Below are 140,531 nucleotides of genomic sequence, written 5' to 3' on the forward strand. Positions count from 1 at the left end.
TTGGGCTTTTAATGCACTTTCTCTTATTTATTGATACTGAAAGCCACAAGAAACAAAGCGGCCGCGGGGCGCCGGACTTCTTACTTTGTCTGATCTTCATTGGACTTTTGGATTTGATTCTCACGCTCCCTTGACGCGGGACATGTGACACGTGACACGTGATTACGCAACTTGTGTTCTTGAAGAGGCGAGGAGAACAAACGGAGAGGCAGATGCTATGATCACGGCAGACAGGAGTCATTCTACAGAAGGACATACAACAAAGATGTCCATACTCACTGGATATTGATCCAAATAGAGTGAAAACATCCGTCACCGGTGAGAAAATGAATGATCTGTATTATTCATACATTACAAGAAGGAGAAGTGATGCGTTTCTGACTCTTTCGGTTTTTGACAAGGCGGGGCTTAAGTTCTTTTCATTGTTTTTTCCGAGGAAACTGCACGTAATTGAAGATCTTGCATATTTAAGATGTGTTCTATTATTGAACAAAAGAATAGCGACATCCAATGTAGCCTAAAACTTTCTGAACTCTTTTCCATGTTTTATGGTTGTGATATTTTGTTAGTCTTGTTCCACTGCTGTTCTGTGTGCTTATCCTGAGGGCAAAATATCACTTTTCCACACATTAGTAATTCATAAACTACAGTCTGTTCCGTCTTTTTGCCATTTAAACATGGATAGCACAAGAGCACAAACTGCAATATGATGTTGCTCCTGCATGATTAATATCCTCCACGTTACCAGAGCTGGGGAGTCACTTCCTGTTAGTGTCCTCCGCGGCGTCACTTTAGCACCAGCTCGGGTCCCTCCGTGGATCTACATCAGTCGGACTTGTGATCGACAACAAGCCTCCACATCCATCCTCGTCACTAAATGAGAACGGGTTTCTCAATTGACTTCTCTGGCGTTTCATCACATGACCTCTGCAGTGGTACAGAAACCCACATCATATCAAATTACCTTTTTTTTCTATTGCTGGATTTGGTTGTGGAGACAGATGTCGGGGGGATTTAATTCATCTACGAAGGAGCAGACCTTTGCAAATAGAGAAATCGCTTCGACAGCCCGTTTAGTGTTTTCTGCTCTCGTCTTCACTGTCCTCCTCCACGCGGAGACACTTAATCCTCCGTGACTCCGAAAACCACATCCGGGGGGGGGATCGTTTTCGGTCTCCGACCGGCGGGAAAAAAAGTCCATTAAAAGGTAAAAGCGGAGGCCGTGGAGGCCGTCTCCCGCCTCGGCGAGCGTCCCGGGTCAGCGTCAGGCGTCAGATATTTAATTAAGGCGCGGCGATGAGCCCCGCGTGCACGGGGGGGGGGGGGGGGGGGGGCGGAGAGAGGACCACCGCCCACCGACCGGTGATACTGCCTGACCGCTTGATAATACTCATTTACATTAGGAATGTATTGGGTGTTGCAGCTCAGAAGGTTTCCTTTTTTTTTCTTTTTCGACCTGGATCTGAAGGCCACGTCGGCCCAATTCACAGCAGGCCTCGTCTTCTGCAACACCGAGGAAGATCTCGCAATAGAAGAGAAATGTTTATTCAGTGGACTCGCAGCAGGACAACCTGCATATTTAATGTTTGTTTTCCAGGGTGCAGCAACTTTATTCATGACATCCGCTCTGAAGAAATAGCTGTTGAGCCCCTTTTTCCACAAATCCAAAGGTCGTAGCTGTTTCATCACATGGCGTCTGCAAAATGGTGCAGGTGTCCCTTCAGGACGACCACGTGTCCACTGGAGGGTCTGCAGAAAAACACATCATGTCAAACTGTCTTTGGGGAAATTCCACGATTGAGTTGTGACTGTTGGAGACGGATGATGTCATTTATGATACATGAAATCTTTGTAAATTGAGGAACTACTTTGATGTGCCTCTACATTTAGGAGAAACTGGACAGGAGTTTCTACTCTTCACTGAACCTTTCACTAGCTTTTACTCACATGTTTAAGGAGACCTTTGGGGAATAAGAATTGTTACATTGTTGAAAAATGTGGCCAAATCTATAAATCAAACATATACAGATGTCAAATTTGCATCAATAAGAACAAATTAATGCATTTGTGTCTATTTTTCGGTAAAAGAAAAAGAATGAACACTGGCTTTTTTTATATTCAGCCTACAATTATCAGAGCAATGTTCTTGTCGTGAATGGTTCTCTCTAATTAGGTTTTTGGACAAACGTTCTGATGTGTATTAGCGCCATTGCCGTCCGTCGGTCCGTTTTCCTCCCACACGTCGTTACACCGAACTCAGCGCTAACAACGGCACAATCCGAGGCAGATACGCTCAATTGACCCCCAAACTAATTACACAGAACACCTGGGAGAGCGGTTTCCCCGCTCCGTGCCGCCGCCGCTGTGCTGCATTACCGCTGCGCTACCAGCCAATGAGAGTCCGGCATCACCAGCTCGGGGAACGTCTGCAACACACGAAACAGAAACGAGGCGCCGATGACGAGGAAGGAGCTTCTGGTCTGAGGAGTGACTTGAGCCGGAATCCTTTCAAAAAAGGTCCATCAGGGACAAAAGGACAACTGGTTGTGTAGATATCGATGAGATAATGACCTGCTTCTCGCGTGATTTGTTAGTCTGCTTCCATGCAGCAGGATGTTCGTTGAGTCACTTATGGCCCATTGTGTGTAAAATAGACCACTATGCTTTTTTTAGTCAAATCAAGATGTCATGACTTTAAATCTGATATCGTCGACGTGAATACGTGGATTATGCACCTCAAAGAGGTAACTTCTCCCAAGAAGAGGAGCAAATCATCTCTGTTGAGTCGGCAGACAAAACACTAGATGAGAAAAGCTGAGTCAAACTGCATTTATTCCACTAGATTTTTCCATTTTGAATGGTCCCATTTCCCTTTACATGAATAAAACCGTCATAAATCGGTGAATTAAAGCTGGGGGATGAGATCAGAATCAGGCATTGTGCTTCTTTAGTCAAACCTTTTCTTCAGAATCCGGCTTCCGGACCGCTCTATTTCTAAAGCAATTTGGTCATGTTGCTAGGCAACAGGCGTCTGGTACCTCTGACAATATACACAAAGCAGACCTTTATGTTGTTTGCCGTGAGGCGTTGCTAGGATACAGGTGGCGGTCGGCGGGGAGCCTCCCGTAGGAGGCCGCGTATGAATCCTCCTCGTGGCCCTCAGCTCGTTACTCCACTGGACCCTCACCTGCTCGCTTTGTTCTTTAGTTTGGACGGAAAGACGAAGGAGGGCGGGGGGGGGGCCTCTGAAGAAGAACTCAGGGGTCATGACCCCCGGCAGGCCCGTGAGGAAGGTTAGCAGGGACAAGAACGAAGCACATTGACGCTTCTCCTCTCTGGCTCCCGTAAAGAGTTTGATTGACAAATGGTTCGTCCAATCACAAACATGTAAACGTTTTAAGGTACCTGCAGTTCTGCACATGACACTGACGAGTTATCAAACGAGGGTTGGGGGTGTTGGTTTAAGAAGTTCCATGTTTGTCCAAAGCAGCACTTTCCAACCCGTGAGGACACTTTGTTTCCCTTTTAATTTCCCTGTTCATTTCATCATTACACTGATACCAATTTAGTTACTTTGTGTTTTTTCCTCTCAGCAATCCTAAGACGATCCGACTGTAATTAGCCTTTTCTGGTTTTTGCTGAGAACACAAAACAAAAACCCCACATACATTTCCAAAGGACAGAGTCCTTTTTCCTGTTGATTTATTTTTTGGGGGGGGGACTCGCCTCTATCAGGAGTGTAGATGATTTAAGGGCACTTCAGCGAGTCAAAGCAATCAGTAGCAGCCAAATAACAGCTGTTGGTGCCCTACCCCCCCCCCCCCCCCCGTAGCTATTCATTTCACCATCAAATGAACAACTGTTACTATGGACACCAACCCCACGTAGCATGATGAATGTTTAGCAGCGGCTGCATTGTCCTTCACTGCCATCAAAGGATGGGAGCCAAAGCGAAAGCGCATGTGACGGAATCACTCGCAGCCCATTGGGCGGATGAAACATCAGCGTTCGACCGGGCAGAGCGAGACACTTGGCTGCTTTCACCCTCCCAGGGGATGGTGAGGAAAGACAACGGGTTTTTTTGCAGAACATCTGCGGAGGTGAAAATGGGCGCGATGCAGCGTCCGCAGAAGCCGGTTTTTTCGGGGTCAAAGGCGGCCGGACGATTCGTACCACAGGTGGAAGTCAGCTGGAATGCAGCTGTTGGCTCCACTGTCCTCCAACACACACACACACACACACACACACACACACACAGGCTCACCTCATCGGCAGGTGGATGGAAATTACGGTGCAATGATCGAAAGAGTATAGATTAATTTATTAGAAACAATTTGATTCATTTGACCAGGTTGGTCGGCCAGACCATGAAGGTGTTTGACGTCCCTCAGCTTTAACACCGTATTAATAGTGATAGCAAATAGGCCAGGATGCGTTTAAACGTTTTCACGATAAACGGCTGTAACTCCAGGACGCCGCTGTAAATCCGTGTGCTCGACGGCTCCTGAAGGTGACGGTTTATTTACGCAAAGGGAAGAGCGGGGAAGTCCTCCTTTGACTGGCGTGTGATTTAAAAGTCCCCCCCCCCCCCCCCAGTGCAATCGACGCGCAACATTTGTCAAAATAAAGAAATAAATAAGATTCCCCCACACGAGACGAGAGGGTAAAAGATTGGAGCAATTGTTTGACGGGTCTCCACCTCTGCTGACACAGGCCTGTGGAAAGATACCTCCTTATAAAACCATCCCGCCGTCAACTCCGCTGACTCAGCCTGAGAGAAGCTGGCTTCTGGGGGGGGGGGTTTGTATTCCTCAGATGTGGAAACGTCTCCCAGCGCTGACTGATTCACTTTGAGCTACTCGAGGCGAATCCCGTGGCAACGCAGGAGGCCTTTCGGGCCGGAAAGAGACGTCATTCATAGGTGAATTTTTCATTAGAGCGTCCCCTCGTGCTTATTAAATCAGGTCAGTTTGAGATAATGGATCTTTAAAATTCCACAAGCAGCTCCAGTAACACCCCCCCCCCTCCCACCCCCCTTTTGTCCCGCCGGACTCTGTTCCCTCTCGCAGTATTTATTACAGGATGATTCAACGGGGGCTTGGAGGTGGGGGGGGGAGTGAGAGAAAGAGAGCGTGTGAAAGAGATTTCCAATAGATAACGTGTCTGTAATATTAACTCAGAGCCCAAACCGACGCTGATGGATCCAACGATGCGCTGCAGGCCCCCCCCCCCCCCCCGAAAGAGCAACGTCAGGTACCTTACAGCGGAGTCGACTCTCCGCTCCGCAGAAGTGGCCCAATCTTCAGCTGTCGCGTTTGATGCCTGGCATTGATTAAGGGGGTTGAAGCCGTGCAGAGTGCCGCTTCCAGCTTTGTGTGCCGACCCGGCGCCGCCATTGCAGCGTTGAGCTGCGGATGAATGGAAATGAACAAGGAGGGAAGTTTCTCTCTCTCTCTCTCTCTCTCTCTCGTGGGGTCGCATCCCTCCCTCCCTCCAAGGAAGCAAAATCTGTTTTGTTGTTCAAATGAGCTGCTTTAGAAGCCCATCCTCCCCCCCCCTCCTCCCCCCACCCGCCCAGCTCCACCATCATTCATCTGCGCCGCCACTGATGGTTTTATCACATGCTTTTGGCATCTGCTCCCAACTTTGAGCTTATTTTTCAGTTCTTTTTTTTTTTTTTGGTACAGTTTGGAAGGACAGACGGGGCTGGTAGGGGGACACAGGGGGGGGCTGCTGTGTTGGGTTGATCACGACTCTCTGCAGACTCACTGTCATCTCTCTGAGCAACCGAGAGGTTTCGTTTCCTCTTTTTTCGTCCCCAGGAGTCTGAAGCCGGTGGACTGAGGGGAACGCTGAGGGTCCAACCAAAGGTCTGCGAGGAGACACTCGGCCCCTTCTCCTTCCAGAATATGCTCCGTGTTTGGTGTGTGAATGGTTTTTTTTTTGCACCTTAAACAAAGAGAACCCATAACAGTCATCCTGAACCAAGGTCACGAACTTCACTGCCCAAAGGCAGCGCCTTTCACAATAAGAGCCCTCTAAAATGAAACATTTGCACATTTCGTGTTGTTTCTTCACAAGGCAAAGGGTGCAAACGCGGAGGAGGACGACACACGAAGGCCGGTCCAACATTTCCACGAAACCATTTCAACAAACACTGCAACGACCATGAACGCAGCACCGCTGTCTTGAGTGCATTAATAAGTCCACATATTCATTGCACAAAACTGGCCTCTCCCCCCCCCCCCCCCCCCCCCGAACGAGCCGACGTTCCAAATCTGCAGAACGAGCGAGCAGGAGGACCTTGAGTAGCTCTTGTTCTGTCAGTTCCTCGCAGCCGACACGGACCAGAGGTCTTCAACGAGCTCTGAATCCTGGATTCCACACGCGCGGTTCCTACGGTGTTGCTCTTCGTGACGATTTAACACACTTTGCATTTTTTTAAGGCACGTCTCGGTGGAATGTTTGCCTTGATCTCTTGGCAGAGTGTTTGACGACAATAAATAAATGCAAAAGTTCCCTGATAAAGTTATTTATGTGTTTTGTGCGGTCCAGATTCGTTCCTCCGACTCCACACATCTTTGATTGTGCAGACACGTAAGTGGCTCGTGCTGTTTTTTCACGGCCTCCTCATGTATTTATCGCGTCGTCTCTCTTACCTCCTGCCCACACACCTGTAGCCCATCCGCCACGTAAAGGCCTCCGACGAAGCCTTCTTCTTTTATTCAGGACGTGCGGCGCTTTGATGTGTGATGTGTGATGAAAGTGGACCTCTCAAAGAACACACTTTGTTCATACAGTGGGATTTACAAAAGGAAAACACTTTTTTTTTTTTAGGAAGCTTTCTTTTGGTTTTCTTCCGTCATGTTTTTCCACTCGACAAAAGCGTCCGTTCATTTTTTGACCTTTTCAAAATTCAGAGGCAGGTTTGATGAGTTTAAATATTGAAATCTATACACCACGGAAAGTTTGTTGTTAGTTGTACTCCACAAAGACCTGGTCCTCATGCACTGACCATAAAAAAAGCACATAAAATGAATGGTAAACTTTATTGTTGTGCCTGTAGCCTTAATATTTACCTCAGAGGGGAAACGCCACCATAATTCTCTCCTCAAGAAGTAGAAAACAATAAAGTTCACGCCCCGCCCTGCGATGATTAAGTGAGTGATTCATTTGATTCAACGGCGGCGTTTGCAGTGCAGCCCCGAGTGCTTTAAAGGAGATGAATTATTTACACAACAATAAAACGAAAATGGCCACTACTCATAAGTAGAGGAGAGCAACTCTCAGAACAGTAGAACAGAACAAGCTGAGCATTTAAAGCCGGGCGGGGGGGGGGGGGAGACGTGGTGGGACTGAAAGCAGTCCGGCAGTAGATCAAACAGCAAAGACAGGAATACGATCACGAATAATCAATTCAATAAACTCAAAGAGAAACCAGAAGCGAGACGTGAACCTCAGAGGACGCGGCGCCATCGGAGTCAAACGGACGGGGGCCCCCGTTGGGTCGAACGTGGGTCGGCGGTGCAGCGAGGTGCATGAAGTCCGGCAGGTCCCATGCAATCTGCTCGCTGTGTATTTTTCCAGCTCTTAAAGTGTGACGTGAGGACGGGACGAAGAAAATCAATGGTTTCGCCCTGAAAGGACCATTTTGTGCAAGTTAAATTGCAAAGTTCCCTACTTTCTCTGGTTTAAAATAGAATCTCACGGGGTACATCAACATATATATATATATACATATATACGTATATATGTATATATACGCATTCATTCCTTATCACCGGATGAACACGGTGAATGTGGTAGACAGATTTCCTGTTTCTTATTCATTTTTCAGCGCGCTCTCGTAGGGAATTTGTAATTATTTGGATGATGCACCGCGTGGCTCCGTGGGGAGTCAGGGGGCCTGCAGATAACAGGGTTTTCCCCCAACTTGTCAACAAGATTTTCAGCCTCACGTCCCTTCTGGAGGTTCATACAATTCATCCAAGACGGACCAATTTAAATCGATGTAAGCAGAGCATGTTTGCTGGTACTGACATGGCCAAAATCCATCTTACAAATGAGTCCTTGTCAGGAATGCAGCAGCAAGCCGCAAGCCGCAGGGGCCCATGTGCTAAAGTCACAATAACGTGTCTCTTTCTTTATGCCGCCGGGCGGCACCGCTGTATTTGTTGCAAAACGAGGGTATTTTGAAGCAGGACCCAACGGCGGGATTGCTTTTAAACTCACAGCGTGGGTTGCTGCTGCCTGGTATCTGCATAGACACAGACGCAACGTCCAATGCAGCAATGGGAGTCCCCTGCGTAGCCAGGAGGAGCTTTACGTCCTGGGAATGATGTTTCTATTTGAATGTGTGCTTCCTTTCACCCCTCTACTCTTATTCTAGGAACACAGATTACAAGGTGCATAAAAATGAAGCTGACGACGTTAAAGAGCCAGGGTCTGTCCTGGCTTCCTCCCGTCAACCCGTAGATTTTGGAACAGAGGTTTCCATATTTAGAATATACACGAGTGATATTTTATCTTATTATACTCTAAATGAATCATGCTTTTTCAAAGTCTGGGACAAACATCCTGAACAGAAGCTCTGCACACTTATTGCGTCTTACTGGTGATGCACAACAGTCTGTGAAATCTTCAGATTCATGTTTGTATTTGTATTTTTTAAGGTTGTCCTCACATTGATCTCTGCAAACCAAATTTGATGCACTGGTTGCCATGGAAATAAAGAGCCGCGGATGTCGAGGGGGGGGGGGGGGGGGGGGGTGGTGCCCAATCCAGCAGGAACCGGCTCCGTCCTGACAGACCGGCCGGGTTAGCGAAGCACACGCATTTAGATTTAGATCAGAAAGCCGCGCTTCTGCTGCGGCGGCATGAAAAGACCACGCACAAGATGCTCCTCAGAGGCAAAGGAGCACGGCGATGAAGCTCAGAGCCCACAGCAGCTGACTGAACGTGAGCGCGATGGATTCCAAGGAACAAAAACCTCAAAGCTGCGTTCATCTTTTGTTTTGTTACAGACATAAAAATAAGTACTTTATTCCATCTCTTAACATGGGAAGTTGGCACAACTATTTCCAGTTCAAAGAGGAAGGGTTAAAGACAAGGCCTTTTATTCATATAGCACATTTATTATAATAAAATATGAACTTATCAAAGAGGAAAACCCCGCACAGAGTAATTACCTATAAGCTTGGGAGGATAGAGAATTAGAGGCTTCGGCATAGAACCTGATTACAAGGTTTAGGATGACTGAGGAGTTCAGGAGCTGCAGCTCTCACAAAGTTGGGAAATCTTCCCAACCGTTAATAAAAGCCATATTAAGGACATGTTTTTCAAAGTAAAAGTGGCAATTAGCAGCACTCCTTTTCAGTCTTATTTTGAGTATTTTTGCTGAAACTGGCCCACAGTCCCGAGGGGGAGCCACAAATAATTCATGAGTATTCATGAGCTATTAATGCGGTCGCTCTGAAGCTTTCCTCGTGCCATAAAAGTGTTACGAGCCTAATTTAGAGTAAATTGCCACCAGAATGTGCACCTTGTTAGGCTTATTATTGTGTTTGTATTGTAGTCCTGTTGAACCATTCCCAGGGTGCAGATTTATTGACCCGGGTACTACATGCACTATATTGACATTGGAAGTGATGAATGAGTCTGTGTGTTGCACGGCGTGAGTTGACTGGAGACATGTGGTTAAGGGTGCATCAGTATTTCTGTGTGTGTATTTATATATATATACATATTAGTGCTGTCAAATGTAAATATTTATTCGAATACATTTTGTGATTAATCACATTTATGTCATAGTTAACTTTGAATTTGCAATTAATCGCATTGAACCTGCTTTATGCAAATGTCTTATTTTACTGAAAAACAACAAAATTAAATTATAAAGTGCACATTTCATGTAAACAAGGACTCAGCCTGTAGTGCAGTTAAACCATGGCTCAATATTTTCTTTTTTTCAAGTTTGCTGTGAACAAAGCAGTCAGGCCTCTTATTTCAGAAACAATGAGCCGTAACAGTTAGGTTACTGTTTAACTGACAGCACTAATATATATATATAGTATTTTATAAGGTTAACTGAGTTCAATTCCTTCCCTTACTGAAAGAGTGGATCCGGTCTGTAGGCACAAGACAACTTGAGATTGCTTGAGGCCTTTTTGAGCCTGCAAAACCTGCAAAATGAGTGCATGAATATGATTAGTACTGCTTTATGTAAGAAACTAAGTAATTGGGAAAAGATGAAGCATTCTGCCCTGACCCTATGGAGGGGAAACTTCCTAAAAAGTTATGAAAACAGCACCGTTTCACTCAACACGTCCTTCAGCTTGTCCACCATTCTTTGGGTTTCACGCCCTGAATCACCTAAACGAAGCCTTTTCCCCATCAGTCTCCGTGTTGAGTATCACCAGCAAGCAGGTTTTCATTTAGCTCGGCTGAGAGGCGTGTGATTAATTCGCCATGAGCAGTAACGAGCTGCATTGTAAAGTAGCGCCCAATCACGTCCCGTCTGAAGAGAAATGGCACCGGCGCTCGCCTGCGTGTCTAGATACACCCGTCAGGAGTCTTCCTCCCCCCCCGGAGTGGCATCAGCCACGTCCGTCCCCCGCTTTGAAGTCTCGCAAAGACACTTCCTCCCTCTTTTCGTCACGGGGGGGACAGGGGGGGGGACGTGAGGACGGTGCGAAGAGCCGCCATCCAAAGGGGCTGAGAGGAAAAAGGGAGGGACGTCGAGCTCTGGGGCCCCCCTCCACCCCCCGGAGACACTCGGACGCCTGACACCCAAGCTCCCTCTCAGGGGCACTGAAAGGGGCTCATAGTGCAGGACATCGATTATCAATGGCGGCGTGGCGTGTGAGCGCTGATGGTCAGCGGCGTGGACCCTCCGTGCATTCGTCTGCAGGAGAAGATGGAATCGTGTTCGTTGTGCACTTTATCCGTTGGAATTGGAGCTCTGTGGCCCGGCTGCAGCAGGCAGACTTTCAAAATAAATACAAAAAAACCCATTGAAAAGCAGATCAGCAAGCGACTCGGCTCACGTGAAGTCGGCGCTTTCACCGAGGATGGATTTTTTGGGGCGAAAATGGGAAGAAAATGAAGTGTTGTTTACTTTAAGTTTGTGTCATTTTTGTAGCCCCCCGGCGGGCCAAAGTGGGAGTGATTTGTGTGCACCAGATTCCATGCTTTACCCCTAGTCTGCAGTAGCCCCCTCCACCCCCCACCCCCCCTGCACCCTGGAGGATCTGATTTAGCCTAAAGCTAGATAGCTATAACCAATGATGGTGTTGTGTTCTCATGTAGTTTATATAGAGGCATCAGTTTTATTCTGAGAATATTTCACACTCTTCTTCACAAATGCTCCTCGCGAAGATGCATTAATTGCTCTGGGGCGGGAGTGGTGGGGGGGGGGGGGGTGTTACGAGGCTCCAATGAGTTACTCGTGAAGCTCGTTATAACGCAGACATATTATTTTTACCTTTAAAAATATATTGCGTAGTGCAGTTTGTTCCTGGCAGCAAAGCCTTTCAGATCAGTCAAAGTATCACTGTAATAATTAGCCTCAAATTGCTTAAAGCACCTGATCTTTAATGTCACAACGTTTGAGAAAATAAACAGTAAACCGGTGCCTGGTTGTTAGAAATGTTAAAAAGCAAAAAGTAATTCCCTGCAAAACATCCCCAGAGCATCCGTGATGTTGCGGAGATCTTCATGTGCCGCCTCACTATCATCTACCTGTTTTATCTTTGCTGCGCAAACACATTTTTATAAAAGCACATCGGGTCCCGGCTGCAGGGAGTCTCCTCCCTGAAGACCCGGCCGGCACAAAGTGGCATCCTCTGAGGCATCTTCTGCAAAAAACAACCCACAATGCATTGTGTCAAACGCACCCCCCCCCCCCCCCCCCCGTGATGTTAAGCAGGCTGATGGCTGATGTTTGTGTGTTGCTAGCTGGCACTTAGCTGATCAATAGCTAATTCCTTTAAATAATCATGGAGGGCGGGGGGGGGTTGTGATAATTGATTACTCCACGTCCCCCCCCTTCCCCTTCCCCTTCCCCTCCCCCTCCATCCCCCTCCCCTCCGCCACCCCACCATCCCCGATTCTCCTCGGCGTTCCTCATTGAGCTGTTCACGAGATGCTGAGGTCCGCTGCTTCCATCCATCACATCCAGTCCAGAGGTGGGGGGGAGGCGTAATTCCCCCCCCCGCAGAAACATTTGCTCCGGTTTCAGTCCTTCGAGGCCGACCTTCCAGTCCTGTCAAATAAAGCCAATTTTTTTATTGACGAAATCGGGAGATTCAAAAATATATATGAATATATTTGAAGGGGTCTATTTCTTGGAAAACATTCTGCAATTATGTACTTCTATAAGATGCAGCACACGTTGACCTCGTTCTAAACAATGAAGAGACTGGGCTTTTACTTTTTCTTCCAAAATTGCTCAATAACCCAAATGTGTTTCTCCGAGAGAAATTGTCCTCAAATATAAAGAGCATAAAAAAAACATTTGTGTCCGCACAGCTGCTCAGATGTGGGATGCAGGACTCGGCTGTGAGGCTGAGGAGAGCAGCCAAGATGAAGAGGACCCGAGGCAAATTTTATGCCCGCCTTGCAGTTCTCATCCCTCAGATCTTCTGTGTGTGTGTGTGTGTGTGTGTGCGTGCAGAGAAAAACCAGCACTTTCACGGCTTTTGGACTGTTTTATTCCATATTGTTTATCCGCCAATACCCACAAACATTGTTTCGGGAGGATGACACATGAAAGAAAAAGAGAAAGTGCAGAAGCAGCGAGTCAACGCGATTGACAGCCGCAATCTCACAGGTGAACTCACATTGATTCACGTCAAGGTGTAAATCAGTTGGTTTGGACACTTTTTCAAATGAAGAAGGGCGCTTTCATCTCCTATCTGTTCTTTATTTTAGGGTTGTTGTAAAAAACACCGATATTGATTATAAGATATTTAATCATCCATATCCCTGTCGTCTATCATCTGGTTACCTTCATGTCGATCATTAGTGTCATTTCAGAGATGCTCACAGGTACTTTTTCTTCAAGTCGAGTCTGGAATCTCTTCTGGTAGTAATAAATGTTTTATTACCTACATGTATATTTGGTATCATTATTCCTTGATCTGTCGGCATCGAGTATCTGATTAGATGCTGTTTAACGAAGCAAAAACAAAGTAAAAGTTTTAAAATAAATGAAAGTAAATAACTGTATTTACCATTACAACCATATTGTACTATTCCACTCGGCCTGTGATCTACTTCCACATCCCTCTGGGCCCTCAAACCCAGAGACAACGACGAGTCATCTTTGGCTCTCACGTCACGTTTCTGTTGCAAAGTGAGTGAATCCCGTTAAACCGGAGTTCCTGTTTAGATCACCGCTGAGCCCCCCCCGTCATTTAAGGACAAGCTTAAGAAGATAAAACAAAGTGGCCTTGACGGATACATACTTTGATGTGATGTGTCGAAGCCGAAGGTTTCCCCCCAGCAGACTGCCCCCCCCCCCCCCCCCCCCCCGAACGCCCGAACCTCAATGTGCTGTTTTCCCACGAGGCAACTTCCTGTTGCCCTGAACTTCACGTACTGTGATCCTCACGGCTTCCTCCGGTCTGCCGCCAGCCGTCGGCTTGCTTTCAAACTGAGATTCACGGCAATAATGATGTAAATATTTGACGATTAAACCAACGCTGCAAACATCTGCATAATGCTTGGATTATATATTATTATTATTATTATTATGAGCCTGCCTTTCAACAATCAAAACGTATGAAAACAACTTGTTTAAACCTGGATTAGCCAGTTGTTTGTCCTGCTTATACAACCTAAACCTGTTTTTGGGGAATGTCAGGCTAATATTCCCCCCAAAAAGCATGTAAACTCCCTGCTTTGAGGTCGCGCACAATGCTCACAAGTCATGGCACTATTGCTTGTCTTTACATGGATAAACATGCTGTGCTGCGTAGTATATTTAACAGAATGGGATTTTAAGTTACTCTAAGTGGTCATTTGGCGCTTTAAAATAAATAAAGTACAAAATGAATTTCCCAACATTTCATGTGTTGTTCTCACATTGATTTGTTTATTATTGTTAAATTATCACATCGCCTTCATGTTGCCTCCCGGCTCGACCTCCCAGCTGTCGTCTGTCTGTTGTCCTGTTACGTCATCACTGAGCTTGGACCCGACTCAGGGACCTGAGGAGCTCACAGGGTGCGACTCCCGAAGCCGACCCCCCCAGCTCTTTGCGTCCCCCGCTGGTTGGACGCGGGACGCTCGTCGCTCCCAGCGGCAGGAATTCAGCCAAGTGATCAAGTCTGCAACAAGCTGGCACGCAGCTCAATCATCTGGTATGAAAAAATGCTTCGTTCTAGCCTTCGACCTCGTTGAAATTCTAGTGTGCGAAGCCCCCGTCCCACCTGTCCCGAAAGCAGGTAAAACTAACGGAATGTTCACACCGGCACATTGAACAAAATGCCCATTTTTCCCCATTATCCCGTCTCTTTATGCCTGACTGATTATAAAGCTCTGATGAAAGCATTAAGTCGCTATCTTTGGCTGCTATCGGCCCTATTACAGGAGCGTATAGCTTTTTGCTGGATTGAAAGCCTACTCATCACTGTGCCGTTATGCAAGCGTTGGCCGGCACTCTCTCCTTCTAGAGCAACCGTTGGTGCAGCTTTCTTTGTGAAGTTCCGTTTCTGTCGCATCTTTGGAATTATACTTGTCCGTCGGCCACATGCCTTATTCACAGGATGTGTCAGGGTTATCTATTTGCCCTTGCAGTCTTTGCATAGTTAGTATAAAACCACGGTCTCTCACTGCACAGTTACGTAGAATTGCTGGATGAACATCACGTAGAAGGTGGAAAGAAGCTCAGAGGGAAGATTCCTTTTCTATCTTCGCTGCTTGCTTTTCTCGTCCCGTCACTACTCGGCTTTTACAACGCTTCTCTATTATTTATCTTCTCGTGCGTTTTCTCCTTTTTTTTGCGACCTTCACTTCCAGCAGTCCCAGTCGATGCAATGTCAAAACGTCCTGAGTGTTTACGCGTCATCCACATGAGGCACTGATGGTGAAAAAAATGGAAGCATCAATCGTTTACGTACTACCCAGCTGCGACGCACACAGCACGGCGGGGAGGACGCACAACCAGGACCTGCACGAAAACAAGCACATTTTATCCAAAATAGTTTTTAGGGCTTTTGAGTTGGTCTTTCCTAAACAAACTAGGTTCACAGGTGCGTCTCATGTATACTTATATATATGTGTTAATAGATTTCATATGAAATAATCGATTAATCGCATTTTTGTCAAAGTTAACTCAAAATAAATGGCAAATGTTTATCTATTCTAAATGTCCCTTCCTTTATTTTTTACTTTTTTTTATTTGCTTTCAGCCAGATACTCAAATAGACAACCTGTTGACATATTCATTCAACAGTCATCCACCCCCCCCCCCCTTCTTTTTAAAGAAAACTAAAAAAATTGACGTTATTACAATGGTTTTGCATTAACACCGTTCATAACTCGTTTAACTTACAGCACTAATAAATATATTATATGATATTTATAATAGTTACGATATGTTATACATCACATTCTGAATATTGTTTTATATATATAGTTATATATACTTTATATATATCCATTCGTTAACATTATATTGGTTTGTAACTAAAATGAGAGTCTGAAAGGATCATTTCAGATCATGAAGTGTAACGTGTTCTTGGTAATCGTAGTTGTTCGTGCATATTTAGACAACGTGCTGAGTGTAAGTTTAATGTCAACGGGGCTCTGCGCGCTGGAGGCCGACTGAAAGTCAAACTCATCTTTAGCTGCCAGCTGCGTCTGGACGAATGCTTTGAATACCTCTGCCGTGTTCCGCGTAGTGTACAAGTGTCTAAGTCTGCGTAACAGCTCGCCGGTATCCTGTTGCCAGTCCATGCAAATATCCCCCCCCCTCCCCCTGTCTCATGTGTGTATTCGGAAACCTTTTGGTATTTGTTTTATCTTTGGCAGGGAGGACACTGTCAGACGAGTCAGCGCCCGACCTTTCCGATCCGCCCCGGTGACCCGACGGCAGGAGCAACCGCTGTGGAGAGATCGGTGGCAGAGGGGCGGCCTGTCGGACACACATGGCCACCTTCTGCTTGGCCTCATCTCGCTCTCTCTCTCTCTCTCTGTCACATCCTGTCGAGTTCACTTTCAAATACACCGCAGGAAGCTCTTCTAACCTCACAACCGCGTACCGTTAAAATGCAAAACAACAACCTTTCCACCACACACACCGGTGGGAAGAATATACTCAATAAATACCACGAAGCCCGGCCCATCATTTAGTTGGACCGATTAGGACGGGATCCAGTCTTGATTATTATGAGCTGACTTGAACCCACAGAATGTTTTGTTCCTCATTTGCAAATAGTTTCCTCAATCAGCTGTGGCTCAATCATCATTGTTGTCGTGGTTTTAGTGGACCAAAGAAAGTGTCATCTGTCTTAAGATCCATTTGTTGATTTAATCAACAGATTTGCAAGAAAATTCCCAAAAGCATGAATTTAAATCTTGTGATTTCCAGAGATGTTGAAATACGATAGCGGCTTATCAACTGAAACACACTGTGAACTAGATGGATACATGGCTTACTCCAAGGAAATATGTTAATGTCCTGTGTTTGTCCACGTTATTTAATGTCATTCTAAGGAAATGGCCAAAAGTAACGTTTGCTAACAAAAGACGAATTGCAAACTCGAGACATTGGCTGTCGAAGCTACTGTTCACTTTATGCTTCAAATTAAATTCAATGCAAACAATAGTCTTAAGACATAAAATAGAAATGCTGTGGATCTCCATTCCATTGTTTTGTCAAAAAGCTTTTCATCAAGAATATTTGGGCTGTTTAATTATGTCCTGCAGCCCGAAACTAAAGAATGAGGAGAATGTAGGAAGAACGTAAATTGTGAGACAACGAGATAAACCAGACCGAAGGTGACAGCTGACATTTCAGTGTTTTAAGAGGAAAAGCGTTTGAGGTATTTTAATTGGTTTGTCAGCTTGGAGCTTCGGCTGTTCCTCCTCCTACCAGAATGCGTCTCTGTGGGCACGCAGGGTAGGTTTGGCAACACAAGTTAAAGAAGACATTTTAAAACAGAAGCTGCGCAGCGGGCCGCCACGTGCCAGCTCTCCTTACCGTCCCTCCCAGTTAATAAGGGAAGCCTGAGGATTTTAGGGGCCGTAAGATCATGCCGATGATTTATTCCAAATACTTCTCCCGCCGCGAGTTGTTCGGTTCAATGTGGCTTTTCACTGAGAAGAAAGGAACTGAAACGAATCTCTTTGATCTTTGGTCCTGTCAGAGGCTCTTTTTATTCCAAAGATAACATCCTTCCACAACATCACTGCCGACATTAAAGTCAAACTGAAATTTAAATTCTCCTCAATTTTTAAATGAGGGCACATCGGCTCTGACAGTGTTGAAGTTAGAAGGATTTTTACGCTCTGTGGACACATTGGTGGAAACGTCTCTGGGGGGGCGTTTCCCACGGCGACTGCTGACTGACATTCGAGGGTGAGGCCCGGGATCATTTTCTATCACAAAATATTCCCCTTTTTCAATGAGCCCCACACGGCATCGGTTTCAAAGCATCAACGATTTCAAATTTTGTGAAATTAACTGCAGTTTACTACTAACTAATTACTATTTCGAGATCGGAAACAGTGAAATTCAGTAATTGTTGCACGACCTGATGTGTAGACCTGATGTGTAGTCCAGTGTAGAATGTGCTAAAAGTAAATGAATGAATCCCCCGCTTTACATGAGGTAATTACCTAAGAAGTTTGATGGTTATTTTCTGTCTTTCAGCGCCTTTACGTTCAAACCGTCTTCCCGAGGACATGGGTTCCCTCGCCGGGCCTCCGTCGTTCATTGAAATTCCGCGCGTTTCGGCGTGAAGCACCGCTGGCTCGTGGGATGAGGAGACACTGATGTGGGTGGTTACAACAGACCAGACTTCTGGGTTAAACTCATTTCCAGCGAGCTCGCCTGGGGACGACGAATTCAAATTTAGACAATAAGGAAGTCGACATGCCCTCAATTAAGATAGCGATTGTTTAATTTCATTTGAATCAATTTGGCTCAGCTGAACGTGTAAATTAACCTGCCCATACACCCCCCCCCCCCCCACCCCTCACCTCCCCCCCCGCTCTCCGGAAAAAATATGTACGTTGTTTAGCAAGCTCGGCATCAGTTAATCGATTTTAGCACGCTGCCAAAAAAACTCCTTCTAAATGATTGCGTTTAATTAAAGCAGCCGCCATCTCCCCACAGAGCGAGCTCCTGTGATACATGAAGGAAAGCCAAATGATGTTCTTGATACCGAGGTTGTGTTTAAGGAATGCAATTGTCCACATTTCTTTGGAGAAGTGTTTTAATATGAACCCACGACGAGAAGAAGACGCTCCTTGGGGCCATCGAATAGTTAATCCAGGCGGCGTGTGGTCGGGTGACGAAGAGAGAGCAGATGAGAGAATAGAATCAACAGGGTTTATTATATGTAGCGGGAAGGAGCAAGAAACTTGAGAAATTGAGACAATTGTTAAATATTTACAAAAGCGTGTAGTTGATCCTGCCCATCGCCGTTGTTTTCAATCAAAAATCAAACATTCATCTCGCTGAATTAAAAGCAAATGAAAGTGTTTCTTCTATTTGGATTCAGTGTATTTAAATGAATAAGCAGCAGGTTTATTAGGATTATGACGATATAGCCGCTGAGACTTGGAAAGTCTCTGCTTTGACCTTTGACTTCCCGCCCAGTTTTGCGAAATGTATTTACGTTTGATTTGGATCACTTTGGCTTCTGGGTCTTCAGCTCAGGGGCCCGCCTGTGTCCTTACAGAAGGGGGGGGATTCTGGTTCGATCTGATTATTATGCCGATTATTTCACAAAAAGAATATGCATATGTAAACTTAAAAGGAAACCAAAAGCCATTACAAATATACATCGGTAACATTCTTCATCTACTGCGAGGCGTATTCTTGATTAGGAAAAACTTCATTCGATACCCTTTGGCAACACAAACGGCCGCGTGGATTTGCCTTTAGTGCTCTATTCCAGTCTACTGCGACCCGTGACCTTCACGTCCCAACAAACGCCACCGTACTCTTGTTTACAAAAGTCCATCGAACGCCAACGAGAGCAACGAGGGCCGCCGGGCCGCGGCTTTGGCCTCGGGAGTCGGTTTCGGGGGTCAGCGGCGCTCTGGTAAGTTCTCCATCTGGATCTTGTCCCCTTGGAGTGCCGGGTTGTAGTAGGCCGAGCGGCCGATTCCGAAGTCCAGGTCCAAAGGGGGGCTGTTGTCCAATCTGAGGACTGGGAGACAAGGCGCATTAATCTACCATAATGTCCTTTGCATTGCACACAAATATTCAAACAGATCAATCAGACAGGGCGCTTTGTTTGAGCCGACATTCATCGCTCCGGTTTTCTTCACCCTGCGAGAGCTGAAGGCAACGGCGTTACATCCAATTTACCCAGCATTCTGAAAGTAATTTGGGCAAAATGGAGGAAATCAGCACACCTGGCCGAGGTAAACAAGGCGGATTGAAGGTAAGTGGCTACACCAGAGTAATGATCTACTCCCAACTCCCAAATAACAGCTGCAGCACAAAAATAAAGGGCCTCAATGTCCAAGCAGGAAAAATAATGAATCTCAACAGATTGTTGGACTGAAAGATGCTAAAATGAATCTTTAGAAAAAAAAGAAAAAAGGTTGATATTACAGTAAATAATATGATAATACGATTTCTTTCTTTCCAAACTGGAAGCTGTTGACGGAATAAAGAGCTCAAACTTGTGTAACCGGAACTTTGGGATATGAATGCAACGTGTTTTGAATGCTGTACTGTAGATGAAAGGGATCTGATCCTTTACCGCGCAGGCCTTTTGTGCGCCGCCTGGGGTTCATGACGCAGCGATGGCAAGGCGTTGGCCTTAGTTGGCGTGAACAATGCAACAGATACAAAAAGAAAACACTCGGGTTGGTTTCAGTTGCACCTCAACGGGGAGATAAAGACTCAGGGAGTGTCAAGAAAAACACCTCTTGTTCCTGGAATAATTGAGACAAACGGCAAACTGTCACACTGAAGAAGAACAAGATCCTATTTTGCATTGCAAGCTTACTGTATGTGTGTGTGTGTGTGTGTGTGTGTGTGTGTGTGTGTGAGAGAGAGTGGCCAGCTTAGCTTAGCTTAGCTTAGCATAGAGTCGGCAGCTAAAACCGGCTGAACAGGGTTTGATCAAATGCGGCATTGGAGATGTTCTTCATTCTCTGGATGGCTGAGTGGTTTTGTTGTTGTGTGGTTGGTTTCTCCAACCAACCACAGGGTTTTTCTTTTTTTTCCCTTTTGATATTAGATGACGTTCTGCGGGATCAAGTTTGGCGACTCTAATTCTATCCTGACCCAGCATTCACAGTGTAATTATCCATAACCTCAGGGGGGTGGGGGGGGGGTTCCTTTGAGTCCGGACGTACCTGGGTCCGATGGATAATCCTCGACCAGTTTGCTGTGGAAGAAACCCTTCTGGTGTCTCTTCCTCAGGATGACGAGGGCCACCAGTGCGACGATGGCCACAGCCACGCCCGTCCCCAGGACGACTCCCCACGCTCTTCTCCTCGCGCTCCCGCCACCTTGTTCTTCCAAAACGCGCGTTCATTTGAGGAATGAGAGGGGGGGGGGGGGTTGAGAGAGAGTGGGAGAGAAACGATAAATAACGTGTCAACAACAAAATGATTCACATCAACTGCCGTCTTTCAGGGGTAATTGCCGGATAATTACGGCAGAAATGCTCTTTGGAAAGTGTGTCTCTGGTAGTAACGCGTCCCAATTAGTCAGCTCTACAGATTTGTCTTATTTACGCCGCAATAATTAATGCAAATAACGAGCCGATATCGGTACAATCTCTGGAATACGTTTAAATATTTATAGACGGCAATCTGTTCTCACCGTATAGATGCGGTTAAATGTGACCGAATATTACCTTAGTTCACACTATAGCACTTTACAGATGCAGTACTGTATATAAATACATATCACTTCTTTACATGTAATTATGCACAGAGCTAATCATTACCTGCTTATGTTAACATCTGTTTTCTCACATTATGACAGATGTTCTGGTGTGAATTTTCTTGCACAGTCGGTGCGTTAAGGCTCAAGTGTCAAAACCTCCGACTGACAGTTTATTCTTTACAAAGTGTACTTCTGTTTCACTCTTTCAGTACAGAAGCTGTTTCTGAAAGCCACATAATTGTTTTCACCATCCGTTGCCAAAGAAATAGCCTGTATTTTATCAGGACTTGCACATGAATAATTCAGGAAGCTCCGTTTATTCACAAATACCTCAATTTACCCACTTGCTGGGATCAATTTATCCTTAACCCGGGGCAAGTTGAACCAGGAGACCGTTTCTTCTGGCAGTGCCATTTTCCCTTCATTTGAAAATCGACATGATAAAAATATGAGTGGAAGGTCTGTTCTTCATACTTTCTACTTATCTTACCCCAAGTTGGCTTTTAAAACGTTTTTTTTTTCTCATGGGAACTTCATATAGATTCAGTTAAACATGCGAATGCATGTAGATAAATGCATGTTAACCCAATCAGAATTCTAAGGTGCATAGCTCTGATGTTTCTCTGTTGCACCCCCGCTTTGGTCTGATATTGCCTCATAACTATTCTATATTCTATCATTGGAAGATATATCCACGTTCCCCTGAAGGTAAATCCTCCTGACTGTGTTGAATAATGTTCAGTTAGATGTTAGACTTCACGTCGTGTAGCTTCAAGCTGACATGTCCAAATACGTGCAATGCCAATAATAATCCCATCAGGCATATGTGCACATGGACACATACTGTAAGGTTAGCAATCAGCAAATGTCAGTATGCTGACATTTGGATCAAGTATATCAGATTGGTATCGTAGCTGCTGTAGCAGCATTTTTAGCACGTTGATGCTGGTTCTGCAGGCATGTTGAATAAACCACTCAAATGTAAAATATCTGCATGTAAATATTTTAGTGATGTGGACTTGGCACAGTTTGCAACACGCAGTATATATAAATAGGGCTTTTATTGTGAAAATTAAGAATAGAAGGAGTGGGTCTGGGGTGCAGTGCCTCTGTCTTTTGTTAAAAGGAGAAATAAAGGCTTTGGTTCCGATTACAAAGCCTCCGATTGTACTTTACAAACATGTTGATTCATTCCTTAATTCGCAGGGAAAAGGTCAAAGGAATGGATTTTGTTTTGTTGTGTAATACTGCTCTGTGTGACAGTTTTCAAGACAAATATATATATATTTATATCAAAGTAAAGTATCTGTCAAAAGCAGAAGAACCTGATGTCACTGTAACAATGTCGCCATTTTTTCAACTGCCAGAGTGAGTGGATATTTCTTCTGTATTGACAACAGTGACTTTCCAGTTTCCTCTGCTCATATTTATAGACCATGAAGATGATCTGTGCCCATCGGTCTATTGCCATCATCTCCGTGTTATATCCTGCTGTCACATTGACTCGCTGTCACTAGTTCTCGCCTACGTTTGTTACTTTGCAGGAAAAGTTAAATAAAAACGCATTCACGCTGCGGATATGATGAAAAACAGCCTTTTTCCGATCTTATCTTCTCGTGGTTAACAGCCCAAAGACGAGTCTCACGCTGCCGCGGCGCAGACGTCCCTTTACTCCTGTCCCTGCTCGCCCCCCTAAGGGTGGGGGGGGGGGGGGGGTTGATACTAAAACAGGGGTTCATTGTCCTGCAGAAAATGGGATTGTAACAGACCCCTCCGCTCATAGCCGCCACATCGATAGCACCCGAAACCGATTCCAACCTCTTTCCTCTGCATGAACGGCCGTTTGTACTCGGCCAGTGGGAAAGTAGACGCAGGGCCATGCAGAACGGGGGGGGGGCGGGTTAAACGCCTGATCATCGCGTTACCAACGGTTTCTAAAGGCCAAGTGCAAAGCATCTCGTGCCTTTGCAGCTGCCGTCACAAATGCAACAACAACAATAAGAAATGTTCTGATGGTGTCTGTCTAAAAAAAAGTGAGGGAACGCCACCTCACCTCTTCCCGAGCTGCTCCCCGAGGGCCCCGAGGGCCCCTCCAGGCCCGTCCTGTTCGCGAGCCCGGGCAGGATGGGAGCGGCGGGGGTCGTAGGATCGGCGGTCGTAGGATCGGCGGTCGTATAAGCGGTGGTCGTAGGAGCGGCGGTCGTAGGGGCGGGGGTCGTAGGGGCGGCGGTCGTAGGAGCGGCGGTCGTAGGGGAAAGGGTCGTAGGGTCGGGGGTCGCGTCAGTGGCCGGAGTCGTGGCAGACGTTTCGTTGGCCCCTTGCGACGTGGCGTTCATCGTGGCGTTGGATTCCCCGGCGTCGGTCGACGGCGTCGCTTCGTCCCATTTGGTGGCGGGCTCTTGCGTGGGCCCTGCAGGCGGGGTCGTCGCCTGTAGATCGGCTCCATCGGAGGCGACGGCGGTGGTTTGTTGGCTCGGTTGAGTCGTGGACATCGGGGAGGTCGCCGTCGTGGCGTTGTGACCTTCTCCCTCCGTCTGGGTCTCGCTTGCGCCGCCCGAAGCCGGAGTGCTCGGGGTTTGGGTGGCGTCTGGTTGTTCGGGTTGGGGAGTGGTGGGGGGCCCGGTGGCGTCGGTCATGTCATTAGCCGTTTTAACGGCGTCTCGGACGGACACGTTCTCCTCCTCAGACGTGGGCACCATCATGGAGCCGGACGGGATCCCATCAGCGACGTTACCCGAAATGTAATCTCCTTCCTCTTCGTAAGCCTGACTCCCGGGTTTTTTATTGCGCAGCCAGCTTTTATCAATCGTCCGCCCCGGAGAGTCTGTAGAGCCTTGGAGCGATGCCAGGCGAAAGGTCTGCACGAGCAAGAAGAGGCCCGCTGCGATTCTTAAGTAACGTCCCATTTTTCCCCCTTTCGCTTCGCTGTGAAGCACAAAAGAGAAGATAAAGCATTGTTATTTGTCTTGATGATAAAGTGCCAGAGTTTTTAAAAGTTGAGCAGGATAAGATTGAACAGACACTCAAACTTTTTTTTCATTATTACATGTATTTCTTTATTCAGGATTGATTTTTTTTTTTTGTTGTCTACCAAGTCCTAATAGATGTACAGGAATAAATCCTTATAAATGATATTCTTATCAATGTTGTATTGTATCTCTACATTGTTGTACTGTATGTTGGAAACTAAGTAACTTCAATGCAGTACAGACAGATAATCTAACATTTGTAGGTATGTTCTGAGAACTGTTTGGGACCAGGTGGGATCAAATTAGGTGGTGGACGACCAGGCGCCGCTTGCAGAACCTTCGGGATTTTCTTCACTGCGGCGTCCACGAGCTACGCTTCACTTTCAGCCGCTTCTCTCACTCATCTCACACGTTCTCATTCGTATCAGCCGTGCCCCCATGTGCCATCCCATCCCATCCCATCCCATCCCATCCCTGGCAGAGGACTTAAGAAGAGGTCGCGGTTGAGAAGATGGATTTTAAACGTCTCGGTTTTACCTGTCACAACATATTTTAACGCGTCAAACCAGAGTAGCACTCAATGAAAATGGGCCTAATCTTCTTTTAAGGAATCGACCCAAATGGATTGTTCGTCTCTTTCGTCATCGTCCAGTGCGTCTCGCGCGGGCTCTAAAGGTCACCCGGTGCTTCGGGGGGGCGGGGGGGGGGGGGGGGGGGGGACGCAGCGAGTGGGGACACGAAGCTTCGGCATTCGACGCCTCGGGAAGCGGGATAGGTTGGAAACAATGACTCTGAGAGCACGTGAAAAAAACGCCCCAAGATACAATTACGAGGAGGAAATGATTAAAGACGACTGGAAGAAAGGAAGCCGGCGAAAAGTTGAGTTGTCGGTGAGAAACTTTTATTCAAAGCGGTTTCGCCCTCAGCTTCTGGTGCACTAATGATTACACTAAAGTCTGAGTGTATGTCTATTTAAATTAGTTTACTTTCACTCTCTGGTGTTGTGTTTTGTTAAATCGAAAGATTAAAGTGTGTTTGGATTAGTTGGACATTTGCATATTGAAGTGAAACCTAACACTCACTCATGTGTAAACGACAAAAATAACTTTACGGTTTGCTTTGATCTGCACATTGTGAACGACATCGCACAATAATCAATGCGCTTCTATCTAAAAAGGATGTTTTCATTTCAATGTTTACACTTTACACTGAAGTGTTGAATCTCCAAACCACTGCTTCCTGTTGCTCTTAAACTCTGCGCATCATTTCCTGTCCACGACCAAAACAACCAAACAAACAACAACAGTGGCCGAGCCTCCGTTTCACCGAGAGGTCGTTTGGACGCCGTCATTCCGCCAAGGAGCCTTGGACCCAAAGACGGACACACACACACACAATCCCACACTCTAAATTACCCCACGTTTATGTTGCAAATTACTTGAATTGTTTAAAGTTCACCAAAATGTTTTTATCGTACTGTTGACTTGGGTATCTGGGTGTGACTAAAGGGGAAAGGTGTTTCGTTTTATACCTTTAATCCCCCAACGAAATTAAAATTAGCTTCACTTTGACCAATGAAATAATGACAGAAAGAGAACTACACTTTTTATACTCCTAAAGTACATTTTGTTGCTATTATATCACTCATACTTAGATGAATTCAGGCCTTGTATTTCTACAGTCGGGTGTACTTTTGAGTACAGTAAGTATTGATCTGTGTGACAGCGTCGCGGTGCTTCTTCTGTTCCTGTGCGTTTACGACATTGATGTCTTGGCATTCAGTGACTCTATCTGACATGTTAATGTTACCACACAAACAATTGCCTTCGCAAAAAAAAATATTCCTTTTTTTACTTTAACCTACTTAGAAATAGAACAGCGACTCAAATCTTATCAAACCTCACGAGGCCCCGAAAATAAAATCACAGAAAAAAACAGATAATGAAATCCTTTTCCCTGTAAATCCTTACCTTGCTCTTAGTCTATATCAGATGAGGACAAGTGCAACCAAATCTCTCTCCTGAGCCGCCAACATGCGAGAATGAGTCAGCCGTTTGCCCAGAGAGACGAGGTGAGGAGGAGGAGGAAGAGGAGGAAGAGGAGGGCCTTAACAGAGTGGCATTCAGGGAATAACCTGCTCAACCTGCTTGTCCACCTGCCTGCAGCAGCAACACGCCCTGAACCGCATCCAGGTGCAGTCGCTGTGAAAAGGTCCGGCACCGAGAGGAACGAGTGGCCAGTGGTCATTTGTAATCATCTCATTCCTTGGTCCCGTCTAAATAAGTCAATTAGGCTAGCGGGGTCACCGGGGTGGGAGGAGCCTCAGGTCCTCTGAGCTCTTGTCAGCTTTCTTTGTTTTGTTTTGTTCGGGGGCGGGGGGAGGGGGGGGGGGGGGGTTATTCTCAACGAGGCCCCGGAAGCGGCTGCTGTCGTCGTGGCAACAGAAAGCAAGCTGGCGAGGTCGGGTTTCATCCACGCCTTTTGTCTCTCGGCCCACATCAGGCTCCCGAGTGACGCGTGACCCGGTGAACCCACAGGTAGCGAGCGACAAAGTGAGGATTCTTTTTTTTTGTTTTTTTTAAATATCATTCCTCTGCCGAAGGAGTCCCACAGCTGCTTAATCTGAGCCGGGATGGAGTGGCACTCAAAGCCGATGTGCTTCTGTGAGTCAACAGCAAGGAGTGGCTGCACTTGTTATGTTAATGAGTCGGAAAGTTCAAATTCCCTCAAGTGGAACTTCAACATTCAGTAGATTTGAGCGCAGGCTTTTTTTTTTTTTTTTTACTAGGTGTCACTAATAACAACAGCTCATTGGTCGGGTGTCACAGTGAGCCTGATACGGAGGCATCGAAATGGAAATCAGGCCATCACTCATTTTATTAGGGTACTTTTTCCTTGACATGGCATCTCAAAATGTCCTAAACAACTGAGTTGTTTTTGTCTGTCACATTTCTCACTAGTAGTGAATTTAGAAATACTAACGTCATTGGTCCCCTTCAATGTCTCACAGGGCCATACCCTGTATATTTTTTTTTACCAGAAACCCAATTATCTTTTTAAATAATTTGGACTTTTCTTGCACCAACTAAAATACACCAAAAAAAAGAAGTATTCTCATTGCACGCTCCGACTTCAGAACTGCTTCAGGAGCACCTTCCCGTTCTCGTCCTGCGTTTCCCTGTCATCGTGAGCCGGTGACATTTATCCCAAATGGAGCTGTGACGGCGCCGTCGTTGCGCCGCCTTCAATGAGGCTCACCGCCACTGAAGCACACAGAGTTCCTCTCGCACGGCTTGTCGCCAGTGTTCGGAGCTAATGGGATCATGTGGCCTCATCAGGGACGTGAATAATGGAAGTGTCTGAATCTCGTACGGAGGATAAACAGGCCCCGGACTTGAGTGTGAAACAAAAGTCTTCAAAAGCCATGAAAAAGTAAAAAGGTAAATGCATTATGAAGAGCTTCATAACAGCGAAGCAGCACATTCGCGAACCCTGATTCAAGTTTCATGTTCTCTTTTCAGTGTCAGAGGATCTGAAGTCAGAACAGGTTCATTTTCAGGATTACAGTGAGGGTGGGGACAAAAATTAGATCGCACAAAAACAATACACCATTGTAGGCATCAGAGGCACCGAAACGTATGGAGTGAAGAATTTCTGGAGCGTTTTCTGCTTTAGTTATTTGTGTGGCCCTTAAAATGGAGAAGCCATTAATCAAATCGCAACAACGTACAGAATGCAGATCAAAATGTTCCATCAAAACACACAATGTGAAGTGTGCTTTTTCGAATTGGGAGAAAAAGCATCGACTCGTCATACGTCTCTTTTCCTCGAGGACGATGTGTTTTTTGGGGGGATAAATGAAAGGAAGCGTTTCTCCTTTTCATCTGGAGGATTTAACGAGCCCCGAGTAGCGTTGATACGTGTGGGTAAATAAATTCAGGACCTGGTTTGTTGACTCGTTGTAGAGTGAATAATGAGGGTGGAAACAGGGTTTGCCCTTTAAATAAATCTTGCTTTATTCATTTGCTCTTTCATATGTATTACTCCTTCACGCACATGAGACCCTGAATTATCTCATTCATCCCTGCATAAATGTTTGTTGAAAAGTTGAAATGGCAATGTGCAGTTTTTAACGCTAACATGTGCGGCATTGCTCCCGTGTGATAGTAGATTCAAACAGACCGCATGCAATGAAACAGATTACGTTAACGGAGTAAACTGACAATCATCATGATGTGGAAACACGTATTACATTGGTTTCAGTCATTTATTCTATTGCGACATTGATAATACTCACTCTGGTACCTTGTTAAATAATCAAAGATTTGTATGATTCTGTATGTTGATTTTTTTCAGGATTGTTACAGGCATATATTCTTATCAAAATAAACTCCTCAGGAAACAACTCAGATTTGGGCAACAGAACTACTAAGTTACAAAAAACATCAATGAATCAACGCTTTTCCAATACTTCCTCTTGATCATGTTGATAACAAACGCAAAACAAACACAAAACACTGCACTGTTAATTTTTATACTGTTAGCATCGTTTGCACTGTTAGCAACGTTTGCACTGTTACCAACGTTCACACTGTTAGCGACGTTTGCACTGTTAGCAACGTTCACACTATTGCCGATGTTTGCACTGTTACCAACGTTCACACTGTTAGCGACGTTTGCACTGTTACCAACATTCACACAGTTAGCGATGTTTGCACTGTTTGCAACGTTCACATTATTGGCGATGTTTGCACTGTTAGCGATGTTTGCACTGTTAGCGATGTTTGCACTGTTAGCAACATTTGCACTGCTACAAACCGCTAGCTGAGCCATCAGCACGTTAAGTTTCACTGAGGGGCAATAGAAATGCTCCTACTTAATAAACACCTTTTATGATGTAGACATAAAGGAGCTTTTTCACAGATCTGAGGCAGCTGTGATTATCAGACAGACTTAATTTGGGAATTGGCCGCGAGAGTGAATATGTAGCAGCCTTAATGCGAGGTGCATGGGAGGTGCACTGGGAGGATGAATCTTCTGAAGTTTGTACTCGAGGTTAATTCAGTCTGTTCAGACGCAAACAGATGGAAAGGCTGGTCGCTCCGCGAACGTTTGTGTGAGAAAAAACACACCACTTTTTGATGTTCTCTGCTTCAGTTTACAGCTGTTTTCATTTAATTTGCAATTACACAATTCTGATGTTGAATTAAAGTTTCATGTGCAGAATAGAAAAGATTTTTTATTTTTTTTTCCAGTAATTTCACCTAAATGAGGCTCTCAGATGCTGGGGATAAACGTTCGATTTGATAAGTGTTTTCCCTGTTTGCAAAAGATTCGGTGGCTCGTTCTGCAAAGAATTACTCTGAAAATCTTTGGAGAGGCATGATGATGAATCTCAAACTGCGCTTGCTCTCACTTTACTTCCTCTGTTGTTAAGTCAAAGCCATGCGTGGTTTACTCTGGAGGTTTTAATGGGTTTTCACTCAGAAAGTGAAAATGAAATTCAGCAGCAAAATGCTTCAGGAAAACCCATTCAGCTCCGGAGATCAACATGTAATCACACTCCAGGGGTTCTGTGTTCGATAACATGCTTGTGACATTTGAACCGGCACATCCGCCGGTTCCCTCGGCTCTCGGGAGGGATTCCATCTATCAAACGGGGTGTTGATTTAAATTTCACAGTTCTAACCATCGCTTCGGCGTTGGAGGCGTTTCTTCAGGCGCAGCCAGGTTGAGGCTTTATGATGGACTCACTGTCTGTGAGTCCATCATAAAGCCTCCGTGATATCCACACACACACACACACACACACACACACACACACACAAAGAGCGTGTGACTGTGTGCGTGTCTGGGGAGGATGCTTCACTGTCACAGCTGAATTATCTCCTTCAGGTTTGCGCTTGGCAGAGAGCCGTTGAGACCCAGAAGGCAGCAGAGAATATCTTTAACTCACACTGTACACAGTCGTACCTTAGATATGTTCAAACCACTGCCTGGCACTTCATGATCCTTAAAAAGAAGCTTTAACCTGCCGGCTTTAACCCCTTTAACGCACACAGGTCAACTCTCAACATAGAAAGTGATGTTTGTCAACTCACAGCTCACAGGAACCTCAAGGTTAACTCGAGGTGCAAAAATCTAGTTATTAATCAAATAAATTAAGCTGGCCAGCCCAACAACAGCCGCTGGAGTGACGGCGTCCATACGGAACCCGTTGGACGCGTGTCCTCCGGAACGAAGTAGCCCGAAGGCTTTCAGATGTAATCTGAAATCCGGGCGAGTGCACTGCACCAAACAAGACTCCGCATCTGCTGCTGTTGCTTCGTGCATTTCAAGTGAGTATCTCGTGTCTTGTTTACGCTACTTGCATTATATTCGGTGTTTGCTCACTGGCACATCAGCAGGTCGGACACAGACACAAGTTTAGAAGGCCTTCGTTCCAGACACGTTGTTCAGTGCATATCAGCCTTGTGGCTTTCGTAAGGGACCCGAGCTCAAAATGCAGAAAGCTCTCAGTAATCATTGTGTTATTCTACCAAACATCAGAAAATCAGCTCACATGCTCTCTTAGATTTTCAAGAAGATACTTCTCGTCTGTAATAGCGACGCTGGAAAATGGCGAGGCGGAACAAAATAACACAACGACAACGCCAATTTTTCATCCACTCTTAATCTTAACCAGACCGGTGAAGATGCTGAGTCACTGTGACACAGAGGCGTCTGGAAATTAGGAATCAGAGGACCGTCTTTGTCCCCTCTTGTTTCCCGGCGAGGTCGGCACAGAATAACCTGGTTCATTAGCGGAGGCCGAGAGACTCGTTTCCAGGATGACGAAGGTTGAGGCAAAACAGCGCTGGAGCGCAGCCAAGAGAAAGGTCATCCTCTGCGGGGAGCCAGAGGACGCGTCGCTGCGACCTTTAATTATGCGAGCTAATAATACAACAGAAATGATTGTGTAAACACCTCACTTTAGCTGTGTCCCTTCATCATACTCATGATCGTTAGAGCTGCGGTAATTATTGAGCAGCTACTTTAATCCACTCTCATCCAAGACAGGATTTCCTCTTTGTGTTTGACGTTAAATCCACTTTGTGACTATAAATACAAAAGAAAAGCCTCTATTTGTTCAAATGAAACATCCTCTATGTTCACTAATCCTGCGTGGTGCCGGCCCAGTGAATCGGATCCACTCCCAAATGTCACGGCTTCTTCCTTGGCCGGCGGTTCACCTTCCCGCCCGAGTGCAGTGATGATCCAGTCTGAACGAGACAAACAAACCCAACCGGAAACACAATCTCCGCCCGCGAGGGGGTAATTAAGGAGGCCAGAACAAAGCCAACAACAAGTGTGCTGTGAAACCGCAGCGAGGGACTTTTTCACCCTGAACCGCCGCCGCCGTTTGAAAGGTGGCGCCATCGGCGCGGTTACGGGGCCCCGCTTTAAGTGATGAGTCCGTGAGCAATATTAAAAACACACATAGCAGATCGATGACTAAAGGGTTTCTTCTCACGAAACACGCCTCCAGCTGGTGCTCACGTCATGAATCATCTCCGGCTCTGAGTGACAGTGATATAAAAACAACACTTTTTTTTTTTTTTTTTAAATCCTTTTTTGTTTTCCTCTGGGACAAAAACATCCACAGCGAACACGCTGGCTTTGAATTATTGTGCCAACCAGTCCATTTATCTGGAGATTCTTCACAAAAATACTTTCTTTTTTTTTTAGACTGACAGCAAAGAACACTTTCTGTACCATGATTCAGAAAGATGAATTATCAAGGAATTCATCCGGGTGAGAGGAAATGATCCAATTGTCACTATTCAGAAGACTTTCAAAAAGAAGAACTGAACGTGTCCCGTTAAAGGTGTTTATGTGACATAAGAAATGCTGTGAAATCATCTGACGTGTGTGTGTGTGTGTCCAATAATGACACCTATTTTATTTTAACTTGATTAGGATTTTTTGTTCAGTAAGCATGTTTTGTTTCTGAACATGGAATTGGCGTCGTGCTTTTAAATTTGAAGTTCAGGAATGAGAGTTTGACAAAGCAAAGCGAGTTATTCTCATCATCGCACAAAAACCCAAAGACCCCCGCGTCCGCGCTGCACTCTGCATTTACATAATCAAATGTGATGCGGGCTAAAGGTCAACCGACATTACTTGCAGGAGCTACAATATTATAATTACCTTTCAGGATGACATGTTTACTCTTTTTTTTATTTTGACGAGTAATCCCATTTATAAAAAGATGAGTTAATTAGGCCACCGGTGGTTTTCACATTAGGAGTCAAAGGCACACAAACGTCAGGTCGATCATGAAGAATTTGCTCGATGAACTGTCGCAGCGACTGAATGACCTATGAATAATGCAGAGTGGTGTCGCTCTTTGCACCCGAGGGGATGAACAAGCAAAAGGTGGCAAGATTTTTTCAAAGGAAATTGCAAGAGACTGAATGACTCGTTCGAGGGGAGCAAGCGGGAAGACGCAGTGAATTTATTCACCCTGCGAAGTCTGATTTATTGTCTCGTCTCGTTCCTGCGGCCCCGGCGATGAGATGCCTTCCCCCGCCACTAGGTGTCAGCATCAACCAACACCTCCACCTGTGATCACTGCCTGCTGACGGATGCACTGACCTTTTGAAAAGCCCCGAGGTCGATGCTGTGGACTGCAAAATAAAAGAGGGGACGAACCCCTCGGGACGAGCGATAGAGATCACAGGGACACCTTGAGACCCCCGGGTGTCGTCCAACATCAATGCGGTGAAGCAGACACGAGTCAAGCTTCAGAGTCTCTGATTACCTCTGGACCATCGGCCTGAACCTACACGGCTGCTATTGTGAAGACGCCCTTCACTGAGTCGCAAACGCACTTTGAAATCTGTCGCTTTTCATGAAGAAGAAGGAGCTGAAATCCACACTGACGGAAAAGCTGGCAGCTTTACTTGAGCAGGCGAGTCTTGAAGGATAAATTGGCCGGGCCCGAGGCAAAGGGGGGGGGGGGGCACAGCGGGGTTCCTGAGCACAACGTTCTGGCCCGGTGACTCCAGCATGCACAGACTCACAAGGAGTGCAACGCAGCCATCATTCAAGAAGACGTCAACAACAAAAGGACGGCTGACAATAAACTAACAGTCCTTTTATTTTATTAAAAAGTGCATTGTAAATGCTAATGTGAGACTGTGTTAAACAACGGTTACTAACAGCTGCAATGATTGCTCTGAACGGCGCGCAGTATCTCATGTGGCTACATGATAATCCCCCCCCCCTTGTTTTCACAACAGTAGGGTCATTGAAGATAATTGGTTGGTAGCCGGTGCCTTTATTTAACCCTATAAAGGCTCAACACTCGCGGCCCGGTGGGCCTCAGCGGGGACGAACATGAGGACCGGACCAGGATGCGCTGCTGCTGCGTGGGGGTGAAGGTTCCAGAACATCTGGATGCTTTTTTTACAGGACGAATGAGCTGTGGGGTCAAAATAAATCCTTTAAATCTGGAGAAATCCTGGCTGCTCTTTGGGAAATACCTGAAAGATACTGTCAAGGATGATGATAGAAATTCTTGATGGATTCGTACTGTTTGCAGCTCTTGCTAGTTACTGTTTGCATTTTTGACAAAATGAAAGGCCTTTGACATGAAAGATGCAAAGCTCGCTCTGCAGAGAGGTGAAAATCAATTTTTGCTAACCGAAGCGGAATATACCAAAGTGAAAAATGAATAAAAGAATCGGTATCGGAGCGGCCTGCCAACCTTCCACAGCGATGACATCACCAGTCAGTCATGAGCTGAAAAGTCTGCGGCCCTGAAACCCAGACTCACAAAACCACCACATCACACACACCCATCACCATCAGACCCATGAGAAAACATCTCCAAAGATGGGCATCGACAATGCCTCAATGTGACTAATCCGGCCTGGAAACGCTTCACTTGAACGAGGCCCTTGATGTAATCCGGGCAGATTTCTTTCTCCGTCTCCAAAGACGTCGGTTGTCTGGTTTTCTCTTTGTGCAACATTTATAAAATAGAACAGAAGGAAACCGCTTCTGCCTCCAGCAAATAGCCTGCTAAACGTACGGTGGCCGAGAAGGTTCAGACAAATACAAAAGCAACAACACAAACGCAAACGCCACAACACAACACGAACGCCAAAACACAAAATACAAAAGCCACATCACAACCGCAAATGCCGCAACGCAACACGAACGGCGCAACACAACACGAAAGCGAAAACGGAAGTAGCTGCCCACGGGAGCGAGCGTATTTTGGAGGAACGCCCACGGGAGCGAGCGTATTTTGGAGGAACGGAGCTGGAGGATGCCAGATCGTTTAAGAAGTAAGTGAAACATGATTCCTTGCGGCTACAGTTAAAGTAAGGAATCATGTTTCACTTACTTCTTAAACGATCTGGCATCCTCCAGCTCCGTTGTTACGTGCCGACTGGTTTTTGAACCTACTGGTTTGGCTACGCGTTTAGATGTTATTAAGAGAGTAATCCTACTTGGGCAATGTGCTAGAAAACCTGACAGAACTATGTATTTCACGCTACGCCACCAAAAACCAGTTGTCTTGGCTCACCCTGAACCAAAAGATGTTCTTGCCACTGACGATTTGCAATTTCATGATAAGTAGTGAAATCAGTAGCAGCACCTGACAGCTCGGTTGGCCGACGGCGTAGCGCCGCCGTCTTATAAAGTTTTGCTATTTTGCTCGACTGCGGGTTCGAATCCAGGTTGTGGCGATCTTTTAATAAACATATGTTCTTTTATTTATTTCTTTATACGTGGCAGTGATGTAGTGCTCACTTATACAATCATAATCGCTGCATTGGATATGGGATGCATTTTGAACATTTTCAGCAATATGTTTGCGACTGTGTGACGGATCAGGTGACCGAGGCAGACAACATCTGCCGCTGTCGGGGCAAAACAAACACGCACGCGTAGCCAAACCAGTAGGTTCAAAAACCAGTCGGCACGTAACAACGGAGCTGGAGGATGCCAGATCGTTTAAGAAGTAAGTGAAACATGATTCCTTACTTTAACTGTAGCCGCAAGGAATCATGTTTCACTTACTTCTTAAACGATCTGGCATCCTCCAGCTCCGTTCCTCCAAAATACGCTCGCTCCCGTGGGCAGCTACTTCCGTTTTCGCTTTCGTGTTGTGTTGCGCCGTTCGTGTTGCGTTGCGGCATTTGCGGTTGTGATGTGGCTTTTGTATTTTGTGTTTTGGCGTTCGTGTTGTGTTGTGGCGTTTGCGTTTGTGTTGTTGCTTTTGTATTTGTCTGAACCTTCTCGGCCACCGTATAAACGGGGGTAAAGATAACTTTGCACGTCTTTGAATCGCTGCTGCTGCTGACGACGGTCACGCGGCTAAGCGCACTTTGTTTGTCATGGTCGTTCGGGGTGAACCACGGCTAGCTGGCTTATTGGAGTGAGCCAGATGGACAGTTGGAGCGGTGCCGTCGACGTTAACCAGCACGGAGCTAGCTAGCTAGCTAGCTGCATAGCGCGTGGTGGGATTAGCTTGCTAGCTAGCTAGCTAGCGAGCTAATCCCACCACGCGCTACGCAGCGTTGGAAAATGAGAAGAAGCTGGAGCTCTGCTCCTGTTCTATTTCAAGTCATGTGATTGGGTTGCAGTTAAAAATCCGATGTCCCGCGGCGGTCCATCTACAATCGTGTCGGATTGTTTCTCCTGCAGATGTTGACGGGAAAGGCGCTGCGCCAAAAGCAATCGCTGTCAGAGCGGCTTCCAGGGATCCAAAGCAACATTTTATACACAATACATATACAATTTTAACCAGAGAAAAATAAACTAAACTGTGGACTACCTCAACCCGGCTAGCAATAGGAAGGAGAGCTAGTTCTTTACTGTGTTTATTCAAATAAGTCAGTAACACCATGACAAACGTGGGAGATTTACTGCTCTGGGAATCCGGCAAAATCCATCGCCTGTCTCCAGTAACCGCCGTGAGATCTTCACAAAGTTTCAGCCCGTGTTAGCATTTCATTCCTCAGAGGAAGCCCTGCCTGTTTTTGTGGATTTTAGGGCCACGAGGAACAGAAAGGTCCACAGGCTAACCTCGCCGGAGATCTTTGATCTACCTCGACAATGCCTCAATGTTCGCTTCTAGGAATAACTGCCCATGAGGATGAGCTCATTGGCCATAAACGTCCTCTTAAAAAGCAGCTACAACCCCTTGTGTTCAGGAAATGTCTCTAAGGCTCGATTTCTTTTGAGGAGTCTGGAGTCATTTGGTAGAAATTGGAGGGAGTTGCTTCATCAGCACCTCTTCACTGTGGGAGAACAGAAATGGAAAAACCCACAATATTTACCTCATATGTTCCTCTTTATGGTCACCTCTGAAACCATGGCCATTAATTACAACAGTGTACCGCTAAGATGACTGAAAGGAGTGTTTACAGCTGTGGTTAAAAACGTATTTGTCCCACAAAAACCACAATAAATAGAGCAGAATATTGTATAATAAACTCATTTGTTAAGTATAAGCACATAATATCCCACAAAGTGTGACATACTAAGCTCAAGGTAAAATTACTGACTGATCAATGAGAAATTGTCTATTAAGTGAAATGTTCTACATCTCAAGAGCTGCAACACAGATGTTCTGACTCGGTGTTTAACATTTAAAGTCCAGATGGAAGTGAATCCCAATAAATGCGCTCACAGCTGTTCATGGGCAGCTTTTTTTTCACCCGAGTCTAATGCAACTATAGGAGGGAAAAGAAGTAAATGCTTCATTGACCACATGCTTAACCTTTACCCTGCCCAGCGGTCGACCATTAGCAGACGCAGCCAGTCCGCGCTGCTTGGATTACGTTCACTTAAAGAGTTTGGATTTACGGAGATTTGATTGTTTTTTTTTCCAGCCCTTAAAAACCGCAACAACAACAACAAAGAGAGAAAGGCTTAGACCGTGTGTTTATCTGCAACAACGTAAACTACAAATGTTGGCATGTCCGGCTAATCAGACAACAAAGCCATACAGGATTACGTTGGAACCAAAGGACGGTTTGATCTTCCATTTTCCCTTTTCATGCTTGAATAACTAACTGGATGAATGCAGTTATCTCAATTACCATCCATCAGGTGGAAGTTAAGTGTTAACCGTTAAGGTTTCAGCCGTGCACACCGACTCCCTCCAGCCGTGACCTTTTCCCAGAGGCCGATAAGTGTTCCTGTGTAATTACGTCCCACAGACCCCTGCGCCGCGACAGCAGAACCACGGGCCCTCATTAAAAGGGCAGCCATGGCTTATTTTAATGCCTCCTCTCTGTAAAGCACCCCCCGGCTTTATACAATGGTTCCCGTGGGGGGTGTCACGGGTCTCGGGGTTTTTTTCTGTGTGCCAGCAAACAACCAAAGCGACAGTTGTTGTACGATATGTTCTTCCCTCGGCCTCCTTCCGCTTTCTTCATTCCCGAGGCCCCTTTCCTTGATACTTCCCCCCCCCCCCCCCCCCCGGATGCCCTCGGACTCTCCCTCCTTTTAAACATCACCTGACGGTTTCCTCATCGGGCCCTTTTCACTGCCTCCTTGGCGGGGTCGTCACAGTCGAGGGTGAAACAGACTAAATGGGCCCCTTTGTGTTTCCTGCCGCAGGTTTGATGAAGTAGCCGCCGGGACGTAAACTTGGACCGAAGCCCTTTGCACTAGCAACAGCTCAGCTACACTGTGTACTTTAGCAATGAATCCTTTTAAAACATTGTTTGGTTAACTGCGAGGATGATCGATGAGCGAGGCTCGATTCTGTTTGGTTAATAAGTTTAGACTGAAAGGTTTAATTTTTTTTTTTTTAAAGCCACCTAACGGCTCTTTCGGTAAAACCACATTATGGTGCCACATTATCTGCGTTTTTTTCACGGTTCCACCGTCCGCTTGACAACCGCAGCAGCTGAGCCCCCCCCCCCCGGGACGCCAGAGCTGAGCGGCGCGGCTGCTCGGTGAGGTCATCAGCCGGAGTGAGAAAGACAGATCCCAGGTCCGCGGAATCACCAGCTGGATTCCATCCCGCGGCTCGTCCTCTCACGCGGGGGGGCGGGGGGGTCCAACGGTGGGGAGTCAGCTCTTATTGATCTGGGCCTTTGTTATTGGACTTTAGCTGGAAATGAGTTTTGCTGACATGCGGGACGTCGCACGGCTGAAAGAGACGCTGTAAAAACAAACTGCTGGCGCAAATTTGATGTGCACATGGATATTTTGAATTTCATTAACAAGGGGGCGTGGCCAGGATGGCCGGGTAGAGGTTACACACAAGGACCACATAAAAACACAAACAAACTTAAAAACTAAAGGCAATAAAAGGTTAAAACCAGTAGTCAACAAGGATGACTGAGGCCTCTCTTGCTCTCATTGCACCACTGTAGGTGCAACACCTTTAAAATCACATGTTTACGACGCAAAATGAATGAATTTCGGAGCTTAAGGCGTCGTCCGCTTTCTCGCCTCAGACACCGTCCAACCTGTCTGCAGTGGTTGCCGCGGCGACGGTCCGAGTGTGCACAGCGCGCCTCCAAACAAGAACCAAAGCAGAGAGTTCCGCGGGACAGACGAGGAACGCAGATGTGTCCTCTTGCACACCAGCGGAGACGCGTCCAACTCAATAAAAAGCAGCCGGGCCTGGATCTGATCCCTGATCTGCTGAGCTGAACATAGGGGGGGGGAACGAATCATCTGCCAGTTCCAACTCTCTGCTGCGGCGTGTGTCCCGAAGAGTCCAACTCATTTCATCCTTTTTTCACCTGATACCTCGTGGAAAAAAATACGCTCATCCATTAGGATTCGTTTAAATTGTTTGCAAAGACGTTTGCGTGTTGTTCCAAAAGGTTCATTTCCAGCCAACAGCATCTTCCACACTAACGAGTGTTTGGATCCAGTGGGGTTGATTTCATCCCCGAGTTCGTCATTTTATACGTCACAACGGGGCTTTGTTTGTTTCACTGTCCTCAGCAATCCGGATCCTAAACACTGTTTAAAAGAGGAGAATCGCTCGCGTGTGGTTTTTTTCTCCCAATATGGAAACGTTTTCGGTTTTCCTTTTCTTGTGTCCTTGCGCAATCTGAAGTGTCCACGGCACAAAGTTGTCTTTTGCCCTCAATATGTTTGTGCATTGTTTAAATGATTGTAAACTCAGTCAATACAAAGGATCAATGAGGATCAGCATTAGGTGACAACGCAGGAACCGCCCTGAAGGCCCTCGTGATTTTGTCATTCGCAATATTACCAGAAAGCGATTGACAGCCGGTGAACCCGCTGCTCTCAGAGCTTCAGAAACAATTGAGTTGGTTCAAAGATCTGATTTCCCATTAAGCTCCTAAACTCCCGGAGCAGAGGCCGTCACATTTTCGCCGGGATTAACGGGAGTTTTTCTTTGGCGAAACAACAGTCACGAAGTACACTTTCGACCTTTTGTAGTCCTTGCAGCAGCAGCAGCAGCAGCAGCAGTGCAGTTATTTCCTTCACGTGAGATGCAGTCCTCAAAGGTTTCGTGTTACCGTGACAACGGGGGGGGTTTGTACATTTGTGGGTACATTTCATTCATGCTTTTTACTCACCGAATTGAAGAGAGTAATCTGTCGACTCGATCAATGACAAAGTGAAACGTTTGCGCTGGCCTTCCTCGGCTTTCATGTTCCCTGTTGCGGCCTCATTGTTCGAACTCAGTGTTTAACGTCCCGTTGCTATGAATTGTGGGGAATTCCGTCAGGCAAAGTCTGCCCGAAATGTGGTCTCACCGAGAATGTTCATAAAGTATCCGCAGGGGAGCTCTAAAAACAGGCTGACAGCCTGAGCTCACTGGATGACATAACAAAGGACATTTTAAAACCTCCATCCAACAGGTTGGGTTCCCTTCCAGCTGTTCGTGTGGTGTCACTGCCCCCCCCACACACACCTTACATGAGACGCAGAAACACTTCCACCCTAAAATCTGCTCACATGTTTCTATAAGGAACGTCTTCATCACCCCTGGATGTGCAGTGGGTCGTCGCGGTGTCACCTCAGGTTGTGATGTGCTGTTTATTTGGGTTTGGAGATGTTTTAGCACCGGCTGTGATTCGTTTGAATGGCAATACAGCCGCTTTTGACAGTTTACTTTTACTGCAGTTTATCCAGAACTAGATGCGGGATACGATGACGTCATACTCAAAATGGCAATTTGAGGATCATTCTTTGACTGTGAATTCCCAGATAACAGGAGAACAACGCGTCTGTACTGCGGGTGAATCTCGGCATGACGCGAGTCATTCCAGACGTGACTCAACAAACAAGCCGCCTCCCCCGATGTGTGCAGAGTTCGACTCCCGCAATCAGCCGATTTGGCTCTCGGTGTCCATCACGACGGCAGCATCGTGAAAGCTGCTGCATGTGTTTATTTTAACTCTCCCGTAGCGGTGCATTATTTATGCTTCCCCCGAGTTTGAATACCACAAAGTCCCTGGAGTCATTTATCTGCTGAATGGGGCCGAGTGACGCAAGCCCCGAAAAAGCATATGAAAAGCATTATCGTTCAGTGATTGTTGTTCTCCCCATGTTACACATCTCGGGTCCCCACAGTGCTCTGAGAGAAGGTTCCATCGCCAATGCTTTGCTTCCCCCCCCTTCCCCCTCCCCTTTTGGAACGACATCCTCATTGTGCACGGCCTGCTTTTAGTCTGGGAAACAAATTTGCCAATTTTCTGATTTATATTTCCAGGAAAGAATTCCAGCGCTACACATTCTTCAGAGGAACTTCGGAGGAACAATTAGATAACCAGAGGACATCAAACACCAGGGAGTCTCAGAGGAGCTCCGATCAGGGGTCGATGGCGCCTCTGATCGCTGTGACGAGTGACGCAGGACTCGCGTCCGAATGTCCAAACAGAGAGCAGTTGTCCTCCTGAATTAGTTGTGCCCAACTGGAGCGGTTTAACATGCATCCGGTTCTCATTCGGGTTTGCCCACAAGTCATAATAATTTAGGTTGTAACTATATGTGACATCATAGGAAAAACAACCCAATGTCACGCGCCAGATAAAACTGCTCCGAGCTAAGAAATAGTCCCAAACCCCCCCCCCCCCAAGAACTGTTGATTTACTTTTGCATGGGACAGAAAGTGTTCATTAGCGAGCGTAAGTGAAACGTTTGGGGTTGAAACAAATAGTTTTTTTTTTATCTCTGCATTCCATGAAGACAACTTTGATCTTTTTAAATAAAAAATAAAAAAAGAAGCATACTTTCCTTAATGTCTTTTGCTACGATGCCAAACTAGTTATTAAAGAACAAAATGTGCGTTAAAGGCGGATGTCGATGCGTCAGAAGAGAAGATGTGTGTTGTCGCCCTTTCAAATGGGATGAATCATGTTTGGCTTCTGGGGATTTGCCGGTGGAAAGACAGCTCCAACAGAAACCTCAATTTTCTCTGAAAAGCGTTGAAATATGAAAGTCGTTAATTTCTCACAGGTCTCCTCGTAAATAACGCCGGGAAAAAAAACTTTAAAAAAAACTAAAAATCCAGTTCTTTCCTGGCGGGACGACAGGTTCCGCGGCGGGGGGAAGCTTTCCCAGCTCTTCCGTCCGTGAGTCGACGCCGTCTGCCTTCGACACCCGAGGGACGCCGCCAGCAGGCCGCCGGGAAGGGGGCCGTGACCCCAAAAACGCACCAGGACTTGGAAATTTTCAAGGACTCAACAGTCCTTTTTTTGAGAGGGGGGGGGGGGGGGGATTTCAAGTCCAGAGGAAAACGTCTGTGAGAAAACGTCCTTTCACGTTTTTGATAGGATGCACCAGATGTTAGACCTTGAGGAAGGCTCCGGGCCAAAGGTCCGACGTTTCCAACGTGAAGCCAGACGTTGGAACGTCGCAACAATTAAACGGATTGGAAATTAAAATGTGCAGCTACGCTGGTGTCATCGCGTCACTATTTGTGTCCCGAACCAATACAACTTTGCAGATGTCCTAAGTGCTTTAGTCAGGGGGGAGGGGGGCCTTTTTAATGGATTCATCTGACAATTTATTTGGATTATAGCAAAAAATCGTTTATTATTGTAAAGAAAACAAGAAAAACAACTAGAACAACTGGACCGACGGGCATGAGCTCGCCCAGCGGCTCGGAAAGACGACAACATGGCAAAGTCTTCCTGGTTTGATGGACTCCGTGTGAATTTCGGGCGTCGTGATGTGTCGAACTCGGCTCGGCTTCCACTTTACAGAAAGGAGCGAACAGACGCGACGCCGCGCGGCGGTTACTGGGAAACAACCTGTTTGACCGCGAATTGACCCCCCCCCTTTAACGTTAACATCTCCTTTTTGAAATCGGGGCAAGAGAGCCGGCGGGTTCACACACAGTGGAACCACAGCGGAGGAAATAATAGACGCGTCGCACTGAAGTAGCGCTCGTCACGTTGAGTGTGCAGGCCAACGCGTTTGTTCTTGGGCCCTCGTTTCAGGCTGAGAGAGAAACAACTTCATTAGCTGGGCTGCTGGAGCAGAAGAAGACCGACACAAGCGAAGGAATGTGGACCGAATGAATGCGGCAGAAGCGAACTTAACACAAAGAGTTAAACGTTATTAGTATTGCAAAAAAAAATGTTATTGTCCATGAGCCAGGCCCCTGAAATGGGTCCTTTCTGCCAATTATTATTTATTCATGTTATACAATATTAAAAAGCTCTTTGTGTGCAGTTCAGAATTTCTACATTTGCATATATTTTCCCGCCGCAGCAGTAGATGGCAAAGGTCAAACTGTGTGTGGCCTCAGTGACATCAAAGTTTGACTGCTACATAGATTAAAGCATGACAAAGATGACATGACGTCACTCCGCATCAGTTATCCTCTGTTTTTATGGGAGAAATGAAAAAAATGAAACAATGATATGCTAATTCCTGCATTTTAACTTTGAATATATTCACTATGAAACCCCCCTATAACAATACAAAATAAGGAAGTAGGAAATAAGGCACATAAGTGAGGGGATTTGTCACCATCAATCCACTGGGTCATTGTTGAGATAATCCAAGAAGAGCACGTATTCGTTGGCTCGTGGGCAGCTCGCCTTGTGAAGCGGAGCGACGTCATTGGGTGAGTGGAAAAGTGATCCCTGTGGTATTAGTAAAACCAATCAATCAGGCGTTAGGCCCCGCCCCAAAGCATCCCTCTGCTGCATGGTCTGTTTGACTCTAAATGGACCATCATTCACTAAATGAACATCACGCTCCGTTGAAGAAGACCTGAAACTAGAGACTGAGACCATAAACTCATGTTTACAATGTTTACTGAGGGATTAAATCAAGAGAGAAGTAGAGTGGCGTCAGATTTCCTTTTCCAAGAAGAAGAGTCGCCCCCTGGTGGCCACTAGAGAGAATGAAGGTTTAATAAAGCCAAGGAGTTGAGATTGTTTTAAAAAAAAAGCTCTTTAGTTGCTGTGCAGAGAGTATAAGCCGGACCCAAGGGACTCTCTGTGGACATTGTTTAAAGGCGTCCACCCAGCGGTCCTCAAAGGCCTCCACGCCTCCAGAGGAACGACACGTCTGGAAGACGATGTGTCCCGGGTGGAGCGCGGAGGACGCCATGGGACGGCCGCTGGGACGGGGGGGACCTCTCCGTTACACGAGTCGCCCCCCCCGCTGATGGTTTTACAAGAACCATCGTCTCCCCAGCGTTCTCCTCCTTCGGCCCACGACCCGTCTGGAAATACCAGCGACCCGCCGGACCGAGAGGAGCAACCGATACTGAGAAGAGAACGGAACATTGGAAGGTCTCTTGGCGCTGGTCTGGGTTCTCCTAAAAGCCTGTTGTGTTATGATGTGGCTGCACGCTGGTCTGTCTGCTCTCCTTCAAATGTGACAAAACAACTTCGTGTGAGATTGGGCTCCTGAACGTTTTCCAAAGTTTTCCAAAGACGAACTTCGCATGGATCACCGTGTATGTGTTTTTTCTTTTCTCCCCCCCCCCCCCGGCCAGGTGGGTTGAACGTTTCCTTCTCTCCTTCCCGCCAGCTTTTTGTTCCCTCTCGTCTGCTCCCATTTGGCGCTCGTTTCGCCCGTTTTTTCTCGCCGCCAGCGCGACTTCTGTTCTGAACGTAGACCAAGTGTTGGCTTTGGCTTTGGGCCCCATCTCTGCTTTGTCGACACACAAAACACCAACCAGAAGCGCGACGGGTGGTAAAAACGAGTTTTTTCCTGATCGCGGGAAGCAGTCTCTGAGTCCAGCTCAGTTCGGGGGGGGGGGAAACGGATGTCTTTTTTCTTTTTTACAAACTTTAGGATCCGATCCCAGCTCGTTTAACTCAGCTCACGGCTGGAAGCGATTTGTCGCAAATGACGTTGTAAGATGTAGTTATGGATTCTTTCAGGAGTCCCTCTTGCATTCAAATGCAATTGAAGAAGCCAATTCAGACGTTAGCTGTCCTCTTCAAAATGATTTTGTGTAAATGTAAATATGCTACAAGAGGTTTCCGACCTAAAGAAAAGGGTCTCACCCCAGGATCCAACTTGACTTCATTTCCCTTTTTTATTTTTCTGTTCCGTCACCACATTGAAATCCTTTATTCAGAATTCGTAAGCCTCCGCTCTGACCTCTGGGAGCAGATTCTCTCTCCCTTTGGTTCATTTTATTCACATTTAAAGGGCTGTATCAGGAGTGGAGTTTCACCGCTCAGACCCTCGGGAAGGACAGAAAGCAGACAGAGAGCGCTCTTTCATTTATGCTTATAATTGAGTTTAGATTCAGAGATTAACATGAGCAGCAAGAGCATTTCTGCCCACCGTGAATCCATGATTGATGCGCATTGCAGACCCTGGTTTTATGTAAGACTTATGTAACACAGTCACTCTGTTTTTTTTGTATTCCATCTGAGCAGAATCCAACCGACTTATTGACAGGGGATTCGACGAGATGTTGAACGAATTATTCGTAGACGTGACCTCCCCCCCCCTCCCCCCCTTCAAGCTGAGCTCTTTAAAACCATTAGCTCTGCTCAAGATGTCCTTCCTGCAGGTCACAACCCCGACTGGTCGCTCACGCGGTGGAAAAAAAAAAGCGAGGCTCCGGAGGAGGAGGAGGAGGAAGAGGAGGAGGAGGAAGTCTTGCCGTTTTTTCCACTGGAAAGATCGTGCACGTGCACGTCGAGTGGAACTGTGGTTTTTGGCAAATTAGATCAGTGCTCAGCGTGTCAGCGGCTGGAGATCTAGGATCACGTCCACTCCTCCCCCCGCGGCAGCGCCTTTTTTTTTTTTCATGACTGCAGCGGCTTAAGCGCAACTGGAAAAATCAGTGAATGGCATTTGTTGGGCTCAACATATTAAAAATGTATCTTCTGCCTTTAAACACTTTTTTTGGGGGGGGGGGGGATTCATATTCAATACTGGAACATATTTCATCTATTTTTTTTTACTTCCCAAGAAGGTAAAACTATAACCAGTGCAGCAAAGGGAAGATCTGGACAAAGAGTAAACGGCAATTACCCAACAGGTGACCGTCACGTGAGCTTCTGCTTCCTCTCATCCTGTCATTTAAACCCACTGAATAACAGCTGCTGGGCGCGTTGAAGGCTTTTGTGTCTCCTCAGTCTCCACAGGCCTCCACTTACGCTCTTTTATCACGTTAAACTCAACAAAGAGTCAATTGCAGAGTCAAAATATGCAATTCAATCCAGTTAAAATGCTTTCAGCTGATTTGTTCAAGAGGAAAGACTCAATATTTCTTACAGTAAATCACTGATATTGCCTCGTTTTCTACGGGTTACATTCAGATATTTGACTTTAAATATGGTAATACCATATTGTGAAAACACAAGTGTAGTTAAAGTATCACAAGTCTTATATCATGTCCTTTTAACCAGTATAATGCAAACAAATACGTCGCCTAATATAAAAGTCTAAGACCACAAACATGTCATCAGACCATTCTGAAGTTGTATTTTATAAAATCACTGAAGATTACAGAGCCGTTATGTTTGATTTGTGTTTCAAGTGGTGTCCACGTGACCTCCTTGTTTATATCTCGGTAAAAAAAAGAGGCCATTCTCATATATTCTAAAATAAACTTTACGCGAATCCACACCGGTCTTCAGAGGTTTCGTGAGGCTGTGCTGCTCGGGACTGAGTGCCCCCCCCCCCTTCTTAAAGTGACGGAGAGGCTGTAATTTGAGAGGAGCTGAGAGGTATTATTAGCCAGAAGAAGAAAAGGAGACGTCCAGATGTTGCGTTCGCGGCACGGAGCTACAATCAGATCCCCCCCGTCTCTGCGCGCACTGATGGAAGCGGACGGTTAACGGGAGCAAGTTTAGAAAAGAAGAAAAAACACCTTTTGGTTGTAATTTCCATTCTTTCTTACTTTCTTTCTTTTTTTTATTACAATCTTTTCGGACAAAGAGGATAAAAACGCGACAGCGGAGCCTCAGCTTAACCGCGCAGTCTGGACGTTTAAACCCGGTTGAAATGCGCGCGCTGGGGATCAAATAAGCCACTTTTACCGAATGAACCGTGTCCCCTTTGCTCTCTAAACAAGCCCGTCCGGTCCACCGATGCTTGGCGTGGGACGGAGAGGCTCCATGGCTCCCCTCCACTGGCTCCTGTGCGCCGGCGTCTTCTCGCTGCCGCCGTGCGCCGCCTTCTTCCGCGGACCTCTCCAGCCGGAGATGTCCAACGGCACCTTCCACCACTACTTCGTGCCGGACGGGGACTACGAGGACAACGACGACCCGGAGATGTGCCAGATGCTCTTCAAGATGACCGACGAGCGGAAGTGCGTCCTGGACGAGGACCGGGACGAGGTGATCCGGGACGACTTCTCCATCCTGCGCCGGCACGTCGAGGACTCGGCCCGCGTGCTGGAGGGCATCGGGAGGAGCATCTCCTACGACCTGGACGGGGAGGACAGCTACGGGCGGTACCTGCGCAGGGAGACGGCGCAGATCGGCGAGGCCTTCGCCAACTCGGAGAAGTCGCTGCTGGAGCTGGAGGTGAAGTTCCGGCAGAGCCAGGAGAGCGAGCTGAAGGAGGAGCACCGGCTCAACGACGACTTCCTCAGCATGGTGGTGCACACGCGGGACGTCCTGAGGGACACGCTGGACGTCTCCGTGGGGCTGCGGGACAAGCACGAGCTGCTGTCCCTGGTCATCCGCAGCCACGGCACCCGGCTGAGCAGACTGAAGAACGAGTACCTGAAGCTGTGATGGACGAAGAAGAAGCGGTCATATCAGGGATGAAAACACGACTTAAAGGGCCAGTTCACCTGAAATACCAGTATATTCTCCAGGAAAAAAGAAGAAAAAAAGAAGAGAACTGGTAGAAACAGCTTTTACTGGTAAAGGAAACAATAAGACAAACACTTTTAACTTTAATAATTGCTTTGTTTTTTTTTCTCCATCAAACAATCGGAGAACGCTGACGGGTTATAGGCACGTACCCTCAGATGATTCCTGGCTTAATATGTCCAGGTCATGTGATTGCAAAAGTGGAAAGAGGGCCGCTGCCCCAAGGCCCCCCCCCCCCCCCCCCCCCCCAAAAAAACCCCATATCTGTGATTCGGTAATTATCCGGCATTATAACCTGGGCTCACGGCCGTGTTTTGCAGAGTTGTTGTGCATCAAAATCTGTAGAATACCTTCTTATTGTTATAGTCGATTTTATACTCATGAGGTCAATATTTCCAAACTCAGTTGTGCTCCAGGAGACCAAAAAAAAGTCCATAAATGTCCATTGGATGGACTAATGGTGTTCATTTCTGTGAGGGATAATATAAAAAAAAACCCACCTGGGCTTATAAAACCAAAACACTCTCTGTAGGAACCGCTAAAGGGGGGAATCTAGTTGACGGAAGCTTGATGATAATCTAAAAGTAAGCCTTCGAGCCAGAAGATCATTAAGGTGACAACAGGAACCATCAGCTCTCTGCACAACGCATTCAGTGAGCAAACACACCGAGTGACGATTGACCTCTGGGACCTTTTGGACACATCTGTCAGCAGTGAAAGAAGACGTGTTTGGAAATGAGTCTTTGAGCGTTTTTCGTCACGTCGCATTGAGGGTCGGCGTCGCGTGGTAACCGCGGCGACCCTGCAGAACGTTTGGGAGAATATATCAAAGAATGTTTACATATGGACACCCCGTGTTTTTTCCTTTTTTCCTGCTTTTTTCCAGCAGCACAATCCTAAATGCTAAGTGTCCCGTTTGTTCGATTCTGCATATTATCTTGCAAAAATGTACAGTGTGATATAAGAAGTAAGTAAATACTGTGAGTTCCAATATCTTTATTAAAAAAACACACATATATATATATATATTCATTGTTTATGAAAAGTTATGAAATAGAGCCGCATATATCTATTCTTGCTAAACATTTTGAAAGATATGCGGCGAGATGTAAAAGACGGATAAGACTGCAGGCAGCACTCACCGGGTTGTGTTTTGTCTTCTTAAATAAACAGTTTGTGTTGGAGTTGTGTTTTGTGTTCGTTCATTGCTGAGCTCGTCTAGAAGCCCACGAGGTGACGGTGGGATTCAAGCCTTTCTTATCGAGCCCAGACCACCCCCCCCCCCCCCCCCCGCGGAAGGGTTTCCGCACCCTTCGGTGGCGCTCTGGGGCCACGGGGGGGCCCCGCACACCGAGTCCACCGCGCGCCCCCTGTAATCACGAGGCCCCTCCAGCGCGTGCTCCTCGGGGCTTTTGAGGCCTGCTGTAGATGAAACGCACGGCCCTCTCGTGGGAGATCTGGAGGGAGGCGGCGAGCTGTTGGTATTCACGTTTGATGTTGGGAGTTGTGGCGGCGATGCCTCGCAAACAAGATGCCATGTTTTTTTTTCGTGACACTTTTGGGCCAAAAAAAAAAGAAAGGTCGCGAGTGCGGTTGAGGGCACGAGGTCAAAGGACTTTGACGTCAGCGACGTTGCAAAGTACAGTGTGACGTTCTGCACTTGATACTTTGAGCCCACTGACACAAGGACAAGTTAAACAAAACCTTTGACCAGCCATATGGGGAGGTACATGGTGTTCGATTAACGCGTTGTTGGAAAAAAAAAAAAACCTTTGAGTATAATTTACAGGTTGGTAGAACATGGTTTAACCACTGGAGGCTACAACCAGCCGATATAGCAATGATTGACATGTAAAATGAAACACTTTTTGGCCATTTTATTCTGCCACAAAAATAAAAATCAAGTTGAAAATATTTAGTTGTAAAATACTCGATTCCAGCAATGATATTTAAATGATACATTGAAGTTATAATGGTGTGGGAAAGTGGAGAGTGTGCGTTGTTGTTGTGGTTAATGAGTGTGTGCACACATCCGTTGCAAAGCCGACGTAGATAATCCTCACTTACCCTTTGAAACCCCCCCGTTGTAACTTGAGTGCCCGTGACTCGGGTTAATTATTGCCAATATAAGCTAGAAAAACTCCACTCAGATGTTGGCAGGTGTCACTTCCACAGAAAGAAGGTTGTGCACATCGGCCCCAGTGGACCCAGTGGACCCCATCTTTCCGGGTACCTGTGGAGAAAAAAAACAGCAAGTGGTATGACCGAAATTTTTATTATTGATTCCAGTGTAGATATACACCAATATACTTTCCAATTTTATTTCATATTTTATTTATTTTTATGTTATCTACGTTCACTCAACTGTAAATTCCTCCGGTAAATTGAGAAATAAGTAACTTAGAATTGAATTATTAATCTTATTTTTTTATCCATTGGATGGATTATTATGACATTTTTAATTCCAGGTTAAAAAATATCATGAATCAACATTCATGGCATATCAGCGTTTTGTAATTACCGGTATACATTTTCTCATTCATCCATCCAATGTTGTGTAAATGTTTCAATTGATTGTAAAAAAAAAAAGCATATTTAAGGTTTTTAAAATATTTTTCTAAATTGGGGTTATTATGTGCTCCGTGTTAACACGCTAGAAGGCCAGGTTAAATCACCATGCCAACGGCACCGTCTGTTACCCCAGCAACGGCGGCGGAGGCCCCCTCGCGAGCGGCTGCGCTGGTGGCGCACTTTTACTCGCTCGAGACGCACTTTATGCCCGCGTACGTTTGATTTCCGCGCGCGCACCGACCTGCTTTGCGGTGTCCCAGATTTTGACAGTGATTTGCCGTCATCGATAAGCCCCGCTTCAGGCGCCCGTACAGCAGTGCTCCATCGCTGCGGGTTATTCACACATCCGTGTTGGCGTGGGACCGAGAAGTGGAGCAAAGGGTACGTCATCCCGCCGGGTCAACCTTTCACCTACTTCCCCCCCCCCCCACCTCACTCTCCCACAGCGGCGTCTGTGTGTTGTTGACGGAGGCGACGCTCGCGGGGAAGAGGAACCCTCGTCAATTTATGACATAACACAGACTTATAACAGGTAACACTCGAGTTTTTAAAGTTGTTTCGATGTGGCGTTAGTGCACGAGCTTTACACGGCGACCCGTTGAACCCGTTGAGCCGTTGAACGTCTGCGTCAGCTTTGAACCTGAGAGTGGGATGTAACGTTGGCTATACTTAACGCATAGTATAACTTACGTTAGCTTAGCTAACCGGTTAGCTTCAGCTACTCTAATTTAACCCCTCTTTTTAATCGACGTCCGGTGCAGTTTGAGACGAAACGTCAGAGGAGTTGATTTGACTCTGACGTTTGAGTTTTAAATTCTTTTTTTAAAAATTAATTTTTCATCACGCTGTACGCTAACGTGCGTACATGATGTACGTGACGTCACATCATAAAAAAAAGCTATGTCACATTATAGTGGCGGAACTCAAACGTTGCTTTTCCTTGTTTCAATATTATCGTACATTAAATGTTTTAGAGTTTTGAACTTTTGGTCAGACAAAACAAAATATTTGATAACATCAATTTGGGCTTGTGCAGGTTTTTCAGTTTTCTTATTAAAATTAAATATATGTGTTTTCTAAAATAATGCTCCTGTTTTGCCCGGATCTTACTGACACACAGTCAGCAGATCAGTCATATGACAATACTGTACTTCCGGCTGCCACAGTGACCAAACACCCTGGAAAGGTTCACATTTTCTACTGCACCCAATGGCTTTGCTCAAATGGGCGTGTTAGATATAAAGTCACAAATTGCTGAATTATTTTAACTTGGTCACATTTTCCATGTGCTACTCAATTTAATTATATGCTGTAAAAGCAATTTATTTGCTAAGAACTGTGACATGAACATTTAGCTTTAATACGTCACTCCTAAATTTGTCAACTTGATTTATACATCTACATATTTTGTACACCCATTTCTGATGCTATGGCTTCCCCTTTCTCATTTACCGCCCAGTTGGTGTCCCTTTCTGATCCGGAGACATTGTCAGGTGAAATGTGGATGAGTACATTCTCGCGTTTTGCCCGGCCCTCCCTGCAGTGGAGCACCTCCGCAGTGGCCTGCCGGGCTCTGAGGGCTTGTCGTAGTCCAGGACGGGCTGCGGGTCCACTGTGCTGTGGCCCGACTTCAACGCAGCTGCGCGGACAGCAGACACTGGGGTCGGCCTGCGTGCCGTTGGCTCAACACTCCGTGAGGAGCGTCCGGGCCCTGGACGAGGAGCGGATGATGGAGGTGGAGTGGGAGAGTGGAGGCCTCAGTCTGTACCCGTTCACCTGGCTGAGGGACAACTGCCAGTGCCCGCTGTGCACCCTGGACTCTGCTCAGGCTCGGAAACTGTTGATGTCGGATCTCGACGTCCACACAGGAGTCGACGCCGTGGAGGTCACCAACGACAACAAGGTTAGGGAGCTGCCATTGTCACACTTGTTTGTCTTTGTATAAGAGGTTTCATTTTTGAGAAAAAGATCCACACTGATGAAGCTATGTCTGCATCCTCACCCTGAAGGATGTTAACATTTGCCTACAGTAAAGGGGTCCATTCAGGGCGAGCTGCAATGGTGAGAGACTTGTGTATTTGGGTTACGATCCTATTTAAAATTCTGAGGGAGAAAAGGGACACTTTTCCACCCACTGCGAAAACAAACAGTTCTCCAAATATTGAGCTTGAAAGTTCATGAAGTTTCTGGAAAATCTTTATGCAGGATGAGGTTTGAAAATGGAATCGAAGTAGGAGTAAAATCGACCTTGCCCGTGAAATCGCCGCCGCAGGTCGTACAGCGTGGCAGATCCTTTTGATTTGATGTGTACGGTTAACTATTAACACAAGGTTACAAAGTGTGGAGAAGTGACTCGGTGAAGTTAAAGAATTGAATACTTCATCTGTACACTTCACACTCCCACTCCCATGTGTCGTCACCTTAGCAACAATCAACATTTTGTTACATCGTGGTCGATTTAACCAGAGAAAACCATTAAATGTGCATTACACAATCTTCCATTAGTTGAAATATCAATTAACAGCGAATTTATCTGAAATTACTTTAATCATGTATAAGTTGTTTGAGTCATTTTCCAAGAAAAAACAAACACATTAGATGTTCCCACCATCTCTAATGGAGGAATGGACTGCCTTTCCATCTCTCCCAGTTCTCTAATTGTAGACATTTCATGGCATCACCTCGAGCCGCAGAGAATTACTTTCTGATGTTTCACAGACCAAACTATTTATTTTTTATCAGAAACGTAATGCACCATTACTCTTGAAAATTGCATTTACACTTTGGTGGACAGTTTGAGGGCAACTGCCTGGCGATAAACTGAGGTTATCTGATTTTGGCAGAAGCCCACGTTCACTCTGACCTTTAAATGCTCCGAATTAACCGATCTGCATCCCTCAGAGGTCTCTGAGATGGGACGAGGCTGTAAACACACAGCGTGGACAAGCTACTGTGTGTCATTAGATTCTGTCGACAAGAAATGAACGCACTTATGTTCCCCTGTAGCAGGACTCACTCGATTATCTGGTATTATCGTAAACATGTGTTTCAAGTACCACAGTAATGTTTGCATGCTGGCTACATAGACAGGATTATCGCTGCATTGGCCAAAAAAAAGACACAAGTTTTAAAAAAGCAGATGGTGGACATGCAAATCCAATCTTTTCATTTGTTTCAGGGGTTTTTCCATATTCTGTGGGTTCTTCAGCTGATTTTGAAACCTTTTTTTGTGACCTTGTGGGCTCGGTGGTAGCTCTGACAGCGTGGCGGCGTAGCAGCGAGGGGGGCGGGCCTCAGCGAAGCGTCAGTCGGGTCCAATGGGTTTCTTTGCGTCTCTCGACAGGTGTCCGTTCTGTGGCCCGACCGCCACATCAGCGCGTTCGACGCAGACTGGCTGAAGAAACGCTGCTTCTCCACCGCGGCCAGACAAGCATTGAGAGAAGAGCTTTTCCTCAACGGTGAGTTTAGCTTTTTTTTAAATGGGCCACTCGAGTCTGAAAATGTAAGGCGGCAATTTAGAATTAAATGTAATGGGAAGAATAGAGGACCCCTGTACTGTATAGCTGCTGCTAGCCGAGTCCCACTGTGCTCATCGTCCAAGAGTATTTATGATGTGAATGTAATTAGTAGAAGAGGATGCTATAGTAATAAATAAAAAAAATGAATACACAATAATGTGCTCAAGCTGCTGACAAAGGGGCCTCTAATGATTGGACTGCACCGGTCTGAAACTAATGAATGCTTGCTAATTGATTACCATGTTGTTGATTAAAGAGATTTTATCGGAGGCCATAAATCACATTGCAGCTGTCTTAGAATTAACAGGATGAACAGACCCTATCATGATTTAGTGCACTTTTAAAGCAGCATGTGAGAACAGTCATTTGTGGGCTTGGCAAGCAGCTTGTACGTGAATGCAAACAGGTCCAATTAAGCTTGTCACGCTTTCCACAGTCATACCTTTATGGGTAACAATGTTGTATTTCACTCTTGATACTCACCTTTGTCAAAAATGAAGTACTTTAAAGGTGCATTATCTGTAGTGACCAGCAGGGGGCGACTCCTCTGGTCCTGCAGAAGTCTATGAGGAAATGACTCCACTTCTCTCAGTAAACTTTGAGACCATAAACTCACGTTTACAATTTCAAGTATTCTTTAATATAACATTATGCTCAGTTGGTAAATGAAGGGTCAATTTACAGTCAAACAGACTACAAAGAAGGGTGTGCTTTAGGGCGGGGCTACCTTGTGATTGACAGGTTGCTAATACGTCGTCGTCCTGGGATTTGCCGGGATTTGTATGGAGTCAAGTTGTTGTCCGTTAAAGTCAATGGTAACATTTTGGTTGTCATCTTGTACTTTGCTTGTTTCAGTTTTGATTGCACTTTTTTTTTTTAAGTAGGCCAAAGTGCCAAACCGGAGGCTTCAAAATTCTCTAAATTAAGTGTGTTTTGTGCTTTATTGTCAAAATGGGGGAATTAAGAGAATTATAGTTGGAAATTAAATGTAAGATTCAAACACTTGGCTCATGGCAAAAGCCGAAATAGTGTGTTTGTGGAAAAAAATGCTTGTTTACGTCTGTCATGTAATTAAGCATCAGCTCCCTGGTGGTTGTGTTTGTGAGAGACTCTCTGCTAACCGCCCGCCTCCCATTTAAACTTTCTTTCCACTCATATTCTTCAGTACCATAGAGGGGTTGTTGAGAGGGACGTTTTTTCCTTCTTCTGCTTCTCTAAAGACTGGAAAGAGAACTCATTTTCCAGGACATTTACACTCACCCGCCGCCCTCTCCCAGTCTGCCAAGCAGCCCGGGAGAGAGAGTTCAGCCGTAGAACAAGGTAGCAGCGTTTGAGCCGAGCGGGGGATGGACTGCAGTCGGGATTGTGTACACACACACACACACACACACACACACACACACACACAAGGTCCTGAAGGACCCACAGGGCTGAGTGGCTCCTGCTTGGTTCCACACTGATTACAGTGACGTGTGTGGGTGCTTTGCAGAACTAATACATTCCTGTTGAAGTGTAAACAGATCCCCCTCGTTAGGAGTTACAGACAGACTCATTATGTGGATTCTGACGCAAAAAGAATACAAGCTGATTCTGCACACACACACTTCCTGCCTAAAATGTCTTGCACCGGGGGGAAAAAAAGGACAACTTTTAAGAGATGCTGAGCTGTGTTTGACCCCCCCCCCCCTCCCCCGTCGACTAACGGAAGCGTGGTCAACAGTGTGACTTTCTGTTTCCTTTTCCGCGCGGTGCACCTCGACTTTACAGGCCCGGGAAGCCCGTTAAAAGCTCTCAGCAGTGAAAGTGAAGCGCGTGAGGTCAACATGAAAATTGGAGCTCTGGGGATACTCAACCTCCCTCTTTTATGTCCGCACCAATGTTTCTTTTCTTCTGCTTTCCCCCGTTTCTATGGAGTTGAGGAACTCAAACCGCGGCATGTAGCTCAGAGGCAGCTGTCATCGGGGTGAGACATGGAAATGATACCATTCCACGACGCTTACCTCATGATATTCAAAACCTTTACATCTGTGATACACGGCCCGCAGGATTCTCAGACGGATGATTAGAATTTTAAATGACTTTTGCATGCTTCTGAACTCCAGTCAGTTCCTCATTTGGAGCGTTGTCTGGGATCAACGTCTCTGGTTTATTGTGCTGGAGCAGGTGTTTGCTGCAGAGCAGCGTAACGCCACGGAGCTCCTGAGAGGTGAACATCTGTACGCAAGTCTCATTACACCCGTTCTGCCTCTGCCATATGGAAAACCCATTTAAGCGGGAGGGTCAAGAACCGCTCTGCCTGTTCTTACCCAACACAAGCTCACCGTTGTCCACATTTTGCTTCCTTTGGAAGGAACAGGTCCCCGAGGCCCCGTAGGTGTGTGCAACCAGGAACTCAGACCTCAAACAAGCTCTTACAGACATTTTACTAAGCCTCTAACATCCCAATGTACACTTGTTATTGTTTTGAAAGCTATAATTCGGCAATTTAAAATGTTTGATAGTCTTGCTGGGTTTCAGGCTGCCTCTTTTCATCCAGAAATGGAGCTTGATCTTTGCTTTGCTGCAATGTCTGTTGGGCCTGTTTGAGTCCCAGTGATTTAAGCATGAGCATTGACCTCCAGCAGTGAGGTCAAGGTAGACCATTGGTAGGAATCCAGCAGCTCAGCGAGCATTGATGCACGGAAGAACAAGGACAAGCGGTGGGAAATGTCCGAGACGCCCTCGGGATGAACTGTAATAACTTGAAGTGATCCCCTCACTCGTCATACACTTCCTGTTAGTCTGTCAACATCCGCTCCGTGGAGCAGCTGGAGTTCTGGGACATTCGTGATCCCCCTAAAGGGGCTTTAATTATTCCTGGACTTTTCCACCAGCCTGCTGCCATTTGTACATTTAATGAGTGAGATGTCCTCGATGTTTCCTCTTGTCTTCGGGTCAGAATGACATCTAACTTTGACTTGTTTTTACATATTCCACTTGGAAGCTGTTACCTTTAAGAACTCTCACTGACCCTCATTGGTCAGCCTTTTGGCCGTCGCCGTCTTGTTTTAGATCAAAACAAAATTTTCTCAACTCTGACGAGGCAGCGTGTAATAATTAACCGCACAGTTTGTCATATTTCCTGACAAATAACAGTTTTTGACCTTCAACGTTCATTCGCCTGACAGCCGCGTCGTGTCACTCGTGACATTTTGCTTCTGATATTTGAACCGTGCCATCGTCTCCCATTGTGCGGCTCGTCATGTTTATTTAGTCGGGGAGGGAGGCTCGCGACTGATTTCATGTCAGCCAATTCTCACACACACTGTTTGAATAGTGTCGAGTCACTTTGTGAGATCACAGGGAGTAACTGGCCCACGTTGTGCTAATGGGGGTCAGACCCATCTCCGGTTTAAAGGCTGACATTTGAGTCGTTTTGTTTGTATGGATCCAGATTTTGTTGTTATGATAAGTCTCCAAACCAAGTAGTCAGGAACCCTTGAATACTCCTAGATTCACAACGAAGGTTGTTCCTACTTTATCACAGACCTTTAAAGGCGTCTACATTACATATCATTTAGCTTTTGTCCAAAGCGACTTACGTTGCGTTATAACCCATCAATTACATTCTGCCTGGGGAGCAATTAGGGGTTGGGTGTCTTGCTCAGGGGCACCTTCGACATGTCACATGGGGCAACTGGCATTTGAACCACCAACCTTGTGGCACCCAGTGCATCACACTACCCCACGCGCCACCGTCGCCTCGTCCAGCCGAGGGATGAAGGCCGAGTGGGGCTTTGTACTCCTGAACCCAAACGTCCACCACCAGATTTTGATCTTGTATCTATCAATCAGTCACATGACGCGTCAACGGAAGGTGTGATGAGATTAAGCTGTTTCAGCTTCCTTTGAAGAAGTACAGCTCCTTTCACTAATCGTGACCCAAAAGAATCTAATCCTCACTGTCTCTGCCTCAGGTGTCTCTGCCTCAGGTGTCTCTGCCTCAGGTGTCTCTGTCTCTGCCTCAGGTGTCTCTGCCTCAGGTGGCCTGTCTCTGCCTCAGGTGTCTCTGCCTCAGGTGTCTCTGTCTCAGGTGTCTCTGCCTCAGGTGTCTCTGCCTCAGGTGCCCTGTCTCTGCCTCAGGTGCCCTGTCTCTGCCTCAGGTGCCCTGTCTCTGCCTCAGGTGCACTGTCTCTGCCTCAGGTGTCTCTGCCTCAGGTGCCCTGTCTCTGCCTCAGGTGCCCTGTCTCTGCCTCAGGTGCCCTGTCTCTGCCTCAGGTGCACTGTCTCTGCCTCAGGTGCCCTGTCTCTGCCTCAGGTGTCTCTGCCTCAGGTCCACTGTCTCTGCCTCAGGTGTCTCTGCCTCAGGTGCCCTGTCTCTGCCTCAGGTGCCCTGTCTCTGCCTCAGGTGCCCTGTCTCTGCCTCAGGTGTCTCTGCCTCAGGTCCACTGTCTCTGCCTCAGGTGTCTCTGCCTCAGGTGCCCTGTCTCTGCCTCAGGTCCACTGTCTCTGCCTCAGGTGTCTCTGCCTCGCCTGTCACGGTCGGTGCGTCTCACTGAGCTGCGACACTGTGGTTCAGATCAAACTTCCTCGTACCACACGTCTCTTTCCACAGAAATGAGCTCCTCGGATCAACTACATTGTGTTAAATCCGTTGTCATCTCTTTTAAAATGTCAGCACCTTTCCATGAGACCGCATGGAAAGCTGGACGCTCGCACCGATTGGCTGCCTCGTTCCTCCGGCGCTTTGAATAACGCTGAAAGCGTCGAGTGAAAGTTGGCAAAACGAACCACGTCTGACAAACTACTGCAAGGCTCAGTGGAATTCTGGGAAACGCTGAAGCTGCTGATGGAGAAAGAGTTGTGTTTGGATTTGTGTGTGTGTGTGTGTGTGTGTGTGTGTGTGTGTGTGTGTGTGTGTGTGTGTGACTGCTCTGTCATCCAGGTATGTTAGTGAATAGGAAAACAACAGGGAGCACAGTTTATTTTTGTTTGTTCATGGGAGGAGTGTTAGACCCCCCCCCCCCCCCCCCAGAAGAAACAAAACATCCGGATCCAGTGCATTTGTAACATTCTGGGTCGACCTTTGGCCATTCCTGACCCCCCCCTCCCCTCGACAAGCCTTAACAAGCAGCGGGGGGGTGTCTCTGTGGAAGTCACTGCAGACGGCGCATGGAAAAAGGGCTGCAGCCAGCTGGCTGAGGGATGGGGGAGGATTTTCTTTTCCTCTTGTCTGTCTGGCGGAGGCGCACAGATTATTCATCATGAAATAATGATTCCTCAGGGTTCTGTTCTCCTGGAGGCCGGCTGTGGTCCTGAGGAAGCTGGAGAGCAACAGTTGAGTTGTAGAATTACCCCCCCCCCCCCATTAACCATTTCAATGTGTTTCTTTTTTTCAGCATTTAGCTTGACTTTTTAACTGAAATACACATCTTTCAATGTGTGTGGGCCCGACGTCTCAGGGAGAGGAGAAGGAACGCCAGGTTCTCCTATGACGAGGCCTCGTGGCGCCGCTCTTCCTTGTTCGTGTGTGAGCGTCTGTTCTGATGAAGCGTCCCCTCTGCCCCTCCCAGAGCGCCACTACTGGGACTCGGAGCTGCGCGTCCCCACGGCCGACTACCAGGAAGTCCTCCGCGACGACCAGGCCGCGCTGGACTGGCTGCTGGCCCTGCGGCGCGTGGGCGTGGTCCACCTGACGGGGGCCGCCGCCGAGCGGGGCGCCGTGGCCCGACTCGCCGAGAGGGTCGGCTACCTCCGGCTCACGTTCTACGGGTGGGAGTCAGCTACATTATACATATAATGTGTATAAGATGTTCTCAGATTTTCACTCTAAAATGTTTAGGAAACCGTCCCGATTGGTCAATTATCTGCAGCTTTGATTCATTTGGTTTCCATGGTGAAGATTAGAGAGTCTGTGGCCCTTTCATCACGCCAGACTTCATCACTTTGACTAACCGCAGCGCCGATAACTCTGGGGGGGGGGGGGGTGCAACCTCAGCAGAGCATTCCAGCCTTTTACACCAGAGGAATTACCTGGTGCACTCAGTCAGAACCGAGGTTTGGAGCGTAGAGCCTCCTCCTCGCTGCCAGCGGATGAGCTCACTCTGCAGGAAGTGGAGCGAGCGGTCCACACCAGGAGCTCATCTTCTGGAGGTAAATAATGCTCTCTCTTGGTCTCCAGGCACACGTGGCAGGTCCAGGACAAGCCCATGGCTAACAACGTAGCCTACACCTCAGGGAAGCTCAGCCTCCACACGGACTACCCGGCCATGCACTTCGCACCTGGAGTGAGTCAAACGGGTCGATTTATCTGCACTGATACCGGGTCACTGTGCATTAATGTGCTGATTTGAGTGTGTGTGTGTGTGTTGCAGGTGCAGTTCCTGCACTGCGTCAGCGCGGCTGAGGAGGGGGGGGAGAGCGAGATGGTGGACGGCTTCCACATGGCCGAGCTGCTGCGGAGAGAAGACCCCGAGGCCTTCAGGACGCTCTGCTCGGTCCACGTGGACTTCACCGACACGGGGACGGACTACTGCGACTTCATGCTGCAGTCCAAGAAGAGCATCATCGAGTGAGCCGCTCCGTCCACACACACACACCCCCCCCTACTGTCTCTGTGTTCCAGCAGAGACCTCCCAGGAATCTAAATGCATTAAAGCAAATCGAGCGGTGGAGTTGAGATGGGACGCTGCCATCTGCTGGTCACAGTTATGTCTGCGTGTTCTCTTTGAGGAGACTTTGAGCTGTGTAAAGGTTTATGTCGCTTTAAGCACCATGTTTGGTTATAAATTAAAAACAGACCATTTGATCTCTAATGAATGTGTGCAGTGAATAAAAGGCGTTCAAATCCTGGGTTGAACTAGAACTCAATGATTACTTTAATTGATGAATCCTAGAGACAGTTTCTTTATATTTAACTGAAAGAGTCCAGATTTTGTCAGATGAATCAATAACTCAAAAAAGATCCTTCTAGTGAATTTGGCATTTCATTTTTAATTCAAATGACAAATCTGAAAAATAATTTCACCTCTAAAACTCACGGCGTTAAACCCCCCTCCCCCCACAGAGTTGATGCCGAGGGCCGAGTTGTGAGGATCAACTACAACAACGCCACCAGAGACTCTGTGCTGGACCTCCCCGTGCAGCAGGTGCAGCCCTTCTACCGATCCATCCGGGCCTACGTGGACGTCATGAACCGCCGGGAGAACGTGGTGACCTACAAAATGACCCCAGGTCAGTGGACGTCTGCAGACTGGACGCACTGACTTTAGACAGGAAGCCGTCTCGTGACTTTGTTGTTGTTGTTGTTGTTGCGTTGCAGGCGACGTGCTGACCTTCGATAACTGGCGCCTGCTGCACGGCAGGAGGAAATACAGGAGCCGGCCCGGCAGGACGCGGCACCTGGAGGGCGCCTACCTGGACTGGGACGAGGTGATGTCCCGCCTGCGGATACTGCGCAGCGCAGTGCAGGGGAACGCCTGAGCTCAGCGCCGCCGACCCATCGGACCGCGGGGTCAGGCGCCAATTCTGACTCGCGTATCGAGTCATTTGATGAATTACGATGATTTTTGGCTTCACGGGAATAAGAAAGTTTAAAAGGTGACAGCAGCCTTTCAATCATGTAGCGATGCAACGATTCAATGCAAAGTTGAGAAACGCCGTAACGTGCTTTTGGGTTCAGTCGTGGTGACAAATTAGTTTTATAAACTTTAAGGTTGTTTACATTTTCCTGAGAGTGCCACATTGATATAAAGATATTGTACAATTTATATATATTTTTGAATAAATTCATCACTCCCAATTCTCTGGTTGAATATCTTTGCGATGGAGAACCTTGAATGAACTCTTTATTCTGTAGAAGCAGCCTGAAAGGAGAGCTACGGTACACAAGTCATTAAAAAACCCAAATCACCACGACGTGCACTTTCTAAATAAATAATTAACTTTAAGCCCCTTTTTCTCTCCATTAAAAAGACGGACTATGCCGAGCCTCACTTGCGATCACTTTTATTATATTGCCAAAGCTGTACATTTTCTATAAATACTTTTTCTTCCCAACGCTGGAATACTTACACCCAGAACCTCCCAGAACCTCAGCTCACGGTACGACGACACGCGAGTAGTAGTAGTAGTAGTACTCGCAGTACTCCAATGAAGTAAAACACTTTGAACGGTGTCCCGCTCAGAACCGACTGTAGAGATGCCAGTTTGCTCTTGTTTCTACATTATATTCATTAGTGGAACAACATCTTCTGATCGTTTTCCTTTGCACAGTTAAAATCACTAAAAATACAAGCGTCAGAATAAAAAAACAAGGAAAAGAAACAAACATCTGAGCTGTACCGATATATTGCTGATCCGGACACACACACAGTGAAAGTTAACGGACCAGATTCAACTGTTGTTTACTTTCACGGAGCAGAACCACTGAGACTCTCGTGTGTTTGATCCCTGGATGGAAACCTGCTGCTGCTTTTATACCCCTGTGGATGTTTTTGTATTTTTTTTATGGAGTTTACGATGAAGTGAAACCAGATTGTGTGTCAGAAGACCTGATCATTATAAATACTTTGGATCTTAGCTCTGTTGATCAGACAGAAATGTTATAAAATCCGCTGAATTAGGGGTTTGTTTAATGATCAAACTACGGATCACATTCGGAGCTTTTAACATTTTTAATTTCCAGCTACAAATGATCTTTTTTTTCCGCTTCGCTTCTCGTTAAACTTTGAATGATTATTTCGGGCTTAATGAGTGTCTTACTGGCGTAACTGGTTGGGGGCGGGGCCAGCAGCGGGTTCCTCACCCATGTGACACGTTTTAACTTTAGAAAACGGTTCCTCCCCCTGCGGCTCACTACCCATCAAGTATTGCACATCTAGCAAATGTAACATCATTGTCTTTTTCAGAGAAATGTACAGTCAGAATATGTATATATATATTAAATAAATACTATATATAGAAATATATATAATATTTATTTTCATCGTCATAGTAACATGCAATTGATAACAGCGGACCACAGACAAGAAGTTTTACAGTAGAACTAGAACAGCCATCGAGGGGGGGGCGAGAGGACACATCTGAGGACACTCACATCGTGGGGGGGGGGGGGGTCACATGCGCACGTGTGCTTCAGTGGACACGCGCAGTTCTTTATTTTTTCAGCGCGGGACGAGCCGACACTACAAGAGGCTCCCTGGATGCTTTTCACCAGATTCATCTCTACGGTTACCACAAACCACAGAACAACTCACAAAGGGGGGGGGGGGTCGAGGCTGTGCACGGGACCTGCGCGCACTGAGAGCGGTCGGGCCTCAGCAGGAACGACAGAAGTCTTGAGGGGGGGGGGGGGGGGCAGTAGCAGGCAAACGTTTAGCGATGAGGGGCTGGAAGTATTTACACGACGTCACGGACTAAACACGTCTACACGACAGGGCTCTATAAAGGGGGGGCGTGGTCAGGCTTGTATGTACACACGGTGGCGGGGGGGGGGGGGTTATGTGCTTCGAGTAGAGTTGGGGATTGTCAGAAGTCTCTGGTCTTTAGAGCCGAGTAGAGAGGCACGAGGGGGGGGCGGGGGGGGGACACTAGCTATGGAGGGTTCTCGGGGACGGGATCTTGGGTTTTCCTTCCGCCTCCTTCCCCTTCACAGCCGCCACGTAGGAGAAGAGGCAGAGGACGGAGTAGCAGATCTGATGTGCCTGCAGGGGGAGAAGACAGAGGATGAGGAGGGGGGGGGCGACCCGGATGTGATGTCACGTCTGGGTGTAGTTCACAAAGGGGTGTGCGATGGTAAGAGACCGAATATTCAGTTTAGGCCTAAAGGGAAAAAATGTATATGTAACATAGTAGTTTATAACTAACCCTAACCTAGTATGACCCAAAAGCTAACCTAGTAGTTTACAACACTTAACCTAGTAGTTACTAACCCTAACCTAGTAGTTTATAACACCTAACCTAGTAGTTTATAACACCTAACCTAGTAGTTTATAACCCTAACCTAGTAGTTTATAACTCTGCCCTCTCAGCACTGAGGTTCAAACATTACAAAGTGTTAAGTGGCTCCACTCAGACTACAGAATCACTTCAGTGTGTGTGTGTGTGTGTGTGTGTGTGTGTGTGTGTGTGTGTGCATGTTCCCAAGAGAATGTTCCATTTCTGCAGCGTGACGGGGGCTCTCTGCACCACTGGGGGGGGGGGGGGGGGACTCACCATGGGGGTCTTGTACTTGTGGATCACCACTTCTTTAGTTTCAGGAACTAGGCCGGTGCGAGAGACAAAACAAAGAATTCAAAGGCAGCAGGAACCTTAATGAGTTCATGCTTGAGAGATTTTAAAGGGGGGGGGGGGCTTCAACAAGGTGAAAAATGGGATGTGGGCCAAGACGAGTCCACAACAGTCTGAAGGGCATCGTATGAGGAGGGGGGGGGGGGGGGTGAAACTGTGTTCACACTTGTGACTGTTGGGGGAGACGTTCATGGCCCACAAAAAGGATCAAATAAACAACACAAAATGTCTTCTAAACAAGAGACGGCAAAGACTGACGTTTCAGAGGTGAAAAGAACAAAGGGGGGGAAAAAGAATGACAACACCCCCTGCCCCCCCGGTCCCCCCACCACACAAAAAAGACACCACAGAGAAGCCGCTACGGGAGGACAGATCGACTTTTCATTAGTAACTGTGAACCAAACAGTCCCACCAAAGACCTCCACCCAGATCAGAGAACGAGGGAGGGGGGAGAGGGGCCTGAGCGCTGACTACGGCGGGGGGGGGGAGAGACTCATATTGGGGAGAAAACAGAAGGAGAAATGGATGAGGAGGAGTGAGGAGACGCGTCTGGGTAAGAAAGGTGAGGCACTTTACCTGCTGGAGAATGAAGGTTTTCATAGTGGCAAAGATGAGGGCAACATTACAAAAAGCAGCACAGAGACACGACAGTAACCCGGCCCGTCCTCCCCCGGGGGGCGCAGTGTGGGAGGGGCTCGCGTGGCCGCGTTCACGGACGCCTTTAAAAGCGCCGGGTTCTGTCGCTTTGTGAAAACGGGCCTTCGTTGAAGAACTAACTCCTGAAGGTGGTTCTGGACACTTTGACTGTAGAGTTAGATGAGTCCTGAGAGACTAGAACGTTTAAAAGCATGACTTGTTCTTGGCTTGGAGCTAAAGTTAATAAAAGTTGAATGACAATACAATTAAATACCTTTTTTTACTCCATTTTGCACATTTATTACATATTTTTAAAAATGTAATAAATGTGTCACTTGTTTTTAAAAGCTGTGAATCGAGGAGTAAAATAAATGTGATGAGTATGGTTGTCACTTTATTTTTATTTTTAATTGAATTTCCTTCTTATGCCTTATTTTTAAATGATTTATTCTTTATCCCCCTTGCCCACAGGCGTCCAACTCATCCGTGGGGGGTCCAATAACCCCCCCCCCCCCCCGGATGACTTTGCTATTGTGAGAATTACAGAAAGACAAATTTAATTTCTATAAAATAAGCTGCTATTCTTAAAAAGTCCACTGGGGGTTTGTTTTGTGACGCTAGATCCCTTCCATTTGAAATAAATAATCACGTGAGGTCATGTGAGGTCACGTGAGGTCACGTGAGGTCACGCCGCACGCCGTTGTTCGGCTGCAGCTCGTTAGAACGTCATGACTTGGATTCAAAAGTAGAGTGAAAAGTAACCCCTGCGTTAACACCTTTTCGACGACAGCGTTTCTCCTGGCGGCAGCGCCACCGCCCACGCGCCCCCCCCGTCGAGCGGACCCTCCGAGCGGCGCCCACGTTCCTGCACTGCGTTGTCTCGTCTGTCTTTGATTTGATAACAATGACATCATATTTTCAGGGATCCACCTGTCGTCACACGGTTACTTCTTTGTTCTGTAACGGAACCTTCTGGTGTAGCTTCTGCAGGGGGGGGGGTCATTCATCGACTAGACGACGCGGCGAGGATCTGATCCGGGCCGAGACCCTCGTCAAAGCGCTGGCCACGAGGCCGAGTTACTGCCGTGCCGAGTACGGGCCGAGAATCAAGAGATGGTGTAATTACCAAATTCCTCCAGGACAAAGACTCCCTTCACTGTATTGCACTTTTTAATGTGACTCAGCTCTATGAAAACCTAAAGAATCAAACAAACAGAAAACAAACAAAAAGACACAACATTATTAACTCAACGACACCGGGTGAAAAGTTGACACTTCATATTGAGAGAAATCAAACATGTTTCAAAAATTGTCGTGTTGAGTGTGAAAGGACAAATAAAAAAACAACAACAACAACAACAACCACACATGGAGTGCAAGCTTTTAACAGCTGACGACAGAAAGGAAAAGTATGAGAAGTTTCCATGATCAATGAGGGTCAATGAGGAGAAGATGCTCACAGATCAGGACACATATACGTATATATATGTACACTCACCGGCCACTTTATTAGGTACACCTGTCCAACTGCTCGTTAACACTTAATTTCTAAGCAGCCAATCACATGGCGGCAACTCAGTGCATTTAGGCATGTAGACATTGTCAAGACAATCTCCTGCAGTTCAAACCGAGCATCAGTATGGGGAAGAAAGGTGATTTGAGTGACTTTGAACGTGGCATGATTGTTGGTGCCAGAAGGGCTGGTCTGAGTATTTCAGAAACTGCTAATCTACTGGGATTTTCACGCACAACCATCTCTAGGGTTTACAGAGAATGGTCCGAAAAAGAAAAAACATCCAGTGAGCGGCAGTTCTGTGGGCGGAAATGCCTTGTTGATGCCAGAGGTCAGAGGAGAATGGCCAGACTGGTTCGAGCTGATAGAAGGGCAACAGTGACTCAAATAACCACCCGTTACAACCAAGGTGGGCATAAGAGCATCTCTGAACGCACAGTACGTCGAACTTTGAGGCAGATGGGCTACAGCAGCAGAAGACCACACCGGGTGCCACTCCTTTCAGCTAAGAACAGGAAACTGAGGCTACAATTTGCACAAGCTCATCGAAATTGGACAATAGAAGATTGGAAAAACGTTGCCTGGTCTGATGAGTCTCGATTTCTGCTGCGACATTCGGATGGTAGGGTCAGAATTTGGCGTCTACAACATGAAAGCATGGATCCATCCTGCCTTGTATCAACGGTTCAGGCTGGTGGTGGTGGTGTCATGGTGTGGGGAATATTTTCTTGGCACTCTTTGGGCCCCTTGGTACCAATTGAGCATCGTTGCAACGCCACAGCCTACCTGAGTATTGTTGCTGACCATGTCCATCCCTTTATGACCACAATGTACCCAACTTCTGATGGCTACTTTCAGCAGGATAATGCGCCATGTCATAAACCTGGAATCATCTCAGACTGGTTTCTTGAACATGACAATGAGTTCGCTGTACTCAAATGGCCTCCACAATCACCAGATCTCAATCCAATAGAGCATCTTTGGGATGTGGTGGAACGGGAGATTCGCATCATGGATGTGCAGCCGACAAATCTGCGGCAACTGTGTGATGCCATCATGTCAATATGGACCAAACTCCCTGAGGAATGCTTCCAGCACCTTGTTGAATCTATGCCACGAAGAATTGAGGCAGTTCTGAAGGCAAAAGGGGGTCCAACCCGTTACTAGCATGGGGTACCTAATAAAGTGGCCGGTGAGTGTATATATATGTACTTATATATATATAACATTTAACTTTACGCTCAGAGATGCAGTTTGGCCCACATGATGCACACATGGAAGCTCCATATCAAAATGTAGACACAAGGACACAAAAATGTAGATTTTTGCCACACAAGCGACACGAGTAAAGGAAAAGAGAGAAGGAGCCGTGTGAGATGGATGGTGCTGAGGAGCAAACACAGCAGGGGGGGGTGTGTACCTTCCGCTCCTTGCAGGGGGAGAGAGCATCGGGAGAGAAACGCTTTGGATTATTATCGGACAGAGGAGCACAAACACGACGCTACGCGCCGATTCAAACCATCTCAGCCGGGAGGTTACCAGATCAGAAGAATTATTATTATTTTATTTTTTTTAAAAAGGTCACAAGAGGAATCGGCCCCTGAAAAACTACGGGGGGGGGGGGGGGTTTAAAAAGAAAAGAAATAAAAATGGACAGAAAGGGATTGACTAGAGGTATTGAGAGCTGGATTCACCTTGGTGCGGCTGGACTTTAAACATGTCCGTCCCCCCAGAGCCCTCCATGCCTCCTCCTCCAGCAACAAGGGCGGCACCAACACCACGTGCTCACACAGACAGACCCGGGCCCCCGGGGTGGGGAGGGGGGGGGGGGGGGGGGGGTCCCAACGCGGCGCGCGGCTCGAGGGGGGTCGGGGGTCGGCGCGGCTTCGTCCGAGCCGACGGGGCAGTTCACCCAAATTATAGAAAGGGACATTTATCTGTTGGCTACGTCGGGCTCCGTGAGGGTGGTGCAAAAGGGAACTTTAGAACTTTGGAGACTTTGGAGCTTTGGAGACTTTAGAACTTTGGAGACTTTGGAGCCGGAAAAACATCTGCAGCCAGAAACGTTCCACGAGCCAAACCAAAAAAACAGTTAAAACCCGTAAAATGTATAGATGAGGTGAAAGGAGATGGAGTACTTGTTTGTCCCCTTTTCAGTGGCGACGTTCTCAGAGGAGAGAAGGAGCTTCCTACTTCCTACTGCTGTAAACGGAGAGGAGATGTGCAGAGATCCCATTCACGCTCAACGGATCAACGCCAATCAACCCAAATGATCTGCTTCGATAAACAGGAGGAGTTTATTCTGTTAATTTGGGTGAACTGACCCTTTAAAAGCGCTTTCATTGCGGGGGTCGGTGTGGAGACGTTAGCCGCCTGATGGTTGTGTGATCACACTATTCTACTGAAGCACATTGGACACACAGCTACACACACACACACACAGCTACACACCTGAGGAGAAGCACAAACCCGACTCAGACGACACAAGACGATGTTCAAACTTAAAGGGGAAAGTTGCTATTGAAATAGCCAATTATTAATGAAAAGTCTTTGCTCAGAGTCGCCCGTCTTACCACCGACGCACAACACACACACACACACACATACACACACGAACACTTCATCTCCTCCCGCACAGTACGTCAACGATGAGGTTTGAGCAGATGGAAAAGGAGGAGCGCGTGTGGAGGGATGTGCTAGTAAGGGCTGGTACTGGGAAACGCATGCATGCAAAACACAAACAAACAAAACAAATAAAAACAAAGTAAAACAAAAAGGAAAAAAAATGCAAAAGCACCAAAACAGGAATTCTTCCTCTAGGGGAGAAGAGGGCGGAGCTAAACACGCCAATCAATCGCGCCGCTAGTCCTGGCTAACAGCGTCTCTTCTAAGCACCATAGAGGAAGACGTCCCGACATGAGAGGAGATGAAAAGGACGGAATGGCTTCTTCATTCTTATTTAACCCCCCCCCATGCCCGTGTGTGAGATGAGCAGCGTGTCTCTGCCGGGGGGGGGGGGGGGGGGGGGGGGGCGGTGGGGGAGGGAGGGGGGCGGCTTACCTGGCTGTGCATGAATTTCAGGTTGATTCCCTCCAGAGTGACCTGCAGCAGTCCACCTTCACCGGTCTTCATGTCCTGGACGGGAAACTCTCCGCCCAGCTCGGGACCTGAGGGACACGACCCCCCCGACACCCCCCCCCCTCGAGTTTAAAGAGACTGAAAAATAACCCTGGACTCCCAGCGTGGTTCCTCAACCAAACAAACGCGTCTCTTCATGCTTCTCCCGTTCAATCTGAGGCTTCGTTCCTTCGTGAGACCCACCTGGTTTGATGCTCTGCTGCCTGGCTGCAGCTCGCTCCATGCTGTCCTTCACGCAGTAGTACAGCTCGCGACACTGAGAACGCAGAGGGAAAAGGTGACGGATCCCAACAAACAACTCGGGGGGCCGCGGACAGAAGCCTCCCCCCTCACCTTTTTGGTATAGAACTTGTTGAGCTGCGTCTCCTGGCCGTTGCGTCTCCACAGACACAGCACCTTGGTCTTGGGGCAGTAGGTCATGTTGATGAGCTTCTCGTACCACCAGCGCTCGTACACCGTGCCGATGTTGCTGCGCAGGACGATGCAGTCGTCACACACCTGGGGGGGGGGGGGGGGGAGGTGGGGAGGGACAGAGTGAAAACCCGATGCGAGACCAGAGCTGCGTTGTTTTTTGAGGCCCGAGGAGGGACGGGCGGGTCGCACCTCCATGAAGAAGATGTCCCCCGTGGTGTCGGTGCCCGCGTGCACCACAAACGTCTGCTTCTTGATGTGGCGGCTGCCGCTGGGCCTGATGGGAAGCTCGCGCCCGTTCTGTGGGACAAAGACGTGCGGCTCGGTGGGAATGGGGGAGGAGAGGAGGTCGAACGCGTGGCGGCGGCGGCGGCGGCGGGTGCTCACCATGTCGGCCAGCTTGTCCAGCGTCTCGTTGATCTCTTGGCTGTACGCGAGGCCGATGTGGGACTTCCCCATCAGACGCCTCACTTTCTTCTTGATGTCGTTTTTGTTCAACTGATCAAAAGAAAATGTAACAAAAACACACCAGACTTGAGATACCTGCGGGCAACTTGACTGAAATGAGGCCAAGCTGCGGTCGGGCCTCCGTACTTTCACCATCAGCATGAAGGCGATCATGTTGTGCAGCAGCGTCGCCAGGAGCCGGTCCTCGTCGTCCTCCAGCCGCTTGCGGTCGTGTTCGCCCAGAGACAAGTACCTACGGCGGGAAGAGATGCTTTTTTTTTTTCTTTTCGGGGGGGGGTTCCTGAAAACGTCAGCGAGCGCGTAAAGCGTGCGTGCGCGTGAGTGTGGAACCTTTCGATCATCTCCTGAGGTCCCTGGTCCATGCCCATGCCCTCGCGCTCCAACATCACGGCGTCCAGGTAGGCGTCCTCCCAGAACTGCAGCTGGTCCCACAGGGTGGAGCGCTCCTTGCCTGAGGACAGCGCACACGGCTTCATCCATCTTTCATTTAAATACACGCGTCTTAAAGATAATAATCAGGGGGTTGAAACACACACACACACACACACACACGTCTTGGTCATGCAACAGGTCTAATGAGACAGCAGTGATCCGGCGTCTCGTGCAGCGATGCCTTTAAGTGCTGCTCTTAGTGATCCACTAGATATCACAAGTGTATCTGGACTAGGGAAGCGCTCTCATTGTTTTATTTTGAATATACGATTTGAAAAAGTGGGAAATAGTGAGAAAAAGAGGTGAAATCAAACAAAACATGAATGTTGACTTTCAGGTTGACAAAAACCACACACATGGTGGTCTCTTGTTGGAGATCATAACTACATGTCTGAAAGCACTCAAAGGCAACGTGAGCAGACCCATCAAACGTTGAGCGGTGACACATTGAAGCCGATCTGTGAGGGACGGACACACGCACAAAACAGGACAAAGGGCAAAAGGCAAAGAGAGTCGCCCTACTTAGAGAAAAGGTTTCCATGGCAGCGTCCTCGAGTTGATCCCAAACGGAGCTCTTATCGCGGCCTGGAAGAAGAAGAAGTTGTTCCCGGGAGGAGCAGCGGGGGGGGGGGGGGGGGGAAGAGGAGCATCGAGAGCAGGAGGGGGGGGGGGGGTTAGGAGCGCAGAGCGGAGCACGAGAGACCAGCAGCAACAAAGCAAACCGACTGCTGCTGCGCTGCGTGGTGACGAGGTTGTGCGTTCGTTAAAGACGTGAAGAGACACCGCAGCTTAAAACTTCAAAAGGGAATTCATCTTCGTTCTGTGCAGATATCCGACAGGTTTGACGAGTTCTGTTTAAATCGTTTCTACCAAACCTCTCGGACGGCGACACGCTTTTCTGGTGGTACTTTCTTTGCTTTTATAAGAACAACTGCTCATTCAACAAAACACAAACATCCTTCGACGATGCCTTTGTTCACTGCTTCATTAGGAAGCTTTTCTTTGTTAGTTAGAATGAGAGAGCTCGCACTAGTTGTAGCCGTGGAAACCAAGCAGTGAGACGTGACGCCTCGCGCTGCTTTGTACGAACACGGGGGAAGAAAGACGTCCCGCGGACCCGTCAGAACTAAAAGGGCCGCGCGGGGGGGGGGGGGGGGGGGCGGCGGCGTCGTCGCCGTGGCTCAACGTACCCAGCAGGCCGTCGCACAGGTAGATCCTCATGCTGATGTCCTCGGCGGGCTGCGCCGGCGCCCCCCTCGCCATCGCCGGCGCGGGCTCTTTGGCGGCTGTGGGCTTCAGGTTGTGGGGCTTCCCCTGTGCGGACGAGACGAGGGTCAACGGACGGCCGGGGGTCGTTATTCTTGGAGGGCTTCGGGGGGGGGAGCTGGGGGGTTCGCTTACGAAAACGGCGCTGGTGGCCGGGTTGGTTTCGATCTCGCTGTCGGAGAGGGTTCCCCTGGACTGCGTCAGATGGGCGCCGACTCGGCCCCCGAGGCCGTCCCCGGCCGTGCTGCTCAGGTCGCTGTCGGCCCCCAGCGTCTCTCCGGAGCTGTTGCTGATCTGAACGGCGGAGAGCAACGCGTGAGCTACGCTTCAGCTGCAGAGGCTCGTTGGAAGAGACGCATCACCGGTCAGCGCGATGAAGTCACATGACCAGGTGACGTATTTAACATCATGTCATGGTGTGTGTGTGTGCAGGATTCTTTGTTTAATGTTTAATGTTTGGTTGCACGTTTATAACTGTTGTCACCAGCTGACCGAGCTCATTAATATAATTATAGTCATCAGAATCTGGTCAGGTGGATCACAGATGGCTCGGACATGGGGAGGTAGAAGTGCATCACAGGGTGCGTGGCGGTGAGTTGGCCGCGCCCTACCACTGTGCTGGCCTCAGAGTCCTGGCTGGTGCTTCTCGTCAGGATTGGGGGCTCCGAGCTCGTTACCGACTCTGTGTCACTCTTCTGCGAACCCAAAGGAGGGGGGGGGATAGAGGGATGAGGACACGTCGGTACACTTCAGAGTGAGTGGCGTTTTCGCGGTTGAACGTTCCGGAGCAGACCTGGGATCCAGACGTCACGCCGAGGCCGCTGTCGGCGCTGATCTGGGATTTCTTCTCCTCGGCGTCGGCCACCGGGGGGCGCTGCTGCTGCTGCTGCTGCTGCTGCTGCTGCTTCACCCCGTCGGACCCTGAAGGACAGACCACCAGCGTCAGCACCTTTTCAAAAGGTCGGACAGGGAGGACACAAGCGGAGTGCGCCATCGACACTGGGGGAGAAAAATTACAAACCAAAAAACTGCAGGAACGTTGACATGAATTCATTAAATCAATGCAAAAGAGAAGCAACCGTCAGACACAAGCAGTTTTCATGCAGACAGACTGGTGGACGAAGGAGGAGGAGGCGCTTTGAGGGCCTACGAGGTCACTCATCACCTCGGCGGACCGCCACACTCCCGGCAGACTGTTTGTCTGGGTGTCGATCTCTGATAATCTTGAAGCACGAGAGGTCAAGAAAAAACATTTCAACCTTAAAAAAAACAACATATCTGATTTTGTTGCAATACGTTTTCTGATATTAAAGGGGAAATTATTAAACTCTAAACACACTTACAATTGGATTTTGGTACCAAACAAAGATGTTTCTTACAGAATTTGTAAAAGATTCTGAAGTCTGGATTTATCACATGGGCTGGAACGAGGGTTTAATTGAAGTATGTTAGGCAACATACTACAACAACTACGCTGCATTATATATATATATATATATATATATATATATATATATCATATTTATGATAAACCGTGGGAACAAAACAGCCAAAGGAGTAATAAAGGATTCAGTCCCTGCCTACATTTGATCCGTTACCTGCTCAAACATTTGCATTAGGAGCCTTTTTATTCATTCATGTGTTTGAAAAGGTGGAGAGAACGGGTGGGGGGGGGGGGGGGGGGGGGGGGGGGGACAAGGTCAACAGCTTAACACCCTAAACGGTTTCTCTTTGATTTTTCGTGTGTGAAAAGTCTCTTACTCTGTGGTTTTTCCATAGCTTTTTGCTTATCCCGGTGCTTGCTCCACAATTCTACCCAAGATGCATTGCAAGCAAGGAGAGAAAGACAGAGAGAGAGTCAGAGAGCTGGTTGAAAAGGCGAATGTATGGAGGTGAGCATCAAAACAAAAACAAAAACAAAGTAATCACCGACTTCAATGGAGGACTTTTGTAATGTTTGCATGTAGCTGCGCTTCGATCTGGACAAAACCAGAGATGGATCTACTGTGTGCGACAGCTGCCAAGCCAACATCACAACGGGGCCTGAGCCCCCCGCCGCACCCCCCCCCCCCCCCCCCAAGTCATGGAGAGCCACACAGCGACGTCATGATGACTGCTTTTGTCTGGCTCCCCAGAGCGGGGGAGAGGGGCGAGGGAGCGGGCTCGTTAAAGAGGCGTGGGATGGCGGGTGGGAGGGGAGAGGGAGAGGGGGGGTGGGGGGGGCAGGGGGGGTCTGAGAGGCCGACTAGCCAGCGGGTGAAATGGAGCAGTTGCAGAAGCCGGGATGTAAGTCTCACAGCAAACTGTATTGGTGAAAAAAATTGGTGCAAATTGATCTAACGGGAAGAGACGGGGTTGCGGGTGAGACAGGTATCAGGGGGGGGGGGAGGAGGGAGAGGGGGGAGAGGGGGGGGGGGACTCCAAGTGTCCACAGTAAACAGACCCAGAATCAATTTTAGAGAGTCAAGTGATTATTAAGGACTTTCTCGGTCACTTGGTTCAACCAATAGATAATAGTGGGGAAACTGGGAGTGTTTACTGGGGAGCGTTGCCTCCGCCCCCCCCCCATGCTGAGAGCAGAAGGGAGCGGCCATTGTTTTCTCTGGCCACGCCTCTCAGAAACCTGCAGTAAAAAGGCACAGACACGAGCAGCGGGTTTACCGACGCGCACACCTCTGGTTTCTCCCAAACAGAAAGACATGCATTCAACAGCTGAAGTCCAGAGGGGAGGCAAACAGGGGCACAGATGTTTTGGGGGGGGGGGGCAAACACACAGGACAGGGGAATATTCCACACACTTTATATGTCTTGAAAAGACACAAATTCAGAATTCAGATTCTAAACTTTAAGGATTTTTCTTTAAGGTAACGTACTATTTATCATCTCCAGCATTTCAGGTCAAAGTGTGTGGAGTACGATTCTGTACGATTCTGTCAGGGACAAGTGGAGGGGTCTTTCGTTTGGAGGGGGAGGGGCTAATATATGGGGGGGGGGGAAGAGAAGATCTCACAGTGCACATGCAACCGGGGCCGGAGTGGCGTACACACCGATCGAGGCAATAAAGTTCTCCTCGTTCAGACTCCGCGTGTCAAAGTGGCGTGCGCCGCGGCCCGTGGCGTGGTGCGGGACCTGCAGGTGAGGAACGTTCAGGAGGCCTTGAGTCCTGACGGCGTCCACGTGAGCAGAAGGACTCTCTTTGCTCCCCGGGCTGCCGGCACTTTCTGTGGGGCTTCGCTTGCGTTTTTCTGGGTCTACTGATTTACCAACGTGACGGGGGGGGGGAGGGCGTGGGCCAGAGACAAGAGTTAAAGAAGATTTGAGGAGGTTTCAACTGAGAGAGGATTAAGAGACAAAAGAAGGAAATAATGATGCAATCACAGTTAATGTTTGACTTGCAAACCGTAGACGGCGGCGTCCTGCAGAAAACGAGCTGAGAGACATTTAGCCGTTTTGCATCCATAACACAGTGCACCCAGTGACACCCGAGTGGCGTACCTTTGGTCTGGTAGTGAGTGCGTGCTATTTCCATGAGGCTGAAGACACTGGCCATCCCTCCGAGGCCCGCGTTGGTGTAAGAGTGCTCCAGGCTGGACACGGTGCACTTCAAGATGTCCAGCATGCCTTTGTACACCTTCCTGCTCACCTCCTGGGAAGAAAAAAACGAGGGGCCTCAGACGGTAGGCTTTTAAGTCAAAGTCACATCGCTGATCAGGTGACCTCCAGCTGCAAAATGTCCCTTTAAGCACATTCAGAACAAACTGCAGGCCACCATCATAACCGATTCCTTTCATATTCACAGAGCCAGACATCTAAAATGGGAGGATCTTTGTCAGAGGCAATATGGTGAATATATTAATCAATACATATGACAATTACTAAAACAAGCAGCTTGAATGGAAGGGACGTTGGACGTTGTGTTCATATTTTGTATTTCCTGGCTCACCACATCGCGTATGATCTCCTGTCGGGCGTCTTCCTCCGACTCGATGGCTCGGTTCAGCTTACTCAGCACAAAGACGCGGAGCTGCTCGTTCTCCAGCAGGCGGCGCACTTTTTTCATGTTGAGCCAGCCGACCCCCTGACCGTCCAGGACGCTCTGCACCACTTCCTTCAGGAACTGCTGGTTCTCACTGAAGGGGAGGGGGGGGGGGAGACGGGCTGAGGCCAAGGACGGGACGATAAAGCGTCTTTCTTCCCTACGCAAGGTGAGCACGTTACCTGGTGTTGTTGACTCGGCCCTGAGGAGAAGGCGATTCCCTCTTCACCGTCGGACTGTGCTTGATCACCGAAGACTTCTGGTCCACAAGGGCTCGAGGCGCACGGGCGCCTGGAACAACAACGCAAGACGGTGAGGTTCCAGGAAACGTCCCGGGGCGAGGCGGACCAAAGACAGCGGCGGGGCTGCAAGGTCACACGAGGAGACGCACACAGAGGCACGAGCCCACCGGGACGGGGATCAACTCTGCAAAGAGGCCTTGTGTTTGTTTACTAAACGTCTAGTTCGCCGTGGGTGTGGAGGACGAGCACATCTGGACTCTACTGAAGGTCATCCACTGCGGAGCAGACCAATACGGGAGCGGCTGGAGTCTATTATTACAACAAAGGAGGTGGAGGACGAATCAAACAGGGACACGGTGCACCATTAGCCCGCAACAGATACGTGAGGTCAGAGAAAGGGTGTTGTGTACGGACTATATATCAGGGACATTGTGCGTGCAAGAAAACAAAAAGAGGGGGGGGGGGGACGGGTGACTGCCGCAGCGCCGCGTGATGCTCGGCCTCTGAGAGCCCACCGCGGGGCGGGACGCGGCCCATCGTTACATCGAATGACGCCATTACATCACGGTTAAGGGGGCTCAACGCATTTGGGCCTATTGTTTTTTTTGTTTTTTGTTTTTAACTCACTCAATTGGCTCAAGTAACTGCACATGAGAATTAAGTGCAAACACCTGCAGCTCGTGATGAAGCAGTTTTTTTGAGACGCGTCATATCGAGTGGAAAAAGACTAATCGCGTCTTCATTCATTCACCCTTTAAAAGACAAAAAGGACTTCCTCTGATGGGACACTTTTGTATCTCCTCCCTTTTAAAGCCGAGCAGACCCCGTATTTGTCAACTCAACCGACGCGTTCTATAATGGGCTTACGTTCACTATCAGAGCCCCTTACTTTTATGACTCTTTAGACGTAACCAACAAGAGGCAGCGCTCATTGTTCCATGTCCACCATGACAAAGAACCATGAAGATGCGGATAATATGGAGACTGTTCTGCAGAAAAGGTCAGTGTTTAATGTAGCAACCAGTTAGTTGCGAGCTACACAAACACAAAAGGAGCAAACCGAGCGCACACTTCCTCCTTCCAGTGACGGATTGTGTTTCTGAAGCATTAAAAAGGACGAGGAAGGAGCCTCCCTCCCACACGCAGAGGACACAAAGGCTTTCTGAGGGGACATCTGTCATTACAGGCTGCTCTATCGTCACTTTTGGCTGACAGCGGGGATCTATTGTTTATAACGATTGCCGTCATGGCGACAAGCGGTGAGGCTTTATTCCCAATACAAATAAAAGGCACAAAAGGATTTTTTCCCCATGTTTCCGTTTGAAAGCCAATAAAACGTAAGCGGTTTGAGAACAAATCAAAAAGTGATTGCGAGAGAAGCAGCACCCTGAAGGCTCTTCATGAGTTAACATTTCTGCAGGAGGGTTATGAATGTTGTCCAAACTCAACCAATGTGGCCAGACGAAACTCAGGATGAATGAAAAGCTCTTTTGGTATTAACCAGGCGTCTGAAGGTTTTCATCAATATTATTTGATGGTCGGCCTGAAGCTTAAATCTTTAATTAGGAGAGCAGTGGGGTGTTATTAATGGAGGACACTTTAAATGATGCTCAGCCTCAGGGGTAAAGTGATTTGTCGACCCTGAGTAACAAGGCACAGATCGTAGCCGAGCGGATCTGAGGTCTGGACCGGCAGGTCATTAAGTGTCCTGCACATCTTCACATTCATAAACAATCATCATCAGCGCTGCACGAACCCACACAGCGGAAACAAGGGAAGGACGATGGGAGCCGCCGGTGGGATGAACTATGGGGTCGCTAGAGGTTCCCTTTGTGCCATCGTCATGGCAGCACCAGAGGACCAGAAGCAGAGGAGGCCTGGATGGTATCGGCTCTTTGGGTCCGACGGGTTTGGGATGTGCAGCCACAGGTCATTTCACACATTGCTGGTCCCGTGTTGAGCCGACTGACTCTGTTGTTGTTGTTGCTGCATTGTGTCATCTGACTAATTCTGTTCTGATTATTAGAACTTATCCATCCATCCAGAAGGAAATAACAAAAAGAAAACTACAGAATATGACGCACTAGAGAACCGGTACCACCACAAAGCCTGAAGAGACGGAGCTCTTGAAATAGATTTTCACCAGTTAGCTTGTCAATTTGCATCATTTTCCCGTCGTCACTGCTCATTGTTTGCAGCACAATCACAGCGTGAGTGGAGTCAACCCCGTTTGTACCCCGAGCGCATGAAGGACAAGAAAAACAAGGAGAAACAATGCATGCTGGGAGATTATCTCAGCTCACTGTGCTCTTATGCTGCAGCTCAACATCCTGCACGCCGCCTCGAGCTCCGTTGGCTTCCCCCGTGGTTATTACTAGCAGGAGGTATTGTGCTACCTTTTCCTGTGACCACTGATGTCACATCCTTATATTTTCTTTAGTTTAAAAGTCCTTTGAATCTTTCCCGTGATAAAAACCAGCTCAATAATTGAACTAACATACTAACACAGTGAAATAGTCTGAGGAAGGGGAACACTCACTACAAAATGGCGGCAGACTCGATGCTTCATTTTCAAGAAACGCACGGTGACCGAGATGAGGGAAGACAGAGGGGGATGCTGGGGGATGTAGTTGACTGGCTTGGAGAAGCATGCGCCTCACTCAGTTAAAAAAAAAGGGCAGAACCCACCTTCTCCGCTGCCCGGGCCGGCCTCTGAAATTATCTCCATTAGAGAATTTAGCCCAAATACTGCACACAAAACCCAGAATTAGTGGCATGAAAAAAGGTGGACAGAGACAGAGGGACAGCGGCCCAGACAAAACCGGAACACAAGAGGCGTGCACACTCAACACGGATGACAACTCAAGAAGAAGAAAGAGAGGACAGAAAAAAGCAAAAATGACGATGATGGTACCCGTGTTGGATAAGATGACTTAAGCCGAGCGTTTGATATAAAATGAAACATCAGTGCTACGGACTATTCAGAGCCGCGGCCATTTTCACCGTCGCCATAGCAACCGTTCTTCCGTATACACTAAACCAGACATTGGAGACGTTCATGCTAGTTCTGACCGTCGCTGACCAGACAAAAAGGATCAGTATCGGTTCTTCTGCTCAGGCTCCGATGCTCCACATTCAGGGAAAGCAAAGGATGGATTTGTTACTTTGGGGTTTGGGGATGGCATCAGGGAGGAATACGTTCTTTAGCACAACAAAACAAAAAAAGATAACCATGACACACAGTGGATTAGAGAACCTGAGAGAGTTAACTTGGGGAGGGAAGGAAACACTCAACACAAGCAAGCAAAGCTAAAACACCTCCTACCACGCAGAGGCCGCTCTGTGAAGGTCATTCGGGCACAAATAGGACTACGCGTGAACATTGAATTAGCCAAAAGATTTGCAGTCGTGAAATAAGTCTTTCAACCGCTTTTGTGTTTGCATTAGAACGACTTCCACAGACACACAGAGCGGAACGAAAGGAGCAGATGGGGAGGCCTGGATTAGCATGAACGACACCCTAAGGTGCCTCTTCTAACCCTTTACTTAGAAACAGGGTGTAAGATAGGTCACTTCAAGGATCAAGAGACCAGGGAAAAACTAATCACAGCAGACATGACATACCCGGGCTGTTGGGGTCATCTGTACGACAAAGACAAAACACATCATTCTCAAACGGGTCAGAACATTTTCTATGGCAGCTATTCCGCTGCGGGTGGAGCTATTGAGTTAGATTTACATGCTTCGCCTTGTTTTTCTCTCATTTAAAATGAAAATCCAGTCTGGACAGAAGTTCTGTTGGCATCTCGAACCCTTCACCCCTCTCAAAAACAAAATATCGTAAATATTAACCAGTTTAATAACTACGTTCAGTCGCTGTGACTTCAGCAGAGCGTGATGGGTGCAAAAAGCTACGCCTGCCGTTTAGATTTATCTTGTTGTGTTTGGGTTTCCATTAATGCACAACTGCAATTTATCTCAAGTGTCAACATCGAAGTCCTTATTAAAACCATAAATCCTGCAGTTGTTTTGGATTTCTTACCCTCTCATTCTTTCTGTCCGCTCGGAAAAAAAAGATTTAAGAAACGGCCTCGCTGCATTTATCGGCTTCCAAATGGTGTGCACAGCAGAACCAACGCTTGAACACATTCTACACTCCGTTAAGGAGAAAAAGCAAAGGCAAGTTAATGAGAAAAAGTATGAGGATCGGTTGATCATCAAATTGTGCCAAAATCAAGTCTGCTTTCCAGTGGATTTTCCTATTAAATCATGAGAGAAAAACTGTTTCCCAACTTCAATATTCTCCTTTAAAATAGTGCCATATCTGTTTGTCAAGCTAAGAAAAACACATCTACAAACCTGCTTCCTCCATTTCCTCCTCAATAGCAATATTAAAATATCCTTTTATCCCAAAAAGTAATTTAGAAAAATAATTGAAAACAAAAAGACAAAAGAACAGATACATTAAGTTAATAAAAATAAATATTGATACTGCATAAAATACATAGATTTAATAGATAAGCCATGGCCATGTATTTGTATTTATTTGTCCTAAATGTTCAATTGTCTCGGGAAATCTTTAAGGATAAAAGCATGAAGACTGCAAACATGAAGCATGTGATGCAAAAACCACAGTGACTATTTTAATGATTCTAATCCTTCAACTGTTCTTTAACTGTTTGTTACCGTTGAAAACTCAAAGAAAAAAGAATATGTCAGAAAAGAGACTTTCAGCGGGAACCTGAACGGATGAGGAACCGCTCTGTTTGCTGCGTACCTTTCAAACTGGGGAACGGAGTTTTCTCCCTCGCGGCCTTGTTGGGAAGCGCCAGGTTGGACAGACTGAAGCTGGTGCCGTGGTTCTTGTACAGATTGCCTGCAGTGGTAGAGTTCCCAAAAAGAGGGGTACCATTTAAAAGCAATCTTAAAAGCACGAGAATTAACATTATTTGAGGTGTTGATGTTCTGAGAAATACAACTTTTAAAATCTATTTTTCAGTGTCCCTCTGTTTATTGTTTGTTTGTGTCCTGCTGTATGAATAATTTATCATATCTAATCATGCAAGACAAAACGCGCACTTCACTGTGTGTCTGCGAGTAGCTAACGGAGGGAGACAGGAAGACAAGTGGGCTGCAACTTGGTTTTTTTTCCTCCCATTTCCAGAGCAATGTGGCTGAGTTTTAACTCATTCGAGGGACGCCGCGTGCAGGTGACACCCTGCTGGGAGTCGAAGTGCATCTCCCTCGTCCTCCTCCTGAACGTAACTACTTGTTTTTTTCTGCTCCTCCTCATCGTCGCCCGTCTTCCACGTTTAACAACCAGCGGCACAACAACAGAACACATGTGAAACATCCTCACTGGCAAACGACATGAGTCCTCCGAATCCGTCGTTGCTGCTGTTGGAGATGGTGGAGTTTGGCGAGCTGTTGCGGGAGTCGCCCTCGCCGTCGGATTCTCCGGGCAGCCTCAGGCTGCAGGGACGCAGAGGCCGCTGAGCCCTGAGCAGAGGACCAAAGAGACCTTACGGCGCGGCCAGAGACACCACGACAGTCACGCACACACGCACACACTTTATGGGATAAGACTCTCAAGCATTCACGCCACATGGAGACCGCCACAGATTCAAAAGACCACCATGAATGGAGGGGAGTGGCCGTGACATGCTGTGACGGAGAGAACATTGCATGGTCGGTCAGAGAGCCCAATTTGAATGATGGTGCCGCATTCATTCAAGCGATGAACAAGCTTAACACACTTGTTGCCATTGAGGTTCTGGTTGAATCGAGGGGTGTATGACTCCACTTGCTCTTCCGCATCGGGGTCATCCTCTGAGGGGAAGCCATACTGAGGCTCAAAGTACGGGTTGTCGTACTCTTGCTTTTTGTTCACGGGGTCCGCCACGCCGCCAGCCACCGCCGGCCGGAGGGGGGGGGGCGCGGCGCCCGATCCGGAGACCGGGACCTGCAACGCGGCACCTGCTGACGCTTCGAGTTCGGGTGCCACCCCTTGCTCCTGGGAAGAAAAAGCCTGTATTACAGTCATTTGCACAGATGAATCCGTGTCCAAATTAGGCATCGAAATATCCAATATTTAACAGATATATTATAACAGAAGCGATCACCCTTACTTGGTTGACCCCCTGGATGACCGTGCTGGGACTGGAGCTCGCCGTCGTGCTGGAGCTCGAGCGAAGAGGCTGTGCGTCGGAGGGGTCGGCGGGCAGGTCCCCGCCCGGCGGGCCCTCGGAGACCCCGTCGGCGCCGAGGTCGTGGAGGTCCTGAAACTCTACCTCGCTAGCGTCTCCCAGTGCAGCGTGAGTGGGCGGGTCCAAGCCTGAGGCATCGAAGGTGAGACGTCATTTAAAAAAAAAAAGGAGGGGGGACGCAGTGATGCGATGAAGCAGCGACTCACTCGGCGTGTCTCCCTGGATGTCCCCTTGGATCATCTCACTCACGAGGTCTCCGAGGGAGGAGTAGGACGAGCTGGAGTCGTCGTACGCCTCGCTGTCACTGCCGCTGAAACAGGTACAGAGGATCACATCAGACGTGACTAGAAACAGTTGGTTTTTAATTCTGCGGAAACAATTAATTTGAACCGGTCTCTCCTTATAATGCAGTTCCTTGTTTGAAGGCCATGAACTATTCCATTAATATTAAGTCCAGCTTTTACACTTTCAACCATTTTGTTGCCTCTTCAGTGGACATTTTTGCTTGTTGTGAAAAAGGAGCTCAATGCAGCAAACAGCGAGCTCCCATAAGCAGAGTGTAAACATGGCTCCACCTGTCCGTGGGGTCCGACTCGTTGCCCTCGTCCTCCAGGGGGCCGGCCATGGCTTCCACCAGCTGGGAGCTCCCGTCGTACACTCGGTAGACCACCGGCTGTAACTGGTGCGCGTACCACTTGGGCTTGTCTCCGATCAGGGAGGGGTCGAACACATCTGAAACAGAAGCGCGTGCTGAAGAGCCTTTGAAAACACTGCTGCCGCCGCCACCCCCCCCCCCCCAGAGACGGGCCTTACTGTTGTGTATCCGCTGGAAGGCGAGGTTGGAGGGATTCAGGGCCCACTCCCCATAGAACTCCACGGCCTGCGTGTGAGACAGTTTGTCCGCGAAGCAGGAGCGCCGCGGCCGAGACGCCAGGAAGGAGGTGCACTGGAAGGCCACCACGGGCCGGGGGAAGAGGCGCAAGGTGCGAGTGTGCATCTGGAACCCCTGGAGCACATTCGGGGAGTTGAAGAAGCGAACCATGGCCACCCTGGGAGAGAAAGAAAGTTTAAAGACCATATAACCATCATTATTTTCATTCGATTACAGAACACCGGTTGATTATTACGTCTCATAACACATCAAAGGGACTTCAAAAAGGGTCCATTTTCAGAAGAGATACAATGTAATAATAATTAGGTCAAACGAATGTTCCGTTATTTTGCCCATCAGTAAGGAGCACAGGTTGGGCGATAATTAGACTTGGACTAATTTCAAACAACTTCTCAATAGATGAAGGGTTTAGAGTGTAGGTCTCTGCACACTGAGGTTTGAGGAACAATAAACTTTCAAAGCAGGTAACTGGATTCACAGCTTGCCTGGTGGCGACGTCCACCGAGTCGACGTCGTTGCCGTAGATGAGCGGGTTGAACTCGGTGGAGGAGGGCGAGGCCTTCTCCCGGCCGGGTGGGAGCAGCGGCAGCTCGTGACCTTCGTGGAACTTCTCCAGGTTCAGGATGGGTTGGGTGTTCAAACTCATGCTGGCCAAGGCCTACAGCAGGTGACACGGACGCACATTAAAAACACAGCAGGGGATGATCTGAAGACAAAAAAAAACACAAGGACCATCCCCCCCGGTTGGCATCAACATTTAGTTAAATATTTCCCCTTTTCTCTTTTGAGGGCAAAGCATTGGGGCCAAACCTTGGCCCCTTATTTCAGCCCTACAGACTATTGGAATGGGGACCTATGGGATGAGGTAATAAAACAGTAACCCCCGCCCCCCCATTACTTTTTTTCACAATTTACAATCTTGACTCTCTCCACAACCAGCGGCGTTGGGGTGAGTCCGGTTGATGCCTCCGGCGGGTGTGTCACTTCTGAGAGGGAGGGGAGGGGGGGTCAGTAATGCACGGTTCGCTCTGAGGGGAAACTGCTGCGGTTTAGCTCAGCACTATGGAACGTTTAGTTGGATGGGGTCAGGGGGCTCGGCTCCGTGGGGTCTCGTTTCTCGTTGGTTTACGAAGAACACTCACTGATGCCAAGAGAGATGCACGCACATTCAGTCATGCTCAAGCCAGAGCTAAGCAGTGCGTTAGAAACAAAAACGGGTCCGCAGCACTCTGCGATTATGCCGTTTATTCAAGTGTCCGAGGTGGTGGAGGAACCACTTGGTCACAAGCAAACAAAAGGTGTGAGAGAGAGAGAGAGAGAGAGAGAGAGAGAGAGAGAGAGAGAGAGGTTTCTCCGTGCAGCAGCATCACACATTCCACGGGGAGGAGAAATGAGTAACCTTATTTTCAGAGGAGAAGATCTGCTTTTGGGTGATCACGGTCAACCTAACCAGACACTAGGGAGGGGGGGGGGGGGGGGGATAAGAGAGATGCGAGGAGAGTCACATGAAGGCCTGGGATGACAAACTCGGACCTGACACAGCAACAGCACGTTGCCCTTTCCCTTTCCCTTCCTTAGTCTCCTTTCAGCAGCCTTTTGTCGGCCAATGAGAAGCAGTTTGTTGACTTGAGGCCCAAACAGGTCGCACCTGCTGACGACATTTATTTGGTTTTATCGGTTTTTGTGCCTAGAAAAAGACTCAAATGGTTTTTAATATTAATTTGTAGGATTGTCTGAAGAAAGGAGATAAGGAAAGATACACTTGTGTTTGTTCGTAGAAGGTGATGGACAGCCGGTGTGAGAGAAAGACAGTGAGGGCAGATACAAATAGGATTTTTTTTTTTTTTTTACAATGCTTCACATGAAAGACAGTGAGGAACACGAACACAATGTGACCGAACACCGACAGAAAAGGAAGCCACTTAGAGACACGCGAGGCCTCCATGGTGACCAACTGGAACAAACCCAGTGGTGACAATGGAGTGGTGATGACAGACACAAAGACAGCAGATCTTTTCAGAGACACAGATAAAATACTTGCAGCAAAATAAAAGCATCAATGAAAGCAAGTATTATTGCTCAGAAAAAAAAGCCATAGCTTAAATAACACAATCACCGGTTTTTGTAAAAGCAAAATAAATTAGTCGCATGTTAGGACCAATTTATTTTGTATCCAGTGCAAGTATTTTTTTGGTGACAACATTCTGCTTTGGCATCACAGTCTTCAGATTATCGCTTAAACCATCTTCATCATTTTCTCCCCTCACAGATATCCTTATGCGTGATATGCTTCTCATTTCCAAATATGCGACTGCTGAGGCTTTGCACTCCTACTCCTACACACCAGCTTCTCACACGTCCACACACATGGGAGAGCTGTTAATCACACACAAACACACACACACACACACACACACACACACACACACACACACACACACACACACACACACACGCAGCTAACGAACCGGCTCTGATTCAAGGCATTTAGAATTCAATATGTGTATGCAAAGGTAGACATCCAAACTCTCCCTCCAATTAGTTAGAATGGCTACAGAGGAATTATTAAAAACAACAACCTTCAAACCACAAAATTATTATCATTAAAATGGATGCTCATTTGGTCCCGGTGTTGTTTCCTCTGATGAAATGCGGTAAACCGTGGATGCTACTCTTCATGTTGCTGTTCGTGAGTCTCGAGGCCCTGATCAGACGTGCTGCAGCTTTTTAGAACTACTTACCGGAAGCAGTACTGACATCTGGAAACGTTAGTGGGTCATACAATTAAAACTGAGCTAAAAAAGGTTTTTGTCACGTGAGCGTGCAGCGCTCCCCTGAATCAGATCCGGGTTCTGGTGTTGTGTGAGGTAACCGGGTTAGAGGGGTTTGAGTTAGTAACTAGCAGCATTACTAAAAGGTTTAGCTTGGGTAGTGGGGTCCTAGGATCTGATTTTACCTCCAAGAGCTATAGAGCATGCAAAGAAAACAGGGAAAGAAAACATGTGTTTACGTTAGTGCACCACAAATCATTTCCAACGCTCTCACACTCATCTATAATACATACAACGGCGTTGAAGGAGGAAGCCCCTACTCTTCACACTGCTGAAAGACAAGTTTCACATTCATATGAGAAATCGGTTTGCGGCCCTGTAAAGGCCGGCTCCGGAGCAGCGCCTGCGTCGACGCGTTCTCTTCTCAGCATCGGAGCTAAAGACACCGACGAGGTACCGGACGGCCCGAACCACGCGCAGTACCTGCTTCAGGTGCTTCTTCAGCTCGCCCGCCTCGGGCTCCGGAAGAGGTGGTAGAATCTCTGCATTGGTTGGTGCTATGACCTGTAGGTAGAAAAATAAGAACGACATTCGAGTGGCTCGTTAAATAATCTGTTCAACGTCTAAAAAGGAACGAGGGTGGAGAGTCGATGCGCCGACCTTGCTGCTGTCCAGGTCCACCAGCCACAAGTCGTCCGGCATTTTGAAATCAGCTTTGTAGAGGAAGAAGCTGGCTGGCACGCCGATGATGTAAGGGGTGGGGGCGAGGAGGAGCTGTGGGGGGGGGAGGGGGCGGGGAAAACGTACCAGTCACTCACGCCGGCATTTTGAAATCAACCCTTTGTCAAGTCCCGCCTTCATGGCGGCAAACCACTGTCAGAAGAGCGTAAATCAGACAGGAACGTGAGCCTGATGAGTTCTGCGCGCCTGCTGTTCTTGTTTGACAGCAAGGGGGCGGAGCCAGTCACCATGGTATCCCTACGACTAATAGGGTTACAAACCCCGTCTTTGGATTGGCTGGAGTTACGCATTCACAGAACTATAGAAGCCCATTTACGCTCTAAAGAAAGGGAAAATTATGAGATAAAACGACACCTCTCTGTAACCGTAGACGACAACCAGCTACAACCCTAATTTACCATCATTACCGGCACTTTCGGCCTGCTCATTAGGACCAACGCGTCCAGCTCGCAGACCGAAGTGAAGTCTGCACATTGAAAGTCGACAAGATATTCACAGATTCAGATTCGAATTTTCACAGCGATTTGCCGCCATACGCCTTCAGCATCGGGGGGGCGGGAACTGGTTCTTACTGGTTGGAAGGAGATTTAACTTTTTCTAAATGTTTTGTTTCCACGTAAAAACCAGAGGATCGAACATCAGCACAGAAGATCAGCAAATAATTAAACTACTGAAGCTGCACGAGATGTCTACACATGCTCTTTTTGCATTTTCAATGAATTAAGAATATCAATCATGTGCTCATGAGTATTACCTGCTCGGCAGAGGCCATGCAGGTTGGGAGCAAGGGGATGACGGGGAACATGTATTCCAGAGGGTAGATCATGGCAACAAAGGCCATGACGCTCATCGACAAAGCATTGTAATCTCTGGACTGAAGAATGACCTGAGGAAAACAAAAAGAAACATTAAACAACTTTAAACAGACACTCAGATACTGCGTGGTCTTCTTTCTTTCTTTCATTGGATTTGTAACTGCAACATTAAAAACTGAGCTTGTATAAAAAAATAAAAAAAAAATGTATTTGGCATCACAAAGTGCTTTAAAAAGGAAGTGACTCTAGAAGCTTCCAGGCAGCACTTGAGTGAAGTTAACAATGAATTCACCTTGAGGAAAAAAAATGGCCCAAATTGATGAATACAAAGATGGCAGCATTTCATACAGAAACGTATCAGCGGCGGTCGACGCCATTCATGAAGACTTTTTAAATCAATCTGAATTTTCAAGCTGGAGACATTCATTTTCCACGAGGGCCGTCGTTAGATAAAATAATATTGTATTTGGGTCAGGGAACATCCATTTAGGTAGATGGCCCAGATACATTCTGTATTTGAGAAGAAGCAGATGCATGGTCCAGGGTTGAAGCAGCAGGTTGGTCCATCAGCAGCCGCTTCGGTTTCATTTGGAATAGTCGCAAATGAGGCTGTGCATCAATGTCACAGTAAACCAACCACGGAACACGACCCCCGCAGCAGCCACGCGGGGATTTGTGTTACATCCCAGACGCAAGAAGAGTCTTTGCTCTCAGTTGCACGGTGTCTTTTTTTCTTCTTTCTACCCATCATGCTTTGTCCGCCCTGCAGTGAAGCGGCTCCACTGTGTGCCCGCCTCAAACAGAAACAGACCAAGGTCGCTCTGGGTATTTCTCAGGAAGACTTTGGACAAGTTTATCGGAGGACGTGAAGGCAGTGAAAGCACTGACCAATCGCAACCCCTTTCTCCTTCAAACAACCAGGGGAGTCATTGATAAAAATCACACTGGGGTTTTGTTGCGGCGGAAGACAACGTCACATCTCATCCTGGCAAAAATAAAGATAAACAAAGGCAGACTTCCGGCTGTTCGGAGCGATGGGAATTGTCGGGATTTTATCGAGAATACCAGAACTCTTATGGATTCAAAAAGTTCCGTAACCGTAACAATTAGCTTTAAATCATTAGCCAATTCATGCTAATGATCAAACTCTGCAGGGGTGTCGGGTCCGTACCTTGTGCTCCAGCAGGATGCAGCTGAGGACCTGGAGGCAGGCGTCCACGCCCAGCAGCTCGAGGGGCAGGTGCAGGGGGAAGTCGACCATGGAGAAGCGAGAGTTGTCCGGCAGGGCGAAGGTGAGGGCCCGCTTGAGCTCGTGGGGCAGGACCTCCACGTCCACGCGCCTCTGACCGGCCAGCGGCACCGGGGAGCGAAGCATCCGGTACACCCAGGACTCGATCTCCCGCAGGTCGGCCAGCAGCTGGCCGCTCTTCTCCTCCACCGACAGCACCCCGGTGAACACCCGCCACATGGTGTCCCTGCAAGGAGGGGGACTCTTTAAAAAAACGCATTTGTTTCAAGCAACTCAAAGAGACCTCATGTGACCACACAGGACGCCTCCAAGTGCCGAATCCAAAACAAAAAGATACTAAATTCTAAATGATTTAAATGACAGTGATGAAACATTTAATCAAACGTGAGAAGATAGAATGAAGATTTCTGGCGTTTTAGATCAAAACTAATATTTTTCAAAAATAGCTGCAGAGGCTTGAAACATGTAATAACCTAATAACCTAATTTGACTTATGGTGTACTATAAAATTAGATTTTTAAGAATCTCTAGCTAAAACCATTGCAATATATTCAATTAAAACCCCTGTATGATAATAGGTACCATATTACCAATACACAGAGAGTCCTAAACCATTGAACAAAATACTCCAACATGCAGGATATTTTAAGCTCAACAAGTAACATGTATTGATTGATAGACAACCCTAAATACTAGAATTAAAAACTGATGAAACTAAATTTGACCACGAGACCCAACGAAGCCACTAAAATAACGAGCGAAGGAGGCTGAAAACACAAAAATATTGGTGCAAACCCTCCGTTCCCCACACACACACACTGGTGTATCCTGAGTGTGTCGTAAGGAGCGAGATGAATCATTAGCCCTTTGGATCCCTCCCACCAACTGCAGCTGCTACCCGACGGCAGCCACAGACCTCAATCTGTCAGAGCCTCCGCAGCATAGAGGGCGCTCACAGTCATCGCCGCGCCACTTCTCAACCCGCCATGTTCGTAACAGCCCTTTTCTCCTCCAGGCCCTCGGAGAAGATGGATCGGCTGAAGCATCTTTACCAGAGAAGGAAATAAGCTGGGCGTCATCTCGAGGGGTCCCTTTATAGTGGTGAGGGGAAAGTATGGAGGGCCGTGGGGGAAACACTCTGGGTGACCGACAGTCATACTGGGCCTGAGCCAGTGTGAGGTGACGGCCCAATTAACACGTTGCCACTACAACACGGCAAGCTGTTCGGTTGCCAATGACAACCGAGAGTGCACTGCAGACACTGCCGCATCATAACAACGGCGTGCAGCCTGGGATGTTTTCCACAGATTACACCAAATAAGAATCAAACTGCTGGTTGGATAAAAATAAATTATAAATTACTTCACCGCATCCAATTTAACAGAACAGGTGCACAACTGAAAAGCAGCTCAATCAAAATTCTGTGTACCCGACTGTAATTTACAAAACAAAAAACAACATTTAAAAACTGTGTTGGTGCCTCAACCCAACAGACAGCAGAGGGTGAAATATTGTTTGCTGTGATGTCAGGCGCCTTACACGCACACTGGGTATTTTGTTTGCCTTTATCTATCATGGAGGTGGAGAGAGATAGCACGAAGCGTCCTGTAAAAACACACCAGAGGCTGCAGATGGCCTGCAGAACTGCATGGAGCCAAAAACAAAAACCCCGGTATTAATGGTGCAACACAAACATACAGATAGCAGGTGGACAATGGGAGAAGCAGTACAACAGAGTGAAAAGGATTCTAGTGTCTCTGTTTCATTAATAAGCTGCATGCAATGATGCTTTTCAACAGCTTAGAGATAATGAAGACAGGTTATAAAGCAGGAGTCATTTTCCTGCACTTTGTTTTTTTGTTAAACACATAGTATGTACATATTATACATGTGTACAGATTTCAAAAGGGGGCAATTTTCTACACACTAAGACTTTCTACCCCTATAGAGGCCTTTGAGGTCATTGCACAGTCCACAATAAAAATTTGCAAGGATTTAAAAAAATCAAGTTTTATACTTATGGTTTCATTAAAAGCGAAAGGCTTGCTCCGTGGCATCTGCCGGATAATGAGTTGACATTTGGCCTGTAGCAGCGCCAAAAGCAATAAGCGTTCCTTATCAGATGAGCGTGACTGTCAATGTTTTCACAGCAACCAACCAGATGGGGCCTTTTTAAGCGGACAGTTTTCTATAACTGATCGTCTAAAATACCCCGATATTACACCAAAACGCGCTCGTCTTCATGTGCAAATAAAATGGCACACAGGAAGAAAAAAACAAAAAAAACACACACAAATAAAACAAAAGGGACAAAGAGGAGCAGCACGCGGGAGTGAAGATGCAGTGTGGCGCCTCACCTCTGGGTGGCGCGGGGGAGCCCGGCTTGCTGCGTTAGCCTCTGACTGCAGCAGTCCACCAGCCTCTTCAGAATGTACAAGCATTCCCTGAAGGTGGAGATGAAGGGGTAGTGGCTGATTATGCACAGCGAGGTGAGCGTGCTGTTGCGGTTCCTGGCCGCCGTCTTGGCAGCGCTCCGCCTGCGCTGCGGCGACTTGCCGTCGGCCTCTTCCCCGGGGGCGGGCGCCGGCGCGGCGTTGTTTGGCGGCGGCGGCCCGCCGTCCGACGCGTCGCTGTTGGCCTCGGCGGCCTGCGCCGCGTGGCCGCTCTTGTCTCCGCGGGCGCGGTGGTGCCCGCGCTGGAAAGAGCGGTAGAAGTTGACGCAGATTCCGTAGCGGGTTATCCCCGAGTCCTTGTCCGTCAGCGTGAAGACGAACGAGGAGTCGTCGCGGAGGCTGACCCGTCGCTGCCGTATGCTCAGGCAGCCCTCCGGCTGGCAGAAGAACACCACGTCCGGCGGGAGCGGGAAGTCGTGGTGGTCCTCCAGCGGGTAGCGGCGGAGGAGCTGAGGCGTCTGAGCCACGCTGTCACTACTCGGTTGCCTGCGGGGGGGGGGGGGGGGGAGATGTGAGGGGGAAAAAACGTTGTTTTGGGTACTTGGTTCCATTGCTAAGCCCCGCCCTATTACGATACCCACACGGTCTCTAACTGCACTCGTCTTTGGAAACGTGCGTCTCCTTCCAGCGTCTCCCGGCAACAAGTAACCCTGTTACACAACGTTTAGCCACGATGAACATTTGACAGTATTGATGAGCGTCGATGGAGCGGAGCCGGACGGTTCTGGGACCCTGGTCAGAGCCGAGCTGAGGCTGTGATTGGCCGGTCTGCGCTGAGGTCAACTCGGTTTTAACAACTCACATCTGACGCATCTGCAAATCCATTACCGCTCGAGCGTTGAAAACGGGTTTTTGATTTGGTCATTAAAGAGATGAGAAGCAATATCGCGAAGAGAGGACCAGAGTAATTTGATCAGTTGATAGAACGACGCAATCTCCCAGCAACCCTGAAGTGTCCTGTAAGCCGGGCAATTAAAGCCTACATGTTCTGCTCTGTCTCTACACTAATAAAAAGGGGAACAGTTGATCTCTAGTATAGAGATATTACATATATTTACTCAATAAAGATCACTAAACGTGGTGCTTCAAAGCACAAAGACTCTAATATTCCTGTGAACCAGAACTGGGAGGTGGGTGAGGTTCTCACCTGGCGCCGACCACCACCAAGTAGTCCAGAAGACGGGGGCACATTTTCTTTTTCTCCATCTTGGACCGATCGCGTCCCCGCACGTCAGGGCGTCCAGGATTTGTGTTTCCTCCAGAGTCAGCGCTGCATTCTCATCACAGCTGGGAGAGTTCAGGTGTAGAGTCGAAGGGCAGCGCCTTGATCATCATTGTGATTCAAAGATGTCGAACCTGTAACACAAGACAACGGGGAACAACTTAACTCTTGTGAGTGGAGAGACGTTCCGGTTTAAACTTTATTCCTTCCTGGTACGGATCCCACCAACAGACCGTTGCGAGAACAACCAGGAAGCATAAACATGTATGGATGTGAGAGAGGTCAACGACGGGGTCACAAAGGCCTTCTCCTTCACAGACCACCGTCTGCACGGGACAGATCACACGCCCGACCACAGGTGTAAAGTGGAGACGAGACCCCACGAGCATGGCACAAAGTGCAAAGAACCCCAAATAACGAGGGGCTACTGACGCATCCCAGGAGAGCGAGGGGAGCAGCACAGTGTCGGTTCCTCTGCTGCAGCTACTCGTCTTTAAGAGGGATAAAGGCTTTTCAGTAGAGGCTCAGTGAGATGGTAAGCAGCTGAGGGGCCTGTGTGGAATAATCCCCCCCCCCCTTCATGAACTTATGGCTATAAATCCCTTCAAGATACCTGCAGCCACTCTACAGATGGGGGCCCCCCCGCCACCACACAGCTCCAGTCCAGCATCGACTCAGTCACTATTAAAAGTTTAACACTTAAGTCCCTGTGAAAGAAGCTGTAGCTTCTGTAGCTTCTTCTTCTGATACCAACGGTTCAGTTGATGACACGTCTAACAAGGACATTTTTTTACATTTTACTGAATCTACACAAAACAAAAGAAAACTCTTTTAGGAAACCACATAAACAACAATACCCAGTAGTTGTAATCACGTGTTTGTGAAATCAATAACAGCGATTCCAAAACGCATTAAAAATGTGACCACACATGCATGTGATTGGACGGGTAAAAATCAGCTCTGACCACATGAGGTAACCCGTTATTAGTTGGAGCTGGGAAACGACCACAAGTGCTCATGCGGCCAAAATGACGTCACGCCATCAGGAACTGGCGATCTTTTGAGGATGTGGGTTTGGAGAAGAAAGTACAGGATCCATTTGACCTCAGCTGAGGTCTGGACCTCCACGCAACTGATGAATGGATACATTATTGTAATTGGTTGAAACTGGTCGTGGCTAAATTTCATATTTTATTTTACAGGAAATACAGATCGCTGAATATGATCCAAAAGGGTCTAAGAGGAGTTTATCCTCTTCATCTCGACTTCCCTGACCCACATGATGACACCATTAAAACCAGTTCTCTTGCTCCTTCGATGACAGCCCATAATCACAAGTGAGTTGACTTTAGTCAAACAAAGCTGCAACACTAACGTGCCGTACATGTGACAACTACAACCACCACGTGAAACAATGGAGGGATTATTCAAAGGCTTCTTTCCAAAACCACGGATATTTCATGTGATGTTATTAGCTGCAGCATCATATGCATCAGGGTCTTGCCAGCCAACCCCCCCCCCCCCCCCCCCCCGAGAATGGCGACCCTGCAAACAAATAAAGCGCCCGAAACTGCTCACTCTTGATGCTCCGGAGTCCTCATCACATATTTGACTCCATACTTAGTTTAGTTAGCTACCGGATCTACTTTGTGTCACGCCAATGCTGACGGCCCTTGTATCCAACGCAACAGTCACAAACTCCACCCTGCAACGCAAACACCGTCCCCACTCCACTGTCACACAAAAGGCTGGTAACCCTCACTGATAAGCTAATGGATGCAAAATGTAGCCAGCGGTTCATACGCAGCGCTATCTGTGCATTCCAATAGAACGAGGAAGTGACGTGTTTTTTCTATTAAAAGAAGAAAATGTGGATTTTGAACTTCAAGCATCTTTTTTTACTTATTTATTCAAATCCAAAAGGCCTCGAGTAGATATACTTGAGGGTTCATACTCAAGGCATTTAACAAATAGTTGTTCATAACTTTCTTAAATGGAATTGGGTCCAATTTTATTCATCTGAATATTTATATTTATAAAATATCATACAACAGTTTGAATGTCAGTGAATTATTATAAAGATAAAGACTTCATTCCGCACTTTGTGTGAAAATGAGCCACACCTATCAAGATAAATGAACGCACAACAACCTCCAAGTGACTGACGCGTGAAGAGCAGGACGAAATCTCAATGGATGTCACCGCTAAGTAAATGTTGTCACATTTCAAAAGGAGCAGTGGGCGACATTCGGATGAGCGCCAGCAGCATGTGTCCATTAAGGGTGCATTATGGGTCTAATTACGTCTAATAGCTCCACTTGAGAGTAGGAGAGCCATTCACAGCGGGACATAATAACAAAGTGACCTAGCCTCTTAATGTAGCGTGATGGTAAAATGGTGACAATGTAACTTAATTACAGAATAGAGAATTAAAAAAAAAGAGCCGCTGTGACGGTCACATGAGCAAAATAATGAACAAGCATTATGAACCAGCAACTCCGTCCAATGCAGCACAATTTGATGTGTACAGTAACATAAGACGACTTAAGTCTGGAAATATGTCTGGCTGAGTCAGCTTACTGTCGCCTCTCGTCACATTTTAAACAAATACGCAAATGTGCTGCTGGGCTGACAGGGTGCTACTGGCATTTGCATGTAATTAAACAGGAAGACCAAAGTAAACCGTCACTTACAGGCATTGGAATATCTGCCCAAAGAGACTGTCTCTCTTCTTCACACCGTTTTATCTTCTTCCTGGAGACGAAGCGACTCGACTTGTTCAGTCCTGAAACACAAACCTGGTCTTCAGGGACCAGATACGGCTCAGATCATCATGTATTAATAAGCTGAACGCCTCGCCGCTTTTTTGTGCCTTAAGTATCAACAGGTTTCATTTAAACATTAAATGAGAGTTGCTGTGTAGCATTAAAATAACAAAAAGTACACCAGCAACTGGATGGAAAAATTACGTCCATTAAAAGTGCGGTTTGTGTAAAACACAAGCAGACTTATTTCTACCTGAACAACAAACTGAACAAACTGAACCAAAGTAAGTAGTTTAATTGCCCAAAGCTAACTAAGTGTTCCCTCATCTTTTCCTAAAACAGAGCAAGGTTATTGTGTTACCTAAATACGAGTGTCCTGAGAAAACGGACGTTTATTTGGAAAAGCCTGGCTAAGGTGTCACCGCCGTCGCACGAGGACACCATGTGCAGACAGGGTGTGACCGGCGTCGCACGAGGACACCATGTGCAGACGAGGTGTCACCGCCGTCGCACGAGGACACCATGTGCAGACTGGGTGTCACCGCCGTCGCACGAGGACACCATGTGCAGACGAGGTGTCACCGCCGTCGCACGAGGACACCATGTGCAGACGAGGTGTCACCGCCGTCGCACGAGGACACCATGTGCAGACGAGGTGTCACCGCCGTCGCACGAGGACACCATGTGCAGACTGGGTGTCACCGCCGTCGCACGAGGACACCATGTGCAGACGAGGTGTCACCGCCGTCGCACGAGGACACCATGTGCAGACTGGGTGTCACCGCCGTCGCACGAGGACACCATGTGCAGACGAGGTGTCACCGCCGTCGCACGAGGACACCATGTGCAGACGAGGTGTCACCGCCGTCGCACGAGGACACCATGTGCAGACGAGGTGTCACCGCCGTCGCACGAGGACACCATGTGCAGACTGGGTGTCACCGCCGTCGCACGAGGACACCATGTGCAGACGAGGTGTCACCGCCGTCGCACGAGGACACCATGTGCAGACGAGGTGTCACCGCCGTCGCACGAGGACACCATGTGCAGACTGGGTGTCACCGCCGTCGCACGAGGACACCATGTGCAGACGAGGTGTCACCGCCGTCGCACGAGGACACCATGTGCAGACGAGGTGTCACCGCCGTCGCACGAGGACACCATGTGCAGACTGGGTGTCACCGCCGTCGCACGAGGACACCATGTGCAGACGAGGTGTCACCGCCGTCGCACGAGGACACCATGTGCAGACGAGGTGTCACCGCCGTCGCACGAGGACAAAATGTGCAGAAACAATCAGCAGTGGCCTGAGGAGGTGCATCCCCCGTTTGGAGTAACGACCCCGACTTTGGTCACGAAGGCTAAACACGAGCTGGTGACATCTCCTTCAGCGTGATGTATTCCAGCAGCAAGGGCCCGGCCTACGCAGAACACACACCCGACCCTCCTTATCTTGCAAAAACCATCGGGACAATAAATCAGCGTGCGGGTCTGGCAGCACGAACGCTTCCTGGTGCAGAGCCAAACTGTCTGTTTTATGAAGCGGCAGAGCTGGAGGCGGACTCATCCAGAAACAGAACATTATTTTTAGACCAGGGCGGACGGGCCTCGGACCCTTCACTGATCGCATCTGATGAACAAGCTTGGTTTTGAAATCTTTGGATCCTCAATAATAAAACAAAAAATAATTGGAAAAACGGGAGCGAGATAAAAAAGCTCGCCACAACTCAAGTGCTACCTCTAAAAAGGAGAGATAATAGGGCATGTTTAAACAACAGATGCATGTGCAGGGCGACATCGCTGCTTACGTGAGCAGGAAGAGAAAATAGACGGGATTCACATGGCCTCAGACATCGATAGTCACACTGATCCGCCGGACGGAGCGCTGGAGAGCACACACAAAAAACGAGGGAGATGAAGTGGGTATCAGGCAAGTATTGATCTTTGCGTTCCCACTTTTAGATTGCAACGCTTCGCTTATTGATCCAATCTCACAATGTTGCACAGCTATGAGGACAATTTGGTTCCCTGTCGATAAAAATGATGAGCCCAAAATGAGCCGCGATCCCTCTAGCTCCGACAGAAGAGTGCGATGCTCTCCTCTAATTTACGTTTCTATTTCTCAGACGTTGGTGAGTCCAAAAGCACTTTTGTTGTTTGGGTTTTCTACAGGTAATTACAACAGCATATGTTAATGTTTTATATTGTGCAAGGTAAAAGGCCGCCATTTTCACCTCTAAGTAACACAGAGGTATGCGTTAAATAACAGTGATAACATGTTTACCTTGTTTTTGATTCAACAACAGTAATGCACCAACACGTTTGCCTTCCCACGACTTCATCTGAATTTTATCGCTCATGACGTCGTGCAGCTGTGAAACCACACGGTGGATGATGTATTCACCCCATTTGTCATTGTTTTATTGGCCGCCTGTTTTCTCCCTATGAGCCTGGATGTTAATGATCGACTTTACTTATTATTTCAGCTGCCTATTAAACCGGCTATATGCAAGACACCAACTATTTAGCCTTTAACTGGTTTTCAACATCTGCAGCTCTGGGTACATTTGTACCCAGCACGTTACTTTACATTTGACGGTTTCTATTCTATTCACACATTGCATCTTACGGTGCCGTTTTTACAAAATGTTATCATCCAAGTTTACCTTCAGGATCGATAAAGTTGAGTTTACCGCGTCTCATTTCAGAAATTAAAAAAGGGAAAACCCTCCATCTGTGGCTGATTAAACTGTATTCAGCATTCAGTACTAAAATAGACCTCAAATGTCTGACCTGAATGCATGTTGCAATCAGAACGCATAGAAGTTCTGCCCATGGCGTTGCTCGATTGTGGCGATATTACGTAATCAAGCTTCTACCAAAAACCTGGAGGCCTCTTGACTCAATGTCACAGTGCACTTCATCACAGGAGACACATGAACCACAATTTCACCGCTTATAAAAGGGAAAATAATCTTTAAATAACATCACTATTGCATTTTTTTGGCATATCACTATTGCATATCACTGTTGCATATGCATTGTTACTGGATAAATTGAAGAGTTAGCTCTTTTGCTAGCATTAAAAGCATTATGTCATATTACATTTTAATATTAGTTGCACCTCTTGTTCACATAAACCCTAAACTGTATAGAACGAGGTTACATCATTTTATTCCATAGTGGTTTCAAAAGGTTGTCCTTCCAAACATGTCTGAATGTATGCTTCGATTGTCCCTACCTCATTGAGACCGTTATCTTTTAAATGAACATATATGAAACAACGGGATGGCACAGGTTCATTCATCCATTCACTGTATGTACTGTAGAGGCAATAACCTCTGGATTTACTCCGAAATGTGGTGTTTTGCCCTCAACTCCTCAGTCGTGTTGGTTTTGACATCGTGTGTGAAATACGGGGACCGCACAGCGATGCTGTGGCCGTGATGGGTCCCTTTTTTCCCCGAGGAATGGGTGTCGGTCACCGCTAGCGTTGGCTGCGAGGTGTGTGTTTTTTTACGCGACGAAGCTAACGTTTAACCGCCGGGAGGACAGGACGCAGCGACGCCAACGCCTCCTCGGTAGCTCCAGCGCAGCGAGCTTGTTATCGGGGTGTAGGGAGCGTTTATGACAAGCTTCCAGGCCTCAGCTCGTCCTACACGTTCACCCCTAAAAAGATGCACCCTCTCAACCCCGGATCTGCCAGCCAAACGGGTTTCTACGTCACGGGTGGATTAGCTAACTAGCCGTAGCTACTGTTCGCAGCTAGTGTCAGCTGGTTAGCTAACGCTAACTCACCAACTGACGTTAGCTGCCATCAGCAGCTCGAGTGGCTTATCTCGTAAAAATAAGAACCTGTCAAATGTTGTTTTTTTTTAAACACCAAAACAACAGCAGCTGTTACACCATGAAGCACTAGCTACAAATATTTTAATTGGTTTAAATACCAGCGAAGACGAGGGAGAACCTCCTTACCTCCTGCTAGCGTTAGCCGGTTAGCCGCTAACGTCTCGCTGCAAACACCAGCAGCTGATGACGGCTCGGGAGGGATGGGAACCCCTCCGCGGTCACAGAGGGGGGGGTCGAGGGTGGTCCGTCCGAAATCAACCTGCCGTATTTCTTATCATCCGTGTGACACTTGGAAACGTCGGCTGAAAAAGAGGTGACGACTTCCTTCAACGGGCTCGCTGCGTTAATGAGTGATGCGGAGTGTGTGTGTGTGTGTGTGTGTGTGTGTGTCCGCCTCTTGAGTAACGGCTCAGTCAGAGCTGCCTTCACAACGTCCTCCTACTCACCAGCATTCTCTGTTTGACAAATAGCACTTTGGATTATTCCCCCCCCCATACTGCCATCATTCATACTCTCCTGTTTATCAATTCTACACTAAATTGCTGCCCAGATGTACAAGTCTTTACATTTAACCTCTTTAAAATATACTGGTGCTTTCATTTGGGGGGAAAAGGGACCATAAAACATGCTTCCTCACAGTGTTTGGGGTCCTGTACAGTCAATAAATTTCTGATACTTAAATCACCTATACATTAAATATTGCTATATTGTTCAGTAATGAGATGTTGGTACCCAGTCCACAAAAAAAGGTTACAAATCCAAACAGTTATAGCCATTTTTTTAAAGCAAATAAAGCAAGACAGGATCCATTAAATTCCAAATAAATCAGGGTATACTTTTGACTGGTACTGTTGGTGGAGTTTCTCCTCCCCCCCCCCAAATGTGTTCGTTTTGACTCTGAGCATCAACACCTCAAGAAAAAACCCAAATGATCCCAAACACATGAGCACTACAGCATTGCTTTAATTTATATACATACAAAACAGAAGGTCTTCATGAGCTACGAGTATTAAAATAGGTTTGCATTTCTATACATCAACAATGTTTACAGCGTCACCCCTCGAAGACAGGAAGTAAATGAGATCAGAGGTGACGGTTACAGTATGTACAGCACAATTAACCTTAGATACAAACAGATTTAACATGCACACTCGAGAAAGAAAGAGGTGGGGGTTTTTTTGCTCGTTTGATCACAGCCCCCCCCCCTCCCTTATAATGCAGAAGCTACTCCTTTTGAAACTTAATGGTTAGTGTCTGGCTTTAGGTAACCTGCCAGAAGAGAAAAAAAAAAATCCCAATTAATTTCATTTCAAAAGGAACCCAAGAGAAAAGTATGGTTTCAAAATGCTGCACACGCTGGTTATTCTGCTTCTTTTCATATTTATTGACCAGTCCGAGAGAAAATATTAAATGCATTAGCTCGGGGTTAGAGGAATATAGGGGAAATCAATAATTATTTATGGAGGGTCAAAAAAATAAGACATTTTTTTTAAAAGGGGGGGAGGGGGGGGGGGGGAGCGGCTCGATACAACACACGGTCAGAAAAGGTCTTTTTTTTTTGTAATTTGTCAGATTACTCGTAAACTTGACTTTTAATTCAGGCGACATTTGTCAATAAAACTGAAGCTCCTCCAGTTGCCTTCTTATAAATCGCCTCCACTGAGGCAGCAGGAGATGACTTTTTTTATTTTATTTTTTCTAAAACAGAAGCCCTTTTGTCGGCGCATCTGAGGAGAAAGAGGAAGGAAGAGGGCGGCGGTTACTGTTGCTCTTGTGACCACTGCTGATACGACACAGAGGAGGGAACCCAACATCCACTGGTTTGTGGTCCCCACACAGACCAACAGGTGGCGCTCACCGTGTTCTGCCTGAGGTCAGAGGTCACCGTGTTCTGCCTGAGGTCAGAGGTCACCGTGTTCTGCCTGAGGTCAGAGGCGCTGATGCACAAGAAAGCGGTAAGAAAAACAGAAAGAAAAAAAAAATAGTATTGAACGTCAAACAATAAACTCTCGATTTAACATTAAGTTGCATTTGCAAAAGCTGCAATGCTCAAACGATCTTTTAACGACAAAGTGTCTGACACACAAACACACACTTTGTGAAAGTTACTGTCGTTGATCAAGCAAATTGATTACGCAAAATACAGACATTTTTGGATGAAGAAAAAAGACATCAGCTCTAAAACTCAAATGACACAATTAATCTACAATAAATCAGAACTGAGCCTTTGTTACTGCCAGTTGCACATATTTCAATTAATGTAAAAACTATCAATTAAAATCCAAAATACATTTTACTGCAAATGGTTAAAAAAAACACTGCAAAACAGTAAATGATTTTAACCGGAACCTTGTAAAAATCTTTTTAAAATGTTAGCTTTGTTTTATTAAATGTCCTATTTAAATTACTTCAAGCTTTTTGTTGTCTGGTTTTCAGCCCCCAAAATAAAACATCACAGCTCTGCATTTGCATCAGCGTGTCTTTACCCTCCGTTATGCATTCAGAGTTCACGCTGCACAGGAGAAGCATGAACACCTCTACGCCTGCAGCCAGGAGCTTTGATAGAACGTTTCTACTGCGAGTAAGAACGATTTTGGTTCAGTTTTTTTTCTTCCCGAGGCTTTTCTAAATCTGACCCACTCAGAAAGATACTTTACCCTTGAGACATTTTCTCTACGTGTCATTGACACAGCAAGTCGTCAAAAAACAAAAAGGCCGTCACACCCCCTAAAAGCTCTTTTTGCGTCTTGCGTGTACATTTCTCACACCTTTAAATGTCAGTGAAGAAAAACAAAAACAAAATCGAAATATAAACGGCTTTGTAATAAAAATGAATAAGTACATCCGGCACACAAGTTACTGACAAATAAGGTGATAGTAGCCGCAGTTCTTTCTATCAGGATGATTTCTTATTCCTTGCAGAGGAAAGTCACAGAGGAGGCATCTCAGCGCCTTTTAACCACTGTTAAATCTTTACAAGGAATCATAAGACTGGTTAGTTGCACCGACCTCAGGTCACCGGTGCAGAGTTTTCACCTTATTGTGCATCGAGTGTGTGATTGTAAAAAAAAAAAAACCCCGTGTTTCACCTGCACCTTTTCTTCACCGTGTGAAATAAATATAGAATTTACACCCACGTTAATGGACGTTTCTAAATGAGCGAAAGGTTTTGCACCAGGAATAAAAAGCATTCTGAATCGGGCGTACTTCACGTTGCTCCACCTGAGCGGCAGCTGCACCGTCCTTTTGATTTGGTTTCTCACTCCGACCCGGGACAGACACTACCTGTTGCCAATCCACGACGATACAAGCCAGACGGCCTGCCACGTTAAAGCCCACACAACTGCAAATATTTATAGATATACAACTATGTCACGTGAATGTGCAGCTGTGATTCTGATGCCGCAGCCTATTAAAATCATAGAGGATGCATGTGGAACTGCACTAAAAAAACAACAACAGAACTTTCAACCGATATTAAGATCAAAGAAAACTGGCTAAAGAGTCGTGTTAAGCTGGAATTTGATAATCGCCATAATCACCTACCTCAAAAAGGTAAGGACAACAAAACGCTCCAAGACAACAAAGTGTTCAGGTTTCACCATTTAAAAGTTTAAGAGCAAAGGAGCGGCGACGCCCTCCTCTTCCTCCTCTTCCTCCTCCCACGAGAGACAGAAGAAAAAAAAAAAAACATCTCCCGCCTTCCACCCATCAAACGGGCTGAGTCAAAAGTTCCTGCTGCTCTTCAGCGAAAGGGGGTGTGTGTGTGTGTGTGTGTGTGTGTGTGTGTGTCGTCACTCGTTGACGTCCCAGATTTCAGAGAGCAGGGGGGGGAGCTTCTTGTCCTGGAGGCGAAGGGCGAAGACCTGCTCCGAGTGGACGCTGCTCAGCGTGCGAAGGCTCACCAGCTTCATCAGCATGCGGGGAAACATCAGGTGGTCCTGAGGAAACCACCAGAACACCGAGGTCAGACTTCAGGGGGTGGGGGGACGCAGAGGAGACGCCTCGGCGACGCGTGCCGAGGCCGGTGCGGTCACGTACACTTACATTGGGTCTCTTGATGGAGATGTAGGAGCGCAGCGCGTCCACGTAGGGCTGCTGCAGCCGCTCCACCAGGTCGTGATCCTGCACGTTGGGCCGATCTGAGCCGGGGTTTCACCAGACAACAAGCTTTTGTTTAGGGGGTGACTCGTGCTTCGCGATGGCGGAATTGACACTAAATTCATTTTTCACTTCACTGAAAAGGAATTGGATCGGGAGTTCTGACCTGCGGAGAAGATGTTGATGGCAATGAGCAGCGCGTACTCGGCCTCGTCCAGATGCAGGTCATTCATTCCTTTAGAGAACTCGAAGATGGGGTTGATGAACTCAAACTGAAGCCCTGGGGAGTACAAACAAGGACAACAAAAGTCACTTAAAAGATGAAAACATGCTAAAATAACAAAAAATATAACTTGATACAAAAAAACATTTGAATTCCATTTGAATGTGGCTTGGCACACGAGTGAAATAAAAGGCAATGAAATGATTCCTGATGTTTATAAATCAACCTGTTAATAAATATGTGCAAGTAAATTAACCTGCTTTGGCGAAGTCCTCCTTGTTGTAGCTGAAATCCTTCAGGAATGTGATGCTGTCAATAGCAGGGTTGTAGCGCCGGGACGTCTCCAGCAGCATAATCTGAGAACACGTGGAATACTATGAGACCGGTTCAAACGGAGGAGTAGAACATCCATCAGTGCCATCAACTCCTGAAGGTATAATGGACCCAGTTTGTATGTTGCCGGCTAAAATCAAACCAATTCTGAAGAGTCCATTGTTCCATTTCGTGGAATTTACTTCACTTGGAAGTCGTAAAGGTTTCGACAACAACTATTTCAGACCTCAATGGTGGACGTCTTGAGGAGAGCGATCTGGTCCTCCCGTGTGAGCTCCAGGAAACCAGGAAGCTGCTTGGCGAAGTCCACGATCTCCTGCACCGACATGATGGCGAGCTCCGTGAAGTGGGCGAACCGCTGCTGACGCACTTCTCGGTTCAGCAAGTCCTGACTCTGCGGCCACGGCTGATGATTGGGTCAAAGCAACAGACGATTTACACAATAGAACATCCAATCAAATTAACCGAACTAAACTGACATTCATTCATTGTAAAGGCGCCGATGCAAAACAAGCCCCGCCTCCCTGGCACTGAACAAGAACCCATTTCCTTTTACCCAAATGTAACATAATAATCGTTGTCAGCTTGTTCCCGCTTACGACCCACATTGACGGTGTTCTGGTCGCGGGCGTCACTCACCGTGACTCCGGGCCGGTCCAGGAAGGACCTCTTGTTGCACTGCTTCTGCATGGCCACCAGCTTCTCGATCATCTCCTGCTGCTGCGGCTCCAGCGGCGCCGTCTCCTGCGGCGCCGGCGTCGGCGTGACCACGGCGGACGAGCGCGCCGTGTCGTCCTCGTGCTGCTTCTTCATCTTCTTCACTCGGATTTGCTCCTCGGAGAGCACGCCTGCGGGTGTGTCATGGGGGGTGGAGGGGGTGTTAAAATATATATATGTTCCCCTATCGATTCACCCACTCCTGCCCCCCCCCCTCTGAGAAACGCGGCCACTCACACTGCTCCAGCATGCCCGCCTCGCGGCACTTGCGCAGGCGACACTGCTGGCACTTGCGGCGCATGTACATGTCCATCTCGCAGCGGCCGCTGTTCTTGCAGTTGTACTGGGCGCTCTTGATGACGCTGCGCCGGAAAAAGCCCTTGCAGCCCTCGCAGCTCAGGACGTTGTAGTGGAAGCCCGAGGCCTTGTCGCCGCACACGCTGCACACCTCGTTGCCCAGCATCTTCGGCGCCGGCCCCTTCTTCCTCTTCACCGGCTGCCCGTCTATGTAATGAATAAATAAATGACATTCAACGGATGATGTGCGTACGACAACAAAGGCGAGTCATGTGTCTTTAATCAACTGTATAGACTGAAGTGTGCTGGCAGCATGAAGGTTCATTCTAAAAATACATGGTTCCCCCCCCCCCATATCAGGTTTAATAAAAGAACTTCAAATTAATTTGTTCTGCACTAAAGACTCATTTGAACAGATGTCAAAGAATTTAAACTAACTAAATGAGCAGAAAAAAGCCAACCGAAGCCTGCGGTAGATTCACAATGTTCTGATGCCCGTTTGACTCTTTGTGTGAACTCTTGTGTTCTGGTGAAGATTAAAGTGATGATTAATGGTAATAACTACCCTTTTCTCCCGATATGAAACCGGTCACTCCCACAGAAAAGGATGTGAACCATGTCGTTGACCTTACACGCCCAAAAAGGAGTTTCGGGGATTTTTTTGTCGAGTCACATTTTCCTTCACTTTGGAAAAAAAAAAAAAAGAGAGAAACGGTGGAATCTATAAATTGGTCATTCTTGTTCGCAGCAGCTCCCTTTGCTCTTCATATGGAGTTATTCAAAGTTTGTGCAAAATCCTCTGAATTTAAAAGCTTTTTACAGGTTATATAAGACATATTTTTGCTATATAGCTACACATCAGGGACGGTCAGAAAAGATTAAAGCCGGAGTGAAAAGAAGCGTTTCTTTTCTCTCACCTGAGCCGGCGGGCGCGTCGCCCCCGGACGGGTCCGGCTTAACGTCGCTGGGCTCCCCCGGCAGAGGGCTCCTCATGTCGCTCAGCGGCAGGCCGTTGTGGGGGGGCGCGGGGGGGTCGTCGGGCCGGGAGAGGTCAGCCAGCGACAGCAGGCCGCCGTGCTTCATTCCGCCGCCCTCCTCAGCCAAGCAGTCCAGCTGCAGCTCAGGGGCCCCGACAAACGCCTTCCTCTCATCTGAGACGCGCCAAGCAGAGATGTGACATGATGACGTATAGTAATATAGAGGGATGAAAGAGGAGACAAAAACAGCCACAAACGTATACATTACTCAGCGTTACTTAAGACACACACATAAACTTACCATGACCAACATCTGGGATATCAGTCACAGACAGCGTGGACATCTTCCGCACAGCAGCTTGTCATTACGAAATCACCGTGCACCTGTGCAACAAAAAGGAACAATCTTCCTCACTTATGGTCGGGGGGGGGGGGAATTTCACAAACGCGTCAAAAGGCGGGTGAATCTCCTCACGCGGTTTACACGTAGGCCGTGTGCAATGAGAACAGGCGTGTCGTTACACAAGGGGAAAGGGACCCAAACAGCACCAAGGGGTCTCTGTGTGTGTGTGTGTGTGTGTGTGTGTGTGTGTGCGGACCAGCTGCAGAAGCAGAAATGAAAGCATGTCATGTGCAACATACGGGTGCTTTTCAGGAAACTGATTCAGCAGACGCACGCACACACACACACACACACACGCACACACACACACACACACAATTCTTAAGCGGCCTGCGAGGCGGAAACGTTGGTTTATAAATAAAGACGCAGTTTGAAGTGACGAATAAAACAAGCTTCGGGAAAGATATCCACGGTTATTACTATTGATGAGAACGACATATGGCTGTAGTTAGGACTCCTTCATAACTCTACTACAACTTAAAGAGCCTGATGTCGACATCAAGCCCATCGTTCAACAGTCGTTAAACGTCACAGCAAAAATCATTCAAATTAAAGTCCAGTTTAGACAGATAACATCGAAATGAATAAACCGGGACTGATATTGATCTAGATGACCCACAATAAAACCAAAGCGCATGACGAGTTCACGATAGCAGTGATCATCATCGTCAAAGAACCACCGATACTGAAAACCACTGTAAAGCGTCTGGGACGTTGTTGTTGTTGTTGTTGTTGTTGAAGTCGTCCCGGAGGAAAACGTTCACACATGTAGCATCTTTTAGACCGGGACTAAAACTGTGCTCACAGATGTACAAATACTAGAAATCTGTGACAACAGGCACCATTTACCTGTGCAGTTCACAAACGTGTTGCTGACTTAAAAAGGTTCAGCCTTGGAATGTGACTCTTCTCTTTGGGTAAACTAAGCTTTCCCGTCTCTAGCAGACAGGGAGGCGTTCAGCTTTGATTGAATAAACGCAGATATCCCATTGACACTCGTACTGGCCCGCAACCAATGCCCAGGTATGGCTTTAAAAATACAAATCCATGCGTCTCTAACTAGGGCCGCCTTTAAAATATCAACGCGTGACCTCCACCCGGGACCCTCAATAACCGCCTGTCACAATAAAAACAGCAGTTTGACAAGAGACTCTCGCTGAGCTCAACCCGCTTTGCAACGTGTCCGAGTGACCTCACCTCTGAAGTCGATGTCTTCATTTACCGTCTGTCCATCCCGCCCGGGGCAGTCTGCGGACCCCCCCCCCCCCCCTCTCTCCCTCCCCCCCCCCGGCCCCACGCGCCCGAGGAGCCAAAACCACCGGTGACTTACTGGGTGGAAATCGTATGACTCGCTATCTTCAAGACAATGAGGAGGCAAGACGACGAGTCCCTTTCTACAAATGCCCATTGGGAGAGAAGAGGGACAACAGAGGGGAGGGAGAGAGGGAGGGAGGGAGGTTACTATTGGTCATTTGCGATCCAGCCCACACCCTCTCTTTGAACATTTCAGCAGCACTTTTTACTCAAACAGGATGAGTCCAGTTTTTCCTCCAGTTGTTTCAAAATAAAAACATGTTGGTCTCCTGATACCCTCCGACGCCTTTTCCACTAAAGCAATAGAACGTTTAGGAGAAAAGCCAACATCCTGGCACCGAGAAACCACAAATCCATATTTAAAAGTGGTGTCAGCAAAGCGGCTCATGAGCCAAAGCTCGTGTTCGAGTTCTTCCCAAACGACCCGTGGAGTCCGTTTCAGAGACACAAGACGTCCGAGAACCCAAACGGCCTCCAGGTTCCTCGGGGGGGGGGGGGGGGGGGGGGGGGGGGGTCGCGTTCTTTGGTCGTAAAGCCGCTCGGCGGCGGCGCCTGTAACCTCACGTCTTCTCTCCGTGCGAGTCCAATGTCCCCCGCACCTTATCAGCTGGTCACCTTTGTCCGTGAGCGTGTTTTCCTGGACAGCGGGATGTGAAACCAACGCACCGACCCAATCAATAACGCACCCAACTACGCCAAAACCTCCTTTTGCTCTGTCGTAACATGTTATACACGACGTACGCCTACCTGCACACTAGTTACTGATGTCACAACACTCGAAATAGTCTTCTACAATATCACATTTTAGAGTTTAGCTTAAAAGAGAATATCTTAACTACTCAAATCTACTCCATGATTTATATCATTTAAATCACACGTGTCAAGCAAATATCTTGCTGACATCCCAAAATAGATGACTTATTATTACACAAGGAAATGTAAATATAAGCACCGACTTCAGATCATTTAGCAAATAAATAAAAAAGGGTCCAGCTCCTTGATTGAAAACATTTTATGTTTTTCTCAATTTTTAACAGATGACATGTTGGTTCTGATGGCAGTAAATAAAACATTTCACTTCATTTGTTTCCGTGGTTCACACTTTCCTGACATCAAAGGCGCGAGTTGAGGCTGCAGATCCATCAGACACTTCCCAGCTTGAATAAATGATCTCTCCCACTGTAAGCTGGTGTGTGACAAAGCATTAAAAACAAAGCATCCGAGTACCAGTAAGTGAAATGTCCCTTTCTAGAATCCTCAAATGGACAGGACTGATGGGACCGGAACCCTGAGTCAGCACCAAGTAGCAGTGAAAGCAACGAGTCAGTCTTTCCCCCCCCAGTCACGTTCCCACAAGCCGAGGGTGGAAGAAGAAGTGCATCCAGCTACTCGAGGTCCCACCCAGAGGATTTCACTACTTCTGCCTGGGGACTGCGCCCGCTGGGGTCCGGGGGGGGAGGGCGGGGGGGGCTCAGCTGGGCACTACAGTGACGGGAAGTCAAATGAACTCCAACTAAAAGGGGCTTAAATCAAACCGCACGCAGAGACAGGTGCACGTTGCGTGCACGAGTCGGACTAAGCGAGACCAGGTGTCCGGGACACGCTGCAACAAGATGTTAACAGCAAACTGTCACTCGGTTAGCAGCCTTTAGCCGAGCCAAGTGAGCTAACTTGCCGTTAGCATCGGGGGGGGGGGCTAGCTGGTTACATTAGCCGGAGACCGATCATTTCGCAACAGTTACGTAAACACCTGCGGCGCGTCGCCGCCTACGGCACATTCGGAAAAGTTTATCGACCCCGCTGACGACTCGCTTTGTAGTTTGGGCCACATTGGTGCTAACATTGGCCGATCAGTCGCAATGGCAGTCTATTAAAAAAAAAGAAATACGTTAGCCGACGACAACAACATCCGAATGTGACGCGGCGCCAATCGTTGTCGTCGCTGGCCACCAAACACCGGGGAGGAGAAAGCTAACGAGCGGGGGCTGAACGGGGAAAGGCGAGATTAGCTCCAAAGTCACATCCGAAACAGGGCCGACGTCGTCAGCCGAACACCCCCGCACTCGAGAGCAACAGCCGCTTTAAAAACCACTTCAACTTACCGAGCGAACGTTGGCTTGGGCTTGGCTGACTTCAGATGGGGGCTCCCGGGTCGGACGCGACCCAGGGGGCAGCGCCGGGGGGGGGGGGGGACTTCCCGGAGACTATGCGAGTTTCGCGAACTACTTGTGGGAGTGCTGCTCCGTTCCCCCGGCTGTGGCTGTTGACAGCGGCCGTGACAACCGGAGCTAGCCTGTTAGCCTGTTAGCTCGCTAGCCGGCCAGCGTAGTTATAATCATGTGATTCGGCAGGAAGCGGATTTGATCACGTGGGGGTTTGAGGCCCAGTGTTTGGTCCAGCAGGCAGCTACAAGGGGAGGAATGTATAAATGAGTAATTTCACTCAATCGACATTACTATACTAAAATATTTCCATTTTGGAGGCAAATAGTATACTCCACTACATGTTTGGACAACGTGTGATAATCTGCGGATTAAAGCTATCTAACTGTATATAAAGTGACTCAAGTAAACAACACATCTATCCGAAATATATACGAATTGATGTCATTATCATACAAACTTAGTACAGTACATGGACCCCCTGCCTCAAAATGGAAAGTTAAAATAATGTACAATATTATTGGCAAAATACAAACTAACAAAATAATTCACATATAAAGAACGGCTTTTAGTGGGTGAGCAAAATGTGATGTTTATGTTTTTATGTGCATAACTTTTCTTGTTTTTAATTTTAATATCACGTAGTAGAAATAATATTTGTATTATTATAAAGAATAGTCCCTTTCATTATTGTTAAATGTTAAATTAATGGATGATTATTGTCATATGTTAAGTAGTTGGTTTGTACAATAATGTATGAATCATACACATTAATCTAAGATAAGATAAAACAAGATAACATTATTGAGGATAGCGCACAGTTCTTCAAATCACACCTGGTTTTCTTCAGAGGCGCCGCTAGAGGGCAGGCTGCTCCGAGGCGGAACCGGAAGTCAGAGCGGACATACATTTTAAGATTCCCCGAAGAAGAGGTCGGATACAAATATCCATGGGACAGAAGGCATCAACACACGTCTATCTTTTCAATTGAAAAATACGTTTTGTGTGTGTGTGTGTGTGTGTGTTTGTGTGTTGACACCATGCCCGTTATCTGTGCTGCTATAGGATGCAACAATAAGTTTGTGAAAGGGTCGGAAATCCGATTTTACAGGTAAATTGCCACCGCTTTAGTTGATCGATCCATTCGCGTCAGCTTCGTTTAAAAACTAACGAAAGCAAGGAAATCGATGACTTTGTCCCTAACGGTTGAGTGATTAACGTTAACTAGACTTTTTCCTCCTTAAGGCAACATTCTGTTGCTTTAAAGTGGCATCTCTATGCTTCGATCCACCACACGATAGTGGCGTTAGCTACAGTTACACATAAACATGCACATTATGTTACCATCCGTTACTACGTTGTAAAATGAGCTCTTATTGTTTATTTGTCTGGTAACAAAACATTTGTTTATAGGCTCCACAACAACAACACGGGTTGCCTATGACTTTTCATGACGTCATATCACATTACGTTTCTTTACCAAGATGTGAAACATACTTGTTTCCAAAATATTCTTTTTTCTAACGAGTGTTTTTTTATGATATATATATATATATATATATATATATATATATATATATATATATATTTCTTCCACCTTGTTTACAGTCGCCCACCCCTCACCAAGCTGAATTCCATGTATATGTAACCTACTTTCCAGTATAACCTTTACTGATCGCTTGCCCCCCCCTCCCTCCCTCCCTTCTGTGCGTTAGATTCCCTCTCAGCAAACCTCAGCTCGCCAGCAAATGGGTCCACAGCCTGGGGATGAAGAACTTCGTCCCCACCGCCAACACCTGCCTCTGCTCGGAGCACTTCAGGGCCGGCTGCTTCAGGGACTACAACGGCAAACAGTTCCTGAGGGAGGACGCCGTGCCCACCATCTTCAGCCAGGGGCAGGATTCATCCAAGGTGTCGCATCGACCGTTCCTTCCTAACAGCCCCCCCCCCCCCCACCACCCACTCCGTTTTATCTCATGTGAAGTGACTCGATGGCTGGATGCCCCCCCCAGATTGAACTTCGCAAACGGGGGGTGATCCCGAAGGAGGCGAGTGTGCTGAACCCAGCGGCAACGCAAGCGGACCGAGACAAAGCCCGAGAGGCCGTGAGTCTCCGCAGAGACAAGAGAGGAGGCCCCAGGGTGAGTTTTCTGTTAGTTGGGTTCACTCATCAGACCTGTTTGCTTTACGGACACGTCTTGCGTAAAGCGTCACCTTTTCATAGTTTTTACTCGTAAATGGGCTTAAATAAATACATTAAATCAGTTTAACACAACAGAGGGAGGCTGAACAAGTTCCCACGATTCACATTGCTTCTTCTACCATTAAAAGTTATTAAGTAAATAGCGACTTTAGGCTCTAAATGACAGTGTTAAAGGGGGCAGTTACTTTTACTGTTTCCTAGGAGGACATTGCTCCATAAAGGTCGCAATAAAACACAGTAACACACGTGCAAACAATAGATTGAGATTTTAAAAAAAAACGGTCAAGAGTGACTGAGGGAATATTGTGTTACTCTGCTGTCATGCACCTGCCGCGACGTCAAATTTGTCGTCTGTCTGAAATATGGCAATAAATGTTTCCTGATCCCTGATCAGAATGAAGTCAAAAGCACAGCTCCTTTTGTTCTGACGTCATATTATTGTATCACGTAATTGAAAAAGTAAATAGATATTCTTATGGACCAATTTTCTATATATTTTTGTAGTGCTTGTCTTCTTCTTGAGATAAACTACGACATATGAAATATACTTCCTGTTCCTGCGCAGGGTGGACGAGGCGGACGAGGAGGAAAGCAACTGAGCGACAGGTGAGTCCTGGTTTGTTGTTTGAGGTGTTTTTTGTGGTCCCTCGACCCGTAAAACAGAAAATGACGTTAAACAGAGCAGCTGCAGGTGAATCGTCTCCCATTTCCGAGGTTTACTTTGTAACCCACAACCCGATCACAATACTCGATCAGTCACAATTTACCTTTATGTTAAGCGACTGTAGATCTTAATCTGTAACTAACATCAAAGGGCAAATGTCAGATTCTACAACTGTTGATATTTAGCAATTAAAAACTGAATGAATCCTCTCATGTAGCGTTTCTAAACTCCCGAGAGCTTGCATTGATTTTCGGTCCGGCGTCTGCAGGCCGAGCGCCGGGGGGGCCAAGAGCAAAGTGTACGACAGCAAGGGCCGCCTGCTCTCCAACAGCAGGGACATGTGCGACTGCCTGGACGTGGACTGCCTGGGCTGCTTCTACCCCTGCAGCGACTGCGGCTCGCGCAAGTGCGGCGTGGAGTGCCGCTGCGACAGGAAGTGGCTCTACGAGCAGGTGGAGGTGGAGGGCGGAGAGATCATCCGCAACAAGTTCGCCGTCTGAAGGGAGCGGTTTCCGCCGGGGGGTTGGAGGAATCTTCCCGAAAGGGTCCGTGATGCGACATCGGGGGGGGTTTAGGGGGGAGTTCTGCCTGTGGTGGAAATGCTGCTGGGCTGTATTTTAGAAAGCGTTCCTCGTGAGTCTCCTCTCAATGTCTGGGACACGAACTCGCTGCGCGTGGTCACCGTGCGCCGGTTATTGGTGTCCCTGGAGACACCCCCACTGAGTTTTTAACGCTTCAATCATCACCAGAAGTAAAAAAAAAAAACGTATTTGAAATCATAATACTTAATTAATAGACAACTGAAATCCGGATGTAGAGACCATGTACTCTGAATTAAAATGGATTTAACCTCGTGACTTGTATGGAAATGACTAAAGGAGCAATATGTTCAAGAATAATCTGCATTGTTTGATAACTGAGCCTCGTATTTTTTATGTTTTTGTGTATTCAATAAAACTGAAAATATGTGAAGTTGTTGATAATGTTTCTAGTAGATGAAGAAAACTTAAAGACACGTGTGTAGGATTTGTCTTAAATAATAATAGTTGATTTAGTTTTAAACTTGTCCTAAATATCATCCCTTAATAATCACATCCTGTAAGGCCTTGTGTTTGAGTTTGTCATAGTATATGAATTATGGTCACAGTGACCTTTGACCGACATGTTTGAATCAGTTCATTTTTCACCTCGAGGCCGTTAAGTTGATCTTTGAACATTTTTACCATTTTCCTTCAAGAGAAATCTGATTAGATCAATTCTGCCAGATTGTATTTTGAGGGGTTGGTGTCCTTTGGGCCGCGCTGGATGAACACGGGAGGAGTTAAAGTGTCCCGGTCGCTCCCTCAGCGTGCGGGTGGAGCTGCTCCTTCCTAAATGACGGTGTACGCTTCGCTCCATAACGTGTGCTGGTCCCTTTAATCACGCCTGTTAATCAAACCACCGCAGAGTCGTCCTTTCAGGATGCAAATCCTTTTTTATTTCTCCTCTTCCCGTTTACCACAGACTAGACCCAAAGTACCTTAACCCCCCCCCCCCCACACACACACACACACACACACAGACACACACACACTGTGACCAAAGGCAGTGTGAGACAGGCAGCGTGACGCAGCAGTTCATCACTTTGACTACAGAAAGTTGCAGATGGTCTTAATTGCCCACATCGTGCTGTCCTTGAGCTCGGCTGTGGAGGGGGGGGGGGCACATACCCTCCTGCAAGGTCCTGCCTAATATGAACTTTAGAAACTGCCGCGGGGGATGTTTTAGTCTTCCTTTGGGGACGTGTGCTCTCACATCACACTTTAACCCTTTCACAGGGCGTAATCCCTTCATGCGATTGTAACGTTTCAAGGTCTCATTTTCAGCGTTTGGTTTTACTTAACACCCCCCCCGTTTGGGTACCAAAAAAAAAACAAAAAACAAGATGACAACTGTCAGTCACAAGGCTCCGTCCCACTGTCTGACGGCACGGTGACTACGTGTTGTGAAGGATTCACGGTGTGAGCTGTGCTGCTTCGCTCGCTGCTCCGTCTGCAACGTCATCGTTGTGCAAACACATGGAAACGTGTTAAAGTGTTAAGAACAACCGTGTTCCACCACATTTAGCATATTTTCATTTTTTCCTTTTTTTGGGCCATGTTTTCTTTTTTCTTCAAAACATGTTTTGATCTAATATTTTTATTTATATTTTTTTCGTGACATTTTTCGACACATCTCAGCTTTTTTTTTTCATGACTTTCTCTCGACCAAATATATTCAGACTTTTCTTCAATAACTTTTTTTGACTTCATATATTTTAACTTTTTTCAAAAACTTTTTTTGACTTTATATATTTTGACTTTTAAAAAAAAATTGACTTGTTATGTATTTTGACTTTTTTCCCCAAAAAGTTTTTGACCCTAATATATTTTTTTCCATGACATTTTTCTACTTAAAATATTTTGACTTTTTTTCCCAAAACTTTTTTTGACCCTCATATTTTTTTTCTCTTTCTCAACCAAACATTTTTTTAATACTGAAACTGTTTAGTTTAGTTTTCACATGTTGCTGGCTGTGGACCTCAGGCCGTTGGTGGAGTATATAAATAAATGTGACAAAGCAAATAACCTCTTTCTTTATTCTGTCATTGATCCATCTGCTCCCTCACGTTCTATTATTTATCATTTCATTGATTGCCTCCCTTGACACTTTGGCTTGGACCCTTGCACGCGTATCTATTCCCTTCTGAGTACCAGCTTTTCTCCGGTTGCACACATTCATCTCACGCGCATCTGTTCCCTCGGAGAGGAGCACATTGTCTCCTTTGGTTCTGGAGGGAGCTTTCCAAAGGTTTTTAATGAAAGTTAAATAAACAGCTCTTTTTTTTCTTGAAAACATTTCATCAGCTCTGAGGCCATTAGCCTAGCTTAGCATAACAAATGGAAACGGGTGAAAAACTAAAAGGCCCAAAAAAAATCAAACTACCTCTAAAGCTCACTTGGAAACATACGACGTCTTGTTGTTTCATTTGTACAAAAACCAAAGAGTAAAGAGGTTATGCACCAGACTGCAGACTGAAACCTGGTTTATTTTGTTCCTCCTCATGGAGAGAGCCACGGATCGGCAGGCCCTCTACAGGAGCTTTTGAAGTCTTTATTTTCATATCCACCTGTCAAGAAGAGAGGTGAGGCTCGTCTTTCCCTCGTGGGAGCAGCTCCTCACACTCCTCAGCATGGAAAGGTGGGCCGGAGCACTATTGAATTTTAGGGGTCAGCGGCCTTGGACGGAAACAAGAGAAGCAGTCGGTGGGCCACAGAGCAGATTTAAACGCGTGACTTTGATTAAAGACAGCCAGGACGGGAAAAAAAAGACACATTTAAACCCCCCCCCCCCCCCCCCTGGGAAGGGGATACCTGTTTATTTCAGTGCCAAACGCGGACAACAAGGTAAACAGGCATCAGGCTCCTCTTAAACGGACGGGCAGCTGGGCTTGTGCCCCGCGTAGAAGCCGCAGTGCGTGTTGGCCTCCGGGTTGCACACCTGGCAGCCGCAGTCCCTGGCCACGGGGTAGGTGACGGCCTCTGGGCACCCGTCGACGTGCGTCACCTCGTAGGACCAGACGCCGTTGCACGTCTTCTGCTCGGGCGGGGGCCGCCAGCTGATGTAGACGTCCTCCTGTCGCGACAGGAAACGTTCAACCCCCGCAAAAACAAAAAAAAAAATAAACAGGCTGGATGGACGAAAAGGGGGCATGAACTTCAAATACCTTGGTGTTGCACTGCCCCGAGCAGATGGTGGTGAGGACGGACTTCGTTTGGCCGCAGGCCTCCACGTCGACGCTGTGGCTGGTCAGGCGGCAGCCGGAGTGGCACTGCTCCTCCTCGTCGGCTCCCGCCGCCGCTGCCGCCGCCGCCGTTAGTGCCAGCATCGCTGCCATGGCAACCAGCCGCATCCTCTGCCGGGTGCGGACGCCTGCCAGCGAGAGGGGGAGGGGCCTGCCGTTAAACGAGGTCCGTGAGTCTATTTCAAGAAGAACGTACTGGTGGTTGTGCGTTGCGTGATGAATTGAACTTTAGGACGCAAAAACATAGTTTTAGCCTTACGGTTAATGGGCTGCAACTGCGGAATAACTTAGAGATAGACATCAAACAACGTCCAGTATAAAAAAGAAAATATTGTCCATTAGGAGTATTCTACCATGATCAGACATTTTAATGTATATAATCCCTCTTGCTTTTGTTTTGTAATCGTTTGTTGATGTTGTTTTGTTGTATTTGGCACTATGGTCTGTAGTACTATTGTGAGATTCTGGGGTGGGCGCCTATAAGCTCTTTTGCTTCGGCCCATTCCTTTTGAGCAGAATGGTTACTGCCCAAATAAATAAATTAAATTAATAAAATTACTCGGGGGACATAATGACATCCTTTGTGTTAATACCTCACACCAGGCAGCCTAAAACTGTTTGTATGTGTATGTATATACGTATATTCAATGGTTTTACTGGTCCAGCCCACTAACGAGATAGACACCCCTGCTAAAGACTCTCTTTAGAGCTCTTTAGAACTCTTTCTGCTCTAAGATCTCTCGGTGCTCACAGAAAATCAAAGTATATTAAAATCCACTCTCATCATCTCATTGAAACTCATTACGTGTGAATCAGAACGTACCTGTGGAGCTCTGTGGTTGCTTCAGACCTGGTGTTGCTTCCTTCTGTTACTCTCTCAACATCTGCAGCAGCTGTCGACCCGCGGCCCGCGCTCTCCGCCGCTTAAATAGCGCCGCTCATAAACCCCCCCTAATCTGTTCGACCTTGGGCTCGCTGCTATTTTTCCCACCTGTTCAGACTTAAGGGCACATCTTTCCCTCAACAAGTCGCCGCTCAAGGCCTTTCCTTCCACGCGACGGGGGGGGAGCGGGTCGGTATCTCCACACATCTTGTTTGGATTACACGAGTGAAAGGATTAGATGGACCAAAACAAATCTGCCCCCGCGGTGAGATGGAAAAGCCTCGGTGGCAGCAGCAGGGAGAGGCTCCTTCTTTCCATGGTAAGAGAAGGGGCTTGAAAGGATGGAAGGGACGCTGTTTTGTGCGTGACTAGTTAATTAGAGTCATTGTGGCATTGATTTTCGTTTGTTTGATAGACGAGAGCATCGCAGTCATTAATTGCCATTTTAAGATAAAACGAAACGGTCGGAGCTTTTTTTTGGGATTCGAAAACTTGAGGGAAATGTTGTTCTCTCTTAATCTGCATCAGATCTACAACTCTCTCATTATGAATGATGGTCATTATTCATTTTAGTCAGTTGGACTCATACAGTTGCAATATTGTGCTGAATCTCAATCATCATCAGGAAAAAAGCAGTGCATCGATGTGTCATAATCATCTTAGTTTACTGAATGTATTAAAAGTAAAACCACGTTTAGATTAATGCAAAATAAGTTCAGATGTCTACACGGTTGGTTAATTTGAATCAAAACGATTTGTTAATATGATGAAGGGATTTGCCTGTATACTCATAATCTAGTTGTATTTGTACATCCGTGCAGACCTGCAGTGGTTGTAGTTGTATTTTATTTGGGGGAGTGTTGTTTCAAACTGCTGCATCAGCCTGAAAAAAAAACCCTGCTTCTGTCCGTTTGGGGGTGAATTCAGTGCTGCTGCATTGACTGAAAAGTTAGCACTGCACCACGAGCTGGACCCACCGGGGACTCTCTGCCCGGCATCCTGCCCAAACACCGCCTCCTTAGCAAGGACTCTCCTCCAGAGAACCCCCCCCCCTCCTCCTCCTCCTCCTCCTCCTCCTCCTCAGGGAGCTTCTCCTGGCTGCTCCCCTTAGCTCAACTACATCATTGCACGCCTGCATTTTGTTCTTTAACGAGCAACAGTCATTGGCGCTTGGTCGTGTTTTTTTGACACGAGTGCTTTGGAGATGTCTCTGTTATTAATAGACAAACCTGGAAAAAGAAAACAACACTAAGGAGGCCTTGTGAAATCTTCACGTCGCATCAATGTCCAACGGGGAGTCAACTTCATGGTGATGGAGAAGAGGAAGGTTTGGTTCTGCTTCGTGACGCTAAACCCTGCTGGAGAAGAAGAAGAAGAAGCTCATTTGGGTGTAAAAGCTCATAGAACCGCTGCGAGTCGTATTTAAGTCATTGGGGTCATTGATTTTTATCGCTTGTCTCCACACACCAAACGCCGCCGTAACAGGAGGCACAGCCCTTTCAAGCCCTTTCAAGTCCTTTCAAGGGCCCTTTGTTGACGTACCCCTGACACATTTATCTAGTGAAGAGATCGGGATGGATGAGTCCAAACACACCTTCTACCCAGGCGACCCCTGTCTGTTCCCTATGACATGAAAGGTCAGCGTTGACTCCTTATTTGCATACACACTTCGTCAAAGAGGACCAATGCGTCATGATATGGGGACACAGAACAAATGGGACGGCCCCCACGAGAAAAAAAAAAGGTACCTCCGTTCCTTCTATTGGTGAATGTCGATGGAGGAGGGTCCGGTCGACAGGTGCAGCCGCTCCATCTTCACATCGTTACCGACCTCACAACTCCCCCTGGTGCTGACCGAGGCGGATGCTCGGGGGGGGGGGGGGTGCACGTGGTGAGTGGTTGATCAGGAAAGCGCTCTGCTCATGTTGAGTGTAAAGTTCAGAGGGAGAGACGCCGTGTTCTCTGTAATACACCGAATCCTGCAGAGCATTGGATTCACGTTTAGTTTTATTAAAAACAAGTAAGTGGATTTAGACGTTTAGATGGCAAACCAAAAATATTCCGATGGGAATATTACAGCTGGAGATTTCCAACGTACCTGAGGGAATCACAGGAACGTTGCGCTGTCCTCGCCGTAATTCGAGCTTTGGACTCAAACGGAGAGTTGGAAACAAACGGACGGAAATGGGCTTCGGCCACAGACGGCCGTGCATCGCAGCACCCTGCGGTGCTACCTGCAGAGAAAACAGTCCAATTAAGGCTGGGCTCGTTCCAATGGAGCGACCAATCAGAGTTTGGGTGATCCAGATGAATTCCTGACAGTGACTCAACAGTTCAGTATCATTATCTCCACTGAGGCGAATCAAATCTTCTGTGTGAACAGGCCACATTAATGGCAATGATATTCAATGCAGTGACTTGTTTTCAATACTCATTACTCACAGAAAGTGATGCGACTGCTTTTTCAATAGTAGTTCCTTGTTTGACTAATTAATGAGCACAGTGATTTGGTACCAATTTTTATCTTGAATTCCAATATTTCTGGCCCCAACTTGAAAGGTTCACCGTCGCACGCCAAGAAGTGGGTCACAGTCAGGATCAGCCATTGTGCCTTTAAGAGGAGACCATCAGACAAAGCCCCCCCCTTTGGGTTATAGCATTAATGTTCCTCTGCAAACCATCGGGGCGGGGAGAGGGGCCTTTTTTATGCAGGATTCTCCAAATACGATAGGTCATTTATTTGTAATGTTTTACGTTGCTGTGGATTTGTTGAAAGCAAAACATTCCAACATGGCATTGCGTTGTTATGTAACAGCTCATCTCTTTTTGTCTCAGCAGCCGACTCGCTCACTCAAAAGTTCATTTGCAGATGTGACAAGATGGTTGGATATTTTGAAATCACGCTCATCAGGATCGAGGTTTGAGAAGCCTTGGGTTTCTGGTCCTGTTGGTTATAGCTGATAATGACATTTTTTTCAATATATTCAGTGCTCTTATTCTAAAAACAATTTCTAAAGGTAAAACGAAAGCTGCATTTTTTTTGTGAGGATGTACTTCCTGCTGTTAAAGCAGCGCAACCTGCTCCGTCACACCTATTGACGTCACCGGTGGAATGGATGGAGACTATTTGATTACATTGTGTGTGTGTTGAAGAGGAAGGGGGCGCGGGGGGGGGGGGCACAGGTTGCTACCTAGCAGTGTTGACGGAGGGCAGAGCACAGCTCGGGTGTGAGAGACTGCAGTCACAGTGCGCGCAGTGACCGCCTGCGTCCACTGGGGGAGGACCGAGCACCGCCTGCGCGCGCTGCGGTACACGAGCGACTTTCTCCCCGACGCTCTCCATCATCATCATCATCATCACCACCATCACACACACACACACACACACACGCGCACGCACAAACACACACGCACACTCACACAAGAGGGAGGGATACCGGAGAACAGGTACAGACAGACAGATGTGCGACGCTCAGACTCTGCCGCCGTGACCGCGCCGCCCGCACACCTGCTTCTGTTTGCCTCCTTCCTCTTTTTACATTTTTTTTTTAATTTTCTTTCATTCTTTTCCCGGCGCACCGGGAGCGATGCAGCGGCAGAATGGGGGCTGAAGTGGCGACAGATCCTGTTGAATTGAGGCGAGACGTCTAGACCGCAGCCCCTAAAAAAAAAAGACAAAGTGTCCCTCCTCGGGAGTGCGTCAGAGCACGGATGGATATAGTGGATGATGTGGCCGCGGGTTGGAGACGACGAGGGATTTGTGGTATTAACCCCCCCGAAATCAAGACGGGAATTTGGGCAGGAGCAAAGAACTGCATCCTCACCTAGCTCCCCTCCTCCTCCTCCTCCTCCTCCTTAGATTTGTTTGTTGGTGGGGGGGGGGGGGGGGGGGGCGCTGAGGCGATTTCACTTGGCCCATTTTCACATGTAAGTATTTGAATGTCAAGATGAAGGGGGACACTCTATTTTAAAGGCAGGGAATTTCACGCGTAAAGTCAGCTCTAAACATACCTGTCTGCCATGCGTTTATTGCCCAGCCTCTATCCCCCACGTTCACTCAATAATAACACTGGTGACAATACAATTAAAATGTACCGCCCTTGATATTGAAACACGTGTATCCAGTCGCCCAAACCACGGACATCAATACGAATATTTTCTCCTTTTTTGCCAAAAACCAACTGCTGTTCTTCTCTTGTCTTTCCCTCGCAGAGAGCGTCGGCGGAATGAAGTATTTCAGATCCACCGGAGCTCCACTAAAGCAACACCGCGGATCATTATACATCTCATCGTATAAAATGGCAACCAGGAGGAACCGCTGGAGGATGATCGAAAGACGCATTCGGGCCGCGCAGAGATTGACCACCTGATGGGCACCGGAGGGCGCGAGCAGGGACAGTTTGGGCTGCAGCTTGTTGACTTGGTGATTTATAATCAACGAATAGTCAGAGCGCCTGCGTAACCGCCTCTCACGTTTTCTTTAGGGGGACGAGGGAGATGGGAAGGAGGGAGGAGGGAGAGGGGGGGGGGTGGGTGTTTTGTTTATGGTAATGATGTCATGATCTACCTAAAACGGGAAGACAGGCTCATCCATGCCTCCTGTCACGTGCCAGTCACCACATGGAGCGCGCTCAGCGTGGACTTAATTGCGGCGTGCTTGTTGTCCTCGCGTTCTCACGCCCGCAGCTGATTGGTCGAACCGGTTCATGCCTCATTTTGCGCCGATCCGCAACTTTTATCCGCTGGGGCCGCGTCCGCGTCGCCCCCGGGCGGTTCCCGTAGCGCTCGCTCATTGACTGTTTGAGGAGAACAGACATTTACAGAAAATGGAGTTTGCCATGGTGGGCGCGGACGGCGGGTGCAACAGTCACCTGCCTTACGGATATGCCCAAGCGCGGGCACGGGAAAGGGAGCGCCAGGCTGCCCAGTCGCGAGCAGCGACAGCGGCAGCGGCGGCTGAAGGTGGGTCCGGTGAGGAAGGAGGTTCCTCCTCCTCCTCCTCCTCCTCATCCTCCTCCTCCTCCTCCAGCGCTCATCTCCTTAACAACCGTCAGCCTCAGTCTCACGCCGCCTCCTCCGCGAACGCCAACAGCAGCAGCGGTACCGCCTCCTCCTCCTCCTCCTCCTCGCAGCAGCAGCAGGAGCCCGTGCAGCAGCAGCAGCACAGAGTTCTCAGAGAGCGGAAAAAGCAGCGCGGCGCCGGGCGGTGGAGACGCAGCCGGAACACTCTCGGCGGGGACCTGCGCCACTCGGAGCTGGCGCTGCTCGGATCCGAGGAGGAAATGATGATAGAGGAGGAGGAGGATGAGGAGCCCGATGATGAGGTGGCGCGGGAGGAGGGGGGCCGCGGGAGCAAGAGGTCGAGTTTTCTGTGCGCCATGGATGACGAGGAGGAGACGGCCTCGCTCACGGACCGGCGCCCGCACTCCGGGTACGAGAACGCGTACAGCGAGTTCGTCTGCTGCGAGAGAGTCGTCATCAACGTGTCGGGTCTGAAGTTTGAAACTCAGCTCAAGACCCTCGCGCAGTTCCCGGACACCCTCCTGGGGGACCCGGACAGGCGGATCAGGTACTTCGACCCGCTGAGGAACGAGTACTTCTTCGACCGGAACCGGCCGAGCTTCGACGCCATTCTCTACTATTACCAGTCGGGCGGGCGGTTGAAAAGACCCGTGAACGTGCCGTTCGACATCTTCTCCGAGGAGGTGAAGTTCTACGAACTCGGCGACGAGGCCATCCTCAAGTTCCGGGAGGATGAGGGTTTCGTGAAGGAGGAGGAGAAGCCTCTGCCCAAGGACGAGTTCAAGCGCCAGATCTGGCTGCTCTTCGAGTACCCGGAGAGCTCGAGCCCCGCGAGGGGGATCGCGGTGGTGTCCGTGCTGGTCATCGTCATTTCTATCGTCATTTTCTGCCTGGAGACGCTGCCGGAGTTCAGGGACGAAAAGGAGTACCTGCAGCCGCGGGTCAACTCCACGCAGCCGGACCACGGGTTCACTCCGTTCAACGACCCCTTCTTCCTCGTGGAGACGGTTTGCATCATCTGGTTCTCCTTCGAGTTTATAGTCCGCTTCTACGCGTGCCCCAGCAAGGCGGAGTTCTTTAAAAACATTATGAACTCCATAGACGTTGTGTCCATTTTGCCTTATTTCATAACCCTCGGCACGGACCTGGCGCAGCACCAGGAGAACGGGCAACAGGCGATGAGCTTCGCCATCCTGAGAATAATCCGCCTCGTGCGGGTGTTCCGCATCTTCAAGCTGTCCCGCCACTCCAAGGGGCTGCAGATCCTGGGTCACACCTTGCGCGCCAGCATGCGGGAGCTGGCCCTGCTCATCTTCTTCCTGGTCATCGGGGTGATCCTGTTCTCCAGCGCGGTGTACTTCGCCGAGGCGGACGAGCCCACCTCGCAGTTCACGAGCATCCCGGACGCCTTCTGGTGGGCCGTGGTGACCATGACCACGGTGGGCTACGGCGACATGAAGCCCATCACCGTCGGCGGGAAGATCGTGGGCTCGCTCTGCGCGATCGCCGGCGTGCTGACCATCGCGCTCCCGGTGCCGGTCATAGTGTCCAACTTCAACTACTTCTACCACAGGGAGACCGACAACGAGGACCAGACGCCGCCGCCGGTGGTCGAGAGCCTCCCGCCGGGCTGCCCGTATTTCCCGGACTTTTTACGGAAATTTAGAGGCTCGCCCTCCGGCTCCTCGCTGGGCGACAAGGCGGAGTACATGGAGATGGAGGAAGGGGTGACGGAGTCGCTTTGCGGGCTGGACAAGAGTCCGAGTAAAGGGAACGGCACAGACATAGGCAGGAGGAACAGTACGAACTCCAAATCCATTCAGACTGACGTGTGACCACGAGAGGTTCGTTTTTGCCCCCCCCCCCTTTTTTTTGTTCTTAACAAATGAAAACGCCCCATGAACATCCCCAAGGTGGTCCAACCACAGGATTTACGCACGCGTCTCACACCCGAACACGCACGCACAAATCCAAGGCACACACCCACAGGGCACCAATTGGCAGGTTACATGTCCATCTCACTCTGGTTTTCTCTCTCCACAAAGTTTAGGAACAATTAGGATCGATATTCGCCATAATGGGTGGATTGATTAGTCGACTAACCTCTGCAGGCTTTTGATTCTGACAAAAAAAAAAAAACTCCAGACAAGACAGGCCATGCATTCGCACTTTATCAGTTCCACCTGTCAATAACAGATAGATGCAATAAAGTTAAAATACAATAATCTTTTGCACTAATGTAGAAGTTGGCGCTGTGTTTGGCTGGTTTTTGGGTTACAGTTTCAGAGCCAGAAAGTGCAGGCCATGGAAATGGCACTAGTTTAGTCATCCTCTGACCACTTAGCTGAAGAATGTTGGAGGAACCTCTTTGGGGAGAGGAAAATAACAATAACCTCTCTCCGGCGCTGCCAATAAAAATTGGACTCCAATAAAGGAAAAAGCCTGAGATGAATAACTTTTGCGAGGGATCCAGCCGTAAAAAAAAAAGAAAAAAAAATCCCATTGATGAAGACGCAGCGATTGGCGGCCATCAAATAAACCGAAAGCTGTAATTATTTCTGACATCTACACAAATACCCTTGTTTCTCTTTTTCCAACACAAACAGCCTCGTGTCGTCGAGTCGCTGTGAGAGCTAAGCACAGGAAACAGCGGAACAAATACATGGCTGGATAAATTACTTTGCCCCCCCCCCCCCCAACCCCCCAGGTTTTTGCCCCCCCCCCCTCGCTTCATTTTGAATATGACAATATCCCTTTACACGGACGCAGATGGAAAGCTGTAGCAAAAAGGACTCTGTGGAAAACTGCTGTGGAAAAACCCTATATGATGGGAGTGGGGGTCGGAGGCGGGGGGGGGGGGGGGGGGCGACTTCCTCTCCTATCCGCGTGGACTTTTAATGTTTTTTTTGTTTTTTTTCTCCACTCGAGAGGACTACGTGATTATCTCCGAGCTCAGCGGACTCCCCCCCCCCACCCATCCCCCACCTCCCCCGCAACATGGACGTCTTCCAAAGGTACGTAGCCCTCGTGCAGCATCTCGTTCACGCGCGCAACCCTCGGTCACGCGTGCGTAAAAGCCTGCGGATGAGTCAGTGTGGCTGTCCTCATCCACACTCCCAGCTGTTATCATACAGAGACGTGAGGTCAACCCTGAGGTCAAAGGGTCAGTTGTTGAAGTGCTTGCACTTGGACGGTCTCGATGACTCTCTGATTCGAAGATGGTTGATTGTAGTTTCGTGTGCTTCCTCGGTCTCCTCCGTCTCATTGTCTGACAATGGGCGAGGTGTTTAAGGTGATCGCTGTGTCGCTTCGTTTTGACGTTTTATTTTGCCGCCTGAATCTGCACGTTGCATTTTCCTGACATTAATGAATAATACACGCCACGACGAAGGCCACGAAGCGCCGAGAGCTGAATTTTAAATGGACGAAAGAGGCATCTGTTGTCTGGCCGTTACGCTTTTGAAATGCGAAACATTTGCATACTCAATGAGGATTGAGGATGGAGTAGAAGACACTTTAACATAATATATTAGTAAGAGCCATTTATGTCATGTACATGTGCAGAGGTTAAAGGTTAAAGTTGTGCTAACATTATATGATGGCAACACAAAAGATGCAGAATATGAAACTTAATACCAAATGTTCAAAAATTTATCAGCCTTTTATTAACAATCCAAGAAAACTCAACTCCTGGAGTCACGGGAATTATGAAAAAGCCCCCCAAAAAGGAGAAAAGATGCTACTGCTTGACTCACAAGTGCATTGATGGAATGAATCAATAGATTCTTCATATCGTACTCGCAAAAACGCAAACCTCTGTGGCAGCCAACAGAGATCCGTGCAGCGGATCCAAACACGGGCTTCCAGGATGCTTCTCGGGCACGTGACCACTCCTTCGGCATGTCAGTCACTGCGCTGTGTGTTCATCCCCCCGGAGGAGCGTTCCCACACCGGCCCCCGCATCCAAACACACCACGAAACGCACCGTCGTGGCCCGGCGCCAGCTCCTCTTGATACCTCACACTTACATAACATGGCTTATGGCAAGAGGCGCAATCCAAAACAATCACCCCCCCCCCCCGCCCCCCTCCTCCTCCTCCTCCTCCACGAGCCCAACGTGCTGCGGGTCAGGCATGTCGTTCGGCCCGTAGCGGCTGTAGCCGCCCCGTGATGCAACATTGAGATGTTGTCCCCGGAGACGGAGCGCTTCTCACTGTGTCCTCGGTGTCCCGCGCGCCGCCCCAGTGCAGAATCAAACCATATGTTATGTCACGGCGGCTGAGTCGAGTCCACGCAGAGACGGCTTAGCGCACGTTTTGGAGCAGGGGTCTCCACACTCTCCAGGCCGGCAAAAAAAAGAAAAAAACCTCACTAGCATCCCGCATATACTTGGTCGTTACCTTACTGGAGTCAGCCTGCGTCCGCCAGTAAGCAAGGATCGCTAATTAGCATTAGCATCAGTTCCGGTCATCTGTGCATGCGTGACGCGACGTCATTTTCTTTCATCGATGGCATGCCATCGACTGGTGCTGCCTTCGCGGTTCGACCTCCACCGGTGCCCAACAGGTCGCTAACGCTGCTAAACATGCTAACAGCACAAACTGATGAAGTGGTCCCTGATGTTAGCTTATTTTTAAACCCTTTTTCTATCTAGAGCCTGGGTTCGGTTTGATCGATAGTAACATGGCGGCCAGCTCTGCATGCAGATTGATGTCCCTTCGTATGGTGTCCCTTCGCATGGTGTCCCTTCGTATGGTGTCCCTTCGCATGGTGTCCCTCTTTGTGCAAATAGATTCCTTTGAAAGCCTTCACACTGTTCCTTTGCGTGTTCACCTTAGGGTAAGGACTCATTTCACCTCTGCTCCGTACTGGTCAACGGAACAAAAGCCCTTACTTTGATCCTTAGTAGCATTGTGAAGGTGTGAAAAGGGCCGTCCTATGAGAGGGAGGGAGACCTCAATCAAAGCCATGTGTACTTTAAATGTCCTCGCACAGTCCTGGGGACAGATCTAATCGGCCCGGACAAGGTGAACCCAAACAACATTTCACAGAAAAGCAATAATAGCAATCTCGAGGCGGTAACGTCTCTCCACTCATCCGTCCTGATGGAGGCGCGTCGCGGCGCGCCCCAGCTGTGACCGCGCCGCGAGTATCTGCGATAATCGTTGTTCCAGACCTTGTGCTTTTGGCCGTCAGCTCGGGCGTTCGAGGAAGCGGGATGGAGGTGGCGGGTATTTAGAACAGGTGTGAGCCGCTCCCTGACCCCCCCCCCCCCCCACCCCCCGAGAAGAGATTATCTATCGATCCATTTTCAACGCAAATTTTAGTATTAACCCTTTAGGGCAAAGTGGTTTGAATTGGGGATTCTGCCTCCGTTGTAAACCGCACTTGTGCTGCGTGACCTTTGACCTTCCAACGAAGCGGCCCGAGGCCACCATAGTGTTTTTTTTTCTTCTTCCCCGCGTAGACAAAGGGGCTCACGGCCCAGAGATATGAAACACGTTTGGGATTAGAGCCTCGGTGTAAGTTTAAACCCGGCCGGTTGTTTCCACGCAGCGGTTACGTAACGCCGCTCTATAGAAGCAGAGCAACCCGATTCTTTTACTCCACTCCGCTGTATCGCCCTCATCACACAGCACCCGCGGCGTTATTATGTTACTTCATTACAGACCTGTAGATTGAATTGCTAATTACACGTGAAGCCTCCGTGTTGGGTTCCTCCACCCACTGCTTCTGTGCATATCGCCTTACGCCGCCTACACAAGATAAAAACTATGAAAAACAGTATGGATTCACGTTTAAAATGCAGTAGACACAGAGGTGTGTGTGTGTGTGTGTGTGTGTGTGTGTGGTCAAAAAGGTTTGTCGTTTCAAGCCGGGGCTTCTTTCTTCTTTCTGTGAGAGTTTGTGAGTGCCACCTAAAAAAAAAAAAAACCCACACACACAGCGCTGTGCCTTTTTCTGTGTGTGTGAACAAGCTTGAGATTTGATTAAATGGAGCAGCTGCTGAACCATAAAAAAGTTTTCCACTCCCGCTCCCCGCGAGGATGAGCTGGTGAGCAGAGGAGCCGGCGCCCCGCCGCTCCCCCGTAAACCAGTGAAGGGCTGCAGATGCTGATCACGCTGCGGGAATCCAGCGCACGCACACACACGCACACACGCACACACATGCGCGCACACACAGCGATATGAGCCCAGCAGCATCACGGGCGGGGTGAGAGCCACGCAAGGCAACTTCAGGAGTCATCTCTGTCTTTCTAAATTTCCTCACGCGTCGCGTGTTGAGTTTCCTCTTCGGGGGGGGGGGGCGACTCTTGTTTCCTGGAGAGGAAATCGAGTGTCGGGTTTATTTTGGCAGCTGCCCGCGCGTCAGCGTCCGGCGCGCACGTCTAAAGCATCTAAAGCCGGACAGGAGATGAAGGGAGGAGGGGGCTCTCCGTTTTGAGGAAGGCCATTGCGGTATTCCTCGATGCAGAGGAGCAGGTGACTCTGTGAGTGGCAGTTTGTCCCCATGACGTTACAGTGCAAGAGAAAGTTTGTCAAGCGGCAAAACTGGATAAAGTTTTCCACATGGTCTGGAAATGCAGCGGAACCGAGCGACACCGATGTCACCGCCGGGCCGGGAGCCGGATTGGACCCCTGTCCAATTCTTAGGGTTCTTTGGTTGTAGACTTTCCTATTTGTAAATTTAAAAACACTGTTCAAACGGATCTTGCAGGTTTATAACCCAAAATGTAGCCCAAATAACAGGAGGGGACTTTAGTGATGAGTCATCTTACATTATTAATGCAGGCCTGCTGTATTAGGCTGCACCCATAACATTCTACTCATCAACATCCACGTTACGGCGGTAAAACAAACCTCTGCCACAGCAAACTGTGCGAGTGTTTCAAAGCTTTAGGTGTTCGATGACGAGGACCTCAACTACGATGCAAAGGTCCGTGTGGGGACTGCTGGTCTGGTTCAGATCATTATCACCAGCCCTGAGGCCTTTCTGGCCTGCGTCATTGTCCTCGGATGCACGTGAGCCCACATCAGCTGTTCCACATCACAGTGGCGTGAACCGCCAGGGCTCAACGTTAGGCGCCATGCGGACCCTCAGAAGCGGAGGGAAAAGGGAAAAAATGTGTCCGCCGTGACGGGAGTGGGGGGGGGGGCTCTCCGGCCTTTCGGGAGGGTCTGCTTGCTGTGACTAACGCTCGCCCATCCGGAGGGTGGGGGGGGGGGCGCTTCTCGCTGCACGCAACCAATCAGCGGCGCCGCGGCCTCGACTCCCCGTACATCCAGATGAGTCCGTTTTTTCGGGGGGGGTCTGCGAGGGCCGAGATGCACACACACGCACACACACACACGCGTGTGCGTGCTTCTCGATCCAGGCAGATGGGTTTGGATTGTGACCCGTGAGCGAGGAGGAAGAGGAAGAGGAGGAGGTTGGAGGTGAGACTGTGTGGTAGGGTCGGGTATCGAGTATCGGGGATCGAGTGGAATCGGGACTCGCTTTGCGATTTGCCCCGGAAACCGCTGAACACCAACGAAGAAGCCTCCACCGGAAGTGTTGGCATAACAGCGCGATCGAACATGGGTGGCGTGCGTCGGCGGTCCAACAAACCGAAAACCCCGCAAAATGCAACATTTGCGGCAGAATTGTTGTTGTTGCATAAGAGGCTGCGCGTCAAATATGATGAAGCAGCTCCGAGGTCACGGAGTGGAAGTAAATGTGAGCCCCGTGTTTGACGTCTCTTCCTCTGGCTCCAAGGGCCCGTCAGGGGGAGCAAGGTAACGTTTAAGTACCTGCAGTATCACACACTCACGTGTAAATGTGCTTTTGTGAGGTTTCAAAAATAAAGCTCTCTTGAGGAAAGTGTACCCCTGTTAAAATGTATTCATAATTTATAATGTGTATACAATATTCAAGTTCATAGTTTGATATTTATATTGTAGTTGAAAACAGCCCTGTTAGAAATTCATAGTAAAGTTAATAAAAAGTAAAAAGTTCATAGAATTAACATTGACTGAGAAGGTCAGACTATTTCCTTCAGAAAGACCCTTGGTCAGCTAGCTCATTTAAAATATCTTAAACTTAAACTTTTTTCAAACGATACCCAACCCTACTGTTGAGTGCACGTTGCCACGGACGATAACTAAATCCAGCGTGTGGTTTGTACGCAAAAGACTCCGCGAAGAAACGTCCATGAAGCCTTCTGTCCTCCTGCTGGACTCGTGGTCACGTGCCCTCGCCGTAGTCCGAGCTCGTGGCGTCCGGGCGTCCAGGGCCTTCGTAGCCGCCTCACACCTCGGTAAAAGGTCATTGTTCACTCGTTAGTGTCGGTTAGAGGCGTCTCACTAAAGCTTTGCCGCTGCAAACAGAGACAAGGAGCCGAGGGGAAGGAAGAGCATTTCTATCCAAAAAATACTCCAAAGCAGCAGCTGGATCTTCAATTAAGGACTGAAAAACACATTTTTCTTTCTCTTGTCTTTGTTCACCACTTATTTGTTTTCACAATAACTTCACAGGAGACGTTACGTTCAATTTGGAGAAAGCAGGGTGCTACGTTTAGCTGTAGAAGATGATGCAGAGAGGATGCTGAGGTTCAGCTTGAGGTCAGAAAGACCCTTCTGCAAATATCTGTTCAAAGTAAGACCCGAGTGACCAAACTGCTCCGCTGGTGCCGACCTCACACACACACACACACACACTTACACACGCACACACACACGCACACACACACACGTCGCTTCGAATCCTCTTACGCTGTCGCTCACATGATGTGTTGTGATCTTCGTCTCTCTCTGCTCGTCCTCCCCAATTAGGGGGCGAGAGCTGCCAGGAACTTTTATTTATTTATAACTTATATGAATGTGAGAACTCGAGAGCTGCATTAGCCATGCGTAGACCCCCCCCCCCCCCCCCCTCCCTCCTTTCTACCTTTGGGCCATTTGACCCTTTAAACGTTATGGGATTGAAGCGGGCGGGACACAAGGAATCAGCGGCTTGCCTAATAAACCGGTACCGACTAATACCTGGACTAGTTAGCGCTCAGTTAGCACATACTTCTAGCACATTGTAGTTTTTTCTGGATGAAGTCTCACTCTCTTGGTTTCTGCTGCTTCCCGGTTGAACTTGGCTTTTGGATGAAGCTGTCGGCCAAATGTAGATGTCAATCAACCGGTGGGGTTTGATTTTGTAAACACAGCCGCGAACACGTTGTCAAAGCGGGATGTGGAAATTTTTCGGCTTCTCTCCCGGAGAAGGAAAAGTCTTCGTGTTCCTCTTTTTGTTTTTTTTTCCGGGGTCGGGCCGGGTCCACGCGGCTAATTTTGGAAGCCTCTCCCCGACGCAGAGAAACCACAGGGCCCTCTTTTAGGGTCGCTGTTTTCCTCGCCGCGGACAGCGAGGCCTTTTGCTCTCATGCCGTCAGGCTTTCCTGCCTCTTTTCGCCCTGCGGTCGGCGGATTTTAAATTGCCGCCACAGTGCAGGCGGAAAATTCCATTTCATTTTTCCCCCCGTGAAGATATTGGTTGATTTTTGTTTATCTGTTTGTGTGTGGGCCCCAAGATTGAAATAGCTCAAAAATGCAAAGGAAAGTCTTGGAATCATCCGACTGAACAAGAACACACGGACCAAGTGGGAAGGGTCGTGTCGTGGCTTTTATTCTAACTGTTTTTTCTTAATTGATAATTGGCTGTGATAGTAAAACTGAGCAATAAACTCGACCTCGGTGGGATTACGACAGTCAGAGGTCTCATGTGCAACAAGCTTTTTTTTGTCTCCTTCAGACAAACGAATGCTTTTTAAATTGCGCATCACACCGAACGCCACTTTGCGCTCTGCTGTCGCGCAATTGAATATTAAATGTGGATCCTCTTTGCTTCGGCATCCTCAATCTGCATCAAATCGCAATCTTTTCAGACACTTGCAGATGAGGGTTTTTTTTTCTCTCGTTTCCTCCGCTTCTGACGCAGTGTATCGGCACGCGGGGACAGACATGTGATCAGTTATCTCCCCAGTATTTGCCTCTGTGGGTTTCCTGTCGGCTAATTGGAGCCCTCCCATGTGTCCCGGGCTGTGAGGAGCTGCATGTTTGTGGTTAAAAATAGGTACAGCGTTTCCTGCTGTGCCAGCCGCGGATCTGTTTCACAGAGACCCCTCCTCCCGTCTGCTTGGCAGAGGCTCGAATGCGAACAAAATACATCACGCATCGTAATACTAATTCTTGTTAAATGGAACGTCTGAGCTTAAAAATATAATTCTGCTACGTTCATTTAAATTTGAAACATAAATTGTAACCTGATTTTTTATGTATGAAAGCAATATTTATTCGAAATACACATTTGATTCCTATTTTGCTGTTCAATGGAAATTTTTCCAAAATATGAAAAAACCCTTCAATGGGGAAAAAAAGGAGAAGAAACCTTAGGGAGAACGTCAGAGGAGGATCCCTCTCCCGGGATGGACAGACTGCAATGGATGTCATGTGTACAGAATCAACCATGTAAAAGATGTACAATACACTCAGTTTCTCTAACAGAAATGATACAAGTAATTGCAAGTAGCAGAACAGGTGTACGGCAGGACCACTGCAGGGACAACCTCCATCAGATAGAACCACCATCCACAGAGGCTTCTGTGGGGAGGGAGAGCAGAAAGATGTTGGTTTTTGATGACAGTAATATGAATCATATTTAAAGTAATGATGATGGCAGCAGCAGGTGTCAGCGGAGCCATGAGCCAGGAGTCAGAACCGGGGTCCGCACGAAACTATGATCCACGGAGACCTGCTAGGCGAGAAAGCACAAAAAACTCCCGGAAAGAAGCTTAATTAGTGATGTACATTAATAAAACATGGATGATTGTGGGAGGAGAGAGTGAGAGTGTGAGAGTGAAAGAGGGGCTCGGTGTGTCCTAAGAAGTCCCCCGGCAGTCTAAACCTAGAGCAGCTTAACTAAGGGCTGGTCCAGGCTAACCTGAGCCAGCCCTAACTATAAGCAATATCATTGTAGGGCAATACGGTGTAACAAGCTCTTTAAGATAAGACTGTGCCTCACCAGCAAGTGCCTTGTAGGTGAGGAGAAGTACCTTAAATTCTATTCTTGATTTAACAGGAAGCCAGTCAAACGCTAAATCCTTCATCTCCGCATTGAAAAGGTTGAGCACAAAAGCAACATGGCGTACGACCAGGAGGCCTCAGAATATTGACCCACAAACCCCGAGGTCTTAAATACAGTCGAGATGGAACTATTCCTGTGACATCACCTGTCGGCACGTTGCTTGAAGTTGCTCTGCTGGCTTTGCGTGTCCTCCATACACGAGTCGCGAGAGGAGATGTCATTTATTTTCCCTTTGATCCAGACGCCATCACAGCGGCAGAAGAAAGCGATCCACTTTAAATACGAAATATACTGAGCTTCAGCAAATCGTGAGATTTAAGTGACAGGGCCGATGGCGTCAGATGAGTCGGCTCGTTCGTTCCGTCTTTGCAGAGGGGGGGGGGGGGGGGGTTGGGGCTTTGTGTGTTCTCTTTGTGTTTCTGAATCCCCCCCCTCCCCCCCCCCCCCGAGTGTCAGTCTCGATCAATCGGCTCCGCGCGATGCGTTTCCGGGGCGTCGCGTTGAAATCTCTCTCCCTGCGGACGGGGCGAAGGGCAAAAAAAAAACAACCATGAAAAAACCACAGTGTTTGGACTAAATGTAACCATCACCATGGCAACATGGACAGAAATCTCTGACAGGGGCTATTTGTCCGTTAAAGAAACACAAATTCCCCAGAGTGCGTGTGTGCGTGTGTGCGTGCGTGTGTGTGTATGTGTGTGTGTGTGTGTGTGTGTGTACCCTCGCGTGTTCTTTTTTTTTTTTTCACGTGTCCCCCTTGGTTTTGAAAATATGTGCTTTTGGAGGGCCGGGTTTTTTTCCAAATGGCAAACAGGAAGGAAAAAGTGGAAAGTAATAAATGAATGAGCTTCTTTGTGGCTGCAGTGGAATTAGCTCATGATATTGCTGCTGCGCTACACGCTGTTTTTGAGCGTCTCTCTCTGTAACAGCTGGGGAGCGAGGTTCAATCCACGGGCTGAATTATGCATCGCGTTGTGCACATTACACCGTGTCTGCTTAAACGCCGTCTTCTCTCGGCTGCCATTGTCTCAGAAGCTGCTCGCCTGTAGGACGCTGCACGAGGAGACGAAATAACAGCTACTCAGGGATTAGATGTGGCATTTTGACCCTTCACGGACCGCTTCGGAGCATGTTGTGCGCAGTTTGTCGAGTGTCTCCGGGCCCGTGTGCTCTTTGTGTTCACACACTGACCAACAATTCCCTGCTGGATGAGCAGAAATAGAAAGTAGGCCCCGTCCTTTGCACCGCATCCTCACCTTCGCCGTTTCTTATAATAAGTAAAACTGCTGTGCCCATTGGCAGATGAAAGGGCAAAGAGATGTGAGTCTCGTTGTAAACGGGTCCGTGGTGTTTCCCTGATGTGTAATTACCGCTCGGTCGGCGCTGTCCTTCAACAACACGGTTGCAGCAACACAAAGCGGTGGCGTGTTCGTCGGCCCCGTGCTTATTGCACCATGATGACGACTCGGAGAGGCTCCTCGTGCCGATGATTGCTTCAGGCAGAACTGAACAACTTTCTTTCCTTCGTCGACGTTTGGATCCCTTTGGAACAAATGATGTGGAGGTCAGATTTAAGGGGGAATTGGATTTAACCTCGTTTGCAAAAAAAAAAAAAAAAACTGGGGAAAATCAGTGCAGTTGAGCTCGGCTGCTCCGTTCATTCGGGAAGTCGAAGCGCCGCCTTTGGCAGCCGAAACCCCGAACGCAAGCCCGATTACATCACATTTGAGCAGAGTGGAAAAGGAGTCTTTTCTCCAGGTGAGAGAGGAGGAGGAGGAGGAGGCGGAGGAGGAGGAGGAGGCGGTGTGTGCTCTGTGGTAGTTTTCCACAGCGGGACGCGGCGAAGTCGCCGCGTCGCTGGCGGTAGGCGGCGTGCAGTCGGCCGGCAGTAACGCCGGATCACGCGCCGCGTCCTCCGCTGTGAGCCACTGACGTGTGTCACTGTGCCCCGTGGAACGCAGGCTGCAGAACGCAAACACAACCACCCAGAAAATACAGTTTTACCCTCACAACAGAGCTTTAACAACACACACAAACAGAGCGGCACAGTGTGATTGGATTATATCAGGGTTCCTTTACGCTGAGTTTCATCCATTCAAGTGGCGGCAGCATTTATAGTAGTGAAAGAAGCCATCACTTGTGCCGGGATACTGACGTTGGGCCGGTTCTGACTGATCCGTTTAGTATCCAGTATCCAGTATATCTATCTACTGTACCTACGGAGACAAAATGTGCCGGGGTATGAACATTTCCGAGTGGAGGCGGATGGCGTGTGACGTGTTGCACATTTCATCTTTTTAATTCAACCCTCGGCATCAGATCAGCTGATACTCCCCCCCTCCTCCCCCCTTCCCCCCCGAAAGCATTGCTCTCTGTACCAGTGCATCCTTTTAGTCCGAACCCAGTCGGGCAGAAGGAGCTCTGCGATGGGAGGGGGGGGGGAGTTCAGAGAGGCCGAGGTGAAAACATGCGCCATGCGCTGCGTGTGCAGGAATGACTTCATTCTGCACCATGAAAGGAGACGCCACCACAGAGAGGGAGGTCTGACACTGAAAGAGAGGAAAGGAGGAGACAATCGACCGTCCTCTGCTCACACAATGGAGCACCTGCTGCAGCCCCGACACAAAGGAGCGTCCCCATCTAAAAAAAAAAACCCCACATGATCGAAATGTCACCTTGTTAATGCGGGGACGCTACGGCGAACAGCCGTGAGCCCCGAGCGGCCCGAGACTTTATTCACACGCTCGGGCTGGAAGGTGTTGAGAGAATGAAACGGGCCGCGAAGGTGTGTTGATCGCGAGTCGAGAGCCTCTGATGTCAGTTTGTCTGAAAACAAACACACACGTCAGACGCCAACGAACGACATCACAGCGCATGTGACGGCAATAATATGTCTCCCTTCAGCTTTTAAGGATTCCAGATACACCTTAAAACACCTTCATTTTGGTAAAGCAGAACAAACGCCGCGTGTGCGACAGGTGTACGGAAACAACTGCACCCCCCCCCCCCCCACTAAGACACCTGCACTGTGGCCTGTTGCGGATTATCGCTCCATTATTCATCCTCCCAAATAACCCGGCCGAGTCAAACAGGTGAGCGGGGGCCACGTCGCGTGTTCGGGCTTCACATTACATCACGTGTCGTTTAGCTGACGCTTTTATCCAAAGGGACTCACAATAAGTGCATTTCCACCGTAGAGACACAAACTCGGAAGAACAAGTAACAAGAAAGTAACATTTTCGGTCAAATAAGCAGTTTCTAAACATGTTATAGATTAGTGCCATTATAAGTACAATTTAAGTGCTACGATTTGTTAGTGCTACAGTGTGTTAGTGTTTTAGTGGAGGTGGGGTCTAAAGGGGTGTGTCTTTAGTCTGAAGATGTAAAGGTTCCCTGCGGTCCTGAATCAGTACCTGCGCCGCCTTCTGAGTGAGAAGATGTACACACACACAGGTACACACAGACAGGTACACACACACAGTTACACACAGGTACACCCACACAGGTACACACACACAGGTACACGCACACAGGTACACGCACACAGGTACACATACACAGGTACACATACACAGGTACACACAGACAGGTACACACACACAGGTACACACAGACAGGTACACACACACAGGTACACATACACAGGTACACACAGACAGGTACACACACACAGGTACACACAGACAGGTACACACACACAGGTACACGCACACAGGTACACGCACACAGGTACACACACACAGGTACACACACACAGGTACACGCACACAGGTACACACACACAGGTACACGCACACAGGTACACGCACACAGGTACACACACACAGGTACACGCACACAGGTACACACACACAGTTACACACAGGTACACCCACACAGGTACACCCACACAGGTACACGCACACAGGTACACGCACACAGGTACACGCACACAGGTACACACAGGTACACCCACACAGGTACACACACACACACAGGTACACCCACACAGTTACACACACACAGTTACACACACACAGGTATACACACACACAGTTACACAAACAGGTACACACACACAGGTACACACACACAGTTACACAAACAGGTACACACACACAGGTACACACACACAGTTACACACACACACAGTTACACACACAGGTACACACACACAGTTACACACACACACAGGTATACACACACAGTTACACACACACAGGTAACGCCTGCGTTCATGGTTTCACGCACTGGGAGCCTTTTTTGTGTCAACCAGTAAGACTGGGAGCCATTTGTGTTAAATAGACGCCGCATTGGGTTCGTCCCACTGGAAGAGCACTTGCGTGAGTCGAAGCTGGTGGAGACAGAGACAGAGGACAGAGGACAGAGGACATTCTGTGGGCGTGGACCATCGTGCGGTTCAGACCGAATGCTCCCGATTGGATCACACGGTCATCCGCAGCTCGGGAAACAGCCAACAGCTGTACAACCTGGAATGAGCGGATGTGGAGTGAGAAACGTGCGGTGCGTGGGACCCCTTCGTCCTTTTGTCTCTGTCCAGGAGCATCGACCACGAATCGCTCTCTAAATATCGATGCTCATCACTTAATAAAACACTTAACGACGCGCTTGCTGAATCCAACTGAGCGGGTTGATGAAGACGCTTCTCGGCTTGTCAGCGGCGTTTTTGGCGGAACACTTGTTTCTTATCCCTTTTATTCCAGCACAACTTCATTTCAACTTCAACTACTTGGAGATGAGGATGAATAATTGACTTTTGAACCTGGAAGTCAAAGGACTAATTAATCCAACAAATCATCTGAAGAGGAGACACTCATCTAACAAAGCAGTTCCCACTGCAGGGACGCCACTTTGCTGTCGCATATCGGCCCTGAAATGACGTTTTCCGCTGCTCCGTTTCTTCATGCTTAAAGCTATAATCATGTAAAAAAAAAAAAAAAAAAACACAATTCCAGTGTGCCAGTTGTGCAAAGTGACTTCTGGGATACATTCCAAGTCCCCATTCCATCAGGGGGAACAACATGGCCGTGTTTATGCTCAGAGGCTCAACATCTGCTGTTGCTAAGTGACTGTGAGCGTCTCGTAGTGGAATCATGACACGGGAGATTTGTCGTTAAATGGCTGCGTAAAGGTGGTTAAACTGGTTTTTTTCTAGGCGTTCCCTTCGAAAACCAGCCACTGGGTACGTCTCTTGGGTTGTGATGTTCTACTTTGAAATGCAGAGGAGACGCTTGTGTAGGAAGTTGTGTACATTCCAAATGGGTCCGTGTTCATTTCCAGTTGAGGTGTTTGTTTGATTAGACATCGGCTGACAGGAAGTGATTCAGACGGAGGTTGAGTGCAGGTTTCTTTCAGAGCAGCAAAGCAACACAGCAAGTGAAAGGCACGGACATTTTCCCATTGACTTTTAAACCATGCCCCTCCTTGCTGTACCCGGAGGAGTCGCCCCCTGCTGGCTGGTAAAGAAGCAGGTTCTAGCTCAGCGCGTTAGCACGGCGCGGTGGTTTTGGAGAGATTAAAGTGCTCCCCCCTGTCACCACTAACGTGTTTATGATTGATCCTCTTGAGACGATAAATGTGCAAAACGAGCAGCTGAGATGAATTCAGTTTAGACCAAAGTGTTGCATTGCTGCTGTAAAATACACTACTGTAGCATGAAATATAGAATACTCTAAATTGAAATGCACATTGATACGTAGATTTATTACACAGCTAAGGCTGAAAGATCTCTTTTCTTCAGTGTCACGTGGGACACATGCTGCTACGTTTCTGTAAGTCTTCAGTGACCAGGGGAGCTTGTTGCATCCTTCCACGTCCACGCCCCGTTTTGTCCTTTCGTGGTGATCCGGCTCGTCGCCGCCTTAACGGCGCCTGCGTCTCCCGTCCCGCCTTCAACCCAGCGCGACAGTCTGTTGGCGCCACGTGGCCCTGCGGACCGGCAGCGAGCGGCGGCCCCGGGGTTCGGCCCGTCGGGCGCGTCCGGCTAGACCGGAGCAGATGTGTGTGTGTGTGTGGGTTTTTTTTTTGTCGTTGTTGTTTGTTTGTTTGTTTTTGTTCCAACAGAAGAGCTGACGGAGAGCTGAGCACGGTGCACGTTGTGTCCCCGGCGTGCGTTGTGCTGCACGAATATTTATAGTCTATCTTGTGTTTGTTTGTTTGTGTGTGTGTGTGTGTGTGTGTGTGTGACACTGCCAGCCCTGCAGGGGTGTGAGGCAAGAAGCAGCAAGAGGCAGAAAATCCCCGCTGCCTTTGGATTAGTGTCAGCGAGCAGGAAGCGCCGCGCTACACGTGCACCCTCCGGGAGTCACTCGGCGCACGCCGCTTCCGGCGGCTCCACCTCGTTTCCACGTCCCGTTTTTTTGGGGAAATGAAGCCATATTTGGTTTCCTTAAATGGCCTGAAAAAGAAATTCTGAAGCTAATCGCTTCGTGTAAATGGCGCGCACACGCGTTTGTCTCGCTTCAAACGTGTAGCGATTCACTAATTCTAAGAAAATCGGCACGAGGCAACATCCTCGCTCTCCAAAACGACACACACACACACGCCGGCATGATGGACGTCTTTAATCTTCCCGTCCGTGGGGACGCTGCCCTGCTGTGTCTCTACGACGCCATCGGGGGGGGGGGGGGGGCCTCCTGTGAGGAGGAACGGCTCTCAATGGGGCCCCCGGTGATGACGTTTAGTGACGCGCCGAAACCAGCGGGAGGTTTTAAGTTGAGAGGGAGGGGTCTTAATCATTTCGGTCAAAGCAGGTGTAGCATTGTAGTAGCAAAGTATTTTTCAGCCTTCATTGAGTCCTCATTGAGCTGAAAAATAAAAGAAAGAAAAGAAGGGAAACCTGGCAGTGGGACAACGAGGGTTCTGCACCGCCGAAGGTCCTCCGCCAACACCTGGGCGGCTGCCCTCCTCCACTGACATGTGGTTATTTATAGCCCCAATATTGGCGTTAGCTTAGCGCTGCCGCTCTATCGCGGGGCGGTGCTTTGTCGCACCAGCCGCTGCGTTCAAAAATGTCGGTGAGCCGCTAGATCTGCGAGGCTCCGAGGCCCTGTGAGGAGCATGATGTCACATGACACCTGCCACACTTCCTTAAGAGGTGGGTTTACCTTCAGCGAGCCACTCAGACAACAAGCTACACGCTTCACTCCGCTCATTCCGCCCAGAGACCTTTCATGTTAAAACTGGCTCAGAGAGACAGTGAAACTGTCCCAAAGGAGGCTGGAAGCAGGTGTACTTGGGCAGACACTACGAGAAGGATCAGCTTTGTTCCTTCAACATTCTGGTCAAAAGCAAAAGCAGAAATATGAACCAATAAGACATGCACGATCTCTACGGGTTCTTGTTCCAGGGTGAGTCGAGCCCTTTTGGATTGCTTCCCTGGTATCAACCCCTTGCAGTGTGTTTGATATCACCTGGAGCTTCAGGGCTCACCTGCAGTGGTACACCTGCAGCCCGACGCTTTTTTCTACAAACACCATGATGATTTCACAATGGTTTTAACTCCCTCCCAAAAAAAAAACAGCT

At 47.9% G+C, this 140,531-nt stretch overlaps 8 protein-coding genes across 38 annotated transcripts; 4 read left to right on the top strand and 4 right to left on the bottom strand.

Moving 5' to 3' along the window:
- Positions 1-18,545: 18,545 nt before the first annotated feature.
- muc15 (mucin 15, cell surface associated) lies at positions 18,546-38,969 on the bottom strand. Of its 3 annotated transcripts, none has more exons than XM_062561870.1 (4): positions 38,541-38,969; positions 23,139-24,010; positions 20,548-20,709; positions 18,546-19,385 (listed from the first exon to the last, which is right to left on the bottom strand). In XM_062561870.1, exons 2-4 carry the CDS (start codon positions 23,989-23,991, stop codon positions 19,264-19,266), a joined length of 1,137 nt encoding a protein of 378 aa, XP_062417854.1. In that variant the 5' UTR covers positions 23,992-24,010; positions 38,541-38,969; the 3' UTR covers positions 18,546-19,263. The 3 variants fall into 3 exon arrangements, with proteins under 3 accessions (XP_062417854.1, XP_037312626.2, XP_037312619.2); XM_037456729.2 differs by lacking the exon at positions 38,541-38,969 and adding an exon at positions 26,025-26,412 and having other exon boundaries at positions 20,548-20,703; XM_037456722.2 differs by lacking the exon at positions 38,541-38,969 and adding an exon at positions 26,025-26,411.
- A 6,574-nt stretch (positions 38,970-45,543) lies between these two features.
- fibinb (fin bud initiation factor b) lies at positions 45,544-48,496 on the top strand. The gene has a single exon (XM_037449125.2). It carries the CDS (start codon positions 46,581-46,583, stop codon positions 47,229-47,231), a length of 651 nt encoding a protein of 216 aa, XP_037305022.1. The 5' UTR covers positions 45,544-46,580; the 3' UTR covers positions 47,232-48,496.
- A 966-nt stretch (positions 48,497-49,462) lies between these two features.
- On the top strand, positions 49,463-61,181 carry bbox1 (butyrobetaine (gamma), 2-oxoglutarate dioxygenase (gamma-butyrobetaine hydroxylase) 1). Of its 3 annotated transcripts, none has more exons than XM_037449094.2 (8): positions 49,463-49,570; positions 51,343-51,786; positions 53,227-53,341; positions 58,954-59,152; positions 59,562-59,667; positions 59,755-59,951; positions 60,447-60,613; positions 60,702-61,181. In XM_037449094.2, exons 1-8 carry the CDS (start codon positions 49,463-49,465, stop codon positions 60,860-60,862), a joined length of 1,497 nt encoding a protein of 498 aa, XP_037304991.2. In that variant the 3' UTR covers positions 60,863-61,181. The 3 variants fall into 3 exon arrangements, with proteins under 3 accessions (XP_037304991.2, XP_037305000.2, XP_062417869.1); XM_037449103.2 differs by lacking the exon at positions 49,463-49,570 and adding an exon at positions 49,915-50,264; XM_062561885.1 differs by lacking the exon at positions 49,463-49,570 and adding an exon at positions 50,289-50,415.
- A 189-nt stretch (positions 61,182-61,370) lies between these two features.
- Positions 61,371-99,212, bottom strand: madd (MAP-kinase activating death domain). 23 transcript variants are annotated; one of them, XM_062561872.1, is made up of 37 exons: positions 98,902-99,210; positions 94,855-94,946; positions 92,087-92,295; positions 90,844-91,425; positions 88,409-88,712; positions 87,177-87,308; positions 86,342-86,455; positions 86,165-86,245; positions 84,310-84,366; positions 83,396-83,568; positions 82,832-83,067; positions 82,594-82,750; positions 82,225-82,328; positions 81,941-82,146; positions 81,569-81,825; positions 81,172-81,311; positions 80,590-80,688; positions 75,753-75,861; positions 75,478-75,664; positions 75,030-75,180; positions 74,582-74,788; positions 73,296-73,346; positions 72,328-72,455; positions 72,146-72,229; positions 71,670-71,828; positions 71,459-71,582; positions 70,791-70,853; positions 70,167-70,287; positions 69,963-70,068; positions 69,756-69,866; positions 69,561-69,668; positions 69,291-69,455; positions 69,141-69,213; positions 68,880-68,986; positions 65,433-65,502; positions 63,596-63,642; positions 61,371-63,084 (listed from the first exon to the last, which is right to left on the bottom strand). In XM_062561872.1, the coding sequence occupies exons 3-37, from the start codon at positions 92,143-92,145 to the stop codon at positions 62,971-62,973; spliced, it is 4,986 nt and encodes a 1,661-aa protein (XP_062417856.1). In that variant the 5' UTR covers positions 92,146-92,295; positions 94,855-94,946; positions 98,902-99,210; the 3' UTR covers positions 61,371-62,970. The 23 variants fall into 23 exon arrangements, with proteins under 23 accessions (XP_062417856.1, XP_062417857.1, XP_037304864.2 ...); XM_062561873.1 differs by having other exon boundaries at positions 94,855-94,964; XM_037448967.2 differs by lacking the exon at positions 94,855-94,946 and having other exon boundaries at positions 74,582-74,785; positions 98,902-99,212.
- Positions 99,213-99,718: 506 nt separating this feature from the next.
- Positions 99,719-109,541, bottom strand: nr1h3 (nuclear receptor subfamily 1, group H, member 3). Of its 2 annotated transcripts, none has more exons than XM_037489277.2 (10): positions 109,243-109,541; positions 105,725-105,807; positions 105,364-105,597; positions 104,387-104,653; positions 104,072-104,280; positions 103,659-103,838; positions 103,356-103,455; positions 103,043-103,156; positions 102,823-102,917; positions 99,719-102,716 (listed from the first exon to the last, which is right to left on the bottom strand). In XM_037489277.2, exons 2-10 carry the CDS (start codon positions 105,765-105,767, stop codon positions 102,570-102,572), a joined length of 1,389 nt encoding a protein of 462 aa, XP_037345174.2. In that variant the 5' UTR covers positions 105,768-105,807; positions 109,243-109,541; the 3' UTR covers positions 99,719-102,569. The 2 variants fall into 2 exon arrangements, with proteins under 2 accessions (XP_037345174.2, XP_037345183.2); XM_037489286.2 differs by lacking the exon at positions 109,243-109,541 and adding an exon at positions 107,024-107,087.
- Positions 109,542-109,978: 437 nt separating this feature from the next.
- On the top strand, positions 109,979-113,141 carry arl14ep (ADP-ribosylation factor-like 14 effector protein). The gene is made up of 5 exons (XM_037448575.2): positions 109,979-110,413; positions 111,018-111,213; positions 111,315-111,443; positions 112,071-112,111; positions 112,438-113,141. The coding sequence occupies exons 1-5, from the start codon at positions 110,343-110,345 to the stop codon at positions 112,667-112,669; spliced, it is 669 nt and encodes a 222-aa protein (XP_037304472.2). The 5' UTR covers positions 109,979-110,342; the 3' UTR covers positions 112,670-113,141.
- Positions 113,142-115,611: 2,470 nt separating this feature from the next.
- Positions 115,612-116,926, bottom strand: LOC119194329 (gonadotropin subunit beta-1-like). 4 transcript variants are annotated; one of them, XM_037448582.2, is made up of 3 exons: positions 116,816-116,926; positions 115,915-116,120; positions 115,612-115,823 (listed from the first exon to the last, which is right to left on the bottom strand). In XM_037448582.2, exons 2-3 carry the CDS (start codon positions 116,098-116,100, stop codon positions 115,617-115,619), a joined length of 393 nt encoding a protein of 130 aa, XP_037304479.2. In that variant the 5' UTR covers positions 116,101-116,120; positions 116,816-116,926; the 3' UTR covers positions 115,612-115,616. The 4 variants fall into 4 exon arrangements, with proteins under 4 accessions (XP_037304479.2, XP_037304480.2, XP_037304482.2 ...); XM_037448583.2 differs by having other exon boundaries at positions 115,915-116,143; XM_037448585.2 differs by having other exon boundaries at positions 115,915-116,168; positions 116,816-116,911.
- A 3,829-nt stretch (positions 116,927-120,755) lies between these two features.
- Positions 120,756-124,588, top strand: kcna4 (potassium voltage-gated channel, shaker-related subfamily, member 4). Its single transcript, XM_037448552.2, has 2 exons — positions 120,756-120,802; positions 121,088-124,588. The coding sequence occupies exon 2, from the start codon at positions 121,702-121,704 to the stop codon at positions 123,730-123,732; it is 2,031 nt and encodes a 676-aa protein (XP_037304449.2). The 5' UTR covers positions 120,756-120,802; positions 121,088-121,701; the 3' UTR covers positions 123,733-124,588.
- The last annotated feature ends 15,943 nt before the right edge of the window (positions 124,589-140,531 follow it).

This window comes from Pungitius pungitius, chromosome 4 (assembly GCF_949316345.1).
Source record: "Pungitius pungitius chromosome 4, fPunPun2.1, whole genome shotgun sequence".
In the NCBI taxonomy this organism is placed as follows: domain Eukaryota; kingdom Metazoa; phylum Chordata; class Actinopteri; order Perciformes; family Gasterosteidae; genus Pungitius; species Pungitius pungitius.

What these genes read in the sequence shown, in the direction of transcription:
- arl14ep (XM_037448575.2), top strand. Translation starts at nt 110,343, where the DNA reads ATGCCCGTTATCTGTGCTGCTATAGGATGCAACAATAAGTTTGTGAAA. An exon ending in TCGGAAATCCGATTTTACAG is followed by an intron (nt 110,414 to 111,017) that starts GTAAATTGCCAC and finishes TCTGTGCGTTAG; the next exon opens with ATTCCCTCTCAGCAAACCTC. An exon ending in AGGGGCAGGATTCATCCAAG is followed by an intron (nt 111,214 to 111,314) that starts GTGTCGCATCGA and finishes TGCCCCCCCCAG; the next exon opens with ATTGAACTTCGCAAACGGGG.
- kcna4 (XM_037448552.2), top strand. Translation starts at nt 121,702, where the DNA reads ATGGAGTTTGCCATGGTGGGCGCGGACGGCGGGTGCAACAGTCACCTG.
- LOC119194329 (XM_037448582.2), bottom strand. Translation starts at nt 116,100, where the DNA reads ATGCGGCTGGTTGCCATGGCAGCGATGCTGGCACTAACGGCGGCGGCG. An exon ending in CGGGGCAGTGCAACACCAAG is followed by an intron (nt 115,824 to 115,914) that starts GTATTTGAAGTT and finishes CTGTCGCGACAG; the next exon opens with GAGGACGTCTACATCAGCTG.
- nr1h3 (XM_037489277.2), bottom strand. Translation starts at nt 105,767, where the DNA reads ATGTCCACGCTGTCTGTGACTGATATCCCAGATGTTGGTCATG. An exon ending in TCAAGACGTCCACCATTGAG is followed by an intron (nt 103,456 to 103,658) that starts GTCTGAAATAGT and finishes ACGTGTTCTCAG; the next exon opens with ATTATGCTGCTGGAGACGTC. An exon ending in GGAGGACTTCGCCAAAGCAG is followed by an intron (nt 103,157 to 103,355) that starts GTTAATTTACTT and finishes TGTACTCCCCAG; the next exon opens with GGCTTCAGTTTGAGTTCATC.
- fibinb (XM_037449125.2), top strand. Translation starts at nt 46,581, where the DNA reads ATGCTTGGCGTGGGACGGAGAGGCTCCATGGCTCCCCTCCACTGGCTC.
- bbox1 (XM_037449094.2), top strand. Translation starts at nt 49,463, where the DNA reads ATGTTGGCAGGTGTCACTTCCACAGAAAGAAGGTTGTGCACATCGGCC. An exon ending in AGGTCACCAACGACAACAAG is followed by an intron (nt 51,787 to 53,226) that starts GTTAGGGAGCTG and finishes GTCTCTCGACAG; the next exon opens with GTGTCCGTTCTGTGGCCCGA. An exon ending in CTCCGGCTCACGTTCTACGG is followed by an intron (nt 59,153 to 59,561) that starts GTGGGAGTCAGC and finishes CTTGGTCTCCAG; the next exon opens with GCACACGTGGCAGGTCCAGG.
- muc15 (XM_062561870.1), bottom strand. Translation starts at nt 23,991, where the DNA reads ATGGGACGTTACTTAAGAATCGCAGCGGGCCTCTTCTTGCTCGTGCAG. An exon ending in GGGGAGCAGCTCGGGAAGAG is followed by an intron (nt 20,710 to 23,138) that starts GTGAGGTGGCGT and finishes GCGTTTTGGAAG; the next exon opens with AACAAGGTGGCGGGAGCGCG. An exon ending in GGATTATCCATCGGACCCAG is followed by an intron (nt 19,386 to 20,547) that starts GTACGTCCGGAC and finishes CTTGTCTCCCAG; the next exon opens with TCCTCAGATTGGACAACAGC.
- madd (XM_062561871.1), bottom strand. Translation starts at nt 92,145, where the DNA reads ATGGAGAAAAAGAAAATGTGCCCCCGTCTTCTGGACTACTTGGTGGTG. An exon ending in CTCCCCCGCGCCACCCAGAG is followed by an intron (nt 88,713 to 90,843) that starts GTGAGGCGCCAC and finishes CCCTCCTTGCAG; the next exon opens with GGACACCATGTGGCGGGTGT. An exon ending in ACAAGTACAAGACCCCCATG is followed by an intron (nt 63,085 to 63,595) that starts GTGAGTCCCCCC and finishes CTCCCCCTGCAG; the next exon opens with GCACATCAGATCTGCTACTC.